Source organism: Gossypium arboreum, chromosome 5 (genome assembly GCF_025698485.1).
Source record: "Gossypium arboreum isolate Shixiya-1 chromosome 5, ASM2569848v2, whole genome shotgun sequence".
In the NCBI taxonomy this organism is placed as follows: domain Eukaryota; kingdom Viridiplantae; phylum Streptophyta; class Magnoliopsida; order Malvales; family Malvaceae; genus Gossypium; species Gossypium arboreum.
In genome coordinates, this window is record NC_069074.1 from 5,586,341 (window position 1) to 5,727,965 (window position 141,625).

Consider the following 141,625-nt stretch of genomic DNA (forward strand, 5'->3'; position numbering starts at 1 on the left):
AAAATATTATTTAAAACATGAAATCACATCCAAGAAAGCAATTCTTAAGACATGAAATAGTTACTCATATATACTAAAATGTGAAAATATTTTTTAAAAATATAATAATTCTTAAAACACAAAAGAATTATATTAAAAATGTTATTTAAATAATTTATGAAATATGGAAAAGATTACTTGACACATGATTGTGTTATATAAACCATAAAAGTTATCTAAAAAAGACTTAATACATGAATGCTCACCTAAAACATAAAAAGTATTACAAGAAATTAAATAATTGTTGATATATAAAAGCAATACTTAAAACATGAAAATCTCTCTAAAAACAAACGATTCGTAAAACAAGAAATAGTCACTTAATACCAGATAACTTTACTGATAAATAAAGTAATTTATAACCGTGGAAAGAGTTAAATACCTGAAAAAGTTATCAAACAAATTCAAAAAATTTAGTAAGTAAAATTATAATAAAAAAACTAAACAGTGGAAAGTACAGAAAATTAATAAAATCCCGAAAAATACCACATTTCCCAAATAAAGACCATCGACGGACCTTTCTTTCTTCGTCTCGACCACCTTCTGGTGATCTCTCTCTGATAGCTTTTCTTCACAGTAATAAAATCACCAAATAAAATTAAACCCACAAAAGACAAAGAAAATCTTATCTTATTTTCCCAACTTTCTAATTTACCTCTCGATTTCATATCCATGACTGTCATGACTCCTGCACCCATCGATGTACTTTCTTCATTTCCTTTGTATTCTTTTGAATCTTTTTTCCTTGAATAATTTATGCCTTTGGAGTTTTTCTTAGTATTTTTTTTTGTTTGTTTTGGTTTTATCTTAAATTTTGATTTCTTATGGATTCGACTTCTTCCAATTTAGTTATTTTTGGAAATTTCCGTGTTTCTCTTTTTTCCAGCAACAGGAAGACGAGGAAATGCTCGTGCCACACTCTGATTTGACCGACAATCATCAGCCCATGGAAGGTACCTTTTTTTAGAAAATAAAATAATATCAGAATTTTACTTATTTGAATATAGCTTACGTCAATGTTAGTTCCCAAAAAGGTTGTACTTGTTTCTCAGGGGTATCACTGACAAAAAAAAGTTTGATTTGATTGTGATTCTTGTGATTTTATGTCTCAATTTTTAGTCGTATCACAAGCTGAGAACGCAAATACAGTGGAAAATCAAAAAGTGGAGGATCCTCCTTCGTCAAGATTCACTTGGAAGATTGATAATTTCTCTAGATTAAACACCAAGAAGCATTATTCAGATGTTTTTGTAGTTGGTGGTTATAAATGGTATATTGCTTACTCTTGCTGAGAGTACTTACTTCCATTTTTTCTTTCATGATTTTCTTTTATTGGCTATATAAGCTGAGGATTGATATTTTTGGTTTGAATTGCCTAGGCGAATACTGATATTTCCAAAGGGTAACAATGTGGATCATTTGTCCATGTATCTGGATGTTGCTGACTCAGCAAGTTTACCCTATGGGTGGAGTAGATATGCGCAGTTCAGCTTGGCTGTAGTTAATCAAATTCATAGTAAATATTCAATCAGAAAAGGTATTTCCTTTTTAGCATACCATCTATACACTTACTGTTTAGAATTTTTTTTTGGGTGTTAAAGTGGATACAAAGTTTGTTGCTGGATTTAGATAGCTTGTAACATGGTTGGAGAAAAATGATGATTTGATCTTGTATAGGAAGTTGCATGAGCGTCAGTTTTGTTTTTGATTTGGTCAATACAAGAACATTACTTATTGGTGATTTTGTTCTACCATGTCGAAGTGTATGCTCTTTTTACCCTTTGCACAGATTAATACGGGTTTGATGCAATTAAAGGCAGGTCATATCTGATTACTCATCTTACGAGAAAGAAACATGGCCATATGAACTGTTTATGGTTCTCTATGTTTCAACCTGGATTTCTTGATATCATTATCAGTTTCAATGATTAAGAGACATGATTACCAATGTTGCCAAGGGCACCAAGCTCACTCGAGGCACTAGGACCTCTATATAGGCTGAGCCGCAAGGCGCAAAAACAGCCTGAGTAAACCAAAGCGCAAGCATATAAATATAAATATATGTAAAATGTATATAAAAACATATGTAACTAATACATATAATTAATAAGTAAAAAAAGGATAAATTTTAATATAGTTCAATTTATAAATTCAAAACATTGTTCAATAGTTTAAGTTTAATAATTTACTTGTATTGAAAAGTTTCAAGAGTTAACTAGGTTTTTATATAATATAATTAGGTCAATAATTAATGAAAAAAATGTATTATAATTTTCTTTTAAAAGTCAAAATAATAAAAAGAAAAGAATAAAGAGGAGAATGGAATGGCTCTTTAGTGAAGTGCGCTTTTTTTGTGCTTGGCTTTGCAACAAAGGTGCCCGAAAAGCTCATCTGGCGCCCGCCTGATTGAAGTCGCCTCACCTTGAGGTGCCTGAAGCTGTAATGGCTTTTTGCGCTGCACCTTAGTGCCTAGCGCTCGCTTTGACATCACTGATGATTACTTTTGGCTGGTTGTAAGTTGTTTTTTAAATTTAGAAGATAATCTGAGCATGGTGTATTTGGATCTTGATCTTTGGTAAAAGTCCCTTTATGTCGTTGTGAGCACAATGCTTTCTTTGTATGTATAGCTGCTGACAATGTTCAATACTTATTATTTTTTAATTTTAAAATCTATATGTGGCTCACTAGGTGTGGTTGCTGGTGATGTGGTCTCACTTTTCACAATTACTCTGTTGCAGATTTTGTCATAACATTGTATGGAATAATGTTAAGCTTATTAAATTTGCACATATCTGATTTTCATCTTGCAGACACACAACACCAGTTTAATGCAAGAGAAAGTGATTGGGGTTTTACATCCTTTATGCCCCTTGGTGAGCTATATGATCCTTGCAGAGGGTATCTTGTGAATGACACTTTGGTTGTTGAAGCAGAGGTCGTTGTCCGCAAAATTGTGGATTACTGGGCATATGACTCAAAGAAGGAAACTGGTTATGTCGGACTTAAGAATCAAGGAGCAACATGTTACATGAACTCTCTGCTCCAAACCCTGTATCATATTCCTTACTTCAGGAAGGTAAGGACTCATGCTCTATATTTTGTTGAACTGACAAGTTTTTAATTTTGTATTGCTAATGCCTTGGATGTTACATTTCAGGCAGTTTATCATATGCCTACAACTGAAAACGATATGCCATCTGGAAGTATCCCTCTTGCTCTGCAGAGTTTATTTTACAAACTCCAGTACAGTGACAGTAGTGTTGCAACAAAAGAGCTGACCAAATCTTTTGGATGGGACACATACGATTCTTTCATGCAGCATGATGTTCAAGAACTTAATAGAGTTCTATGTGAAAAACTTGAAGATAAAATGAAGGTGAAAGCTTCAATAATTTTTCATTCCAAACTTATTCTAATGTGAAACCAAAGTCAAAGTTTTGATTACTTCTCTTATGCCACCAGGGTACTGTTGTGGAGGGCACCATACAACAGTTGTTTGAAGGGCATCATATGAACTACATTGAGTGCATTAATGTGGATTATAAATCTACAAGGAAGGAATCATTTTATGGTATTTGTTTCTGAAATGACTGGTTGGGTTTGATGAGTCTTGTTCACCAAATGATGCTAATTTTTTTTGCCTATACCAGACCTACAGCTTGATGTTAAAGGCTGTCGAGATGTATATGCTTCTTTTGACAAGTATGTTGAAGTTGAACGGCTTGAAGGTGATAATAAATATCAGGCTGAGCAATATGGATTGCAGGTAATCTTCTATTGTAAGCTTCTAAAAAAATACCAGTAGAATGGTTTGTGCATACACTAGAAATAACTTGATTACTAGCAACTTTGCCTTCAGTTAGAGCAGTGTTCATCAGTGCAAGAGCTGCACCAGAGGCTGTTATTTGGCCAGCATGGACAAAATGTTTAGTTGTTTATTGTAACAAAATGTTGTGTTTTGCAATATCTAAATGGCTTTAGCAGTGTTTGTTGGCTTAAGCATTAATTTGTTTCTGGTATGGTGTTCGTGCATTATATCTGATTACATGTTAAATCTTTTCCCATTTAAATGACTACATTTTGATTTTGGATGATGTTATTTCAGGATGCTAAGAAGGGTGTGTTGTTCATTGATTTCCCTCCAGTCCTTCAAATTCAGCTTAAACGTTTTGAATATGATTTTATGCGAGATACTATGGTTAAGGTCTGTAGTTATAACCCCTTAGATTTACATGATTCTATTTAATCTATGCTTCATCTGTAGACCAGGAGCCTCCATTATCAGGGCTTAATGCATTTTCAGATACATTTAGATCATTTCCTTTTTGCAGAAGTATAGAATCCATTAGTTCTATGTTCTGGTTTTACTATACCTAAACAACTGTTGCAAATAATAACCGATATCTTGAGCTCTAAAATTGATTGTCATGTTATGATATGGTTTTAACTTTGAAGTGAATTACTTTTGGTGAGGGTGGGGGTGTCCAAACCAGTGTAATTGGTATCGTTCTGGTTTTATGGTGAATGAAAATGATACCAGGATCATGCAGTTTCCATTTCTATACTGATCTTACTAGTCATACCTGCCTATAGGTTGGTATAGTAAACAATAACAAATCAAGTAGTTTGCTTCTTCTTCTTCTTTTTTCTTTTTTTATATGTTCTTTTTATTTGTGGATTGAGATAATCAGTACCTTACTATTGGGCATACTTTTTTGACTGATATTGGTACATAGCGCTATTGCTGTATTTAAACTTATTGTTTTGGGTTTATTGACATTTTTCAAGTAGTTTTTTAAGTATAAATAACCTATTCCCAAGTTCCTTAATGAAATATATTATATACACATGCAAATTACCTCCATTACATGCACTTATATATATATGTAAAATTTTTATATCCAAAATGTTTAAGCATCAAATAAATATAAATTATTACAAAATATAGTAAATTATTGTTAACTAGGTCAATGCCTATTCCAACGAACATATTCTATTTCTAAATTTAATTATGAACTTTTTTGAATAAACTTAACAAAAAGAAGAATTTGGGAGATAAATCTAATAAGTGAAATTAAAAGAAAAAAAAAATCCTTTACAGACTAATACGGGCTGGTATGACTGGTCTAAACCTGTACAAAACTGAAACGATACGATGCTAACATTGTTTCAGTTTACCGTAAATCATATGGCTGGTAGTGATGTGGTACCGTCATTCATGACTTTTTTGATGTCTTGATCAACCTATGGTGACATTTCTGATCTTGATGTGACATACTTGCAAGTTCTGTAATCTGAAGGTATCATTTTTTGTGTATTTGTGCTAATGGTTATTAAGTGTGTGGCTGTGTGTGTCTTCAAATGGTAAAAACTGAAACTTTCCACTAATTCTACTAATTTTGCAGATTAATGACCGCTATGAGTTCCCTTTGCAACTTGACCTTGATCGAGATGATGGAAAATACTTATCACCAGAAGCTGATAGGAGTGTTCGGAGTCTTTACACACTTCACAGGTACCTACAACATTAAGCATGTATCCTGCCCCCGTTCTTTCTTTCAATTTTCTGATAGTCATTAGCTAGATTGTGATATTAAGAAAGATGGTATATGGACTCCGTAGTGATAATACTCAACAAACCTTTTATCAGGGTTCTATAGTGATATTAAGAAAGATAGTATATGGACACTGTTTGAAGTTGCTGATGCACAATTTAATGGGCAGAAAATACTACTTTATGATTCTTCGACGCTTATATTAGTGTCTGGTACTCACATCTATGAGTTTGCTTACAGTGTCCTTGTTCATAGTGGTGGAGTGCATGGTGGACATTATTATGCATATATCAGGCCGACTCTTTCTGATCAGTGGTATGGATCATCCTCTGAAGCATCTCAGGGTGTGTTTGTATGCTTGTTCATCGAGAGTTTTAAGATAATTTTAGCAGGATTTTTCCTTTTGAAGTTTAATAAATGACTAAAAATATACATGCAGCCCTGATTGGCAAAGCGTACACCTGGCCAATTTTTTATGATGTTTTTAAGTCTTTTTGGTGGACAAACAATTGATAGATTTGGTGCAAATCACATACCAATTGCTTCAGTCAAGATGCATAAAGTTTCTTCTAAGCCACAAAAAGAAGTCCCAAATAGATTTTTAATAAGTTATTGTTGAAAAAAAAAAAGAATGAACTGTTAAATCCTTAGGCTGCTGGATGCTTATTAAATTAGCCAATGCTGATTGCATTAAGGGTACTGTATTTACAGCTTGCATATGCCAGGTACATTTAGGTACCTGGAGTGGTGAAAGTATTACTTCTTTCATATAGTTACTTTATTCAACTTGTGTAATTTTTAGGTATAAATTTGATGATGAAAGAGTAACCAAAGAAGATATGAAAAAGGCATTAGAGGAGCAGTATGGTGGGGAAGAGGTACTTTTTGTTGAACAGTTTCTTTAGAATTTTTTGTATTCAGCCTTTCTTCTTGAAGTTATATGTATCTTTAAGGTTATGATTTTAATAATATTTCCTTATGATGTGACAGTTACCGCAAACAAACCCAGGGTTCAATAATACTCCTTTTAAATTTACCAAATATTCAAATGCATACATGCTGGTGTATATACGTGAAAGCGACAAAGACAAGATAATATGTAATGTGGATGAGAAGGATATCGCAGAACATCTTAGGGTAAGATGCTACTGTTTATCTATTTACTGCTCCAAATGAGGCTGAATCAAATGATTGAGGTAGGCAGGGAGCTAGGATTGAAAAATTAGCAAGTTCCCAACTATGGTTGAGCATCAGTTTTATGGCAGCAATGGTCCTAAAGGTCATCGAGTAATCCAATTTCAACTAGTTTGTTAACTAAGAGTAGATCAACGTATTGAATAGAATTGCTTTCTTCTCAAGCTTGGCTTGAGGAAATCAATGTGCTTCAATATGACTGTCTTGGGCTTTTTTTATCAAGAGCAATTGCATATGAGCCTCTTACCAAGCTGATCTCAAGCAAGCTTGAGTTGTCTATTTTGCCTTAGAATAATACTTGTATCTCGAATTCATTATTTGAGATCACTTCCTAACAATCTAATATGAAATGTCTGATAACTTTCCTCAGGAGAGATTGAAGAAAGAACAAGAAGAGAAAGAGCATAAAAAGAAAGAGAAGGCAGAGGCACACCTTTACACTATTATAAAGGTGTTATTTGTGTCATTAATTTAGATAATGGTTTGGTCATTATTGACTATAGTTCTTACAGCTATATGATTGTTCTAGGTTGCTCGAGATGATGATCTTGCAGAGCAGATTGGGAAAGATATATGTTTTGATCTTGTGGATCATGATAAAGTCAGGAGTTTTCATATTCAGAAGCAGATGCCTTTCAATGTGTTTAAGGTATGACAGAAGAGACGAAAATATTGTCTTCTTGTGTGTTTAATGGTTATAGTTTTTTCGGGGAATTATTGGTTTCTTCACTAAATTGATACTCTCCTTTTCCTGTTTTCCTTTTGATTTCTACCTTTTTAATGCTGTTTCATTAACCATTTCAAGTTAAAATCTCTAAGTTATCTTCTCGTTCTTGTTTTTTATGATACATTGGTTGTCCATGTTATGATTTTGTTCATGATTTACCATGTTTCCATATGCAGGAAGAGGTTGCTAGAGAGTTTGGCATACCAGTGCAATTTCAGCGATTCTGGTTGTGGGCCAAGCGTCAAAACCATACCTACCGTCCAAACCGACCATTGATACCTTTGGAGGAAACACAATCTGTAATATTCCTCAACATAAATTGTTATACGCTGGTTCAAAAGTCTTGTTTGAGGAGTATTGGTTTCTAGATTTAGCTTCAGTCATTGTTCAGCGTAGTATTGGATTTAATTAATTGGCTGTCTTCATTTGTCCTGCTTTGCTTTGCATGCCTTTCTCTTTCACTCTGTGCATGCATGCGTGTGTTGAATGAATATACATGTCCAGACACACATGTACTTATATATCTGTAAGTTTCCTTTAAAAAACACAGAATGATCAAGGAAGATGTGCTCTTTTTCTTTAGTTTGACAAGGATCTAATGATGTGCCTAATTGTCTCTTTCCTCACTGTAGGTTGGAGCCTTGAAGGAGGTATCAAATAAGGTTCACAACGCAGAACTGAAGTTGTTCCTGGAAGTTGAGCTTGGACTGGTAATCTGGTTTGGCTTTTCTTAAGCAACATGTTTCTTCTTTGATGCTTAAACTCTCTGTCCAGTGGTGTTATTGACCTCATTAAGGATGCTAGTTCTAGCCCCCAAACTAAAATTAAGAGATCCAGACAGCTAGGCCTAATTTGGTGTTCTAAAAATTTCCAAGTGCAAAAAATTCTGTTGTTAGAGTAGAAAGATATAGAAGTTAGGCATAGACCTTGAGGTTTTAATCAATACACAGTAGAATCACTTATCTGCCCTTGAAAATGCATGTTAGTGAGGTTTGAAACTGCCTATATACTAGATTCTTGAGTCAAATTCTAGTTATGAATCTTGCCAAAGCCATTTGACCTTTTGTTTAAGTTTTGCCCCTTTAGCTTTATAATTTTTGGGTCTTCTTTTATTTGCATCATGATCTTAAACATGATTGTTCAGGATTTACGCCCAATTGCTCCACCATATAAGACAAAGGAAGATATTTTACTTTTCTTCAAGCACTATGATCCTGAGAAAGAAGAGCTTCGGTAGGTTGTCTAATGTTGTCTATTTGTGCTTGTCTTTTGCGTAATCATGTGAAATCTTATGCGGGTTATCTTTCTGTTCTATTAGCTACGTTGGAAGGCTGTTCGTGAAAAGTGCAGGCAAGCCAATAGAAATTTTGTCCAGATTAAACAAAATGGCAGGGTATGCTCCTCATGAAGAGATCAATCTTTACGAGGTTCGCATCAAATAATATCTTTTTGCAGTAGTGCAATTTCAGTTCTCAGGAAACTCCTTCCAGGCATTTCTTTCTTTTATGCATGCATTTGAGGAGGAGTTTTCTGCACAAGATTTTACTCTTTTTTCCTTTTGCTGTTTCACATATTTATACTAATTATGCTGATGGTTGAGACCAATGTATAGGTCTAGATGTGACGTCTTTTCCGTTTACTGGTTTTAGGTGGAATAAATCTGGCCTGTTCTAAACTGTTTTCACTTGAACTGTTGATGGTTAACTTGTTTAATAGTACCCTGTATGAGTCAGGAAATTTGGATTGTGGGGTCAGTTTTTTAAAAATTAAAACATTTATAAAAGTCATATAAACTAATGCATAATGTTTTTTTTCCCTGTTCTTCTTCCTGTACTTCACTTGTATACTTTCTTTTAAAATATTTTTTATTCTTGTTAAACATTTAAAACAAATAAACCTAAGCCTTAAAAATAAAATAAATAAATCTTACATAACAATCCTAATCTATTACAAGAAAAGCTACAATCCTAATTTTCTTGAGATCAATCAATAAAGCTTGAAAAGAAAGTAAGAGTCGTTACCTAAATTTTTTTCAAAAACATATTTTTTATAAGACCATTTTCAAATATTTTGTGGGGTCAATACACCAATTATATAATTCTTTTAAACTATAAGTAATGTTTTTTAATTATTTCTTTGTGGGCTCAATTTATATGTGGCTCCGCCACTGTCCTGTATAACAGTATTTGTGTGGGTTGGACTGTGAAACGATGTTATTTGCTATCTGGTTAATTTGTTGCAGAACCTGGTTGACTTTTGACATCTTTATGTGAAATAATACCTTGGTTCTGCTTTAATTTCCAGGAAATAAAGTTTGAGCCCAGTGTTATGTGTGAACCAATTGACAAGAAAATCACGTTTCATGCTAGCCAGGTATGCCTTGCATTTCATTTTGGAGCAATTGTATTGATCTTTAAAGTGTTATATTCATCTATCATCTTCACTGCAGCTTGAGGATGGTGACATTGTTTGCTTTCAAAAGTCTCTCCCTGTTGAAAGTACTAATCAGTACCGCTATCCAGATGTTCCTTCATTTCTGGAATACGTGCATAATCGCCAGGTACATCCTCTACTGTTTTCTATTCAATGAGTTTATCAGTCAATTTTCACTGGATGAGAACTGTGAATATTGAACTCTCTGTCATGTTGCTTCTTTTTATATGTTTGCCTTTTTAACGTTTTGCTTGAACTGAATAATGTGTGGTAGGTAAATTACTCGCGCTTCATTTTCTTAATCTGAAAACAATTCAATCTTTCTAATCTTAGAAAAATGCATTTGGGGAATGAAAATAGTAGAAACACATTTGGATCAGTATTTTCTATTTAAAGAAACTATAAAATTATATATAAGAACATAATTAATTTCCATATGCTTATTTCACACATAAAATGCAGAGAATTACTATATATATAAAACCTAAAGGCAAGAGAAGGAAACTGCTGATAGGAGTTTCTCTTGTTGAGTTGATTAATGTGTGCACCTCTTTTTCACTTTTATTAGCCTTTTTATTAATCTTCATTCCAACAGAAATTGGAAAAAATCATGATAATCTTTGCCATGTACATTTTGCTCCTTTTCAAATCATATGCAGGTCTATCATTATTTTGCACCTACTAATGGTGCTGCTTTTACCTTTATAGTCTTGAAATTACTTTAGCTTGCTTTTACATGCTACCCAAGCTGTTGCATGTTCGCCTGTTTATAAAAGGACATGCTTCTACAATCACAGTCATTCTAAATGCTTCTGATTTACTTTTCACTGCAGTTGAGTGCCTACTGTAAGTGGGTTCTGTAAATGGATAATAGCATTTCATGTTTTCTTTATTAAATATTATTTTTTAATCATAAACATTTCTTTTCTTTCTTTAATAAATGAAAGGAGAAAAGCTTTATATATCTAAGCCCATTCTTCATAATATGTTGGTCGTGAATAAACTATTTCTATTTATTCATTCAAGAAAAGGAGCTTAATTGAAATTTTAGGAAATAAATCCGAGTTATCTCAATTGAATTTTGTATGCATTCTTAATCCTCAATGAAACCGATGATTCTTAGACTAGAATCTTGTCCAATATATCTATGTAACAATTTAATAGTCATAAGAATCATTTAACCAAGAGGATCCTTTCAGGACTTGTGGTATTCCTTTCATTTACCACCACCGCTCATTAAGGCTAATGGCTGACTGATCCAGTTACCTTTACATTGCTGGTTTGATTAGAGTAATGCTGTCTTTGGATTTTGTCTTAAGCTCATTAATTCAACAGCTAAACATCTTGGACTCTTGCCTGGGGTATATTTATTGTCAATGGATAGTCTTACATTGTCTTGGAGGATAAAAGCCTTCAGTCATACTCATATATGCTCTAATAAACTCTTTTGCTTCACCAGCTAAAGTAATGTTAGCATTTCTTCTTATTCCTTTTATATGTTAGGTTGTACACTTTCGTTTTCTGGAAAAACCCAAGGAAGATGATTTCTGTCTGGAGATGTAAGTTTCAGTTGCCTTTATTTTTTGTATTGACATATCTTTAGTAACTAACTGGTAAATGGAGATTTATTCTGTTGTAATTTGTGCCATTATGTGTATGTGAAGATCTAAGCTTTATACCCCTTTCTCTTTTGAATGTTTAGGTCAAGGCTTTATACTTATGATGATGTTGTTGAAAGAGTAGCTCAGCAACTTGGTTTGGATGATCCAACTAAAATCAGGCTTACATCACACAACTGTTACTCCCAGCAGCCCAAACCTCAGCCTATTAAGTATCGTGGAGTGGATCATTTGTCTGACATGCTGTTCCACTACAATCAGGTAATAATCAATTGACCTTAGTAATGCATATTGAGAAGCCAAAAGGATGAAAGGGCTAAAAGCTAACCAACCTGTTGAATTTGTTATTTGACAGACATCTGATATTTTATACTTTGAAGTATTAGACATCCCTCTGCCAGAACTACAAGGTTTGAAAACGCTGAAGGTAGCATTTCATCATGCTACAAAAGATGAAGTGAGTATGATCATACTGTAGAATTGCAATGAATGACATTAAAATTTTGTTTTAATGTAATAAAACTCTGTTCTGTCTGAGGCCAGGTAGTTATCCATACTATTAGGCTTCCAAAACAGAGCACTGTTGGTGATGTGATTAATGATCTTAAGACAAAAGTAAGTTTTCTTTCATTTCATTGGTTTAATGATCATGTTGAAAGAATGTAAGTTTTTGTGGTTCATTTCTAAATAGAGAGTAAAATCTGTGAATCATCATTTTGAAACAGGTGGAGTTGTCTCACCCTGATGCAGAATTGAGATTGCTTGAAGTTTTCTATAACAAGATCTACAAGGTGTGAGCGTCATCTTTTAACGGTTACATAATGAGCAAAGGGAACTTTTATACATGTTCATTTGATTTGAGCTGATCTGGATGCCTATTAGCTGTATTGTTGAACATCATAGTTCTCAATCCTTCAATGGAAATGGTTTTCTTTTCGGTTTAAAACTAAACATTGCTTGTTGAAAAAACAGTTTTCCCGTTTTGTTTCTTGAATTGCATGCTGCTGTATCTATCTTGCCTTGTTACTCTTCCTTGTATACTAATTTAGGGTTTCCTTTGTTACATGTTAATTTTTCCTTGCCTTCGTTTCATGATATTTTATGTTTCTGTCATGTTTCTGCAGATTTTCCCACCCAATGAGAAGATTGACAATATAAATGACCAATACTGGACACTACGAGCAGAAGAGGTCAGTTGCTCTTCCCCTCCCCCTTCTCTCTCACCTGTGCATATGCAACTCACACATCTGCTGTGATAAGGAATCATTTTGTACATATGGCCTTCTCTATGATATTGAGTGCTGGTTTTGATATTTTTTCCTCAATGTTACAGATACCAGAGGAAGAGAAAAATCTTGGTCCAAATGATCGCCTAATTCATGTATACCACTTTACTAAGGAAACAGCTCAGAACCAGATGGTAACAAGCTTGTTATAGTTTCCAATATCTGATTTTCTGTTGCCCTGTTTCGTGGTCACTATTATGTTTTCCTTACCACTTCTATTGCCTCTTGTTTTGACAGCAAATTCTGAATTTTGGAGAACCCTTTTTCTTGGTGATTCATGAAGGTGAGACTTTGGCCGAAATAAAAGTCCGTATACAGAGGAAGCTGCAAGTTCCCGATGAGGAGTTTGCCAAGGTTTGTCCTAATTGGGCTTGTGCTCACTGATTTACTCTAACCCTACTCTCTTTTCTCCTCTTTTTGACTTGGGGCAAATCAGTTATAGATTGATGCATGCTAGGAACTTCAATGGATACATACACTGTTGATATATAATTTTAAGTAGCCATTTTTCCTTTTCCTTTTCCTTTTCACTTTTGTTTTAGTTTTTCTATTTTCTTTCTTATTTAAATTTATTTGAAACCTATTTTCTTCAGTGGAAGTTTGCATTCCTCTCACTTGGTCGGCCAGAGTACCTTCAAGATTCTGATATTGTATCTAGTCGTTTTCAGGTGTGTGCAGTAGTTTATATACAGATATTTGAAAATTATTCAAGTTTTATTACTATTTTACCTTCTTTTTTTTTTTACATAAATTCAGAGAAGAGATGTTTACGGTGCTTGGGAGCAGTATCTTGGGTTGGAGCACTCTGACAATATTCCTAAAAGAGCTTGTTCAATTAATCAGGTAATTTGCCTTTTATCAAAAAAATATTGTTTCATCAGAATTTCAGTTAAGTATGCATCTAGCATTAGGGATTAGGATATTCTTTGGTTGCATATGCTTTTTCTCTGAGGCTATGATTAACCTAGCTGCTTTTTATGCAAGTCCTTGAAAGCAACTAGCCTTTGGAAGGCCAAGATAGTTGATACTGTATTTTGATAATTTGCCATGCTTGGTTGCAGAACCGACACACTTTTGAGAAGCCAGTAAAAATCTACAATTAGGGAGCATTTTTAGATTACCTTCCTTGATAAAACATAGCACAAAAATCAGGCTCTGGAGCTGGATTATATAGAGTGGGGAGAACACTTCTAGCAAATGACAATGTGAGGCAACTAGTTAGCGTGCGGTTTGTTGGATATGTAATTCTTTTGGTAGTGGTGATTGGAAGGTATCTTTTGTCCTAATCAAAGTGTGCCATCTAGAAATGTCGATTATGATCTGCTGATGCTTTTGGTACTTGCGTGTCTTTTAATGGAGATCGAGGTTAAGGTCAAAGTTGCCTGTGTAAGTTGACAGTACATAAACAAGATTTTGGATTAGTGAAATATGTATAGAGAGAGGAGTATAGTCGGGACGTGGGAGGCTATTATCATTATTCCCCTCCCTTTGTTTGCTTCTTGATTTTGACAATGTAGATGATTGATTATGCATTTAGCAAAAATATTGGGCCTTTCAAATGGTTTTGAAATTTGATTGCCATTCTTTTCAAGTCTCTCTCTTATATCCCAAACCTGGGCTGGTGGAATCTCTCTATTTACTTTTGTTATTTTATAAACCAACGTTCTCTTAACATAATCTTCCAATTGCGTTAAATTTCATGGTCTGGGAATAAACAGTGTTCCTTAATCAAAATTCTAACCCATATTACTATTTCCTTTACAGTAAATTTAGTTGAATTTCTCCAATCCTGCATGATTTGCATATTATGTAATAGAGAACAAGGATTTAATTGATCCAACTTTTGTTGGTAAAAAGGTCCCAACTTGACTCCCTTTCTCCCCCCAACCGGGGGTTTTCACTACTTTTAAGTAGCAACAAATAGGATGTTTTTCATTCCAATACTTAAAACGATACTTAATCCTGCAGCTAACCTTTTAAATTTATTTGTCCTTTTAAATAGGTGATATATTTTTAATTATTCATATATTTATTCTTGATTCTATCAAAGCAATTTATTAGTTTTCCAAATTCGTACTTTTAAATAATATATTTAAAATTTCTTGCACATTCTACTTTTAACTAAATCAATTCTTAGAACATGTATTTGAGCAAATCGAGAACAAAAGGATAAATATTAAATATCATGTGTACAATTATACAGATGAAATTTAAATTATGATTTATATGTATATACTGAAATTTTAATTTTGATTCAGATGTATATATTTAAATAAATGAATAGATACATTTATTTTCATATTGGATTAGTATTGTTGTTTATGTATGTAAAATATCAATGTAAGATGGTGTTAATTTGATAACTTTATTAGTAATTTAAAAATTCAATCAAATCAAAATGGTCATATATAAAATTGTATAAAATTAAAATTCATGTATAGGTTGCAGGGTCTTGACTTTCTTAAAATGAAAAATTTTTGATGAGGCTTTTAAATTTTAAATTAGTAAAGGTAAAATTGTGTTTTGATCCTCCTAAAATGATAAAAATTTAATTTGATCATTTACAAATTATAAATATATTGACTAGTAAAATTGTGAAATTATATTTTATTATTGTAAAATTAAAATTTAATATCTATCCTACTAAAAATTTCTTCTAAACTGTATGGCATTGTAAATTGATCAAATTTCATTGATGTTAATCTCCAAAAATAATATTTTTATTCATATTTGTAAATTATTCACTTATTTGTTCTGAGATTGTTACTATGAATCTGTTATGCTTAAAATACATTAGTAATTTCGTTTACAATTTGAAAAATGAACTTGCTATGTGAGAAAATCAATACAATAAAATATGAAGTAGTAATAATAATATTTTATTATTTTTACCTCTTATAGATAATATATATTTTTACATATTTAAGCACTTACCCATGAAAAATTAGTCATTAAAATGGTCTGTAAGTGAAAAAAAATTACAAACTGTCATTTTTTCTTAATCATAGTAGTGTTTAAATGTCAAGCGCCCATTTTTTAATTCTACCACTATTGACGCATGCGTTTCTTTAACCATTAAATTTTTGTCAATAATTCTTTGTAGATAATTTTTTTGGTAAACTCTATACTTGGTCACCCAAAATGAAATTTTTGTAATTTTCACTCAACTTTTAAGACGTTTTCATTTTTTTCACTTAACCGTTAAATTTTTAATAGCGGTTAATTGTACGTATCATCTCACTTTCAATTTGACTACCCAACTTCTAGGTTGTTTTTATTTTGGTCACCTTAAAATATGTCGTTTTTTAAAGTACTGAATGATTGAGGTAAAAAAAAAAATTAAAGATCAAAGTGAAAAACAGTAGAAACTAAAATAGAATATTAAAATTTGTCAATTTGTACTTTTTATCCCATTGTCGAATTTTTAAATTTTTTTCAATATTAAAATTTAAATTTAAAACATAAAAATCAATTAAATAAATGATTGAAATTTTTTATCCCTTGATAATGTTAATCGATTTGTTATTGTAATATTAAAATTAATTAAATTAATCTCCTAAATTTATTTTATGGTTCATATTTTCTTAATGAAAGTAACTTGATAACTCATATTTAATAATTGTCTGTGAAAATTTAATTTTTATTATTAGATAATATCGAGCCTTCCATACTACGCTAAAAATAATAATTTCAATTAATTAAATTAATTGCTTGTTCTTTATTTGAGTAAAGAATATACGAAAAATTTTAGGTTTTGTTCGGCATGGAGTATAAAATTAATTAATTGTAGGGATTTTTCTATGTTTTAGCTTAGCATGAAAGACTCAAGATCATATAATGAAAAGAAATTTGGGTTTAATGTATAATTATTAAATATGGTTTATTTGAGTTTATTTTATTTGGAAATATAAAATATAATTTTAAGGTTTAAAAGTTAATTAATTTAGTTAATTTCAATATTACGTTAACAAATCGGTTGATACTATCAATGGATAAAAATTTTCAACAACATGTTTAATTGATGTTGATGTTTTGAAATTTAAAATTTCAATATTGAAAAAAAGTATAACTTTTGCTAAGGGGTATACAAGTACAAATTGACAAAATTTAAAGTATTATTTTAGTTTCTACCATTTTTTTAAATTTAATCCTTATTATCTTTTACCCGATCAATATTATAAAAAATGATTTTTTTTGTGGCCAAAATGGAAGCAACCCAGAAGTTGGGTGACCAAAATGATATGAATATGATGTGACGTGTACAAGTTAACTGTTATTAGAGATTTAACTGTTGAGTGACTAAATGAAAGCGCTCTAAAAATTGAGTGAAAAATTGAAAAATTTCATTTTAAGAAACTAAAATGAAAGCGTCTTAAAAGTTAAGTGACCAATTAAGGAATTTACCCTAACTTTTTGTGCAAAGTAGAGTTTTTTAATACCACACAAGTAAAATTAAGAGATTGACAAATATTTTATTTAAAAATTAAAAAAGCATAAAAAATGGCAACATCTTAATATTAATTGTGGAATTACTATCAATATATCAAATAATAATATTAATTTTATAATTACTTAATATATAATTATGTGTTTTTAATTATATTTAAAAATAATTAAAATACTCGACTTACCTATGAAATTATAAATTAATATAAACTATCGATCAAATACTTATTTAATTATTTTTAGTTATTTATAGTGGGATTAACATTTTCAGTTTTTTTTTTAAACGTGGGGATTAAGCATCACCCGAAATCCGAACCTTGGCAGCGCCGGGAAGTGTTAGTGATTAAGCATCGGTGCATCACCCTATTTTCAGGTATTAAATATAAACTTACTATTTTATTTATGTTTACAGTAACAAATATAAAATACTAAAATATGAAATACAATTAAAGTAAAAAAATTAAAGCCAATATAATAAAAGGAAAAATAAATAATAAAAATAAAAATCACTCAAAATATAATATAAAATCATAGATTAATATATAATAACTATTGTAATTATATTTATTTAGTTATTGAGGAAATTAAAATGTATTTGAGTGCGCTCAAATTAACTATAATATTGTTATTAATTAAATTAAAATTAAACTAATTATTTTAATTAATTTTATGTGTATAATTATTTTATAGTTAAAAAAATGTTATTTTAAGAATTGAAAATGTTAGAAATAATTTCATATATATTGGTGTGAATTTATTGGGCACGAGGATACTATTATTTTTCATATTTTATTTTATTTATTTATATTTTTATGTTGGTTTTACTGTTTTCGTGTCAACCCTCCCGTGGTTTGCATATTTTATGTTATTTTAATTATTAAATATTGGTTTAAAATATTAAAAACGACATTCAACCATGAATCCAAATCATAATTTTTAAGTACGATTTTATAATGGGAATTTAAGTTTGTAAACTCAATTTTTATAATTGTAGAACCACAGTCATCTCTCATCGCCAAACAAGCCTCGGCTTTCTCTTCCTTCTATTTTATCCCTTTCCCTCTCTCCTCCTTCCTATTGCCTCCAAGTTTCCGACAGAGCAGGAAATCAAATAAGGTAATTTTTGAAACCCTAAACTTGAACTTTTTGAGATTTTGAGTTACCTGCATCTGCATCATCACTCTTCAGTATTTGATTTTTTCTGTTTTCGATACTACTACTGCTTGTTTCTCTGTCTCATCTTATACTCTCTCTGTTTACTTTGTGGAGAAGAGAAATGTTTTTAAAAGCTATCGATTTAGCGAAAATAGCAGACCGCTATGGCCGCTATTTTCCGTTGCACAGCTATTTGCGGCCGTGATCTGCTGCTATCAATGTGAAATTTATTCACACAGCTGTTGAGGTCTTAAGCGGTGGTGGAAGGCGCCACCGCTATTTGAAACCCGCCTTGTATCATTGCTTTGTTGTGGGAAGTGGGAACTTAAAATTTTGTATTGGGTGCTCACGGATTTCAGTATGAAGTTTCAATCTTTGGGTAGTTAGCTGAAATCTGAAGAAAGGTCTTGCTTATTGGTAAAGATCTGTATTTATGGATGTGTGTATAGTGAACCCTTTCTACTTGAAACTTAGCCCCTCCTCATGCAACAACTTATTACTGTTTTATATCCGTTTCTTGTGAACTAATGTGTCATGAGATTTTGATTGTGGTTGCTGCTGTTATGCTTGTTAGGATCAACATTTGAAGCTTGTTTCAAAGCAACACTGATGAGACGACAGGGACAATATGCAGACTCTGGTGGCAATGCATATGTATCTGCTCAGATGCAGCATATGCCTGCACAAAGGATGGAGATCAAGTCTGGTCAATTTCAAGGACAACTAGAAGCATTTACTCCCGAAAGGGATCAACCATATCGAACTCCAAAATCAGATGGCCAGTGGAGGTGGGAAAGAGATGGATCAAAAGTGTCAAACCAAATGACACCCAAAATGTTCAATGAAGGCAAGATTGTCTCTCGGACACTCTTCCTCTCTCTACATGTATTTGTCTTAACTAGATGTCCTTGCATTATTTTGTATGTTCATTCTTTTTGTTGTCGATAAAAAAGTAGACAGAAAAGATGTAGAGAACCCATCATCAAGCCTAAGTTATAGATAAGGACATTCCAGTTGTACTACCAATATTGGATGTGTGTCATCATGGCATTTGCTTAACGTCTTGTAAGCGATGCTTTCTAAATCAGAACTGAAACAAATCTAGAATGTCTTTTTTCTTTGTGTTTACTCTAAAACTGAGTGGCTTCTCCAAATCTTCTTTGCAATCTGTTTTATGGCCTGTTAACCATATATAAAATGAAATATTATGGTATTGAGTTCATGCTCTCCTAGTGGTAAAACGAAAGATAATATATCCCTGAAGGTGTAAAACACTTATGTTTAGGTAGATAAATGTTTGTACTGTTCCTTATAAGTCCTTTACTTTCTGTCCTGTGCATGTTCTTTTAAGAAAGACCTTTCTCATCCTGCAACAATAATTGACATTTATATTGAAGTGCCACTGAATGCAGAACCTGATGTGAAATTTGTTCTTTTAGAGCCTGTGGCAGGCCAAGTCATGTTGCCTTTTAGAGTGTCAGGTATTTGCTATTTCTGATTCATTGACTGGTTTCCCATAGTGAGTTGTAATTCTAATCTTTATTTCTGTTCTTCGTACTCAGTTTTTGCTCCTAAAGCATAGTCTATTTAATTTTAATAATTGTTCTAGATGAGAGAACAGAAAGTTATAATTAAAGATATGGAGTTTTTTTATGTTGCCTTGACTCTTCATTTTTCATGTAGTAGTGGTGTCCGATGCATATCTAAACATAGGTTTGAGGATATAATCCTCCTAAGACCCTCCAAATACTTGGAAATCGTGGAAAAAACTGTGTTAGACGTATACCAGTGTTTGACACGCATGCCTAAGTTTCAAGTAACTTATAATTGTAACTCAGTTTGGCTGATAATTGAATGTCTTGAGGCACTTCCTTTTCACACAAATTCTGTGTTTGATTGGAGTTATTCTAGTACTTTTCTCCATTATCTTTGTAGTTATACTCTTAAAGAAGTGGGAAATGACACAAGATTGAATGCCTTTGCTTAATTAATACTTGGGCTTATTTGAGATGGCTTTATTATAATGTTAAGATTAACTGTGAATTGCCTTGCTTTATTATGACATGTTTGATTTCTTTTCTTTTTATACTTAAAAATAAGCTTTTAATTTCACACTTAAAATTTGTATTGGACCACTGTTCTTATTAGAGCTGTTTAATGTGGCATAGGCCAAGGGACTGATGGATCAAGAACTTATTTCCAGGGCCAGAGGCCAGATCCCAACCTATCTTTAGAAAAACAAAATGCTGATCTCAGATCTCGACCCCATGATGAAAATATGGAAGTTGGCTATGAGCACAATCTTTTGCCACCAACTTTGGAAGGTCTTGAGAAGAAATTCCATGATGACATAATGAAGCTTGCTAAAGAACAGAACGATGCTGAAGATGCCGAAAATAGTAGACATAGAGAGGTTAGTATATAGAGAGAGGTCATGTTGCTTCATATTCTCAATATTAGCCGCTTATGTATCATTGTGTTATTTGCAAAACAAATTTATAGCAACAAGGAAACCTTTTCCATTACAAGTTTGCCTGATTTAGAGTCGGTATTTTCTCCTATGCTTGGCAGTTGCAGGTATTAGAATATGAAATTTTATGGCCTGTACTTGCTGTTATTCAGGAATGTAGTTTATATGTACCAATCTGTCATTTATAGTTGCCAGTTTCCACCTTTGTCTAAACGATTGGCTTTATATAATAGGGTATATTTAAGAAGGACTGTTCTTCATGTATTCTCTAGTCTCTTGCATTTGCTTCCAATCTATGTTGGAAAGGCAACTCATCGAAAGTAAATGATTGCGTGCAACACCTTCTTAATAAGCTTAATTATTTGAATGAAGTAAACTGGCATGTGCATTCTTCTCATATGTCCTTTCCTCTTCTGAGATATCCTTTGATTAACCTTGTTTTCAACAATGTTGCACAAGTTTTGCATAGTGATAACAGTTCTGTTTTTAAATTTTCAGAAAATAAATGCAATCAATGGTCAGTATCAGGAACAGCTAACAGCACTTCGAGCACGGCATGCCAATCGCAGAGATGAGTTCCTACGTAAGGAATCTCTTGTACGCCAACAACAATACCAGCAGGCAATGATGGACTATTATCCTCATAGCAACATGGCTCCAGCTGATAGCTTGCCAACCGGTAATAATCCTCATGGTTACGGTAGCGGTGCGGGTTCCGCTGTTGTTGGAGATGGACATCGAGGGTATAATTCTGATAACTATGACTCCTACAGAGAGAGGTCTCGATATCTTGGGGCTGCTAGAGATCAGGGGTTTGAACCTAGAGGTTCATACCCGGGGGGGCGTGCCTATGACAACAGTTCACGTTATAACTGAATTTGCTTAGTTTAACTTCCCTTAGCCACGTCCTCCAGGTACAGTTCTGATATTTACCCCATGGATTCTGGCATGCTATATCCTGAAGTTTACGTTATATTTTCTGCAGTTCTCCCACCTGTTGGTTTCTTCTTTCTGCAGTTTTTACAGTTTTTATGTAACTGATTCTCCATTTGGATGATTGGCGAGGGTCACCTTGTCAGTCGTTCGTAAATGGAGCATAAATGGGTAGTCAGAGTTGAAATCTGAGTTTCCCGAAGTTGAGAATGAATGTCGAATGCGCGACTGACATGGGTATGATCAAAATGTTTTAGTTGTATACATTTGAAGATCATATTATATGCATACCTCTGTTTGAATACGTTGGAGACAAATCTGAAAAAATGCATATCAAACACCAAATTGGATGAAACTTCAATTCCTTATCCAATTTGTGCGATATATTGAACCGATTTAGATAAAGAAACTAGATTGAATGGTATTAGTCTTTATACTTTGTGAATGAAAGTTGTGGATTTAACTGTCCTTTAATTTGAACAATTTTAGTCTTAAATACTTTTTGAATTTTGAAATTTTAGTCTTGACTATACAATAGTAATTAAATTTGTTTGGTTAAACAATTATTAGTCATGTACTATGTATACATATATAAATTTAGTTCATATTCTTCAATGGGATCTTTCTATAATTTTGTATTTTTCAAAATTTAAAATTTTAATTTTGACATAAATTTCAATATTGAGTTTATGATGATATGTTTGTTGCATTATATTTTTAAAATAACAGAGCTTAATTTTAATTTTAATACTTATTGTTTGGTGACCATTGTAATTTTAAAATTTGAAATGACTAAATTAAAGTATTAAGAATTAAATTCGAAATTTTTGTGAAGTACAAGGATTAATAGCAGTATTTAACAAATAATTTTGGTTTGATTGTAGGTTCCGGTTTTCAACATAAAACAAATGAATCGCCCCGGCCCCCACCCAACCAAAAAAAAAAAAAATTGACCAAATGAACATTTAAGACTCAGTAGCATTTATATTTTAGTAAGTTGTAGCGTAGTACAAAAGTATGTTGAAAACCTGAATAACAAAGTTCCTGAAAAAATTATTAAGCGGGAATATAAAATTCGTGTGTTTTGAAATGTGTATGATCTACTTGATCTTGAAGCTTATCAAGCTAGAACTTTTCACATCTTCAACGCTCTGAGAGCCGATAAATTATATAATCATAACTAAAGTGAAAAATATTAAACTAATTTACATAATATGTTCCTGCTCTGCTCGTCCCTAGTTCCGAATATCATTTTTTCTCGGGCAGTTCTCAATCACCTGGTCCCTTCAAATGTATGCCAAACATCCATATATCTGGAAATAGAACATTTGATTCCCAATCAGAAGAAGACATGCTCATTAAGGAAGGACGACATTTCAAAGATAATGCGAGGCAAAAGAACAACGATATTAAGAACAGTTTGGCAATAACTTGGTGGTGAAAAATCAAAGTGTAGAGCATCCTATGTTACTTGAATTCAGGTGTGTGCAAAATACATATTTCTATGATCCACGCCCACAAATATATTAGACACAAATACTTCAATAAAAAAAAGAAGAGTAGGAACAACATTCAGAATCCCAAACTTACGTATCTGCAATCTTATATCAATTACGTAGACATTAACTGCTAAAATAAATTATTATGCTAATATACTTAAACGTTTAGCCAATTCAACTCAACTCTTGGGAGTTATGTTTGCAATTAAGAATTCAAGACTGAATTATGATGGGGCACTCAGACATCTAAAATGTTAAGCACTAGAGATCGAATGAAATATATACATGTAATGTAAGTGTAACTTAGGAAGAATGAATTATGAGATAATCAAGCAATATTTCGACACCTCAAAGCTTACCTTTGATGCTAAAACATTTTCGGTGATGCAGTTACAGAGATGATACTTATTTGGAAGCAGAACTTGTAGCACATGAAGCTTGTGCACTGGTTTCAATTGAGGGAGTTCCTTCACCAGCATCAGAAGTCTGGTGATTATTTGATTCTAGATTAGAGCTGTCTTCCGAACTGTTTGATACAGTAGCCGTGCTTGTTCTATCATCTCTGGTTTCTAAACGCTCCATCATACGCGAGACTGTTGCAATGCCAGCATTAACCTCTCTCCTAACTTGAGAACCAAGATCTGACATGGAAGTGTTGCGAGAGAAAAACCTCTCTTTCCACCCCCTTGTACTCTTTGAAATCGACTCCTTGTATCTAACAAGATCCATAAATCAAAATATAATAGCAAATTTATAATATATCATGTAAAAGAACCATTGAAATACAACCCCAAATAAAATCTCAAAATGTTACCTCATTGAAGCAGCATTAAACCTTGATTTTAATGATTCTGAAAACGACTGGAATTCTGAAGGTCCTGCTCTATCTTGACTATTAGGAGATTGATTGGGAGACCCGGCAAGAGAACAGTATATAGGATATTATTGGGATTGACTTAAAGTAAGGCAGAAAAGAGTGTTCTAGTAAGGACAATTGAGTTAGAGAACAGCAAGTACCTATTGTTCAAGGAATTCCCCTGATTATCGACCAAAAGAACACTGGAGCCAGATGCCAATGTGGACTGTTGATCAGCTTCAGCAGAAGGTATAGGAGTAATTGATGGTGAGGATTCTTCCCCCACAGTTCTACCAGGAGAGGATGGAGTGTCGATGGTGATTGCAGGGGCTGGCAAACCTTCTCTCTGAGTTGGTGATGATGAAGAGAAAGGGACAGTAGAGAGAGCATTTGGATTAGCTGAAAATACCAAGAACTGGGGCCGAGCTTGACCAGATGACCTATTCCTCAGACCTTCCCTCCTTGTAATATGACGCGCTCGCCCCATCGCAGCGGCAGCAGCCAAGTGCTGGATTATGCGCTCCTCAAGCTCAGTTTCATTTGCCCCCGCAGGCAGCTGCATTGAAAGCAAACCATAAGAGTATGTGGCTCTTTGGGCTTTTTAGGTTCGATTTAATGATCATAAAAATGAGGATGATACGCATCTAACTTGAAGACGAGAAATACATACATGTTGCAGGTCAAATTCCCCCAAAGTCGGATGATGGAATATGGTTGCATTTCTAGATGGATTGAACCTAAAACTCCTTTCATGTTCAACAGCCTCAAGCAACTCCTGGCTGCCAAAGCAAGAGAAATGATTAGCATGTCTAATACACATATAGGCTAGAAGAATCTAGAACGAGTAAATAAAAAAATTTACAAAAGGAAATATATATTAAACAAGCACCACCTAGTTGGATCTTTCAGGCTAATTGGCTGCCAACACATGGGACATTGAGAACTCCTTTGACACCTGCACGATTAAAATAGTTAAATGACAAATTAAGATAACTATCTTTTTCTGTTTCTTTCCTTTATGATAAGAATGAAGACATTTCGTATCTCATGTAATGCAATGAACTTGATAGACATGGCCCAGAAATTAATGACAAATTCTTTTATCAAGTGAAATGATTGCAAATCAAGGGGGGCACGAGGTTGTCAATGATATTCTTTGACAGATTCTACTAAAGCATCCCACCTAATGGAAACCAGACTTCAAATGTGAAGCTTTGCTTTTAACAATCTATGTTAGAATTATACATAGCTGTTCTAGACTAATTCTGAAATTGAATGGCAGTATAAAAGCTGTCACTTTAAACTGGAGATTTCACTTGTATGTGACATCCAAAACAAATCCTCCCTAATACTGCCTATCATTCCAATATTCTATAATTTTATTAGAATAAGCAAAGTTTCAGAAATATTCATCACTGCAAACCCCAGTGAGAAAACCTCCATTAACACATTATACAACTAATGTACCACTAAACACCTCTATTTCATCAACACACTCTAATTTCTGTTCCTTAATAAGATCCTCTGATAGTGGTAACAGAAGAGGTGAGAGAAGCAGTTTCAACAAATAACAATAGCTGGCATCTACAAAAATTTTATACACTCTCAACAAGTACTCAAGCTTCACTGAACCCACATTACTGACATCTACAAAAATAATAGGTTACTTCACTCAAGTAATTTTTGCTTTCTTGGACAACCAAAGGGACACATCAGGCATAATCAACAATATTAAAGGATATTATCTCTTTTATGGTGATCAAAATATGAAATCGACAATGTGCTTACATACTTAAAAGTCCTTAATGCTTCTTTCGACACATCAGTGCACTAGACCTAGCCAACTAGAATGCAAATTTATTTTACTTTAGCATCATAATTGGATTATCTAATCTTGTTATTACAAACCTTCCTGCTTTTATGACACTAAATAACTTGCAATGGAGAACATAAAAACTATGTTACATACATTCAAGGGAGAGTGTTGGATATGGATATATTTTCAACATGCCATGCTCAATCTTTTTCTATTTTTCTTTTCCATGTATTTGGAGGATGATGCCCCCAAATCAATGTCCAAATATGTGCCAGATACAGATACCTTAGGGAAAATGAAGAGTTCAAGTAACATAACACAAATCACAAAAGAACTTGCAATGCTTAACAATATGTAAATATAAAACCATAATGCAAGAGTGTCAACTAAATTAAACCTTTCCCAATTTTACTGGAGAATTAGAGAGTTTTACAAACCTAAGTCATTTCCAGACTGTTTTATAAAGTAAGCAGATACTGCATTCAAAATCAAAACTAAATCATCGAGCCACTACTAATTATATGTGCTGATTCAACATGAACTTATAAAATAGATAAGAGATTCCCACTACCATTCAAGAACGCACTGCAGATGAAACTCGTGCTTGCAGCTAGTCACCTGCAAGTGACACAACAAACAAGGATCAAAAGATTTCCCATCCACGTATCGAACAAAAACCCAAAATAAAATTTCGGGGCATACATACAGTGAATGGATTGCTTTCACAAAATGCTTCAAGGCATATGCTACAGGCATCATCACAAGCATCCTGGATTCCACCTTCCACAAATGCCGCAGCAGAGGTTAAATGCGCCTCCGACTTGGTATCTTCCATGCCCTACAAACGCCAAACACCAAAGCATATATTTTCAATCTCAATTTCAAATTAAGAAAAAAAAAAAACGAAACTAACGCAAGTCTTTGGTACAAAAGTGGAGCCAAACCCACGCTGACCAGTAAATAATTTCCACAACTTGATAACCATCAAAATAGTCCACATATGATCAACAGCAAAGATATAGACGCCACACAGATCAGATGTAAATGCCAGTTATTATAACATAAGATTAACAAGATTAAGTACTAGAAACTTCTAAGAAAGAAAACTACTAAAACAGAACCTCCAAAATTCAGAATAGATAAAAAAAAATCCATACAAAAACAACTTTTTTCCAAAAAATCTTAAACTTCGACTCCATTTTCTCACCAACGAAACACTTCCAGAAGAAGCCGGAAAAAAAATCAAAGAAACACTCAGAATATACTTTACCTCCATTTGTGAGAGTTCAAAAGAAAATCACTTGATTATAAACCAAGTAGATCGATTAATAAAACAGGAGTTCTGAAAAAATAAGTTTGCTTTTCTCTGTTTGTAGATTGGGCAAAACGCAATAATTTGAACTTGGGGATTTTTTGTTCTTCTTCTTCAAGGAAGGATCAATGGAAGTAAGGAAAGACGTGTGAAAGTGAAGACTGAAGTGAGTGGAGTAAGAGAAGACTTTGGGCTGGGCAAAAGCGAACAAATTGCCTAAAGCTGGGTCCTCTGGAGTCTGTGGTTTCGCCACGCGGCATCATCACTGTACTATATTTGAGATTTTGACGCTTCTTTTCTTTCTTTAATCATTCTGTCACTCCCACCTAATTAAATTTAGGTTAACTAAAACTTTTTTAATTGATAAATCGTGGAGGTATTGTAAATTAATTTGGTATCGTTTGCTTTGAGAGAAAATATTTATATTTATCCATCTATATTTATCTGTTAATTGATAAAGTATAAAAAATATTACTTTTACAAAATCATAAATATTATTTAAATTTATTTTTTATATTTTTATTAAAAGTTTATAAAATGTACATATTTTATTCAACATACTAATATTCATTATGAAGAGTAAAATTACAGGAGAGCTTGAAATTTAATTAGTGAATTATTAATTATAAACTCAACTGGATACAATGTTTATTTAATGATCCAATCACAGGTTAAATTCTTATTTCGAGAGGTGAACTAAAAATAAATATTACAAACATCACAAATTAAGGCCAAAATTACTAAAAGATTTTTAGGAATGATTAGAATCTCAGTATAGATATAAAATTAATCGTCAAATTCAAAATGGCATGTTGTCATTGGTAAAAGTGCAGTAGTCTCAACCCTTAAACCAAGGCTTCAATCCTTAATATGAATCTCAATAACTACATGTCTTTAGTTGTTTCGAATAAAAATAGTAATATCCATTTTTGATGTCAAAAAAAAAAAAGACTACATCATAGTTAATATTTAAAATGCTTTTTAAGGGGTAGAGTGGGCTCCATTTCATAAATGGGTTCGACGGTTGATTAAACTCAAAAAAGAGGAGGTTATTGTGAGAAATTTCGAGTATCCTTTAAAAGCTTCTTCCCAAATTTGAACAGAATAATATTCTTATTTTCCTTCAAAAAGGGCAATGTTTGCATGCCTCCTCAAACTCCTAACAAATATAAACAATAAAATTGAGTCCAAATATAAGATATAATAACATTCAATACCTTTGACTTTATCATTTTAGTCAATATTTTATTTAGCTTTTGTATCAATTTGTTACATAAATTTTTTACCCGTAACATAAGTGTGCTATAATTTAATCAAATTATATTTAATATTTTAATTAAATTAATATCAAAATTCAACTAAATATCAATTTAGTTAGAAAATGGTATTTTTAAATAATAAATATAATTATAAGTGTGTTTTTGAATTTTTATATTTAATAATCTAGTTACTTATAAAGGAGTTTGCTTTAAAGAATCTCATATTTCTAGAGGTACTTTAAAATTTTAGAATAATATTTTTTCATTTAGATTTTAAATATTATTTTAATAATCTTATATTAGTCTTACCCTTAAATCAAATTAAAATTAAGATAATTTCAATATCATCTCTTAGTTAGATAATTTAAAATTCTTGGAGGATTTTTTCTTTAATATTAATTATACCCTTCAAATTTAAAATTTACCCTGAAATTCCCATAATTAATGCATGTCATATAGTTATTTTAAGGTTTATCTCTTAATTAAAATATGCAATGTAATTATTTAGGATTTGGATTAAAAAAATGCAACTTATCCCATTATTTGTCCAATGAAATTAATTTACTTATTATCGTTCTCTTTCTTTTTAAAATTTTAACCAAATTAAAATTAATAACTAAATTGTTGTTTCGTGAAAGAAAGAAAAATTTATTACGTATTGTTATCACATGTTGTATGCAATTTTTAAATATTTTATTTTAATCATACGTCAACTATTAGTTTTATTGATATCGATATTATTACCAAGACAAGAAAACGTAAATTTGAGTGTGCTAAAACTCATTATCCTCTTATTAAAAAGTTTGAGAGAAACTATGTGTAATTTTAGATATTATTTCAAAACAAACAAATATGACAAAAACCTATAACGAAATTAATATTAAAAAAATCATAAAATTCAAATTTAATCTTGTCATGTATTGACCAATATGAATTATATAAAATAATAATAATAAAGACAAAGTCATAATTTATCTATATTTAATATATGAGCTCATTTTCTTTATGATCTAATCTCATACAATAGCACAACTTTAATATTTGACCATTGTATTACAGATTGTTCATTATATTATCTTGATTTTAAATCAATTAATTATTATAAATGAATTTTACATTATTAATTATTTATTAGTCGAGACAAAATTAATAATTTGATTTCATCACCATTTAAAATCAAAGACAATTTAATAAAATATATTTTAGAATAATTTTATATTGAAATCTTACATTTTAAAGTAAATTTACATAAAACAAATGAATCAAATAATGTTATATTCCAATATAATCTTATATCATATTAATAAAACAATATCATATAATATTTTTCTTTACCTCTCATGAACCGAAAGTAATCTAAGATACCCAATCATTTTTTCTCACTCAAAAAAAAAAAAAAAAGAGCACATAATCTAGTATTCACGGTTCCTTAAATTTGATTGGAAAAAAAAATAATAACTTCAACGGGGTTGTCAAGTTGGAGCAAGTTGAACTCATCATAAACTAATCGATATAAATATTTAAACAAATTTTCAATTCACTTTAATTAAAGTTAAAAGCAAAAATAAAGCTTATAAATTCCACTCAACTATATCCCATATCTACAGTAGCTACCATAACAAATTGAACTCAATAGTCAATACAAACATGATATAATTAATAAATATGAAAATATTATAATAAAATATTAATAAACATAAACTATATTCCCATTTAAAGTTTTAGAATATTTAATATATATATTTATATATTTGTGTTAAAGACATAAAATAGATTTAATTGCACCTGACAATTCCAAATTATTGATAAACTTTTAAATTGGTGTGTAAACTTCAAAAAATTTTAATGAATCCTAAAACTGAAGTATCATTCAAATCAGGTATCTTTATTAATATAATTGTCAATTTTGGTGTTAAATACCAATTTGGGTCTAAAGATTTAATTAGAGGAATACTTTAATTTAAGGATTCAATTGAAAATTTTTAAAATTTAAGGATCAATGTAAAATTTAGTTCATAATTTGAAAGTGTCTAGTGCAATTAATCCTAACAAATAAATGCGCATATACGCAATTTGCAATTTAATTAAATCACTAAAACAATTAGGGAAATAGGGAAAAAATAAAATGAAAACCTTTTGATTTAATAAAATAAGAGTCCCGTTTTAGTTTGGTGTTTCTTCTCTCTGCGAAGGACTCCTCCAAAATCCAGCCCCACGAAACCGGTCCCACATTTTCTGTTCAAAATCAACGGCTCTGGCGCAGGAATCATCATGATTATCAACGCCACAGTCACATGGGTCACCTTTCCTCATCATGTGGTCGAGTTCAGCTTCCAATTCCTCCCCTGTGGGCCTGCATTTAGTCGGGCCCAACAAATCTTGTTGATTCTTCTTCTTCTTCTTCTTCATCAGATGTCGCTTCTTCCATCTCAAAACCTTCTTGCAAAGCCTAGCGGGAATCTTATAAAGGGCCAAAACAAGCAGCTCTATGATACTACATGGACAACAGCAACACACCGCCGTGCACTCCGCCGCGGTGACACCCATTACTTCCCCACATTTCTTCCCTTTCTTGGCCATCTTCGAGTCCTTCGATATCGAAAGCGCTGCTGTCCTCCGTTTCACCAGCGGTGCTTTCGTCAAGAGACGAGTCATCGTTGACCAAAAGGTATGTAATTGTCCCTAAGTTCTTTTACTCAACCAAAAAGAACGAAGAGAGAGAGAGACAAGAGTGATTTTGAAAGACAAGAAACTATGCGAAAACCTAATTGTTGATTCATTTTGAAACGGGTTTCCAGATCAACGAAGAAAACACAGAGGAAAATCGCGGGGCATAAGGGAGAGAAAAGGAAAATCCAACGAGAAAATTAAAGAGAATATTTTCTTTAAACAAAGCATACCGCTTAATTAAGCAAAGTGGACGTTTGATTTGATAGGAAACCCCTAATTTTTTTTTTTGTTACAACGAAATTATTTTGTTGTTGACTATATTATTTCCGTTACTATAGCTATAGGTTAAACCATTATTTATGGCCAAAATAAAGTTTTACCATTATGAGTTAATAATGCAAATTTAATTTCCTTTAAATATACAATTTTAATTGAAATTGAAATTAAAATTATAAGATAAAATGATAAATACTAATAATTTATTTTTGGAAGTTTTTCAAGAAGTGTGCTTATTTTTAATTTAAAAATCAATATGTTAAATTCATTTTAACATTATCAAAACTCAGAAGCTATTTTAACATTTAAGGTTTTAATTTTGATAGTGTTAGTATTTATGTTTACATATGAAATACTTTCAACATATAATTTTTAAGGAAAATAACAAAATAAAAAAATATAGCCAAATTTAACAAGGATCGAACCCTTTCAGAATGATTTGCATATAATAAATTAATAAAATCCACAATGCAAAATCAGGAGAAAGAGAGATGAAAAGAATATTTCTTTCAGAGTAATTTGCATACAATAAACCACCGAGCAAAAGAATGAGCGACATTATTATAATTTCTACGTATCCAATAAAACGAGAAGTGCTTAAACTGTTCCTTAAACATTAAACAATCATTAACCAACGCTCCTAACTCAGATACATCATCCAAAGGACGTATCAAAACATTCACAACCACTTAACAACTGTTAAAATAACATATAAATTTATATTTTGCAAATAAAAATTTTATAAACGTATTAATATATTCAGTTTGTTCCATTTCAAATTTATTAAATGATTTTAGTTTTAATATAAAGTTAAATTTATTAAAATAAACCAAGAATATAAAATTGAATGTTTTAACTTTAATGATTAAATATAACTCAAAAATAAAAAAAATTAACAAAAATATAACTCTTTTTAATTATTATATGTTTAATGAAATATTTTTAATGAAATTAAAATTCTTCCTTATAAATTGAATAAACTTACTAAAAATAAATTTATAATGGCAATTAATATAATTATTTTATTAACATAAAAAAATCACATTGATATATATGTTATTAACGTAAAAAAAGGCAATTAATATATGTTATTATAGATAGACAGCAAATTGAAGGTTTTCGTATATTATAAGATCTCAATAAAAGATTGTCATTTTCCCCATTTACGTGAGAGCTAGAATTTTGAAGTTTGAAAATGTCCTCAAACCCGTCGTGCTAAAACTGGGATTTTTTTTTTTTCTTTTGGCCGTCACCTGAAAGGCTGGAAAACCGAGTCCAAGGATTTTTTTTTTTTTTGAAAAAGGGCTGATGCATCCACGTGTTAGCTTCTGGGATGAGTGTAGAATGGAGTAGTTTAGTTGTCATGTCATTTTCAATATTAATTATATTAATTTTCAGTCAAAAAAATTATCCCGGTTGACTTTTTATTTTCTTCATTATTGTGAATGAGTACCCTTTTCTTGTTCTCTTTAATATTTACTTTTTTTTAAGAGAAAAAATGGGAAGGAGTGAAAAGGTGGAAAATAAATTTTGAATAGGAGAGAAGAAAATGAAAGAGAAGTAAATAAATGACGAGAAGCCAATAGATATTCGTTAGCCGAACCCGAAAACAGAAGGATCAGAAGACATATGTCATCTGAATGCTGTATTGTTACAGAGAAAAACCTGAAACAGATAAGGATCAGAAATATGTCCTCAGAATGCTGATATAGTGATATTGCTGCAGAGAAATGGAAGTCAGTTTGATATCAGGATCGTGGCTTTTCAATCTCCTTTGAGAGAAACACTGACCACTCTTTCATCGATACAACACGGAATCCACTGAGCGTTCACATTTGAAAGAAATCTCGACCACCCCTTTCATCGATACAACACAAAACACCGTTTTTTAATCGTGAGACGTGTTGCTCCAAATTACTGCCCTTACAACCTTGCAACCCGAGAAGCATGCTATAGTTTCTAAAGTTGAACTTCCATGGCGATTCATGTTCAAAATGGAGATTGAGATAATTCAATCTACCGATAAAACCCAACCGGTGAAGAACCACTGCTAAGATGAGCATGCATAGTGCTAGGATCATACCGGGTTTTCCAAGCAACCAGTTCTTTGCCTTCTTTGCACCTTCTGCTCCTTTCCGGATCCTATCTGCCCAGCGCATCTGGAACAAGATAGTGAAGCGGGAATGTTATAATTTAGTGGCAAAAGCGGTCAACTTTATGATAAAGAAACGCCCACCACAATTGGCTCAATAAAAGACAACTTAGAGGAGGATGATAAATGGTAAGGATGAAGTTGAAGCAATGTGTAGACAAAACCACATTATTCAACTATAATAATTTGAGATAAAGATTGAAACATTTATAATGATAAATGGTTTAACAATTATATAAACCATGTTCTAAATAGCCAAAAATTTTATAACAGGGTATCGAAACAAGTACCTTTCTATCCAATTCCTCGGGTGATAAAGATGCCATAGCTTGTTGTTCTTTGGCATCTTCACGAGAAAGCTTCAATCCAAATTGTTCACCCATGTTTGCCATTATGTCTGGGCTCATGTTTTTCATCATTGATGCAAACATCTGCCAATTTATAACAAAACCTTAAAAGCCACGAACTTGGGGCAACTTAAGCTCTAATCATGAAGAGACACTTGCAATTGAGAAGGACAACATTCTTCGTCATACCTGCCGCATCGTTGGATCTTTCATTTGGTTTTCCATCTGTTCTTGTAAATCAGCAGTTGATGTAGGCAAATCCGACTGAGAACTCATTGGATTTGGAAAACGACTAGAAGAACTGGTTTCACCAAAACCATTAATCCCATTGGAGACAGATGCCGTCTGAAATTCTGGATATTTTACCTCAGCATCTGAATCCAGTCCAGCTGTTGATGTGGAAATAGAGTCATTCCCTTTCAAAGAGGCTGCTGGTTCAAACATTTTCTGAAGCTCCTCTGGAGGCATCTTGGTCATCATATCAGTTGCAGATTTAAGCATGTCAGGTGTTACATTGGGATGAACTGATCCAGGTCGAAATCCATTTTTCAAAGGACTTGTATATGGGTTTTCCCCCTGAAATGAAGAAGCCAATTGAACCATTTTTTGTAGCTGTTTAGGTGACATTTTGCCGATCATATTTGTAGCAGTCTTAAACAAGTCTGGTTATTCCTCTCCAACTTTACCGCTACTCAAAGCAGAAAGGGTATCAAGATCAGCATTAGAAATGAACTTCTGAAACGATCTGCTAATACAAGGGGAAATGGGACCTACTAAATTAATAATAGAGCACAAAAAATTGATTCAGCACAGACCAGAAACTTTTAGTCCTACAAGTTCTACTTCTAGCAGCAGTAACCTTTTTAAGTTCATAATCTCATTATCCACCATGGACATGCGTCAAAGCGAATTGTAATTATTTGCATACTATAAGGTGATAATATAAATTAATGCCGCTAAGATTTAGAGCTAAAACAACGAGAAATAAAGAGAGCAGAAACCGTATAAGCGGTTGGGGGAAAGCCTTATTTTTTTGCACCTAAGCTGATATATAGCTAGTGTCAATGTGCTTTGAAGTTCTCTTAAATGATCTTCAAGTATCAAACTTCACATCATTTTTTTATATATTCGACAGCATAGATGACATAATATGGCATTACCAGATTAAGTAATTGACCACCAAACAAACAATTGTCAAAATCATAACAAACCTAAGGGCTTCTGGATCATTTTTTAGAGCCTCCAGGCACTCAGAATTGGCTGTCATGTCCCAAACGTTTTTCCCACTCTCATTCTTTAGATAATCTAGTACTTTCTAGTGGTTGTTTCGATGAATATTCGGTAAATGAAGTTTGGCGATTAGCTGAAGAGGGGCTTGCAGCTTCTTCAGTTATTTCTTCAATTGTCACACCTGTGAAATAACGAGCAAATAGAAGTGTAAGCATCACAGACACAGACATATACAAATTATATATATGTGAGAGAGAATATCCATAAGAAAATGCAAAATATAGGATGTTAAATTTACCTTGAGGTGCCTGATGACTGCCTTCTCTAGCCAATCTTTCCTCAGCATCCCTACATTAACAATTGACATCACTAACTACCACGGCGCATTCAAACAAAAAGTGACTTATCAGCAATTTTAAGAATAATGGTTAATAACTAAACTACATACCATAAAAGAAAAGAGAAAAAAAAAACGACAATTACAAAATGCACCTAACGTGTCCCAGCCAATAGTAATCATGACGTGTTGGTGCATAACTACTTCAAAGGTGAATGCACCTGACTACAACTTATCCCGTGTTTCCACAATCTTAACTCAAATAAATCATACCTCAATACATCAGCAATTGTTTCATCACCAGGGTAAACTTCATGTGCCTTGCTCAGATCCAAGATGGCATCCTAATAAATTGCAGAAAGTTATAAAGCAAACACGTGCAGATTATTCCAGAATTTGAAAATGCATGCTTGACCTATATGCATATAAAACCTCTTCGGTAAAGAGCTTTGACGTTCTTTCCATCATCTGACAAAACCTGAAATAAAAATTGGTAAGTTCAGCTAGATACAAGATGGAAGACGCAAGCTATTATAAATATACAAAGAACATCTATCTGTTTATTTAATTAGTAGCCTAGTCTAGTGACATTAAATAGTGTTTTTTTTTTCATATTATATTGGGATGAGGATAATAACTTGAATCTTCGAACCTCAGAGCCTTCTTTTATACATTCATCATATTGCCTTGTTTTCAAGTATCAGGACATCAGATTAAGAGAGCATGCCAACAAAAGTGTTCTTCCATTGGAGGAAGGAATTCCTTTTAGGTTTTTCTTTGCCTAATATTGTGGAAGAGGAAATGAAGATTTTAATTAATGACAATAAAATACAAATAAGCTGAGATAAATTTTAAGAAAAAAATGAAATATAAATCGCTGGCTTACAAGCAAATATTTCTCAGAGGCATCATCAAACCTCCCCTGCTTTTGAAGCTCATTCCCCTAGAAAACATATAGATATACTCGCATGTCTGATGCTAGTTAATAAGAGAAAACAGTAAATAAACCAGAAATATGACAGGGTGAACCATAAATTGAAGTTATAAGACACTGATTCGGTTCTTCTCTTATTTGAAAATAATTCCATGGTGAAAAAGTGTTCTCAAGATTCAATGTGTAAAGTTAGCAATAATAATACCATTAGTTTTTGGAAACTGATTAACAGAACGAAAGCGATGCACTCAAGCAGCAATTGAGGAAATCATATTTTTTTCGATCACAAGATGCACCCCTAGCAATGAATTGCCTCCACATTTGAGTCATAATTGAATAGTATCCATACACAAATGATGTCAGGTTTCTTCACATACACCTCACATTCATATATTTGATTAACATGTTTTAAGTTATGCAAATGCAACCCAATGATCATGTAAACCCGACAGTAAGATATTATCTCATCAAAGGTTTTACAATGTATCCAGTTCTGTAAAACTTCTAAAAGAAAGAGTATCGCCACTTCTTTCAGCATCAAGGCTCCTACTGCGTTCTCTCTTTGTTTAAGAATGCGGAGAAAAAATCTCTTTAATGATGGACATATATTTTATCTGAGCGATTGAAAATCAACAGCAATGATGTGATTTTTTATGGTAATAAAACACCTGGTTCTTCAACATCTGAGCTGCACTTAATTCATAACTGATCTGAGCATCAGCATGGGTACGCATGGCAGCTATCTCTTCAGGCAATGCATTAGTCATTTTCTCACCAATTTCCGCCATCTCCTCTGGTCGAGTGTGCTTTAACTGTTCTGCAGCATGTCTCATGGTCTTCATGCTTTCTGAGGCCATTCTCATCAGATTAGGATTAGACATCATCTGCATTGCGCCAACGCCATTAAATCCACAATAAAACAACTACTAATGTTTAATGTTGGTTGTTAAAAAAATACTCAAGAACTTTCAATTTCAGTTATTTCAACGAGTGAACCAGTTCAGCTAAAACCTACTACTCACAACTAAACCTAGCAAATTATGGGATAAATTAAATTTATTTCAAAGTCATAAGAAATTCAGATATATTACCACACTAATTGTGCACCAGAAAAGAAAAAAAAAAAACTATTTCCATGAAGAAAGGGTCCTAACGTAAATAAAAATAAAAATCTTACACGGGTTTAGTAAATTCCGACGTAAATTCTAAAAAAAAACACTACAATTCGCAACTGCAAAGGGCATTAAATTTATTCAGGCCTTAATCGGCCTCAATTAAACCCGTACTGACACCTTGTATACGAGTTTAGTTATTGTTAATTGTACAAATTTAACGGTTAATATAGTTGTATTTTAAAAAACTAATTTTATTAAGAAATTTTAATATACTATTAATTTTGATATTATTTATAATAATATTGGAAATTTTATATATTCAGATTCCAATAAGTTATTTTTTTATAAAGTTTGTTTTATTAATATTTTGATATAATTATAGTTTCTCGTATTCTATTTATTAATTCTTTTAGTTATAGGATATGGAAAGACCATATAAAGCTTTTGGAGAAAAAAGGAAAAGATTAATTGGATAATGATAATGGTAGAGTGAAAGGAAATTGGAAGGATGAAAAATTGAAAGTATAAAAGATTAAAAGAAGGATAACTATCACCAAAAAAAGAAAAAAAAAAAAAAGAAAAGGAAGGATAACATAAGTTTTCTTTCTATAGAGAGAAAAAATAAAAAAAATAAAACATTTAAAAAATACATAATTTTAAAATAATATATACATCTCCTCCTCATTCTATTTTAGAAAGATTAATCCCTCTTATTTTCTTTTCTCACACATTTTCTTTCTAATAAAGCATATTCAAAATTTATTCTCTTTCCACTTTCACTACCTCCTTTCATCCATCCATTCATTTTTTAATCTAACCAAGCACACATTACGGAGAAGCTCATAGATGGCAGCACAATTTCAAATCCTGTAGTTCTTCAATTTTAAGATGTCCTAGCCAGCTCATAGATGGCAGCACAATTTCAAATCCTGTAGTTCTTCAATTTTAAGATGTCCTAGCCATCTTTTATTTTGGTTTTTCTTTTGTTCTATAATAACCATCAATGTCTTCAGAAAACCCTTAGAAAGGGAATAGCAATTAGTATATAATTAAAATACAAACAAGTACATCAACGAGATGGAATAGTTAATTACACCAGAAATTGCACGCATATTTCACAGGATTTTGAGTTGTGAATTAATGTGGAAAATATCAGGAGCCTGTTAAAAACAAGGATTTAACAGACACTTCAATGTTCCGATTCTAACAAACTCTTAGCCTCCTCGAAAGTTGCCCAAACACTTTGTAATTCTGCTCCCAGTTTTTCGGATAACAAACCTGAATGAGACAACCATTGCTCTACCTTCTTGCCAGATGTGGCTCTCATTATTTGTAGCTGTTCTAATCTCCTTGACTCAAGCTTCAATTCTTCATCAATGGCCTTCATCTCCGCTTCTGTCAGATCCACATAAAAAATACTCTGCTGGTATTCCAAGATCAAGTTATCGATTTCAGCTTTCCCATTCTCTGCAATTTCGAGGAGGGTATTTTTCTCTTGGATTGCACTTTCCATGGCAAACTTCAATTCCTCCACTGACTTTGATCCTTTCTGTATTTCCATTGAAACACCTTCCATGTCTTTTTCTACCTTCATCAGTTTCTTGTTCAAATCCTGGAATCTCATTTTAATGGCTGCCAAGTTTTCACGTGATGACTTGATATCATTTTGCAGCTTGCTTTTCTCTTCTTCAGTCTTCAGTAACTCAGTAGCTTTGCCACCTAAACATAAGTTTCTCTGGGAGGGGTCAACTTTATCCAAGTTATCAATGGCAAATAAAACCTTGTCATTCTCTTGTCTTTTACTTTCTTCCTCAAGTTTTGATTTCAACAACACAATGTTGCTCCTTGTTGCGGATTCAGATTCCCGTATCTTACTCAACAACACCTCGATTTCAGCCTTTGACTTCTTAAGATTGGTTAGTTCGTCTTTTTTGTTATCCAAGTATGACAATGAGGCATTTAATCTCATGCTTGCTCGAGCTTCTCGCTGTTCGAAGTAAGCAACCGAAGAAGAAAAGTTTGAAAGAGAGTATTTGAGTGCTGATAACTTGCTGTCAGTTAAAGCTTTTCTTTCTTTTGTTTCTGAAGAAATGATTGCAACAGATTCAAGGTGTCGTTGTTTCTCCTCTATCCCACTTTCTGTTACTTCTATTGCTCTGGAAAGGTTATCAATCTCACAGAATGATTTCTCAAGGGAACAAAATTCGTTAACTGTCTTGGCGGGATATGAAAGCTTTTCAAGTGCCTGTTTCAGAATTGCTCTTGCAGAATTTAAATCTTCAGACAACTTTGCAGCAGTAATATCTTGGTCTATTTCCATATAATTCCCTGCTTCTGATTGAAGATTGGAATGTACATCTTTGACACTTGGGATCACTTCAATAGCACCAAGCATATTCAACTCTAGACTTTCACCTGCATCCTGCATAAGTGAGCAAACGGGAGCAGTTCCACCCTCTAAATCCTTTGAGTCAAACTGGACATGAGGTTTATCCAAGCTGTCTTCCCCTCCATCAACTTCAACTAGCTTTTCAGGGCATTCGAATTCTCTAGGCTCCATTCTGTTTGGACTTCCTGAAGAAGAAAACCTTCTTTTGAACTCATCTCTCTCCTGCATTGCTCTTTCATACAAACCCATCAATTTTTCATTTTCTTCATGCATTTCCGTTAGCTGTTGCTCGAGGTTATCAACAACTTTCTTCAACTTGACCTGTTTTTCTTCACAATTTTCATGTAAAGCAGCATCAGTGTGGTCCATAGTGTCATTTTCATTAATGTCACCTTCATTTGAACCTTTATAATTTCTTTCAGCAGCATTCTGTTCATATAATTCAAGGAGCTGCTTGTTATCCTCAACATAGCTCTTAAGCTTTGATCGTAATTCTTCGTTCTCTTGAGATAACTTAAATGCTCTCTCATGAGCTTCAGCTTCTCTCTGACTTGCAGCTGCTATGGCATCAACCATTGTTTTAAGCTCCAGTTGGTCATTAAGTTTGATAGTTGGCACATCTGCTGGTGATGAATGAACCTCTGTTTGCTGTACTGCTTCTTTCTCCGATCTTGAAGACCGTTCTTCTTCAAGCTTGTTAAGTAGCTCACTGACATACCTGCAAAATTGATAATTAATTTGATGGTAAAGCATATCAATATATTATACTGCATGACTGTTTCTTTGAATTGTACATCTCTTAAGCTATGACATACCTCTCTAACTCTTCCTTCTCATCGAGGCAAAATTCAAGTTTTTTCTGGAGTACATCCATTTCGGCCTTGTTGTGAATGGCCTGTTAAACAAACATTTATCAATCACATGAAATCCATCTTTTACCAAAAGAACAGCTTCAAAGAAATAGCTCATCCAGGTATAGCTACCTGCATTCTAAGGAATTCGTTTTCCTCCTTAAGGTTAGAGCCCCAAGCTGAATCCTGCTCCTGTTTTCAGTATATCAAAATTTCTTTTTCAGGCAAGAAATATGTAATAATAGATATTCTGTGGAAGAAGACCCACTGCAGAAGATAATAGGTTTTTTTTTTTTTTTTCTGTTCAAATTCAGACATCCTATTTGCTGCCATAATCTTATGTCTCACAAGGCTCTTGCCACTAGGTCAAGAGATTATCGGCAATTTCAAAGATTACATTACTTAGAAATATGTAAAGTTAAGAATCTTTACTCCAAGTGGACAAAAAAAATTGTCAAAAGATGTAGGATTATTTAAAATTTAAGAATCTAGCTCACAGCTGTATTCATTCAGGTTATAGTGAATTGCAAACGTTTCCAAGATTACAAGACACATAATGCAAACATATCATTTGTAGTTTATGCATAAGAGAATAACCACACTAAGATCCTGGAAGACTTAACCAACCTGACTAGAGATCAGTTCATTGAGATCATCATTAACTCCTGACCCTTTAGATTTTGTTTTCTGCATTGCACAAACATTAACCATGATTTAGACGATTTTCTTCACAAAATTTAAAATCATCAAAATTCAAGTCATGACAAAGCTTAGAAAGAACCTCATTCATTAAGGAGTCTGATTCATGCATAAGTTTCCAATCTAGTGCCTCTAGCAACTGCATAATAGTGACTGGAGTAAGCAACGTTTGCACTAAAGAGCAATATCAACCATGAATTTAGACACTAGAAGAATATTCGAAGAATTTCTTTTTGCACCTTATTGTGTAATGCCTTGATCTGTTCATTCATCATCTCCACTTGGCCTTCATCACAAAGGGACTTCAATCTGTGAGTAGCAACAAACATCAGAGACATAATAATATTAATGTTCGTTTATTTCTGCTCATGCAAAGAAGAAAAATAACATGTAAATAAGCCAAAAGAAGCAAACACTGAAAATTAAATGCAATTATGTAAAAAGTTTTTTATAAACACTTTAGAGAATTGGTTCTTTCAGCATTTACCAATTCATCCTGGCTTGAAGCATTGACTTTTTGGTAGGAAAGAGACTGCAGCTTGAAAATAAGTAAATGCTAAGATCTAAACTAGACCTTACTGAATGCAGTACTCTTAAGATGGTTGCATGAACCAATTAAGTTAAGCACCAGGCTCAAAGCACTGATTCATGACAACAACTAGTATTTACAACTGAATATAATTCTCAAACTTATAGCAAGTAAAAAAAAAAGGCAAATGGATAACGATTAAAGAGTGAAATGGAGAACCCCGAGGACCAGGTGCAAACATACCTTCTAATCTCTTCCTTCAGTCGCAAATTCTCCAGTGCAAATCTAGTGACTTCTTGGTTGCGATCAACTTGAGCTCGTAAAACCTCAATTTCCTTCAAATATTCTTCCTTCTCTTTTAATAGGTGTGCCTCAGCAGATATCTTTCCAGAAGCAACAGCCTCCAGCCTCTTAATTCCTGCTTCTCGAAACCTTAACCTCATTTTCAAACTTTGGATCTCATCTTCTCTTTGTTTTGCCTATCAACAAAGACAGCACAAAGTAAACAAAATTTACTTCTAGTTTTACGTTATACTCTAGAGTTCAAATCTCATGGAATCCCTTTATATACTAAAATTTTAAGCATGTCATATTCCTTAAGATTTAAGAACCAAACCTCAAAAAATATTAACTTTGGATCTCTTCTCTTTATTTTGCCTATCAAAAGTCCAACCCAAAGTAACAAATTTTGCTTCTAATAACTTATCACATTACGCAATACTCCAGAGTTAGATGCTAAGAACAAATCTCACAGAATTCCTTTATAATTTATATAATTAAAATTTTAAGCTTGTCCTATTCCATAAGGTTAACTCCCAAACTTTCAAAAATTATTGTTAACTTAATACTTTGCAGCCCCGAAGACTGAAACATATAAAATAAAGAAAAGGTACTTCTTTCAAGGCAAAGGACATACCAACTGCATAGCTGCCTGGTTTTCAGCAGTCAGTGCTTGTAAAGCGGCTTCTTTCTCCCTTTCCCTCTTGAAGGCCCCAACAAGAGCAACTTCATAATCTTTTTTCTGGATTACAAAATCATAATAGGCAGAAAAAGAAAATAGTTTAACAACAGCTCTGGATTGGGTGTTTCCTCAACAAAGCAAGATTTCTGCATACCTGAGACATCCTTTTATCAGATGTAAGTGGACTGAATGATCCAGGAGGGCATTCCCATTTAAAGGGCCCAGGTGATGCTGGAATGCTTGATGCCAAGTTATCATTATCCAGAGTTTCACTTTTGCCATTAACAAAAGCTCGTAGACGAGATACTTCTTTCTGAAAAAACAGAATTTTGGATAATAAGGATAACTAGAAACCTGAAAGAATATGAGAACCATGCAAATGAAATAAATAAAATGAATCATTTAAACTTTGGCATGACTCCAACTCACAAAAACAGAAGATTCTGCTTGCTGCTTGAATTTTGTAAATTAACATTTATTATTTCTACCTTTATTTTTCAGTTAAGATAAAGCAAAACATAATACTCACAATACAATTACTGCTTGCTCAGCAGAGAAGTATAATGAAACTCATATTGATAAATAGAAACTGAGCAAACCGCCTACTATTACTGTATTACAATAACTTTAAAGGTACTTTCAAATATGATCGTAAGTTTAACAATATTATACCTTCAGCTGTTGAATTTGCAGTCTCATAGCAACAACATCTCCAGATGCATCTTCATTTACCACTGCCTACAATACATTAGTTCAACATCTTTCAATAAATATACATCCAAAAGTTAAAAACTATATACATTAACTAGAATTTGACTAACCGATTAAGAGGTTAAAAAAATTAATTTTTTCAACAAAAAGTTGTATTTTTAAATATATATACATGAAAAAAACTTGGTATCACTCGACCTTTTTAACTAAATGGGTTCCATAACACAAAACTCTCATTATTAGTATACAAGTATAGATTATGTAGTCTAAACAGGCTCAAAGGCTAGCATCAGTTCCCGTTGAGAACAGAAATTAAAACAGAGGATTTCAGGAAATCACAAAAATGATGAGTAAGCCATGCATTGTATTAAAAGTAGCTAAGCAAAGATCTCATACATTGTTCTTAATAAATTTAGCCCGCTGTGCAAACTTCAATGTACTTAGTGTCTCCAATGAACAACTGCAGAAAATGCCCAAAAGAAGAAAAAGGAGAATTTGTCATTTACAATTATGCATTTAAGATTCAGCTCATTGTGAAAACTATAGAAAAAAATTGGATTCACACACGTAAATGGAATTTAAAATTGAAGTTTAAATCAACTAACTAGTGCAAAAACACGAAAAATATATTCCACTAACCAATTAGCTGGACTAATATTTGCAATTATGGTTGTTTTTGCATTCCCTCCTAGAGAATCCTGGAAAGAAAATAGCAAGACATTATTTTCAGTTGCATAGCAGATCCAGAACACTAAACATTCTCAACAGAAGCATACATACAACAAAAACTGTTTATAGATTAAATGTATAATAGCTGCCCTGCTTCAAAAAGTTCATAAAAATACCTGAAGCAAAAAAGTGAGCTTTGAATCTCTATAAGGAACATGAAGAGACTTCCCATTGGAAATATTTACAAGGTTCATTATCACAAGTCTGCAAATGTAAAATTGTTTGTTATAGACTGGTAGAATGAAAAACAAAGAACCATAATTTGATATTATAAATTTTACACTTTAGAGCAACGGTAAGTTACCCCAATGTTGAAAGAGACTTGTTAATATTAGTAGCCTCCTTGAGGCGTTCACCTTCAGCCCCAGAACTCTTCTGCCTGTCATGAGCAACTTATAAATGATATATTCAAAAGAAACTACGAGAAGAAGTGTTATGTTTTTCACACTTAAACATGTTCTGTACCTTTCTGAGCCTGCTAAATCAACAAGATTAAGTCGGGCAAAACGGTGGTGAGTTACACCTTGAGACTCCCACTGATATTAAACACTTAGTTAGAATATTCTAGTTTCAAGGTAAAGACAACCCATGAAAGAGCAAGAACTAATGATTTTATAGAAACTCTTCAATTAAAAGGTCACACACCTTACTTTCAATTATGCATGTAAATACACTGTGAGAACGACTACTTGCACGATTCATGTTAGTGGCAGCCACCTTTCTATTTGCTGCACCCTGAAATATTTTAAAGAGCTTTAGGTGAATAATGAGTAAAGAGAAAACATAAAAAGACTATTTAAAAAATAAAAAGAATTCTTATACATTCAAAACAAACTCTAGAAACACCTTATTAACTCTAACAAAGAATTTTTTAAACGTGAACATCTAAAACCTAGATGTGATGTGCTTATGGTACAGGTAACTTTTAAGCGTCAGTACTTGAATGAGCTGTTGAATCACATCCCGTGCACTTGTAACTTCTATCTCCTTAAGATTCTCAACATGAACCCCTTTTTTCATATCTTCCCTTATCTGCAACATAAACACCAAAAAGGAGTCAATTTCTTCAGTTTAGAGGGAAAAACTTGTATTTCAAACTGAGTTGTAATAGACATTATGTAGGTAATTTTACCTGTAAATTGGTTGATGATGGATCTAAAAGATCAAGGATTTGTTCATTATAGATTTCCAGAAACGAGCATTTACAAGTAAATCTTAATTTCTCATCTTTACGAGTGTCTTTCTCCTGATATATCACAGAAATATAGTATGAGATAACTTGATAACAAAAAGCAAGAGATTTATAAAATAATGAAACATGGTATAGAAGACCATAAACTCCTAGCTTAGAGAAGCAACTATGTATTAGTTTTTCATAGAAACTTCAGTAGTTCCTTTGCTTACAGAAATTCATTCTATCCAAAGAAAGTATTCTAATTCAATGGGCATTTCCATCATTTGGCAATACATGCAGTTCAGATATTACAATATTAAACATTTAAATATATAATTAAAACTAGTCAATAAAGCCACAATATTTAAGCAACAATGATTTCCAACACGCAACATGCAAAACTAATCCTTATCTCCATCCCTCAATTATAAATGCTCAGACCGTCTAATTGTCTAAATGATCATAAAAGAGAATTTATTTTGCACAAGTAAAATTACATCCATCCAATCACAGCTTGCCAAAGTACACCATACCTTTTGTATTCTTGTAAATAAGTATTCAAACACCCTAGGTGTCATCCCACAATTGACACTATGCCTACGAGTGCCTCCTTCGATGTCTCCGAGCATTGTGTGAGTCTTCCCACTTCCAGTCTATAATAAAAAGTTTAAGTTGGAGCCAGTACCAAAACAAGAACCGAGATAAAATAAATAAATCCAGACATCAATAAGTGGAAAATTAACCAATTCATGGAAATAATAGAAAATTTTTTACTCAAAGTGATTAAAACTTGGAAGCTCACTTGGCCATATGCAAACATGCAACTGTTGTAACCTCCCATGCAATTTTCCACCATGGGCAATCCAGCTACTTTGAACAGATCCTCCTTTAAAATCACTTAAATGTCATAATTTAGGAATAACATAGGTCTAAACATAAAAGATTAATTTTTTTTTAAAAAAGGCATACCTGGCTAACATGTTCATCAGCAACAAGATCAAATGTAAAACGAGATTCTGGATGCCCCGTCCAAGTAATTGTCTGACAACTTTCTTGCCTAACACACTTGCTGTTGCCTTGTAGTGAAATTTCAGAACTACTAAGGGGACGAATTCTGATGATAACCTAATTTATTTTTCAAAAAGAAAAATTGCTCCAATTAGCTTAACTTCTATTTATTTTCACTAGCCTGTGCCATTGTTTGGGTATCTATTTAGCTACTTGCCAACTTTTTTTTTTTTAATCCAAGAACATAAATCCCTGTTAGATAAGGGGAAAAATGACATAAAGGGAGGTCCTAACTGAATGAATTGAGGTTGAGTGAAAGCCATTCACTTGAGAACAATTCGGTGATTGGAACTTGATCTGGGATTAGGATCTAAGGGCACTGAGAACCTACTGTATAGTAGTAGGTCGAAGAGCAGTCCTCATAAGAAACGTCCAGGGAAAAAAAGGCACACCCTATTCAAGTCTAGTCACTCCTTGCGCTCTCTAGCCTGATTGATCCACTACACACTAAGAACCAAGTCCAACTAAATAAGTTTAAAAGAGAGGAAAATAAAAATACGTTTTAACAATTGAAGAGTACTCCAGAATTGCAATCTTCTTTCACAGACCACAGACTAGCAATACTTAAAAAGAGCGGAAAATTATGTTTTGGCTATTGTTTTTTCTTTCCTTTTTACTTTCGTTAAGAAAATTAAAGGTAAGATTTAAACATTTCAACACACCTGCACATTGTGGTCCTTCCAAAAAGATGGATCTTCACGGAACTCAAAGCTCTGTGACTGCGGTGCTGGTTCAGTACTTTCAGTCAAACCATCGTCCCACTCACGGATGCTCCGAATTGCAGAGGTGGCGGCGGTGAAATTGCTGGAATTATCCCTCACCGCCGATTTCACTAGAAGATCCGGCGGGCTACGTACAGACAACAAGGAGGCCGACTCGGAGGAAGAGGTCCGGTTATGGAAGCCGAAACGGCTCTTGATCGCGCTCGCCGTGTCAGAAATGAACGGCATTTTGAAAGGGAAGCTTCGATTTCAAGTGAAAGTGAAGTGTTTATTTGTTTTCTTTTTGGCTGAAAGTGTTTAGAGTTTGGAGGAGAGAGCGAGAGAGATCTGAGAGTGTTGAGGAAGAACGTTGGAGAGAGAGTAAATAAAGTGAGATTTTGAAATGATTTTTGTTGAGGAAAAACGAATAGAAGGAGAATTTCTGATCGGATGGTGGATAGAGGTTGGAATGGACGGTGAAGATGAGTATATGCTTTTTGAAATTATGAACCGTTGGGGAATGGTTGAAAATTTTGAACTGCGATTTCTGGAGCCACTTTTTTATTTTATTTCATCAGCGCGTGATTTTTTTATTTCTTCAAAGTGCCGCTTTGCAAAAATACAATAAAATATTAAGGTATGTAGGTGTCGGAGTCAGACTGGTTGATTATTTTAAAACGGGTAAAGGTCATTTCCCAAATTGAGCATGGAAAATAAAAATTTTGCAATATTCGCTCTGCCTTTGTATACTTTTATCATTTTAATCACTTGCTGTTAATTTATCATTACATACATTCATTTTAATCCCCTAATTTTAGTAAGTTTTCATTTTGGTCATTCATTTTATCTTTTTAATTTTATTTTTTTTTCAAATAAATTACCTAGTTGATCATTCAACTTCTAAGATACTTTTATTTGGTCACCCAAGATAAAATCATTGCAATTTCATGATTAAGGGCCAATTTGGCAATGCTTTTGAGAAGTGCTGTAGAAAAGTGCTTTGGAAAAATTTAAGTGTTTGATATTTCTGTCAAAAAGTACTTTTGAGAAGTAAAATATCTGTTTTAGACATGATATTATAAAGTAACAAATATGTATTTAAATAATATTTAAATTAGTTAATATTATGATATTTTAGCAAAAATATAAAAAATAATTCATTATAACTTATTGTTAATATTTTAATATATAATATTTATTTTAAATATTTCTAAGTAATTAATATTAATTATTTATTAAATTTCATAATTATTTCATAAAATCAAAGAGAGAAGAATGGAAGCAAAAGATAAAACTTACCGGTAGTGAGAAGAGGAACAAACCAGAGGAAAAATAAAATTCAAACAAAAGAGAAGACGAAAGAGAAAATGTGAAAAAAATATCTTGTAACGTGTAAAAATAGTAAGGTTTAAAAGGTAAATTAATAGTCAAAAATGCTTTTTGGCTAAGAAAAGCCAATTTTTCCTACTTCTGGAACTGGCCAAAAGCACTTAATTTAAGTCAAAAAAAGTTTGGCACTTAATTGTGTATAAGTCCATCTCAAATGGAATAAAGAACAGGCCCTAACTTTTAAGGCATTTTCATTTTAGTAACTCAAACCTTAAATTTCTAACAATGCAAAACACTAAACGCTATATAATATTTACAATTTCATTTTGGTCATCAAAAAAATATTTTTTAAATATTGATCTAAGTAAAAAAACATTAAATATTAAAGTAAAATGACAGTAGAAACTAAAATAATGCATTAAAAATGTCACGTTGTACTTGTTGATCTTATTGCTAAAAGTTTTAATTTTTTCCAATATTGAAAATTTTAATTCCAAAACATTAAAATCAATTATTGAAAACCTTTTACCCTTTCATAGTGTCCGCCAATTTGTTATTATAAAATTAAAATTAATTAATTTAATCTGTTAAAATATAAAATAAATTTTAATTTTTGAAGTTTTTTATCAAATAACTTTTAGTTTTTGAAAAAAAATATTATTTCTTAGTGACATGACACTACCACGTCAGTTTTTGACAGTGATGTGTCATTGTTAACAGCCACATCAGTATTGTCATTAAATATAAACTACCAATGTTAGTCGAAGGGCCTATTGTTAATTCAAAAACTCAATTGGATGTAAAAAGTTAAGAAGGACTTAATTGATTATTTTGAAAAAAATTCGAGAGCTCATAATACCAATAAGCCTTATTATTTTGGGCTGAATATCAACATCTCAAGCCCCAGAATCATAGAGCTCGTTCTCTAACCCCCCATCCCCTGTTTACAGGCTCCTTTTGTATCATAAAGAATATACAAGCATGTAAAATGATTTGATATTAAGGGAAATTAACATTGTTAACATGATTCAGCAGATTGGAGTGACTTCCATGTAATCGTAGTTTGTCTCATGACATCTTCACAAGAACGATAATACGGAATACAAGTACAAAATATTGTAGAATGTGAGATCTGTTCGCAATAAATAAGATATAACATCCTACTGCAGTCCATATTTCATATATATACTTGGTGGGCTGATCAGCTATCAGAGACTGAAGATTCAGAAGCACCAAAACTGATTTTGAAATCGAAGGAAATGCAAGTTAACAGTTTAATTCCCGCACCTGATAATGTCATCTTAAGTTTGTAGGAACCCTGCAAAATAAAAAGTAAAGATAATTACCTATTTGTGTCAATTGTAATGTAACTGGTTGGTGAACGAAGCCTAAAAGAATCTAATTAGGATCTCAGAAGTTTGAAACCCATATGATCTGTTTTCACTTTCCACCGGAGTTCTTTTGGGATAAAACCACAAAGGCAGCTAAATGGAGCTAATACATAAGTGCTACAAAGGATACCTCTGGATTCTGGTCTTTATTGACAGTTTATGTGACCAAGTATAATAATAAAGAAGTAATCAACCAAGTGGAGTGTATCTTCCATATGAAAAACTACATAGGGGGAGAAATTATCAAATTGACTACATTCTGAAATCTAACAAAAATCCCAAGTGAAAACAAGCTCTAAAGAAAACCAATTAAGAAAGATTAATCAATGGAATGATGGCAAACCAGTTAGCAGAATACAAGAAAAAAGGAGCTGAAACAGTCCATTCATGACTGCAGTGAGACGGACTTGGTTATAAGTTCATCAGCTTGTGTGCAAGACGAGGTCCTTGGTTTGAACAAAGGTGTTGGAGTTCTACTTTTAAAGAGAAACGTCAGCCAGTAGGTGGAATACAAAAATCCCTTGAAATATTCATTACACTAATACTTAAAACGCGAAACAGATCACTAAAAAACATGAGAAAAATTTTAAAAATATAAGTTCAAGTCACTTCTTCCTTGAGAAATTTTCCCACTGGGACTATTTTTTCGATAACTCCAGATTGTTTACTTTTGTTCAGTTTACTCTTTATATTGCTTCCTAAAGCTTTGCTAATGGTTGGAGCACATCACATTTATTGATTAACCAAGAGTGGGGTGAAAGTAACACTGAATCTTACTATGAATGAAAAATCGGAAAGATCAGAAAGCACATCAGGCATGGATGAGTTTCAGATTTCTGATCCCACGTTAATGTTTTGAAATACAATGCATGTCAGGTTAACAGATCAGAAGCAGGAAGATGGCATCATAAAAGGCCAAGTGGCAAACAACTCATAAACTATCAGTTTAAGGCTTCTCAGAGAGGATACTGCCCAATAGAGAAATGAGACCTCGGGAAACAGGATATCATTGCTTTAAGGTCTCTAAGCTCATCATTCACTAAAGAAGTGCATATCAAACAGGCAAGGATTTAACAGAATAAAGCCAGGGTAGCATAATCTGAAATCAAAACAAGTTACAGTCTTCTTATTCTTACTTGAACCTCAAAAAATATCCTGTGCAAGGAAGTAAGTGCAACACGATATAGATATATGAATGTAACCATCCATTTTATTAGAAAGTTCAGATTGGTATTAGCAAAGGATGTCACATATGAAAGGTGTTTATGAGATTTTCTTACTAAGCCTAGCAAAACTTGAGGATATTGAGTCATTTATATAATACAGATGTACATACAAATATAAAGATTGAAGTGAGGCTTAGAAAAGAGAGATACTAAGATCAATCATGAAGCATTGCCAACAACCGGTGGTTTCTTTAACTGAATATATAAAAAAATAGGTTAGTTGAATATCTCAAAAGTTCAAGTTATAAGGGAACCTCACAAGTGTTATAATTTGAACATAGCTTCGAAAACAAAAAGTGTGTCCCAGTTAAGTGAAACTTACAGGTGGAGTAAAACCAGGTAAAACTTGATTGTGAGAGAGCACAAAGTTGCCAACAGTAATAGGGCAAGATGTTTCCTCACAAAGGTCATGAGTTTCTTGATGGATATGAAACCCGAAGAAGTAAACGTCAATCTCCGCTTTGCCACCAGTGATAGCTTGACCTGCAAAAATGCATTCATAAGATGCCAAAGAAGGCCCCCTCTATGAACCGTGGATGTGAAAACAAAAGGCAATTCTCATATAAATATACACCAAGTGTACCACAAAATAAAAGGCACTCAGTGACACAAATGAAGAAGGTTCTCAATGCCAAGAAATGGTTTTGCCAGTAAAAGACAGCACAATTTGAGCAATTAGGAATGAACTTTACATGGAAGAGCATAGTCCATTAAGATTAGAAATGTATTTACTAGAAAAATTGGACAATAATGTAGGGTATTATAAATCATAAAGAATACTAGGAAGAATTAACTTTCATCAAGAGGGTTTCAAAAGAATTCATAAATTAATGATATGGGTTTTGGGGTTGTGCTGCAACTTGAACAGTACTGAGACCGTTATTTAGGGGTTTTAGGGTTAAGTCTGACAAGAGCTTTAACCACTGTTTCGTACAAGTCAATACATTGAAGGTTAGATTCTTAATTAAAAGAAAACCTGAAGCTTTTAACCTAAATTTGTTTAACCTTCATGCTTGATGTCCCTGAGATTTGAACATGGTATGATATATGATCTTCAAAGACCCTTTAAATACATGATAAACTGAAGACACAACTGTATTCACACTCCAGTTTAAGTAACATAGATAAAAATTATCCTTACACACTTCTAATCTTACCCACAACAAACTTAGAAAAAGATTTTATTATCTTTAGGTTATGATCCAGAGAACTAAACAAATCCTAAAGGTCACAAAAAAAAAAAAAGGTGAAAAACATTTAGAAAATTGCAAAAGCTGAAAGTTACCAGTAGAAGCTGAGATCGTGAAGGTGGCCGGTTTCCCGCTAATCACAGGATTAGGTGATATGTCGACTCCATCGACTTTTACAACGTAATTACCTTTATTATCTGCATTGAATTTCAATCTAGGAACTCAGGCATATTGAACACACAAAAAGAACTGAAAAGCGATTAAGATTCTATGGAATAACACGTGTACAGTTCCTTTTTAGAGCAGTTATTCAGGAAAAGGGGGAGAGAGAAAATAACAAAAATCTAGCAAAATGAAAGATGAACTGACCGCAGTAATCGAAATCAGTGGCCTGGAGAAAAGGTAAGAAAAGCAAACAAATGCATAGAAAGGGCAAAACGATGAGCTTGAATCGAGCTGTTAATGTGTCCATGGCGGATTGCTTACAGAGGGTAGGTTTGACAAGGGGAAATTATATCCAAGTAACTGTTTTGTCTTTGCTGATTATTGTTCTGACTTCTGATTATGAACATTTATTTATGGGAAAGAGACCAAAACCAAGGATTTTATCAAAAAATGAATAATCGTCAACATCGGCTTCTTTGTCACTAGGTCCCGCATCTGAGGATATGCTTAACTTTGTGCTCGAAAAATCTTGCTCTGATATGGACCTGGGGATTCGGACCACCACACCACTAGGCTTGGACCTGTGGAGTGTGGATCACTCCATTGAAGCCCGGCCTTATGCTGTACAAAGTGTTCAAAACGCCATTCATTTCTAACATCAACTAACCACATTGTGGATGGTAACTAAACCTTATTTTCGTCTAGCAAATTAAACCCTAACGGATTAATCAATGCTAAACCACCACATGTTAGATTAATAAAATATTAGCTTTTAAAAACAGATTTGATTTGGCATGTTAACCTTAGGATAAGATATTAATTTTGGTAGCTAAATCATGGAGGCAGCAAAGGTAGATACCAATTGATTGAAACCTTTCCATTTTTGTTTTGTTAGACATCAAAACTTTGCAAAGATGGATTCGAATAAAGGTGATCTATGAGGTCACCAAAAGAGTCGCTAGTTTTTGTTAGGAAAAAGTTGTGTGTATTTATGTTCCCAAAAATTTTTAAACAAAAAAATAATGAAAATAAACTTAATGTTTCATTCAATTTTATTAGATTTCATTGACAGAAATGAATTTATGAGTATTGTTAAAGGAAATAAAGAAGACATTCATTTAAAAACTTTTACTTAAAATAAATTTAATGTTTAAATATCGAAATCGAGATAAGATTTTAAACAATCTTTCATCATTTAATTGATAAACAAATATGTTATAAATATATATTATATATTTTTATAATCTACACTACTATATGTGAAAGGAAGACCTTGCCAATAACTTTTTAACTTGATAACAATAATATTTGTGTCATGGTATAAGAAATTACGTTCAATACTTAGCAATTTCACCATTACCCTCGATTATATATATATATAAAGAAGACCTTAAAGCCTTTCTTACATTTACATGACACATGTCTTTGGTTTTTCTTTTTTTTTTTTTGATATGAGAAGATAATGGTTAAATTTCAGTTTTAATCCTCAAATTTTCTGAGATTATATAAGAATGGTTACATTTTAGTTTTATCCCTATATTTTTGCTCAAATTTGATATTTATTTTTATACTTTAATTTTGACATAATTTGGTACCTCAATTTTTGTAATGTCATTAGTTAGTTTAGATATTTTATTCTTATTAAAATACTAATTTAAATTTTTAATAATTGTTAAGACTATTAAAATTCTCTATTAAATTAAGGTCTATTATAATGTTATTTTTTGTTACATGAATATTAAATGATTTTTTTAAAATGTCATATTGGCAAAATTTAACAAAAAGATTTAATGGTTTAATAAATGGACTTAAAAATTGAAAAGTAAAAAAAAAATTCTTTAAAATAAAAGTATGAATAATAAATTTCAAATATAAAAAGTACAAAAATTTAAATATATTGTAATATTTGATTTAAAAATTTAAGTACATTGTAAGATTTGAATTTCTACCTATAATTTAGTCAAAATAAAAAATTAACTCAGCGTTAAACGCCTAAGTATTACTAACAACCATACTAATTTAGTAAAAATATATGCATATAATTAATTAAAATGCTAATAAGTATATTAAAGTAATAAAATTAATAAAATTTTAACTAAAAATATTATTATCAAATATATTATATGAAAATACGAATTTTATAAAAAGCCGAATTATAAAACTTTAGAGACAAACATATAAATGTGAAAATTTATTAAATAAAAGAAATGAAGTAAAATAACCGTTGATGTTAACGTAAGCAGGGACACAAAAAGGCAAGTGGAAAATGGTAATTGATTTGGTGAAAAGGGGGGACAGATGGTCCCACGATGTACCTCTCTCTTGGTCGCACGCTTGAGAACGACTAAACCAAGAAGCGGTAAACGACGACGTTCGTTTACAGTAGTTCAACCCAATCCCCCCTCCTCGGCGAACTTTAACAGATTACGGTCCTCACAAATTCTAGAGAGAGAAAAAATTGAAAAAAAATCTAGAGAGAGAGTATAAGAGGTCTTAAGTAGAGTGAAGAACTGAGGTCTTAAGGTCGACTGAGGTTTGACTTTGCTGATTGATTTTTGATTGATTGTTGATAGATCATAATCAATCAATCGGTTGGAAAAGTACTGCTTCTTTTTAGAACTTTTTTTATCCAACGTTATTTCAACTGAGTTCTGTTTTTTTTTTTTGGTTCTTCACTTGTTTTAGAGGGTGAATTTACGGCTTCATTTTTAAAATATTGAGTTTTTTTTCAAGCTCCGCACTGAAATCTGCAAGATCTGTAGTTAATGGGCCTTAATTGCGGCAATCTAAAACCAGTAGACTTTGATGAGGAAGACTAGTTGATCAAATGGGAGGAGTTATTGGTTAATTCATAGATGAAAATGGAAATAATTTCCAAAATTTCCTTCTTCTTTTTTCCTGAACTTTTTACATGGACAATTTAGATTCTGCTTCTTCTTTTTTTGTGGTCTTGTTGACGAGGTGATGATTTGCAGGGAATGTGAGAATGAGAAGCTTGCTGGAGAATTCATGGGTGCTTAACTCTTCATTAACAAAGTGACTCTTATAAAGTATCCTAGTTCCTTGATTTCGAAGCCAAGATTGAAAGGTCGGTTATTGATGTCTTTTGATAGTATCATTTCGTTTTAGTTCTTCCTCTACTTGTCTGATGCGGAATTTAAGGGTTGTCAAAATTAGGTTTTAAGTTTACTGTTACCATGGAATTTAGGCATGCCATGAATGTGGGCAGTACAAAACTGAGGCAAATAGATTTGTTAATTTTACTCGCCTCATATCAAAATTAAGAACTCGAGTGTGCCTCGTGCCCTGAGCTCACTAGTCACCAGGTCAATCACCATTCACAAGTATGACTTTCACAATTAATTAGCGGGTCCTTTATATGTGATTGTTAATACCAGTGTATTGTAAAAAGTAATTGATTGGATCTTAATCTGACAACGATGGGCTAGCCATGTTGTTGTTGCTGGTTTTGTGATTTATGTAGTTCATAATTTGTTGACTACTGATGATGTGGTTTATTTCAATATTCAGAGAATGTTTATTGACCCATCGAAATGTACTTTAGAATTCATAACTCATTATTTTTGACAGACAATGATGTTTGGTGTGTGGAATTTTTCATGTAAGTAGCTCATGAAAAGATATTTCCTTTTCTTCTGGTGCTGGTTATGATCAAATTTTACCCAATAATATCCTTCCTTTTTGTGGTAATAATTGAATTCTCTTGAAAGAAATATCCATTTTTACTACTATTGTAGATCTTTCCGGTAATATTGTGAAATGTATTATTTATATTATAAAAAGATACTCAACACTTGTTATTTTGATTCTTCGATTCATATCATATCAGCTAAATACTTTCATATATAATCAGATGGGTAGGAATTATTATCAGGCAAATTTTTTGTCTTCTTCTGTAGCTCTCTTTTATGATTTCTTTTTCCCTGGAGTTTGAGAAGTACAGTATCTTTGAGTACAGCTTTAAGGTTGATTTAGCAAGAATTTTCTCTTGCAGGTCCGCCCATATTAAGTTGATTTGTCATTGTTGGTGCCATGGGTGTCTCAGGAAAATGGATCAAAGCACTAGTGGGCTTGAAGAAATCAGAAAAGTCTCAATCTTCAGAGAAAGTAGAAAATGTTAGTTTGAATGTTGCGAATTTTTTTTGCCCTTCTGTAGGTTTAGATTTGGCTTCATGCTTGTGTCACAGCCCACACACAATATCCTGGCCTGTGACATGTACATCATGGCACGTGTGCCTCTTCAAAATGCTGAAGTATTATCAAATGTCAGAAAGTATCTTCTGTGCGCACTTGTAGCTAGATGATCATGTTTTTGGAGTAATGCATTTTTCGTTGACTTATGGCTTAGCTGAGTTGTTGACTAATCCGGTACATACAAGGAGTATTATGTAGTAACTTACATGCAGTAGCTTTCCTTGTTAGCCTAATCAAGATGTGATTTCTACTCTCTTCATCCATACTAGTTGATGATGCAATTTGTGGTTATTTGCGCACTTGATGATGCTTATTTTCATTTACCAGTCTTATGGTATGCTGTAGCTTGCTAGCACGTAGAAAGCAGATGTGAGTTGATAGCTGGCTCAGAGCTGGAATTTTTCCTTCAAACCTTATTAAGCTGTGTAGTTTTATTTGTAGTGATTAAAATATGGGTTCTTTTTTTACTTTGCTTTTATAATTTCAATGTCAAAGACACAATGCCAAAAACTTGACAACAGTCAGAAAAAAATTAGCCAGGCCCTTACATAATAAAATGTTCCCACTTGCTATTTTATTGTCATGAAAAGCAATTCTCATTATGTCCATCATGTAAATTTCTCAAAACTTGTGTATTTTAGAATATCCTTTGGTTTATTTGATCTTTCCTTTATTGTTTTATATTTTATTTTGGAACATTAAAGTTAGCAAGCTCAAAAAGGATTGACTTCCAAAGTAGAATACCATTTCATCATGTTTTTGGTTCAATGATTTGGTCTTTGGTTGTGACAGAGAGCAACTGGTAGCAAATTTCGTCACCGAAGAAAGCATTCGGTTGAGTTTGATACAAATGAACTTCAAGAAGAGTTGGATGAGAATGCTGCTTCACTAGCTGAAAATGCTACTTGTGCAACTATAGATGCTGCTGGCTGTCCTTCTGATGCACTTGAAGTGCATGATGCACCTCTTAATGAACATGCAAGGGAAGAATGGGCTGCCACGAGGATACAAACTGCTTTCCGAGGATTTCTGGTAGTGATTCCTTTATATATATATATATATATAATCTATGAAAATTGAGAACTTGAAATACTCTTCCGTCCCAAGTTGTTTGGGATTGTTTGACTTTCATAAAGTTCGAGGTAAAACTTGTAGTTTCTACTTGACCATCCTTATCTTGAAATATATTAGACCTAATTCTAGGAGTAAGTGAAAAGAATGTCTTGAAAAGTCAAAAGAAATTTATGATTTTATTTTGGAAAAAGGATAAGCCCTGGAAGAAAAAGGGGTGAAATTTTGGGTTGGAGTAGCTTTTCTGAGAATACATGTGTATTTTATGCATCTTGCATATCTCTATGTTCATATTTTCTCTATGCTTATATGTATAAGGTGGTAAGTACTGATGCAATGGAATGGATTTGAAATATGTTTTATTTAAACATCAGGCCAGAAGAGCACTGCGAGCATTAAAAGGATTGGTAAGACTGCAGGCCCTTGTCAGGGGTCATGCTGTAAGAAAACAAGCTGCTATAACTCTTCGCTGCATGCAAGCTTTGGTTAGAGTTCAGGCTCGTGTAAGAGCAAGGCGTGTTCGGCTGGCATTAGAAAATCAAACTGCACAACAGAAACTTCAGCAACAACTTGCAAATGAGGCACACGTTAAAGAAATAGAGGTGAGAAATATCAAATTCTTCAATTCATATAGATTGACACAAATGAATGCTCTTGTGCATGTCTGCACTCTTACACACACATGAAATTGAGGTGACTTCATGCATGCATTTAGGCATGATTGTTGCGCGTCTGTACTTGTACTGACACGTGGTCGAGTAAGTATAAATTTGCCTTTGGAATGTAATCGACAGCAGAAGTGATCTGCAACATTTAAAATAGCTCTTAAGCGATAATAAAATGACAAACCAGAGGTTCTACATTTGGTTACTTAGTTGAGACTTTAGATTGTGGTTGGCAATGATGCAACTCTCTCTTGGACAATCTCTAAGTGTGGTGTACGGATTCAGATGCGTTTGGAATCCAAATCAGGAAATCTAGAATTTATCTCCTAAGTAGAAAAGTCTGTTCAGAGAATGCTTAAAGTTTTCTGTTTATGAATATTTATGCACAATGCAAATGTTTGAAGAATTCTTGGTGGAATAAGATCCATATGGTGGATAAAATCTAGCCTGGATATTCCTTTTAACACTTTCTTTTGTGTGTAATGGCCCCAAGATTCGGGGATCCTTTTAGTAGTGATTTTATCATAGTAACTGATTTCTTGGTTGTTGTGATGCTAAAGTTAAATGATTGAGAGTGGTGATGTGAGTGGAACCAGTTATCTGTAGGTAGAACTAGGTTCTTTTTTTTTTTTGGTGGATGGAGGTGATTTACCATGTCCCTTGTTAAAGTGGTGTTACATTTGACATCACATAAGTTAGGTTTTGTGGCCATATATTCAAAAATGTTTTAGGTACGATGCCTTAACATCTGCATGTGTTGAGTTTCGCTACCATACCATACTTTGCGAATGGCTGATGTTGCTTACTTCTACCATGACTTTTTCCCTATCAAACTCTAGATTTACATATAATTTTCTATGCCATCCAACATATATTTACCAACATCATATGCACAGAATTTGATAATCCTTTGCCAGATTGTGTTTATTGAACATCAATAACTTTTTGCTAACTGAATTACGTCGTTTTCTGGTTGCACTAACAGATACTGATTACAGAATTTTGAACCCTTTTCTCATATAATTGAAGCATAAATATTGGTATCTTTGCTGAGTGATTCAAATGACTTATGACATTGATGCAGGAAGGGTGGTGTGATAGTATAGGATCCGTTGAAGAAATTCAAGCAAAGTTACTGAAAAGGCAGGAAGCTGCAGCTAAACGTGAGAGGGCCATGGCATATGCTCTGGCTCATCAGGTAAGAAATGATAATACAATTGTAAGATACTATTGAAGTGACTTCTTCCCCTCTTTCAAAATTTGGTGACCTGAAAATGTTCTATTACTAGTTTATCCTTGGTTTGCTTGTATTCAATAATAGCATGCCATTTGTCTCTCCACTTTTGTGGATTTATCATTGATTCAAGAACTCATTTTAAGTATAGGTCCTGGAATGATAAAAAGGCAACTCAGTTCAAATAGCATATTTTCTCATATATAAAAAGAGAATATATAGTTTTATGGATAAGCAGGCTGTCTTTATTCGGTGCTTTTGCTATTTTTTATTTTGTTTTTTACTTTGGCATCCTCAAAGTTTGATAGAAAATAAAAGAAAATATGAAAAAGACAATTATATTTGATTCAATATGAGAAATGGCTAAAAAGGTGATTGGCAGTTCAAAATCCATATTGAAGTAAATCATGCATTTTGTTATCTATAATTACTAAATTTTTAATTTTTGATTCATCGGTATTAATTGATCCTTGCCTGTTGATAATCCCTTCTGTATCTTGTCCTCTAGTTTCATGTGGCATTAACAAAAACTGTACAAATACTTTGCACTATTTCATTCTTGCATTCTTATGCAGTTTCTTTTTTTCTTAATGTTAATGGAGTGTTGATTGTCAAAGGTTCAGTTAGCTCTTGGTAAATTTGTTGGCTGGTCAATATCTCCTTACCAGGAACCTTTTTATCAGTGTCGCTAAAGCATGCGCCAAGGTGCCAAATAGCAAAAGTGTCTTAGATGCTTTCAGATGAGGCACATTTGATCAAGTGCACACTAGGTGCACCTCAGCAAAACAAAAATGCATGATGGAAATTTTCTTTAATTTATTTTTTTCCGTTAATTGTATCCTTAATGGTAAAAAAGGGGACAAATATTGAACTCTCTACTTGTTGAGTATTCACCAACAAACATGGGAAAATCATGCATATTGTCCAACAAAAGAAAAATAAACTTTTGCATAAAACTGTTGAAGTCATACTGGTCACCTGATTCTGTGTTGTCCGATTGTACAGTTTCAGTAGAATCATTTCAATGAGGGGTCCCTTTTGAGCTAGGCTTTATTTTTAAAAGTTACTGTGTGCATATATTCATGCAGTGGCAAGCAGGATCAAGACAGCAGTCAGTGCCTGCTGGATTTGAACCAGATAAAAGCAGCTGGGGTTGGAACTGGTTGGAGAGATGGATGGCTGTACGTCCATGGGAGAATCGTTTCCTTGACATTAATCTTCGAGATGGAGTAAAGATACGCGAGGATAGTCCAGCTGAGGGAAAGAATGATGCCAGTTCTCAGATAAAACCTGCTATCGGGAAACCAGCTGCATCAAGTCTTCATGCTAACCTTTCAAATAAAAAAACAGGTCCATCCCACTTTGATGGGAGCGATTCCCCACCTGGTAAGTCTGCATGTGTGCTTGAAGCAGTGAATGCGCCATCTTCCAAGCCAAAATCCAAACCAAATCGTGAAGATTCTGTTGAAGAAGCTGGCTCAGGACCTGTTATTAGTTCAAGATCTCATAGCAATCCTAAAGAGAGGCGGACACAGTCTGATAAACAGGCCAAGAGGCGATTGTCTATGCCAAACACTGGTAAGCCTTTGTTGGTCCTAAAGTGTATACATATCCTTACCTTGATGTTAACCCTTCTCCTGGGTCATGCTAGTCCATTGCCCATGGAATATGCATCAACTTTCAGGCATCTGAATTTTGAACATTAACATTGCCTTTTCTGGTTCAAGTTGGTTGTTGTCAAAAGTAATTATGTAGTAAATTTGGTCTGATATATCATTCCCCAAAGCTCAAAGAATGTTTGACAGTGCACAATGATTGGGTCCCTCTGGCATTTGTTTGTTACACGTTTTACTGAACATTTTTGTTTGTTTCAATGGTTTGATTTGAGTAGGTGGGGGTATTGTGTCCCAAACAACTAAGCTGAGCAAAACTGCTGCAAAACCGAACCCTGGCCCCCACAAACCTATAAGGGATAGGTCCAAGTTAAACGGACGAGACTCAAATCCCACAAAACCTGTAGCAAAGGCTGTTGATCTGTAAGGAAGTATTTGTGAAGACAAACCTGTTCGGGCTGCCATCCATCCTGTTGCTTTAGTATGTATATATCAAATTACAGTTGGTTCGACATGTTATAAAGGCATTGTTTGTTCTCCTGTCATATAATCAAGGATTGGCTTTGCCGTGGTGGGAGTAGTTACTCCGTGGCATATTCAAGGAGACTGGTTCGGTGGCTTGTTACGAGAAAAACATTGGTGAGATTTAATCAGCTCGTGTTTAATGTTTGTCAATTATGTGATCACATTGTATTTATTTTCAAGTGTATGATTTCCATAGAAGATGCCCTTTGAATTGCTCTTTTTTGAGTTTTTTTATTAAACCTCTTGGCTCGGTTGCTGCTGATCAAAGACTTGTTTTGTGCGTGTGAGATTTAATTTTGCTCTTTTAATATTAATTTTGCATTGTGTTGTAAATTAACCAATAACCAGTATCGAATTACCGAGAGATTTCATTTGTCCACCTGTATGAAAGTATTTGTTTTACAGTTTAAATATAGTAACGGATGGTAAAATGTTAAATGTTTGATTTATTTTTTTAAAATGGATTATATTATTGATTGAATAATTATAGATTTCAGATAGAAAATTACTTAATAGTGATTAAGATATTAAATATTCTGTCAGTTCGATGTATTGTTGCAAGTTTATTGGTAATTTTTGGTAGAAAAGTCTATTTCTATCCGTTACTCTTCAACTTTTAAATTATAAAAAAAACCGTATTTAAAATTGTACAATATGTTATTATAAAATACATATTTTATTCATTATAAATTTAAAATTGTATATATTAGTGATGGAATAGGATCAAGAGTATTCACTGTTGTATTTGTATTCATTTTGTTTGATTTATGGAATATATCAACAATCGAGTTTGGATGTATTGTTTCAATGTTTATCGGCGTTTTCAAATATTATTTACTAACTGTTTTGTTCTAAGATAAATGATCAATTTTCAAGTTCTTAAACAAAATAAATATTATAATATTGAGTAAATGCCCTAGGGCTTGTCTATTTGTGTAAATGGACAAGGCTCCAACAGTAGTGCAGTGTCCTCCGCCTCCTTTACAAAATATAGACAGATAAATATACAATGGTGGCGTTCCATCCTTCTTCAATTGAAAATCTCTTAAATACCCTTTAAACTCCATCAGAACTACACTTTCATTCCCTCCTTCCGCCCTCCCTTTTCCCTCAAGCTTCTTCCCCTCGACAATCTCTCCTTTATCGCTCCCAAGTCCCACTCTCACCCTACCCCTCAGTTCGCTCTCGAAAAGGGTAAAGCAATTTCTTCAGAGTTTTAACCCTAACCCCCCCCCCCTCCCCCCAAAAAAAATAAATCAAACCCTAGTAAATTCCCCCAAAACCCAGAATTCCATTCAAGATAAACCCCTACACGACCAACCACCCTAAAACAACAACAACAACAAAAAACTCTGATTTTAACATCACCTTGAAAATTGCGTACATTGTTACTGTAGCTTATCCAAAGCTTCAAGCTTTGAACATTTTTTCTTCTTCTTCCCATTTGTTCACAATTCCACTCTCACTGCGAAGTTGTATAAGACACCCACCATTCCCTCCCAATTCCTCCCGTTTCCACCTTTGTTCAATGTATTCCACCCCTTTTATTCTCTCCTTTTCCCTCCTCCTTTCCCTCCCTATCCTCTTCTTCTTCTTAGCCCCTACTTTCCATCCCCACCCTCTTCCCCCCATCTCCGTCCCCGACGAACTCGACGACCTCCGTCTCTTCCACCGCGCCACCACCCCTTCCTTATCTTCATCCCATCTCTCCTCCTCTTCCTCCCCCAAAATTGCTTTCCTTTTCTTAACCAACTCCGACCTCCATTTCCTTCCTCTTTGGAACCGTTTCTTCCGAACCGCTAAAACTTCACGCTACAACATCTATGTCCACGCTGATCCCACCGTCAACATTACTCGCCCCACCAAATCCGTTTTCGATGACCGTTTCATTCCCAACGCCAAACGCACTTTCAGGGCTTCCGCCACGCTGATCTCCGCCACCCGACGCCTCCTCGCCACTGCCATCCTCGACGATCCCGCCAATGCTTACTTCGCCGTCCTCTCCCAGTACTGCATCCCTCTCCGTTCCTTCAATTACATCTACCGCTCCCTCTTCACTTCCAAAACCTTTGATCTCACCTCCAACTCCTCTGATTTGACTCAGTACGGTGTTCGAGTCAAGTACAAATCTTTCATCGAGATTATTTCCAAGGAACCCAGGCTGTGGAAACGGTATGTAGCACGTGGCCGATTTGTGATGATGCCGGAGGTGCCATTCGAGGATTTCCGAGTTGGATCTCAGTTTTTTGTATTGACTCGGAAACACGCGTTACTGGTGGTCAAAGATCGGACTCTTTGGAGGAAATTCAAGTTACCGTGTTATCGTGCCAGCGAGTGTTACCCGGAAGAACATTATTTTCCGACATTGTTGTCAATGCAAGACCCAGATGCGGTGACTCGCTATACTTTAACTCGGGTTAATTGGACCGGAACGGTTGCGGGTCACCCCTACATGTATAAGCCGAAAGAAGTGTCGGCCAAGTTGATTTATGAGTTGAGGAAGTCAAATTACTCGAGTTCATACTTGTTTGCTAGGAAATTCTCACCAGATTGTTTGAAACCCTTGATGGGTATTGCTGATTCGGTCATTCTTCGAGATTGAGCTTTTTCCTGGTGAGTAAAAATCCTTCTTTTCGTATGATTTAATTGCTTTTTATGTTTTTTTTTTTTGGTGAGTTGAGTAGGTGTTGGGTGAGTTTACTCAGCGAGTTGGATGATGGAGATGGGTGGAGTAGTTGGGTTGGTTATTAGTTCTAGCTAACCTTGGAAAGTTGCGAACTTTGATTTAGTTAGTAGAAGAATTTGAGTCAATTTGAAATGTTATTGGATTGGCTTGGCTTTTTTTCAGATTTTGAATTTGGAAATTAGAATCTTTTAACGTAGATTTTTTCAATCAAACCTGTTCTCAAAGGAACTGTTTTTATTCCGTTGTAGTAGGCATATATGAAATACTGCCCACAACTGCAATTTAGGACCCTGGTAGTAGATCTTTTAAGTTTTGAAAGTAGTTCTAATCCCATTAGTCATTTCCTTGCAAAATCTGAAACACCGCATCGTTCAATGTTCACCATTGATGTCATTGTGCTTGACTGCCTAACCTATAACAAACTAGTCTTTTCAACAAGATGATAATCTTAAAGAATGGTTTGTAACCAATTTTTAGGTTAGAAGTTTTGACCAGTTTATACTAGGAGAAATTCATAGAAGACTGCAGTTTTAGCTTTAGAACCGAAGTGCACTTAGATGTGTATAATAACAGGATGTAGAGAGTTAAAAATTTTGTGGAAATTTTGTAAAGATTGAGATCCAGATATCAACCATTTTATTAGGAAGAGTTTTTTTTTTTTTTTTTCTTCGGAACATATGGAAGAAGTGAGTTTTTGTCGAGTTTGAGCTCTTAACACCTAGATCAAAGATCAAAGCCTCTTCGTTCCCCCGCTTGTTTAATGCTTTTGCAATATGGGGGTTTGTTAGAAATGCTACCGTGCAATGATTTCAATATGCTTGTTAGTTCCTTCTACATCCATTGAGAACGAAATCTTGTTGTAATGGGTTAGCAACGACAGAAAGCCAATAACAAAAAGCAAAAGCAAAAATGGGAATCGGGAGATCGATTTGCTGTTGGGTTTTTCGTGAATCTCCTGGGTGTTAGGTTCCTAGATTTTTATGGTTTCTTTCACGCAGATTCTATGATCGTTTCATTCATGTACTGACTTTCGTCCTAATTTCATTTCACAGGTGAAAAAAGAGATTGTCAAGGACCTAGCTTGGAGTAGAATTTGCTGGGGAATATGAGAATTACGGTTTTAAGGAGAGGTTAATCTACCCACAACCAACCAAACCCCTAAAACTCCAACTTTAGAGAGCAAAATTTTATTACCCCCATTAAGAAAAAAGAGAAGGGGGGGAGTCTTGTGCGTTTGCCAAAGCTGTAATGGTGTAACAGTAGCCCTTAGCAGTTCAAAGTTTTTTGTCATTTTGTTGTGTGATTTGTACATATGAATGTGTGAAATACAATCAAATTCTACCTCTTTGCAAGAATCCCATGAAAACAAAAGCTACAGCAATTTAGGGGGGGGGGGGGGAAGGAAGTGATGGGATTGAAAAGAAGCTAAGCGACAAATTATGCATTCACCTTTCTTTTCAAACTTTTACTACTTCTATTGAAGGGTAATGTATTGTTCTCTAGATATTGGTTAAAACTTAAAAAGATTATTTAATTACTAGTTTAAAACCTTATTTAATATTGAATATATTTTTGAACTTAAAATTTTATTAATATCATCTTAATTAATATCATCGGACATGGAAAATATTTCCTTAAAATACGAAATATAAAATGAAATCCTGCATAAACTTCCTAATGCGTTCATCTACTGGTTGAATTTATGGAAGAAAAGGTTAGATGACAATTTATGACACTGTCTATGAATAGCTTCTGCCGACAATTTCATGGACTTCGTAAACACGTGCAATTCTTAGATTCTTTCTTAAATATATCATCAGAAAAAATATCATTTTTAAAAAATCTTACATTCTTTCTTACATCACGTGAACAAAATATTAATTAAATAAACAATAAAGTTTAATATGTTGCTCAACAACCAGAGACTGTTATAAGCATGACTAAATCCGAAAATTTAATAAAAAATTAAAGGTAAATTATACCATTAGTTATTAAACTTAAATAATAAGTAAGATTTTATTTTAATTAGGTTATAATTTTATTATTAAATTATTTAAAAGTTTTTATTTAAGTTATTAAATTATTTAAAAGTTTTTATTTAAATGATTAGGTTGTTAAGTTTTTTTTTAGTTTCACCAGTAAGCTCTAAGTGATAATTCAATAATTGGTATAATAGATCAGTATCCATCGATGAGTAAAATAACATATTTTAGATTTAAGCCGATCTAACAAACAATGTTGAGATCAGAGAAAAATTTTATTTGAATTTTAGTTCGTTGATTTGTGAATTGTTTCATAAAAAAAAAATTGAACTATAGAATAGAAAGAGAAAATGAGCTTTCAATTAGTGAAAACAATGTAAATAAAGAAAGTCATATAACATTCTTTCAGCAAAAAAAAATGAAAATCATATAACATCAATTTTAACAATCCAACGACTTAAATAAAATTTTTTGAATTATTCAGTGATAAAAACTAATTTTTTTTCCATATATTAGTGATTAATGGCGTAATTCACTCAAAACAAAATTTGAAATGAAATAAGATAATAAATTTGTAATATTAATGTTTATATAAATATATAATGTTTTAAATATAATTATTATTAATACATAGTACAACAAGAAATGAGGGCAAAGAAGATGTCAGGTTGGGGTAATGGTAGCCCTATAAAAGTTGAGAGTCGAAACAAAGATAAGAGAACAAACTAATTGAGAAGATAATAATTCAGAGTAATTTTAGGATCTTAATAGGCCAATCTCCTATTCATAGCTTTTTAAGATATTTATAGGAAGATCCCCTTATCCATTAGTATGACATGACTAGATAAACATTCACATTATGATAAATTTCACCCTTAAACTCAAATGATTAATTTCATTTGAAGTGAGATAAGTGATCTTACTTGAAAAATTAACACAAAATCAACAATACCTTAAGATGACAGGTATCGTCCTAACAAATGAATATAACAATTATGATACAAAAACTATACAAACATGTCGATGGGTTACATCAGTAAAATTATTCTAACAATTAAGAACAAAGAATCAAGCAACCCTTCCCAAATAATAATAATAATATATTGCTAAAAGAATGTAAATAGTAGGTGTATCACAAAATTTTTTAATAAATTTATTATAAGTTTTGATTATTTAGTTTTTATATAATATTTAAAATTATTGATAGTCGTTCTTAATTTATAAATAATAGGATAATACACTTTAACACACTCGAACCCACATCCTCTTATATTGATAACAATGTCCATACCAATTGAACTAATACTCAATCGACTCAAGATCACAAAATTTAAAATTATGTAATTATTTTTTATTTTTGGTTTTATGAAGTGATGTAGGTGGTAGTTTAGAAATTTTAAAGAGAATTATTGGTTTTTCATATATGAATATTTTGTTTTTAGTTGGTTAATTGGAATGTACAATTTCCGAAAATATTAAAAATTTCAAATGTGAATATATACTATTATATATTTATTTCTAGCATTTATTATGTAGTTAGAAAAAAACCCAGAAACGAGAATTTCAACCTACTATTATATTAAAAGATTTAATCGTGTCATTAATACACCATTGCAAGAAGTTTGAAATGAACCGTATTTGATTCCATTAATTTGCTACAAACAGAAAACCATATGACCATCAATTTGTTAAATGTAAATCCAAGTTTAAGTAATCATTTGATAACATAAGTGCATTATTTACATGAATTAACATCATATTTTCCTTAATCATAACCGCACTTAAATTATTTTAAATTTTTATAATTTATAAATTAATAAATTGCATTATAAATATTCTAATATTTTCCTTTATTCTCTATTTAATACTTAATTTGTACAAGTTGAACTGACCAAGTCAAATGAGTAGGCTAAACTCATACATCAGCAGCCCATTTGAGATTATGCATGGGCTTAGCAAGCCTTATGGAAAAGTTAGGCTCAAACTACATCTCACCTTTTATTTTTCTTAACCCGAAGTCTGCAAAATCCCCCTTGGCTTTGTTACCAATTTATAGGAATATTATATCTGTCTATATTTAAAAATATCTTTAAATTAAAAGAAAAAAAAAAAAACACTTTGGTTGGGTTGATAAGGTTGAGGTCTTGAGATAATAAGTCATTCAATTTCACTTATGTATGAATTTTATGCAAATTTATTTTAACTTAAAATTTATAACGGGTTATATCCAAAGTTTGAAAACTAGTCAATATCTAGTACTATTGTAAAATAGAGTTCAGGTTTCTTTGCTAATTGGTATCTAATATTTTTGTAAAATAGATTCACTCAATTATTAAAAGTTTATATTTTGATAATTTAATTATAAAAAGTTTTATTTTAACCACTTAAATATCTAAAATTAATCACTTTAGCCTCTTTTCGTTAACTTGTTAAACTACATCAATATGTATCGTCAAGTCACCCTTCTTCAAAAATATTTTGGTAAGTTACACCACTAATTATCTAATTATTAATAAATTTTTATTTTAATATCTCAATTATGAAATATTACAAAATGATTACTAGTAAATTTATTATAGCATTTTAACTCGTAGGTTCAATAGCTATTTTGTGATGGAGTTATGATTAAACTATTAATTTGACATTTTAGAATTTATATCGATAGATAAAAATTGTAAAAAATGCATTTTAAAGAAATTATAAAAACTAGTTTTTAAGTTATAATTATGAGAAAAACTATTAAAGGTTCTAAATTTTTCATAAAATTTAAAAATATATAAAAGGTCTAAAAAACTCATTGTTTGGTTGAATGACTTTCTACCGTATAAATTTTTTTCTTCTCTTCACATGACAATGAATGAAGACTCATTTTTTGGTCATTAATTTGAAAGTAAGTTAAAAAGACAATCAACACGATAATATCATTTTATGCTTGATGGATCATTCAATTTATTTAACATCTTTATAATTTTTAATATACTTAAAATGTTGGAGGACAGGATGCAGGAGGAAAATGTTATAATGACTTAGCTAAATTAATAAGTTTACAGTGAAGCATTAAATCCTTAAAAAGTTAACCATTAAATATATATTTTATTAAATTAGTAATGCAAAACGCATAAAAAAAAAACAATTATGTCAATGGTCAAAATATATTGCTTTTATAGTTTTATATAATTTTTATTGAGAATTATCTTGATTGACATTAATATTATTATTAGTGGAGGAAAACATAAGTTTAACATCCTATTTAAGAGTTTGAGAGAGATTATAGATAATTCTAGACCACTGTATAAAATAATTTTCGTTTCTGAATTTTCATAATAATTGTTAAGCTTAAATGTCAATTTTTTTTTCATGAAATAATTAAAAGAATCAACTTAAGTCATTATAAAATAGTTAAAAATAATAGCTAAGTCATTACACCGTCATTTTTCATTTCAAAAACGTTAAAATTTTATTTTTTAATATCAGCTATCACATCATAATGATCGTTAGAGGTTTTGATGTAAAACTAAAATTTAAGATTTCTTGTTTCATTTTTGTAACAATATATCTATATTCTAAACTATATTTAAGGTATTGACTGAGTTGATACCACCCATCAAATATAAGGTTGAGCAAAGAAACATATAATATTGAAAAACTATTTTGAATTGATGTATTTGGTTTGGTTCGGATTTTGTATTGTTCAATTCAGTTTCAAGTTGGTGTTATCACCCAAACCGTACAATTTAATCTAGGTTTGATTTTTCTAAATGGAACTTGTTTTATCAAAATAAAATCGAATGAAAAAAAAATGATGTTTAAATGAGTAGTCCTAATAAAATAATAAATTCACCATTTCAATATTTATATGGACTAATTCATTTAACCCTACTATTACTACTACTATTATTATTAACAACTAGATATAATTATACAAAAGATAAAGTTATGAAAATATTTTGTAAATGAATTATAACATTGTAATTTTATATTAGAGTAAGTGAATAATTTCTTAATATAATAATTATAATTATAATTATAAGCAAAATTTTAATTTTAGGAAAATAGTTTATTAAACTTTATAATATTTTATTTATAAAAGAAATAACTTTTCACAATTACATATATTTGATAATTATGAATTTAATTAATTATATAACATATTGTAATCACTCGCTTATAATTAATTAAACTAATAAAAAGAAGACAGAAAAATATTAGGTATATTGATGATTTATGTATTAGTGCTCCTTTTAACAACTTTGAATGACTTATCAACTTAAAATGATGTTTTAAGTAGTCTTATTGATGATTATAATATTAATTTAATTATTCAATTCACTTTACAAATATATAAATGATTTTTAGGCCAAAATAAAAGTGATATTGATTTTTTTCAAAGCCCAAATTTAGTAAAAATCTTTGAACCGAACTACAATTATCAATTTCAGTTTTTATTTTATATGTTTTACGTTTTAGTTACAATAGTGAAAAATTAGATGGAATAGTTTGATTAATTTTTTCAAAAATCCAACCAAACTTAACCGAATACACCTTTAATCATATAGTCACAATTTAACAAATTTCAACAAAGTAATAAATATTATTTTGAGAATATTTTTATTTTTTTATATTAAATATAGAATAACAAAGCAATAAACATTATTTTGAAGATATTTTTACCTTTTAATATAAAATATATAAAATATATATATTGAGATTTCAACCTAAATTACTGTAATTTTTTATAATTTTTTTCAACTTTATCATTTGAATGGAAATCATATTTAATTTTTATATAAATTTAAATAATTTTATTACGTAATTATTTTTAGTCACATCCTAATGCCTCGTAATCCTATATTTTAACATCATATATGTTTTAAATATTTTAAATTTTTATATCACATTTTTCGCACCAAACATTAAAATATTAGTTCTTCAAAAAGTATAAAAGAAATCAAATCACATTGCACTTTTTTTCTCACAGAAAGTTGTTTTCTCTTTTTCTATTTTCACCATACAAAATAGCAAACTAATCCTTAAAATAAAAATGCTCCTAATTTCCTATTTACAGAGTGGAAAATGGCAGTTCCACGTATCGTCTTCCACATTCGAGCGTGATTAACAAAACATGATCTCGCGCTTGAAATTTTGGATTCCTCCTTAATAGGTGGCAAAAAGGAAAAAAACTCCTTGCAAATAGGAACCGGTAATCACCGTTAATATTTTAACCCCATTATGCGTCCTTCCGGTCACCCTTCCCCGCATTATTCACGTCTCCAAGAGGACCAAGACGGCGCCCAAGTCCTCCTTCCGTATACCGGCTGCTTCCAGTAAAAATTAAAAAGCAATTAAACAAGTTAAATATCATTTATTACATAAAAAGAAAAGAAAGTAAGATATTTTTTTTAATTTTTTTTGGGTTTTGTTGTTGTTAGAAAACTTTGAAATTGTCTCCGTTCCGTTCTTTTCTTTCTAATTTTCCGACAGCTTCGAGGATTATAGAGGGAGATAAAAGGGAAAAAGAAAAGGTTCGAACGGAAAAAAAAAAACTGAAAAAGGAGTTGTTGTTTTTTTTTCAAATTTTCCCCCTAAATATTCGTTTCTTTTTCCTGGAAAAGTAAATATATATTATTTTTTTCTGGAAAGTGTTGTGGATTTTTTTTTCTTTCGAGGTGATAAATTCATGATCCGAGTTAGGGTTTTCAAAAAGTCGAATTAGCTTTCAGTTTAGGTAGCAGATCTTGATTTTTCTCAATTAAGGCTTTTTATTTTGATTTTTGTTTCAGCTCTTTATCTTTACCTTTCACCACTACTTATCAATCCATCCGGTGAAGACCTTCCGCCTTACCAGGGAAGCGGCGGCGGTCTTGCCCGCGTGGGTGACTTGTTTCGCGAGCGAAAGCCATTGGCGAAGAATCTTCGGCTGACAATTGCATGTCTTGCGCATCCTACTTCATAGGTATTCTTCCATTAAGACGCAGTAAATAAGTAAGCGGTATAAGCCAAAGCTCTAGCTTACACCGGCAATGGAAGAGCATTAGCGTAAAGGAAAGACAAGCTGCCTCTTTATTTACGATTTGTTGAATATAGGGATTAATTTGGAAGGTTAGAGGAATGGATGTGGATTCGTCGATGGTGTCAGAGACCGATCACGATCAGAACCACCACGGAGCTATGCAATCTCCGGCACCAATGGAGAGGGAACAACAGCAACAACCACAACAACAAAACCAACAAGTAGAGAACCAGGCTTCGACACCGGGACCTGGTGGATCTCCGCCTTCTTCGGCGCAACAACAGGCTGCAGCAGCCGCGCCTGCTGCTCAAGGACAGCCGCAAGCACCAGTGGCGGGGCCGAGGTGCGCTCCCACTTATTCGGTGGTGAATGCGATTATAGAGAAGAAAGAAGACGGGCCTGGCCCTAGGTGCGGGCATACTCTAACGGCTGTGGCAGCTGTGGGGGAAGAAGGGACGCCGAGCTATATTGGGCCCAGGTTGATTCTGTTCGGTGGTGCCACGGCACTGGAAGGGAATTCTGCTTCTTCCGGGACTCCATCCTCGGCTGGAAGCGCTGGCATCAGTAAGTTGGTTTTATTTCCTTTCATTTTTATTTGATGTTTCTGTAAGAAGCCCTTAATGAAATTTGGCTATTCATATCGATGTACGTATGAGCACTTCGGTGGATTTAAGATACGTATTCTTTAAACCCTGCAATTTAGCTCCCGAGGTTCATATTTCGTTGTGGATTAGTATTAAAGTTCATATTTTGGGTTGATGAAGAACTACTACTCCAAAGAGTAAAGGGGCTATATCTAAATAAGGAATAATTCTAATGAGGTAAAGGTGTGCCAAGGTAAGCAGAAGGCTTCTAGTTTATGGAACAAAAGATGAATTCTCTTAGGTTCTTCTTTGTTGAATGCTACTGTGTTAAATGAACTTTTTACCCCTTCTATCTTAAATAGTAGTAGAATACTAGAAGTATAGCCCCTTATTGAATCTTGTCTTAATTTACGATTCAGTATTTATTATGGTGGTAAGAATTCAGTTTTGTATTCTGGAGTGCTTAAAATTTTAAATATTCTTGGTTTTGACTCACATTGCAAATAAAACCTGCTTTGATTCCAAAAATAATATGCCTATATTCTCTTGTTGTTATATTTCATTATTTATTATTTTGAAATATTCATGCTCCTAATGCTTAAAAAATAGAAAACCTCTTAGATCTTTTGAGATACTCATGATAAGTGGCATTCATTATGATAGCACCATGAATTGTTTAGAGTCAACACATCATGCCTCATGTTGGTTTTATATATCTAGTGCAAAAGTCAATGATGTTTGAGTGATTTCAAGTAATAATGTATAAATAGGACCTTCTTTAGCTTTTTTTAAATTCACTGCCCTCTACAAATCTTTGCAACATATAGTATGTCAAGGCTAATTGTTGTTGTCCTCTTTCCCCCTTTTAACTGTCTCTTAAGAAAACTTGTCCTTGTTGGGGATGATTTCATGCTTTAAACTTGTTTTTTTTCAATTAAATTGCAGGACTAGCAGGTGCTACTGCCGATGTGCACTGTTATGATGTGTTAACTAATAAGTGGTCTAGGTATGCCTAGGTCTAAGGCTTTATAACTGCTGTTTTACTTTCCTAAATTCGTCTTGACTTGTACAATAATTTATCTCATAGAATCACACCCTTTGGAGAGCCACCCACACCAAGGGCAGCACATGTGGCAACTGCTGTGGGAACTATGGTTGTTATTCAGGTTAGTACACACTGTGGAATTTTATAGTATTTCTTTTTTCTGTTTACATATTATTTGGTTAACTTCTTTCTGCTGCAAGTAGTTCTTCATGGGAGGCTTTTAATTTGACTCAGGGTGGAATTGGCCCAGCTGGTTTGTCTGCTGAGGATCTTCATGTTCTTGACCTCACACAGCAACGACCACGGTGGCATAGGTTGGGCCTTGACGGTTTCATGTGCATGCACCTTATTTATACATGACAATGGGTTATTTGATATGAATTTCAATTGTATTTCAGGGTTGTTGTTCAAGGCCCTGGGCCAGGGCCACGCTATGGCCATGTGATGGCTTTGGTAGGGCAAAGGTATCTCATGGCAATTGGTGGAAATGATGGTAAATAATCTGTTATTCTGATTTTATTTTCATGTACGATACGATTTTCTAATTAATTTTTTGTTGAACATTTTTGTGTATCTTTTCTAGGAAAACGACCTTTGGCAGATGTATGGGCCTTGGACACTGCTGCCAAGCCTTATGAGTGGCGTAAATTGGAACCTGAAGGGGAAGGTCCACCTCCATGCATGTATTCTCTCTTTCTCTCTTTTCCCCCCACATACACACACAGAAGTGGTGTTTGTGGGCCAATCTTAGGATAGATGATTCTATTTTTATGGTTCCTGGTCTCTTAGAAAGTGCAATATGCAAGATATGAACCAAAATGACTGTCCCTTCTCTGATATCGTATTTATTGGTATGCCCATCTTATCATGGATGTGGTTGCACATGATTGATATTAATGTATTTATATGTACTTCCTCCTTTGTAACGTTGTTAAAGCTTGTAGTCTTGCTTATGCTCTCAAAGACATTGATGTGAAGCATCCTATATGATTATTGTTCTTAATTTTTATTTATTTGATGATTTATTTGGTGATTGTAGATTAGCTCCTTGTTGATAATTTTTATTTGACTAGGTATGCTACTGCAAGTGCACGATCAGATGGCCTTCTTCTGCTCTGTGGGGGGAGAGATGCAAACAGTGTGGTGAGTTGCAGAGTCCCCATTCTGTTGTCTAGAGTTAGTAAATGTATGACATAATGTATATATGTTTTTGAATTTTGGTTTTCTGAACAATATAGCATAAGATTTCATGACCTATAGTTTTATCGTGGCATTTCTTATTGCTTTAGGGCAGCTTTTCTTTATTTAGTTGGGTAAAACTTAAATTCATCTGAATAAATTTTGGCACTAATTTCAATATGCATTGTATCTATGTTGATAGGAAGAAAGAGGCATTCTAATGAATTCTGAAGAATTTGAAAATAATAGCAATGAAGATATTTTAAAAGATTGAGCTGAGATGCACGTAAATGGTGTCTTAATTTTGTCCTTTTGTTCTTTTAAAATGTTTAGATCCCTTTTTGCCCTTAGATTTGCTCAATCTGTTCTTTGCCTGTGGTTTCTTCTCTCTTTGATTCTTTTCTCAGCCATTGGCAAGTGCATATGGACTTGCAAAACACAGGGATGGCCGTTGGGAATGGGCAATTGCTCCTGGTGTTTCACCATCACCTAGATACCAACATGCTGCCGTGAGTAATTTTTTTTTTATTCCCTTCACTCATTTTTAAATAATTCAGTCTATGAATTCTTCTAGTTTTATGAATCACATGAACATACTATGTTTCTAGGTCTTTGTGAACGCTAGGCTCCATGTTTCTGGTGGGGCACTTGGTGGCGGACGCATGGTTGAAGACTCATCAAGCGTTGCAGGTACTTGATATTGTTCTTTTAATGTCTCGACTTCTAGTGATGTGCTGTGGTAGTCGTTTTACTGGTCAAATGTGGGTCTGTAAAAGCTTAATGTATAAAAGTAGTTTTTCAGGTGAAATCTGTTATAAACTTCCTAAATGGAGGTTGTTCATTTTGCTGGAAAAAAGATGCAATGGTAGTGTAGACTTTAGGGAACAACTTTTCTTAGATCTGAAAGTTTTCCACCCTCTTGAAGTTTTCCGTTTGGTTCCTTTTGCTATCTCTCTCTCCACACATTTTTGTGAGAAGTCATATTCAAGTTCATTAAGATCTTCCTGCTTGTAACAACAAACTAAAATTATTATTGCCATTTGATATCTGAATGGTACTTTACTAGGAAGTTTCAAAACTTATTTCTGGAAATTTGTTAAACTTGTACAAAAAAGCAGGACATGTTTAATTTTTTAATTTATTATTTTAGAATAGGAAATGTTAACTGATAATGTTGTATCAATGATCATACAGCCATTAATTATCATGGAAACACTGTTTTTGTACATCTAATAGTTCCCAACTTATTTCACATTTCTTGTAGTGTTGGATACTGCCGCGGGAGTTTGGTGTGATACAAAATCTGTTGTTACTAGCCCAAGGACAGGTAGATACAGTGCTGATGCCGCTGGTGGAGATGCTTCAGTTGAGTTGACAAGGCGTTGCAGACATGCGGCTGCAGCTGTTGGTGACCTAATATTTATTTATGGTGGTTTACGTGGTGGTAAGATATCCTTTTATTCTATAATATGTGCACCCAATTATTTTCTAGCCTCAGCATTGAGTTATCAGTTACCGATTAGATGCATATGCCTTTACGTAGTGTATATATGATGACAGTTTCTCTTTAGACTGTATTGCATGCTTAATCTAGGACGACATATCACCCCAAGGCTTGTCAGTGTATATATTTTGAGGAATAATGGTGTTTCTCCCTACACATAATTTTGTGTTGAATTTGTCAATTAGTATTTGTACATGTGATAATTGACGCATTATGAGATTCTCATCTGGTTATTTAGGATTGATCATTGCATTGGTTTTATTGAATGATCCTCCTAGTTCTCATCCTTTTAGCTCTTTAGCAAATGCAAGTTTTCTGGCTGATGCTTTCTGCTTTAAGATTGTTAAGATAGAAGTAACAGACTCTTATGGAAGTTTAATGGCTAGGTTATGTAGTTCCTCGCCTCCAGGTTAAAGGTCATTTATATTTAGGCTGTGATAGATGATAGCATGTAGGAGAAGAAAGGCATTTAATGGGAAGAGGAAGCTTGGTTTTGATATGGCTTGGATTGGATGGGGTGCATTAGGAAAACCCTCTTGGGATAACAATATGGTATTAAATGGGCTGGTATGAGCTGTGAAAGTTTAATCCTTGCTTTTGTTGTTTTACATTTAAATATGACACAAGGACATTGTGGAATTTGTAATTTCACAAGCTGGTTGTAAGGACCAAAGATTGATACCAGGGATAGCTCTGTGGCCTTGGTTCTTTCCCACTTCATGTTTAAGTTGCACTGTTGGCTAAAATTGGTGAAGAAGGATTTTGTTTTGTTCCCTGTGCATTGTCCTAACTGAAAATGTTCCTCTTTACATATATTGTCATTTAGTCGTAAGAGAGACTACAAAAGTTTTAATTCATCTTGTGGGTTGAAAATTAGAGAAGTTTATTTCTTTAAGATCTCTGTTTTCACGGAAATTTTAATTTCTTCTCATTTATCGTAGAGTTTAAGCTGCTGCTATATTTTGGTAGTTAGTGCAAATCTGTATGAGAATCAATATTTGATAAATTTTGTACTGCAGTAATATGTTGTATTTATGCTGTAGGGGTGTTACTTGATGACCTACTTGTTGCTGAAGACCTGGCAGCTGCTGAGACAACTACAGCAGCTTCACATGCTGCTGCGGCAACTGCTACTTCTAATGCACGATTACCCGGAAGGTATGGATTTGTTGATGAAAGAGCAAGGCAAACAATGGCTGAAGCAGTACCTGATGGATCAGTTGTGCTTGGAAATCCTGTTGCTCCCCCTGTAAATGGGGATATGTATGCTGACATAAGCACTGAGAATGTCATGCTTCAAGGATCCCGGTAATCTACCACTGTATGCTTATTTTTGTTACTTGGCTCTTGAATGGTTAAGCCTCCTCGTTTAATTCAAGGAGCTATATAATGTGGTATATCTTGCAGGAGAATGAACAAAGGTGTTGACTATTTGGTTGAGGCATCAGCTGCTGAAGCTGAGGCTATAAGTGCCACACTTGCCGCGGCCAAGGCGCGACAAGTTAATGGAGAAGTTGAACTTCCTGATAGGGATCGAGGGGCTGAGGCTACACCTAGTGGAAAACATATGTCTACCTTGATTAAGATGCCAGATTCTACTGGATCAAATAGTGTTGCACCTGCTGGAGTTCGGCTTCACCATAGAGCTGTCAGTATCAGAATATTGGCATTGTTTCTTACCCATGACTTTGTCTGATGTTTTCTTTATGCCAATAGGTTGTTATAGCTGCAGAGACTGGTGGAGCTTTAGGGGGGATGGTCAGACAGCTTTCTATTGACCAATTTGAAAATGAGGGCAGACGGGTTAGCTATGGGACTCCTGAGAATGCAACTGCAGCTAGGAAACTATTAGATAGACAGATGTCAATCAATAGTGTCCCCAAAAAGGTACTAATTAATTTGTTTTATTTAATTTGGCGTGTGTGCATAGCACCTTCGCGTTTTGGGGGTAATTGTTGAATGTGTCTCCAAGTGAAAGAGTTGAATAGTAATACCAGGATCTGCAAGGCTGTTGCCCAAAACTTCAAAGACTAACCCTTAAGAATGATTTCTCTCTATATGAATGGTTTACTTGATGGAGTAAGATATTGTTATAGCATTTATCTTTATTGCAATGTGATTGATTATAGTTTTAGTCTTTGAGGTTTCTTAAGATGAATCTTTTTTCATTTTTATAGATGTGGCACTTAATAAATTTAGGATGAGAGTATCTTTTTAACTTTCAAATAGTTTTTTTTTTTTTTTTAACTTTCAAGTGAAGATGACAGGTTTCTCCCATCTTTTTATCCTAGGGAGAACAATTATCCTCCATAAGGCTTTGCTTGGTATGAAGGATGGAAGGAGTGAGGATGTAAAATTTTTAATCTACAAAGGAGTGAGGATAGGAAATATGTCAAGATTCATAACAGCTTCCTACTTTATAGTTTGACCGTTAAAATCCTCGCTCCTCATCCTTCATGCCAAGCTGAGCCTAAATGTTCTGTATTATTCCTTAGGTGGTTATTTCCCTTGATGCAACATGGAGAGGGGCAAAGAGTGAAAAGCTTGAGTGGCTATATATTTTGGATTTGCCAGCAGAATACATCTCATAGCAGTGACAAAAAAAACATTCGAAAAGCTACGGATTATTTTGCATGTGATTATTTTAAGGCCAGATTTCATCACCATACTCTCAATGCATTATAAATCTTCTCTTTGCTTTGCAATCTACAGCAATGCACATTAGCATGTTATTGTTGATTTTCTGATAAATTTCTTCTGTTATTAGTTCTATGTTGCTTGGACGGAATTCATCCTTGAGATTTCTCTTACTATAATTAGATTACAGGACATAAAAATCCAATTTTTTCTTCAATATGCCAGTTTTATAATGTAATTAATTCTTGTACGATGAACCTCAGTTGTGATTTACAATTGGTCCCAGTGATACTAGTGAGTGTTACAGCTGATAGAAGTTTCTCTTAAGAATTCAATATTGTTATGCTCCTAATAGATATTTCAATTGCTTCACTCAAGCATCTTTAAGAGATCCATATGTTCTACTATAATGGTTTATATTTCACTTTCTCAGGTTATTGCACATCTTCTGAAGCCTCGTGGTTGGAAACCACCAGTTTGTCGACAGTTTTTCTTAGATTGCAACGAAATAGCAGATCTCTGTGAAAGCGCCGAACGAATATTTACTGTTGAACCAACTGTTCTACAGCTGAAAGCTCCTATTAAGATTTTTGGTGATCTACATGGTCAATTTGGGGATCTTATGCGTCTTTTTGATGAATATGGTGCACCTTCAACAGCTGGGGACATTGCGTAAGTGTTTGGTCAAAATATCTTGTTTTCTGAGGGCGCTTTATCAGAGTGATGTTTCAGCATACTAAGGGTTTCAACTGACCTTTTAATATCTATAAATACTATTCTCTTCTCGTGTGTAATCTGCAGGCCCTGTAATGTATCTTAAATCTTACATTTTATTTATTTGATACTAATTTTGTGTAAATTACTATCAGATATATCGATTATCTCTTCTTAGGGGATTATGTGGACCGGGGCCAACACAGCTTGGAGACTATTACTCTTCTGCTTGCTTTGAAGGTAATTATAGAAGTTCGGTACTTTTACTCTCTTCTCATGCTCACTTTTACTTCCTATTGAAGTTGAGACAAACCATGATTTTCATATAATTATGTTAATGTTGCAGGTTGAGTATCCCAATAATGTACATTTAATTCGAGGGAATCATGAAGCTGCGGATATCAATGCACTTTTTGGCTTCCGGATTGAGTGTATTGAGCGCATGGTATTGTTTCATGCATTAGAAAAATGTTGGTTATGCTTTGTATAATAACATTTTTGTTGCAAATCTGATGGATTGTGTAACAGGGTGAGAGAGATGGAATATGGGTGTGGCACCGCATAAACCGTTTATTCAATTGGCTTCCTTTGGCAGCTCTAATTGAAAAGAAAATCATTTGTATGCATGGTGGCATTGGTCGGTCTATAAATCATGTGGAACAGATTGGGAATTTACAGCGCCCAATTACAATGGAAGCAGGCTCGATTGTTCTTATGGATTTATTATGGTTAGAGAATGTTATTATTTGTTTTGGTCATGAAATATATAGTATTCATTGCTTTAATTTGCTGATGCATTCTACATCCATTTTCTTACTCCAGGTCTGATCCAACAGAAAATGATAGTGTAGAAGGATTGCGACCAAATGCTAGAGGTCCAGGTTTGGTTACTTTTGGGGTGAGCATGCTACTTTAAAACTACTGTTAAACTACGGCAGTTCAAGTCCTTTATAGCTACATGTTGCATTGATTTCAATATTTGAGAAGTACTTAGATGGGCAATTTGATTGTTGCTGGCTGGTTGATCTCCTTATTCTACCCATAAAATTGTATCTCTCTCCCTTCAACAGCTTTAGATGGAATGATGCTACCCTTAAAACCCTTGAAAGTTAAATGCTTTTGACTTGGGATTCTTGTTTAAATTGCTTCTGTGTTCCTTTTCCTCCTTGCTTATGCATGTCTATATCTAAGTAAAACGGTCTTTGTTGATATCTCAAGTGCCAATTTTGCTAATGTTTTGTAAATGGTTTTTCCTAATGCAGCCTGATCGTGTTATGGAATTCTGCAATAACAATGATCTCCAGTTGATTGTTCGTGCTCATGAGTGTGTTATGGATGGCTTCGAGCGGTTTGCCCAGGGACATTTAATTACCCTTTTCTCTGCTACCAATTATTGTGGTGTGTCCCTGACTCATGTTTTAATTTACATACCTTTTGTCTATCAGGTCCACAAACAATTTAGCCTTTAAATTTTGCATCATGCTTGTCTTTGTAGGTACTGCTAATAATGCTGGTGCAATCTTAGTTTTGGGTAGAGATCTCGTGGTAGTTCCTAAACTCATTCATCCTTTACCCCCAGCAATGTCATCACCAGAAGCATCCCCAGAACGTCATATAGAAGATACATGGATGCAGGTGCTTCCTCTTTCTCTTTGTTATCAGTAATTGAACTTCTGCTATTTCTGCAATGATTTTTACTTGTACTACATGGACTGCTTTAATGATGTTAATTTTTGTGTTTATGGGATCAGGAGCTGAATGCTAACAGGCCTCCAACACCAACTAGAGGTCGTCCTCAAGTAGCAAATGATCGAGGCTCTCTTGCTTGGATATAGTAGATCCTTCCAATTGTTTCTATATACATACTCCTTCAGGCTCATGCTATACCACATGGGGATTCTGGTTTTCTGGATAGAGCATGCTGCCATATACAGGCATTTTCCTACCTTGTAATCTCTCCCATTAGAAGTTAGAAGGGTTTACAAGATTTTGGTTTTTCGCGGTTTTCAGCAGACTATAGGCATTGAGATCATGAAAATGATAAGTTAGCTTTTCGTAATGTGCTGAAAGTTGCAGTTCGGGCTTCTTCTGTAAATTGAGCCACTGGCAGGTGGAAAGTTGGCAATTGGGTGGATTCTTCAAATGGGTTGGTAGTAATTTTCACATTTAGTTTATATATTTATATATATATATATATATATTCATCATTTTAGGATTAAATATTTTTCGGTCCTCCTTTGAGGTCCATTATATGTGATGATGATGAGAGATAAATATAATAAATATATGTGTATCATATAGAGGGTATAGATTGGTGTAATTTTCATCCTATGTGCTGTGTACAATAGTGTAATGTTTTTTGTGTGAAGATAAAAGAAACCATAGTAAACAACACGAGAAAGTTTAGGAAGGTGTGATCATCGTTTTTTATTTTTATTTTTTGTGGGGGTTAGCTTTTGGTTGCTGCTATTTTTATGCAATTATTTTAGTTTACATTTACATCCTTGTTCTGATCTGATTTTAGGTTATGTCAACCATAGTTCCAAGTGTTTGATTCTTCTTTTTTTTTTATACAAATAATAACTAATGTAACATATTGTTTAATTTTATGAAGTACCCATTTGATTGAAATTACTGCTATATAATTAAGTTATAAGTGAAATTATATCAGCAAAGTTTAAACTCTGACAAGGAGTTCTTTATACTGTTGATCTATAAAATTCTTTTTAAAACTTTCCTATAGAAATAAGAATATGACTTGTTTCATGTTAATTTTACAGTTTAATCTTCAAATAAGTATTTTATAATTTATTCCCATTTTTAAGATCTTGTTGACATTTTAAAGTACGTAAATTAAACACAAAACATCCTTCATTTTTGCTTTTTATAATAATGGTAGTAATTATTAAAATAAAAATATACTTTATAGAGGACTAGTGTTCCGCAAAAATTTATTCACATCAAAGCAATGTCGCATCATATTGTCACCAACCACAAAAAAACGTCAATACTTCACATCAACTATACTGATTTATATCGATCTGTACGGATTCACACCACCGACGAGTACTATTTTTATCTTGCGATCAGTTTATATTATTTCCCATATCATTCAGAAACAAAATGCCACGCTTCATATTGATAATTTAGTAGGTAGAAATACATATAATGAGATGGTGTTATATCATATATTAAGAAAATGTATATCATATTACACGTGAGTGAAAAAACATTTTATATAAAAAATGTTTTTAAAATTAATTTAACAATAAATATAGGTGGGATGGTAAAAAGCTTGTATATAAATCCTTTAAACACGCCTCATCCTTAATTATTTTATTTTAAGTATGAAAAAACAAAATAGTATGTCAGTCCTAAAATACATATCATATGTTATGAAACCTGAAAAATGAACTATATATTGCATATACTTGAAAAGATACTAAAAAACACGAAACAGGTAAATTCAGAGGGGTTCATTAAAAGAGGGTGATACCAATACATATCAAATATTGGAATAACACTGAGTAGGTTGGTTGAAAGCTACATTGTAAACTAATAATAGTGAGAAAGGGAAGTTAAGTAGAGCAGTAGGCAGCAATTAACCCCGCTTTACGGGCCTCTGAACATACGATTTGTTGGGATCCTCTGTCTTCAGTTTCGGGGGACGAAGTTCTCCTTTCTTCGACTGTAAACATACATACAAATCCGTCAATCTTTTTCCTTTTTTAAATTAGCAATGACTCCAGAAAATCCCTGACTTCACCAATATTTTATAACCTTTACCTTTTTCCCTGACTTCATAAAATCCCTCCAACTTGAAACCTGACCAATACATGAAAAACCCATAATTTAATAGACTGGACTGCAAGATATCATATCTCAAAAGCTGTTCAACTATCCAATAACCGTAAGTGTAAAGTCATCATCTAAGGTAGTCAACTTATAAAAATAAAGCCGGAGAAAACATACTCGCTGTTCCCTTGTTCCTTCCCACTGCTCCTCATGTTCACGCTTCCGTTTCCACATCTCCTTTTGCTCTTCTTCATCCTTCTTTAGTCGACCTTCTTCTTCAGATATCTGAAGATGAAATAAGAACAGATGATTTAACTCATCATAGTAATAGTAAAGCCTGAGCGAGAACAACTAAAGAACGCAAAGGATATTAACAGAACCCAACATACCCTCATTGCCATTTTTCTCCGCCGCCATTCCTGCTCGGTCAATAACTCTCTAACCTTCAATTTCAACTCCTGCTGGAACTCCTCTGATTGTTCATATTCTAGTTCAGATTTTCCCTGCAAATAAACAGACTAGCTTAGTCTCTTCTCTTGCCATAAAAATCTAGAGGAATTGGATGGGACAGGTCAGCATTAAACATCAAATTTCATGGGAAGGTAATATCAGACATAGAAAAGCAACGAGAACATTTATCACAAATATTATTTTAAAGCATACAAAAACAGATATTCAATCAAGGCTGCATATTGACAGATAATTGAGCCTCCATTACTTCCTCTAAGCATAAAAGCTAAAACTCTAATTACACCAAATCGGTCTATGTGAAACTTATAAGGAAAATATTTTAAGGACATACCTCGTCAACTAATGACTTTAGTTTGGAAGCTGTGTCTTTCTTTAACTGCTTCTTCCTCTTAGCTCTAAGTTCTTCTGCACATTGCATCAAATGAAACATGAGAACTTATTTCAGTTACCGAAGGTTTTAGATTTATTTTGTTTATTCATGCAAGAAAGGAAAAAAGATAAAGAGACAAAGCTCAATTTAAAAAGATCAAATCAAACAGATGCACATTATGATAGCACATCGCCAATTATAATCATACTGATCTATAAACTGACAAGTTTACTAGTTATTCATCGAACGAACTGAACATAACAAAAACAGAGAAGTCAACTAAAGAAAAGTGAAAACTACATGCCATTGGCAATAAGATTCCAAACAAAAGTTTCTGATTTTTTAATAAAATTTCAAGTAACAATGCTATGCAAATATATAAGGCCTCCTCAGAAAGTTATTAAAATTTATGCATTACCTTTTGCAGCAGTAACTTGGCTAAGAATATAATCCCTTTCTTGTTGATCAAGCAATTGTTGTTGGGCTTTTGCTAGTGCTGCTCACAAGTAAAAAACCCAGTGTAGTTAAGACAATCTAATATAAACATTTCCAGTAACTGTAAAATAAATACACATGCATCACAGAATGATGAAAACAATCCTAAATATTTCTCCACTCACGCCATGGATAAACAGACAAGAAATATAAGTATGTAGAAGCAGGGCATTACATCCTAACATTTTATGTGAAAGTAGTGGTGCAAAGGCATTATTAATCTTACTGCAACTAAGCTGCAATTCTAGTGTTATTAAATACTGACATCTGGTGTTATTAGGGCTGAAATGGTTTCAACTTTTTGCAAATGAATATGGTGATAAAATTAGATGGAAAGTAGGAATACAGAGCTAAAATAGAGAGAAGAATTCTGAATCTTCTCAATTCTTTATCTAGTTTTATGCTGTTCTTTTTCATATTCAACACAAACACATCATCATTGTTTTCCTTCTTCCATCAATCATTCTTCCTAAATTTCATATCATTTTAAACAAACAACATAATAGTCGGTGCCTAGCTCAAGGTGCTATTACTCAACCAATTTAAAATTCATCAAGATTGACTTGCACATTTGATGCTGCTTATCATTATAGGTTCTTATAGTTGAGGGACCATCAAAAGAGCAGATACAGTCAGAAAACATTAGATATTTAATCAGCACAAGGAATACACAACAACAACAGCAACAATAATAAAATTTAATTAATCTGATAATGTTCTATTTAAAGTTAACCTAATAAGGAAGCCTTTCCAGATGTGAGAAAAACATTATCTACTAACCTCCAAAAGCCTCTTTTGCTTGTGGATGCTTGCATTTATCAGGGTGGACCATTAATGATAACTACATACATTTAGCATGAAATATATCAATAACTATCCAAGTTAAAGAATCATCAACAGCTGAGGAAATGGCCATGGAAGAAGATCACCTTTCGATACTGTTTTTTAACATCATCTAGTGATGAATCAAATGGCAGCTTCAAAAACTCAAACGGATTTAACTTGAAGCATGAAAGGATCCTACAATTTCCAGAGAGCATTTAAATATGCCAAAAGTTAATCAAGAGATTATGAAGAAAATAGCTCATCAACAATAAACAGAAACGTCACTGTTTGCTAGAAGCAAAGCAAATTAGTTGGAGCACAACATAAAACAAAAGGAAAGGCATAACAAAGATAATTAATAATTGATGGCCAGGTAGCTTTCTTATGTACACTAACATCACTTTGGTATTGGAAAAAGGATCAGAAAAAATAGCATCTCTCATGGATTAAGATAGTTCTTTCAAATAAAAAAGACATCCAAAAAATGTCATACAACAAAGTCATGAAGTAAAAATGTAAATCATTAATACAAGAACTTCCCCAATTCTGGGGTTTATGCAGCAATGAATATAACCAAGCATCCATCTATGCATAACAGACAAAAAGTTATAGCAGTTGCCTCAATGATCCAAATCAATCACTATATTTGAAGCAAAAGCTAAATAAAATATCACTAATTCAGAAAGAGGGAGAGGGTCAGAGGGAGCAGCTATATTGCTACAGCTCTATCTTATTTTTTATTTTTTTTCCCAATGAGATCCATTTTGGCCACATGTCTGACACCTCAAACTGGGTCTGGATATGGGAAATGACCCTTCAAACATAGCAACAAGCCTTGGCAAAACCGAAAGCAGCTCGGCTCTGGCATATATTCAACTTGCATACCTATATGTATATGGAAGGAGAGAATGATGTATCTATCGCATCTCTGGTTATCACAACAAAGGTACAAGGGGATTAGAAGAAAATTAGTGCTTTACATTTGACTGAATCACTAAACATCTAAACGTATGTCAAATTGCCCCAATTTCATGTTACTAGACAGCTTAAATTATTATAAGTGCGTCCAAATTCCCTTAAGCTTGATGCTCTTGCACATATGCTAATAGTAGACCGGTTATACTTATACTGAATGCATCAATGCACTCTTATAGAATATTATTGTATTTAGGGGTTTCACCAACTTAGATATTACTTGCATGACTATGATCTTGAAGACATTTATCAATATCAAGTTCTCATACAAAACAGCAAAAAGAAAAATGTAATCTAGAATTGATAAACAGCATCAAATACGAAGAATACCCATAAAATTAAACGAGTAATTGAGCTACAAGTTTTACACAAATATTTCTTAACTAATCATATTGTTACAGCTATAAAAATCAAACTTAAAAAGCTACCCAATTCATCGAAGGTGAAGTACGTTATTTGAGCTCAAATTTTACAGAAAGAAAACAACATTAGAAATTATATAAAAATAAAAATTGAAAAACTTCACCGAATTCATTTTTGATGCTTATATAACAGAATGAACCCTAATAGCTGAGACTCCAATAAAACTAAAATAACTAAACAAAAAAAAAAACCACAATCCCATGCATAAGAACAAATTAACGGGAGAAAAAAAAGGTTAAACTATTAAAATCAAAGGAAAGAAGAATAAAGAAGATAGAAAACCTGACGACTTCGTTGTCTCTTTCGACTTCGCTGACTTCAGCGAAGAATTCTTTGAGAAGCAAATCCTCATCAACGCTGCTGTTGCTCTCTCCCATCGCTGATTTCCTGTTTCTTTGTGTATTTTCCACAGATTGATTCTCTATTCGACGGCTATTTTCGCAGGCCTGCCTTCTTCTGCCTTCACGTTCCAGAGGCGAAATGAAGAAGCAATAGCACGGAATCGGGCCGACTAGTTGGTTCTAGTCTATCTCTCACTTCGGGCCATGGATCCAAGTCGGTTCAGAAGTCCATTGACTGGGCCACCAGATCACCGTCCATAGATTGGGTTATGCGATAACCTTAACTCGCCTACACTGAAAATTCATAAGCACCTCTAATTCAACCCAAATTTTTTTAAAATTTCGACTCCAATATGGCATCTATAATACATATTATATTTGATTTGATAATTATATTATATCGATTGAATTATTGTAACAACGAAACATACTTTATTTTTCGATTTAAAATTTTGAGATATATGAACTATATAAATAATAATTGTAATTATTTACATCATATAATTAATATAGAATATATAAATATATATGACATCGGTTAGTGATTTTTTATTTTTTTAGACTTTACAAATATGAATGTAATGCAATTATAGTATAAGTATATGTCCAACTTGTCATAAAATAGAATCAAACCAGTATAAAGTCCAAACGGATTAAAAATAGTAATCCAAACAACACTTGGTAGAATTAAAATTCACACATAACAATTATCTATGGTAGAACTTGAAACTCAATACTCAAATATCTAGAATTTTGTTTTTACCGAAGTGTCAAAGCTTCGCAGTTCATTCAATATAAATACAGATGTGATAAATTATTCAATAATTACAATGAAAATTATTCTTATAAACTTAGTCTTAAATAGAATAAAGATTAATTGGTATCTTTTATACAATATTAGGATAAAGAATAAAGGTCACACGATTTGAACTCGATCAAATGAGTATTGATAAGAATTTTATCAAGTTATTTTATCAATTTAATGTTATTAAAGTTTATTATGGCAATTAAAAACAAATTAAAGGGCTTCTTTCAGTTGATTGTCCATGTTTTGATACCCACAAAAAATAAAGTTTTAAACAATTAAATTAGTGCTACCACATATGTACATTTTATTAATTCAATTGTTGAAAGTAAAAATATCCATCAATCTCAACAAGCTCATGTATATGGGTTTGCTGAATTGATGACTAAAACATATTTAATTATTTTATTTATTTTATTAAATAAAACACAATTTATAAATAACTATCATATTCTAAACTTAGATAGACAGACATACTACTAGATCGTACAACTTAAAATTAGATGATTTACTCAGTGTTTTAGTTTTATTTTTTATAAAAAGACAAAGAAAACCGTACAAATTTACTACTACTATATCAATGACGAGTATAAATGTAAGTAATTTTATATGTTTTTCTAATTTGACTGACATTTAAATAAATTGATTGTTCTTGTGCATGTAAAATTTTTAATTTGTGTTTTTTTATGAATTGATTATTAGTAATTTTAATTTAATTTTAATTGGTCTTATGATCATATTATGTGGATTAAGAAACATGATCTTTTTATAAATAATCTATCGCTAAAATTTTAACCCTAAAGAAATGTTTACAAATTCTAATTTTATTTAAATTAGTTATCATGCAAAAGTTATAAAATAAAACATAAAAGAACACTGATAGTAAATAAATACAAATTATATAACAATATTTCATCATTTTCTTTCCCTTTTCTTGATTTTTATTGGAAATTTGACTACACAATCACATTCACCCTCAAGGAGTGAAAGTGGAAAAACTAGAAAGGAGAGAAAAAAAAAAACAGATAGGTTAATAATAGTAAGTAATGACAATAAATATAAGCACAAATTTCAAGGAATTTGATGTTTCTGGGGATGGTATTTTGATGATTGGCATCAGGAGGTGGCAATGCAATAGGTATCCCAGAGTAGAAGAGATCTTGTTTCTCTGCATCGTTTTAGCAAAGGAACAAAGTAATCACCATTGTTGCCCCTCAAAACCAGTAATTGTTGTTGATCTTTAGCTGTTTGATTCTGGGAGAGAATAAGATGGCTGTCGCTATTGTCATTGAGTGCTGGTGGCGCAAGGATGGCTGCCTTTGGCGACATGGGTTGATTGGGTCGATTCCAATAGTACTCATATGAATTGAATGACGCTGCTGTTGTTGTTGTTGATGATGGTGGTGGCGGTGGTGATGGTATCAGCCTAGCCATTCGAGGCCGCGGTGACAGTGACTGTACTGGCGGCGGAGTGCTTGGCTCAATTTTCTCCTCTTCTTCTTCTCCAAATTTAACTATTTCATCAAAAGTTTCAGGCCATGTCGGGTTCCTGTTTGCTAACCATATGGGCTTGTTCATCATTACAGCTAATCTATGGACATTCATTGCTCCGCTCGAAAGTTTATTAGCCTTCTCCATCTCGCAACCACGATCACCTTCTTCTTCTTCACCGATGATGTCCATTTGATCAGTTCCTTTCTCTTCGTCTCCAAAGCTTTCAAACTTTTCCACTTCCTCTGCTTCTTCGATCATCATCACTTCATTCATGGCAAGAGTGAGGACTAGGCGACCATCTTGGCGTTGAGCGAGGAAGTTTTTCTTCGAAGGCACTGAAACAGCTTCAAGAACCAACCTGCCATTATCACGATGAGTCTCCATGCGAACTGATGCTCCATCTTTGCGAGAAAGGGAAGGGATTGGTGGAGGAAATGATCCATGGTGTGGCGCTTTCTTGGCAACCACATCATTGTTATATTTCAGAATCCTTGGCTGATCATCTTCATCATCGTAGGAAGCGAGTTTTTGCTGTCGGAGTCGTTGATCTTCCTCTTTACGATCTTCCTCCACGTCACCGGTTTCCGACGGAGGATAGGAAGAAAACCCATCCGAGCCAGTCTCGGAACCAAGGCTCTCAGTGCAAATTTCGAGGCTTTTCTCGCTTAAACAGCTCCCCGATCTTTTTACAAGAGGGTGAATATAAGGCGGGGGAAGCGGTTTGGAGTCGTCTTGAGGTTTGCTTGAAATGATTGAGGTCCATATATCGAACTGGGCAGGCTTTTCGAGTGCCTTCTTTTCTTGATAATTCTCTTCTTCTGCTTCCTGTGAGGATGAGTCTGCAATGGAAACAGGGAGTTCATCGGAAGATGCAGTATTGTTCAGTTGAGTGAGCCATTTCTTGGAAGACATATCAGCTGATAAAGTTCTTCTAAGTGAAGAACCTTTGGTTGGTCTCTGATCAGTATCCGATCCAAGAATAGATACTATGCCTTGCTTGTTAGTGACATTAGTTGCTTCTTCAGTGATGTTCAAAGCTGAAGATAAGCCTATGCTCTTGCTAAGTGGACCAGACATCATCGTACTAGGCAGATTAATTGTACTAAATTTTTTTCTGCATATATTAGAAAAAAAATGAGAGAAATATTCTAAAACCAAAACTTAGAAGATAGCTAGAATTTAGATAAGTAACTACCTTTGTGAAGAGATCAAACAACAGCAACAGCAGCAGCGTTCAACCGTGGTCTACACAGAAGGAAATGGGTGAGGGGTGGTTTGATGGAAATTAGAATGGGAAATTGTGAGGGGTATTTATAGGAAGGCAAAAAGCCTTTGGAATCGTGTCCAATGGGACCTGCCTTACGCCACCATAAAAATTGAAATGACTCTTCCTTTGGGCTCAGAAAAGTTCGTGATTTAAAGAAATTTAAAATAAAATAAAGCAGAGCCGATCATTACTCATTACGCTTAAACAAAATATTAATGGCATTATTCCATTTATAGAATTTTATGTTAAGATCCGGTATAAAAAAAAAAAAAAAAAAAAAGCACTCACGCTCACACAACTACACAAGTAGTCTACTTCGATTTTTGCGCAAAAAAATTGACCCCTCATTCTCTGAAAATATCTACCATGATTAATACTAGTAAAATCAACTCCATTGATTGGACGGGATTTGTGGGAAACTATGATATATTTTTGTTTAAATCGAATATAAATCCTTTTAATTCTCAAAGAAACAAATAAGTGCAGAAACTACATATTTTAACTCAGTAACATAACATAAAATGTAACAGTAAATTGTATTGAATTAGCAATGAACACATATACTGTGAAATGAGATGGTCAAATTGAAGTGTCAATCTTAGAGTAAAGAAACGCAATAGCGTATTGGTATCGATGCCTTTCTTCCGCTGAACGTGGCAGAAATTGGAAGGCAAATAGTGACAAAAAAATGGAGCAAGAATACAATGGAAGGAGAGCTGGACACCATTAATCCTGAGCTTGATAGCTGTGTTTTCCAGATCATTAACCTCTCTCTTTTTTTACTTACTTCAAGGCTCAATACATGTCAGAATAATTCATATGTGGCTACTTCTTTCAAAATGCCAAACATTTGGATGGTTTAATTGTTTCACAAAACTCAAAATTTTCAAGCAGTCCAAATATTCAATACATGAAATTAGATCACCATTTTCTATGAAACATTGATATACACCCAAAGCCCGTTTCTTTTACTGGTTTCGGAAATGTAACAACACAATATTGAAAGATAATATTTATTATATGGTTGAATATTTTATGCACTATGTACATATACAATCAGACCATAATATATCATTTTAATTTTTAAAATAAATTTACTTACCATTATTTCAAATGATAATAATAGCGTATAAATTATCAATGGATTAAATATAAATTTTTAATTAATTGTATTAATTTTTTTAATTTTTTTTTCATGCCATTTGTTTCTTCATTGTTTTTTTTAAAATTTGTCCAACGCACCGCCTTTTTCTCTTCCCACCAACTCTCACTTTTTTGTTTTCCTTACTCACTTCGCATACATTTTCTCTTTTCATTTTGTAAATTTGTTTTATGGGTATTTTTATTATTTTTACAAGTTGTAATGAACAGATAATAGTGTTTGTCATCATTAAACCTCCATTGATCACAACAATATCTCTTGAAAAGTGGGTTGATCATAGATACTCTCGAATGATGGTTCTTCCTCAGCTTCTTAATCTGTTTTTGTTTCTACTTTAAGAGTATTTTAAAGTAATAAATAATTTTATGAGTCAATTCGGACCCATGTTGTCTTAAGTGTTATATGTTTTTTTTTTCTCTGCTTAATAAGTTTTTACTTTTGAAAGTTTTTGCCTTGGTTAGTATAAGTTTCTTAATTTTATTTATGAATGTAGTTCTACTTTTGGAAGTGATTTTAGGGACGGTTTTGTCATCATCCTTTACAAATTGGTGGATGCTCGATTATGTTGTCGATTTTGTCCGCTGCTTTGGACCATCTATGGCTAATTTTCTTATCATGTTAAGTATTTACAATCACTCTAAATATGTCACGTTTGAGTTGTAACAGTGTCAGTTGTCAACATGTTATAATATTATATTAGTGTTAAGACTGAAGTATTTGCCATGTTGATGGAGCTAATCATTGGTAACTAATGTTTGTTATTTATTTCTTTTTTTCCAAACTGTATATTCTATTCATAAAATGAATTAATAAATTTTACCATTCAAAAAATATGAATTTTTATTAAACATATTATTATTTATAATAAAAAAGAAAAAGAAAAAAAAGAGATGATAAATATATCCACTATCGTACTAAATCCGTGTGATTGGGTTGGAGTGGGGGTGAAAATGGCTTAAAAGGAAACGGGGGAATCACTTTCATAGGCCAACACGATTGGGCGGCCATAAACTCATCCTTCTCGTAAACCCTAAGTGATAGAGATTCTATGCATCCATCATCTTATTATTATTTTTAAATTATCGTTTTTATAGAGAATATCTTTAAGCTTTATATTCACATAAATTTAAAAAAAAAATACTAAATAAACAAATAATGAAGAATAATGTATGTGGAAACAACTTAAGGTGTCCCGTCTGGATTTTGGGACCTTTTTTTTTTAATTTTTGCTTTGCTTAATTTGTCCCTTTTCCTCTTTGTTATTATTCATTTTTTTTTTTGACAAAGTCATGAAGATTATACGTACGAAAGAAGTGGCCAATACGACGCATCAGCCATCATATATAATTATATAGACGCCAAAAGTTGATGATGTTGATAATAAGTGTCAAGTAAAGCACATATAAAATATATGGATGATGTTATTAGGAATTTTTTATCCGTTGCCTTTTAATACATTTCTTAAATTTAATCGATATATCATTTATTAATTGTTCCATCACAACATATGTACAAATTTGATTACTTGATTTATGATTTTTAATATGCTAAATAAAAATATTATTATACATAATAATTGCTCTATCGCAGAGGCGTAGCTAAGGGTTGGCATAGGCCTAGGCTCAAGTTTCTCTTAAAATGAAAAAATTTTCATTTAAACCTATTAAAATTTTTAAAATTTTAAATTAGTAAAGTTAGAATTTCACTTTGCCCCCCTAAAAATGATAAAATTTGATTTAATCTTTTAAAAATTATAAAAATATAAACTATTAAATGGTGAAATTGCATTTTTACTATTATAAAACTTAAATTTTAATTTTAGTCCCTAAAAAGAATTTTTACCTTCACCCTGTCTATCAGGACTCACATTAAAAACAAAAGAATCAATCTACTCACAACAAATTTGTTTGATTGGAATTTTTAGTTGTATTTGATAATTACATTAAATTTCTAAAAAAAAAGTGTGGTATCATTTAAAAGTGAAAATTAATAAGTTAATTTTATTTTTAAAATATTTTTAAAATAAATTATTTCCTCTTTTATTAAAACTATTCAAATATAATATTTAAATTTTATGCAAACTACTCAAAATAAAATAAATAACATCATATTAACAAGACTAAAATTATGAAATAATGAATTTTCAAAACCAAGATTTACTATTATCAAATAAAACAATTATATTCAATGCTTAATTTTACTAATATATCAAACAATTTTATAATATAAATAGTAATTATAAAATTCAATCTTTAATTTTTCAGCACTTAATTTTTAGTTTATTAAACACGCTCTTAGTCACATATTATATATTATAAGAGAAATTTGAAATAAATAATTAAGTATTTTAAGTTGATAATTTTTCAATTTAATTCACTTGGAATTTTTAATTAAAATAAACTTAAAATATATTAGTTTATCATTTTAAATAAATGTTTTATACAATGATTATTAGAGTATAAAATAAAAATAATGTAAAATAAAGACAAAATAAATGTTTTAATAAAATTCGCACTATTTATCCTCTCTTTTTTCAAATTAAAACAAAACTATAATTTAATTATTAATGGCTTTCAAAAAGGCATGACTGCATTCGTATTTACAGTTATTTGTTTAATCACGTTACAAATTTATATTTATATCAATTTTAAAATATCAATAGTTGTTATTGTTTAGTGTATTTATATAACGTTAATGTTTTTTTGTGCTCATGTAATTATTATATCCTATTCAACTAGTGAAGTCTTAAGATGTAGCAGAGGTGGAAGATTTGAGACTCCAAACGTTCAATTAATAGATTACAATTCTTTGATGGTCCCCATGGTTGACAACAAAACAGGAATTGGGTTATTATTCATTATAGTGATGGTTTCGTTTTTGGTGGTAGTGTTATAAGGGAATTATGTGAGCACGGAGTGAGCGGAGTTAAGTGTGTTGATTGAATGTATCATTTTGGTCATCTTGTTTAACTTCTATAAGATCATCTTTGAGTCCGATTGTGTGAGTCTAGTTAACCTTTTTTGGAAACACCGTGAGGACATTGAAATGTTAGACCATCGGATCAAAGAAATTAGAGGCATGTTTGAGCTCTTCGTCGAAGCTGATGTTAAGTAGATTAGACGAAAGAAAAATACAGTGGCAGATAACCTTTATAATCTTGCCTTAAATAACCAGTATAACTTATCTTTTGGTACGAAGTATCTAAATAATATCCATAATTATGTAATTCTTGATTCATTTTAATTGAGGTAGAGTGACCTTGGACCATTTCTGTCAATATATATATATTATACAATTCTTTATGTTAAATAATTTAAATTGAATTAAATTAAAATATTCAATTCATCTATACAACTTTTACATGACGGCTCTAAGCCTTTCTTTCATGACAACTGTCATTTTTATATATATGAAAAAGATTATGGTGAAATTCTATTTTAAATTTTTATTGTTTTGAGATTATATAAGAGTAGTTAAAATTTAATTTTGATTTCTATATTTCACTCAAAATTAAGTTTTATACTTTAATTTTAATATAATTTAGCATCCCAATTTTTATAATGTCGTTAGTTAGTTTAAATAATTTATCTTAATTAACATGTTGATGCGAACTTTTAAGGATTATTAACACCGTTAAAATTATCTATTAAATTCAAGCCTATTATGGTGTCATTATTTTACATGGATATTAAGTGGGTATCTTTTAATTTCAAAATATTACACTAACAAATTTAACAAAAGAATTATAAAATGTTAACAAATGAAGCTAAATATTTTAAATTCAAAAAGTAAATATACTAATTTCTTAAAAATAAAAATATAAAATTAAATTTCAAATATACGAAAAATCAAAATAAATGAGAAAATAAATAATTAGCCCAACGCAAAACCGAGTAAAATTATACTCTATAATTTAATGATTTGTAACTTTAAAAAATATTAGCTAATAAAAACAATATTCCAATTCATTTCTTAAAAATCATGCAAAAGTTTTGACTTTTGGTGAGAAAGTAAAATATTTTGATATAATATAAAATGTAATAAAGATGGTCAGATTAACTTCTAATTGGGGTATGTATACTGAAAATATACTACATGAAAAAACAAATAAAAATAATGTACTGAAAATACATAAATTATGGATGATGCCAATTAGTGCGGAGTGGATGAATAAATTCGGAGTTGACTCGGCAGATTAAAATTTTGATGACACCAAGAATCCGATTTCCACTTTAAAATAAAATTTAGTAGTCCGTACTTCTGTTGTTTAAAATGCAGATTAATTAAGGTAGTGCAAGTGCAACACAATCCTAACAATACCCAAAACAAAAACGCTATACCATCATCATTTTACAACTACATTCTGGGGAGCGCGAGAGGCAATCACATGAATTATGCATTCACTGTCCTGATTAATTATAATTAATTATTCTTTAATCAATGCTTCATGACTTATGATTCCACATTATACTATTAAATCAATAAATCTTTGTGTTAGTGTAGAAAAAAGTGGGAAATTAGACAAAGTAAAGGTAGCTAATTAAAACAATGTTGACCGTGTAAAATAATTTCTTTTTCTCCATATATGAAAAGTGCTGTGTAATGGTGTTTGACCTAGCTATAGCCTTTAACTCCGTTTTTTAAAATTGGAATGGCAGAGTTTCAATGGCCGGTTTAGAATCATATATTTAAGTGCATGTTTTCTTTGGATTTAATTAAATCTCATCTTTTTTGACATTCAATGCTTGAAATTTCAAATTTGGATCTTCAATTAAATATCAAAGACTTTTTGCCATTATATATGGTGAATAAAATGTTCATTTATTGATAAATTTATTAAAAAGAATTGAGTTATTAAAGATAAAATTATCAAAATAAATGCATATTTCTAATTTTATGAAAATTTATTAATCTAAATATTTTAACTTATTATTTAAGTTTGGTTTAAAATATATTCATCTCTTAAGAGTCATTTGGTTTGTGGAATCTTATATTCTCGATGATAAAGTAAAATTTCATAACGTGAATATCGTGTTTAGATTTCAAATATTATTTTGAGATGATAATCTCACGTTCTCAATAGTGTCAAGATTCCATAATATATGGGGTAATTTTAATGTCATCTCTTCCTTAAATAATTTTACCTTCCGTGTGGAATCTTATATAATATCTAAAAGGACATAAAACAAAACTCAAAAATTCAAAAATCAAAACTAAAAATTAATATGAAAATAATTGAGACTTGAATCAAATTATGATAAATGGCTCGAAAAATCTAAAAAACAATCTGGATTGAACTGATCTCACTCCTAATACTTAGTAATATGTTAAATAATCTTACATTTTGATAATCCTATATACCATAAGTAATATTACATTCCATGAATTAAATATCCTTAGGTAGCGCTTGGTATTATGAACATTAGTCACTTTCTTGATAATTTAGTCAATTGGAAAGTGATTCCAACATTTGATATGTCAAATTTTATTTACTTTCCTCGAAATATAACTTTCCATTGAGAGTTACTTTCCCATAAACATGACAATGTGATTCCCATGATAAAAGATGTGAATGTTATTTTTCCATGTAAATTGGAAAGTTAAAAAAACATTAAGACAAAATTAACCTATTTTATATTGGTTTAGGGTATTAGTCTATTAATAAATGTTAAAAAGAAGAAGTTATTACTTCATTCCTCCTACTTGATGATTTTCTTCATTACTTAACGAATTATTTGCAAGTAAGTTTTTTTTTTCTAGTTTTTTTTTTCTCAACTACAAATTTGATTTAACACTTGTATTTGCACGAAGTACTTATTATTTTTATTGTAGAATATGGGTAGAATAATTTAAAGATCGCCGTTAGTCTTGAAATGGAAATGAAAAAGTAATGCCTCCGAAACTCTTAATGTTTGAAATTGTATGTTCATGTAATGCTAAATAGTAAACCCGAATAAAAGGAATGAGAAGGTGTAATGAAATTGTGATAATCGTGAAATAAAACATACGTGATTAATTATTGTAAATCTAATATCGTGTAATGTCCATGTAGACTAGTGTTGAACTCCGTGGATATAGTTGACATGCTATAGGAACCAAAGCACTCCTGTGATAATCGCGTTATTCGTGATATTGCACTTCGGTGCCTCTTGTTCTGTTAATACGTTTTAGTGCCCATGTTTTTAGAACTTATGTGCTCCATTTATCGTGATACGTTCCATGCATCCATCTAGTTCAAACGTGTCTATCATGGGCTAAAAAGTCGTGGTAAGTGATTTCTAATAAAAGTTGTGTTCATGTTAATCCGTAATGACAAAATTAGTGAATCAAAGTATTAATGAATTTTGTAAATATGAAATAACCTATTGATTACTAAGATATACTCATGAATTATAATAGTAACAATGTTTATCATAAATAAAAATCAAAGAAATGGTAAGGCCTGAATTCACGGGTACTTACAAAGATTTCACGAACTTAACGCGTAGGTGAAAGACCATATTGAAGTTCTCTTTCGAAGTAACAACTTTGACACATCTCATCACATCATCAAGGCATGGGAAAACAAAGGTATGAAATAAATTTCCTGATATAAAGTATGACGTGTACAAATGTGAATTAATGAAGTAAGAAAAAAAGTGTCTAGTTATTCTAATATCTGAGTTTAATGTGTTTTGAATGGTAAATATGAGGTATTACATAATTTATGAGCTTTGATTACTGATTGGAATGGACAATTTTGGTATGGTTTGGAGGTGTTTGACAATAGAATTTTTGGGTCCTCTATCCTAGGTCTCGAGAAACACGAAATGTGTCTCGAGACACAATAGCTTTGTAGCTAAAAAGCTACAGTATCAAGGTCATATCTGAGACATATTTAACTTTGTCTCAAGACAAGATAACTTCGAAGTTAAAGTTTTATAATAACATGACACTGTTTCAAGACATATAGACCTAAAATTGAAAATTTTTAATTGGACTAAAAAAGACTTAAAACGAAATTGAGATGAAATTATTTTTTATTGTTAGTCTAATTAAGTTCTAGAAAGGTAATGTGACCTTGATAATGGCCTAAATTATGAGTATTTGATATGACAAATAAAGTTTAGTGCTAAATGTAGCATTAATTACTTGAGTTTATTGAGAAAGCGGTGTTACATTACCTCTCTATAATCAATCAATTAAAAAGATCATGTAAGTCATCTAAAGACAGCAAAGATTGGCCAGACTCATCTTACAAAATAGTGGGCCATGGTGGAAGAGAGAATATTCTTAATGGACTAATTATAGATAGGTCATTAACTTTTAGCTAAAAGTAAAAAAAAATCACTTGTCAATCATCACTCAATGGAGTAATGTGTTACGTCAACAATTTATTAAAAGATTAACTAAAATTTTAATAGTAATAATTAATTTTAACAATTATCTTAATTAAAATAATTAAATTGAGAAGAAAAATTAAAATAATTAAAATAGAACAATTTTTATTTTAAATTTATTTAATAAGTATACTTTAGAGTATTAATGTATTTTAACCAAACTTTCAAGGAGTAAGTTAATGTTTTCAAACCACAGAAGTAAGTGAAATTTTATCCAACTTTATTAGTTTGAATAATTTTCTCTAATATTTAAATATAATTATATTTGTTGAAAATATGTTTAAAAATTATTAAAAAGATCTTAAACTTAAAATTTCATCCATTATTTTAACTTGTGTATTTATAAATGTGGTGATTAATCTCCAACGAGTAAACTTAAAATAGGAGAAAAGGGAAAAGAAGATGCCGAATTTTGATGAACAAAATTCCATGAGTCTACCCCTTTTACCTCCCTATGAGACGTAGGCTTGCTTGGTGGTACAGCAAAATTCTTTTAGAGGATTAAATATATTTAGGGGGCAAAGTCCTAACAGTTCAACAAATCACATACTGCCACATCATTACATGCCTTCCCCGCGTAAATAAATTAAATGTTATAAAAAGGAGACCAGGCAAACTTTATTGAAAGGATGGGCATAAGGTTCTGTCCACCCCTAGCTACCTTATCATAATATACTATTGTTTTTAGATGGTATTTAATTTTCCTATTTCTTTTGGTTTTTATTCCAATAATTTCCACCTATCTTGTTCTTAGAGCAATAAGGACCAAACATTTTCTCTTTCCGGTTCCCACTTCGTTGCACTGGAACAAATATAGATAAATAAATGGACAAAATGAAGATAGTCAATTACTTGTCTTCTATTTTCATTTTTTTTAAAAATGCGAAAATTATCATGTAAAAATATTGTTTTTAATTCATAATTATTCTTCATATAAATATTTATAAACATTCATCGTAAATGTAAGATGCATTTTACTTTCAATGAAAATATGTTCGAATTTTAAAACGACATTAATAAAAGGAGTACATACAAATCTTGAATATAAATGATTAATGAACAAGGAAAATTAAAATTAAAAATTCTTCATATATACCAATACTACTAATAAATAGCATTGATATAAACTAGATTATGGCACATATCAACAATATGGGTGAAAATTTTTATGTAATAGTTATATTTATAAAAATTTAATATAAATAATAAATTAAACTTGAGTTTAATGGTAAAGTATAAATGTTATAAACTATAGAGATTTAGGTTCAAATCCTATTATGTACATTTATATTTATATTTTTTTATACAAAATTATAAAAACACCCTCAAAATAATACTATTGACTTTGTAAAGTTAAAATATGAATAGGATAATGATTTTAGAAATCTTAACAAGTGTCTTAAAATGCTCATATTTATACTATTAATATATATAAAGTATTTCAAAAAATATTAATAATACTATTTAAAATTAAAAATAATTATAAATATCAAAATTTATTTATTAAAATAAAATTGTAAGTATTAATTTTTTATCAAATTAATAAATTATATTAATAACTTATTATATATTATTAAATATAAATATTCATGTTATAATACTAAAAATTATAATATTTGAGATCAATATTTTAATATTTTAAAATATTAAAATTAAAAATTATTACTATAATTCAATTTAGCTTTATTAGAGTTAATTTTTATTTAAAATTCATGTTGCTCATAAAAATAATTTTTCGAAAATTTTCTGATGCTTTTAAAAGGAATACAATTTAAAATGACTTATTTTCTCGACTAATAAGTCATTAAATTATTTTCTATAAAACAAATATAAAAATGCAAAGAAAAAATCTTCTACAAATTATTTTGTGAAACAACCATATCCAATTTGAAATTTCAGCATGATTGTATATAAAAATATTTAATTTATTTTAGAATTTTTTAAGATTCCATAAACAATATCATTAGGAAAATACAAATCTTGTAGAGTATATTAAAAATATGGGTCAAATTTTAATCCAACTTATAAATTAAAAAAATAAGTAATATTAATTTATTATATATGAGTATTATTACAACCAAAAAGTAGAGGATGATTATAAGGGTGGTTTACACAAAATAAGGTGCGAACAGCAATTGCCTGTGGAAAGATAAGAAAGTTGATAGAACTTAGGCAGAATAAGTTCAAATATTTGAGTCTGCCTTTACTCGTCATCTAATGCGTATTTTTAGAGGAAAGGAAGGTTAGTCATGGCCCCTATCCCTCGAGTTTAAGCGTCATAGTGGGATGGCTGAGTGTCAACATAGAGTGTTATAGAATTTGATCTGAATGGAACTGATGATGGTGGAGCAATCGAATATGATGGATTGATGAGTTTTTGTAAAATATTTCTTTATTGTATCTTTTTAAATTGTGTGGGTCTTAAAATGGATGTACTAAAATGAGGATTTGAAGTTTCAAGAGAAAAATTTATAGAATACAATAGTCATGTAGTTGCATCATCTTGATCCAAATCAAGTTATTTGACCTAAAATTTATGAATTTAACTTTATATTAATAAATTTTAAAATTTAATATGAGTTGAATAATAAAATATAACATATATGTTATATGTAAATATATTTATGCAACCAATGCAATAATGCTTAGCGGTTAAGTTTTCCTTCTAGTTGGATCCCAAATCACAAATTCCATCTCAATCACTTGAAGATTATACCATATGTGTGTTTCTCGAAAGTCCATCGGCCATGGGTGAAAATCTTTCCTACCCTACCACAAAAAGACTAAACAGATTTGGTCATAAAGGCAAAGACAAACAAAAAAAAAGAGAGAGGACAAAGAAATAAAGGGAAACCCTTGAAAATAAAAATACATCACAAACTTGTAATTAGTGTTTTCCAACAAATGCTGTTCACGGACGTGCAGTATCATTAATAAGTTATGGACAACACATATTATATATTATTAAAATTTGTGAAATATCTAAATATGATTATATTACACATCAACGTATATGGATGGTTAGGTGTAATATTTACGTTGAAATAGAAAAGTATAACGATTTTGAATTTTAGAAATGATGTTATTTTAAAAATAAATATAAATTTCGAATATAAATATTAAAATAAATACTGAAAAAATTATAGAGATCAAATGGTGAGCTCAATTTAATTTACACTGTGTACCTTCACTTAATTATAGTATATTAGACCTACAAAGGAATATATATATTAATACATTGTAAAATATTCTTACGATCATCTTTTTAGTAAATGGGGTCAAATTCGAATGACTAAAATTTTATCTACCTAAAAGCTAATTCAATCTGTTGAACTTTTGAAACTCATCTTTAATATTAAAATTTATTTATTGTTTTATAATTTTAAATAATTTCACAATTATAATTAAATACAAATTATTAATAAAATGTAATACTAACTTTTAAGAATCTTGTTAAAGTTTAATCTAATCTTTTGCCATATCTAATGAGATGATCTTGATAACATATAAAATTAGTGAATTTAAAAAAAATACATGGCAAATTACAATGGAATGACAAGATTTATTATCCTGAAAAAAAGAAAAGAAAAAGGAACCCCTAAAATTTTGTACAAAATTAAAGCTTCATATTTATCAACTAGGACAATAAATATGACATTTCAATGCTATTATTGGAATGGTGTAAGCATAAGCAAACCCCCTCATTCCCGATATATAACACTTTATCTAGAAAATAAAAAGTAATTTCTTTTCATGAAAAAAAATGGGGAAAGGTGTGATGAAGAAGGAAACGAAAAAGCAAAAATAGAAAGCACAAAAAATATCGTTTTAGACATTATGAAAAATATATATTTCAAACTCAACATATTAATTAGGGTAAACTACCCATTAGTTACTCTAAATATGTGTTGTTCTTATTTTAGTCATTCTAAATCTTTTTTTTAATTTAATTATCCCAAAATAGAAATTAATCAAATTGGTCGCTTCATTGTTAAATAGTAACAAAAGACTAATGGTGTATTTTTACGTTAGCCACTCTAAAATTAGGACAAATTAAGAAGGGTTGTTCCTATTTTGGTCACCTAAAAATTTTTCATACGAATGCATCATTAAGCTTCCGTTACCATTTAACAAGTGAAGTGATTCATTTAATCAATTTTTATTTTGAGGTGGCCAAATTAACAAAAAAATTAAAATGATCAAAATAGAAAAGATCTATAATTAGAGTGAATGACAGTATAATTTATCCTATATTTAATACATATATAAATATTCATTTTGACATGATTAGAAGAATATAAAATAAGGGAGGTAGGATAAAGATTTTGACATCTAACCCTCTCTCATTATTATTTATCATTATGAAAAAAAAAGAGAGAAGATTTTGGCATTAATTAGCCACAGAAACAAAAAGAAGAGGGAAAAGGAGAAAGGAAAAAGTATGCCAAAAAGAATAAATTTGGCTTTTTGGCTTTGCATTGCATGCATGGCTTTCCACATCTAGCAATGATATTGGGAAAGCCAATTCTGCGAATGAGAAACAGCCACGTTTTCAAAATCCAGAGGGACACGTAAATGGCTAGGTTCTGTTTAGTTCGAATGGCTTGAGCCAGGGGTCTCCGATCACTTGGTTCGTGGTCCAATTCCCAGCCCCCTTTTAGGCTCACTTTTTGCTGTGACTGTGCCCATCCCTCCCTCCCATGGTTTGATGGTGAGACCAGCGGTGTCTATGGCTTTGCCTTTTTTTTTTTTAAATCATGGGAAGCCAACCACTTGAGTAATTGGTGGTGGTGGCCAGCCTAGCAGATTCTCCGTATATTCCCAACCCTACCCCTTCCAAATATATCTCACTTATTCAAAAAATAAAAGAAAATCAAATAAATGCTAGTTTATTATTGGTATTTGAATTATGTCAATGAAAATTATTTGTACAAGTGTTTTTAAAATCTTAATTTAAAATTTAAGTATTCAATACCGATATAAAATAAAAATAAAATGTTGATTTTAAATATGATATCGTTAAATAAAAATAAATCTTTAAATAATATTTAAATTCATTAATCTTATGATATTTTAATAAAAATATAAAAAATCATTTATTGTAACGCAATATAATTTTTAAATCCTTAATAAACAAGTAATATAAATTGTTTGTAAAATTTAATTTAAATATATAAACTATATTTTAGATATTAAAATATAATTATTACAAATTTAAATATATAATTTTATATATTTGGAATAAATTTTAATATGAAAATAATGGTATACATAATATAAACATTATATAAAATATATTGGATGGCAAATAAAGATTAAAAACATCATTTGACTCTCGAAGTGATTTTCCCAACACAAAAGTTACAAATTTTAGTATTTACATTTAAGGTCAAAAACACTTTTAATCTCCATCGTCCTATATTACTTTTGATCCTAAAAACACTTTTAAAACACAATAGAAAACAAAGACTAAATCTCACAAGCTATATACTTAAATTCGTCATTGCACTTTCAAATACATAAGTAATGATGATGACAATTTTAATTAAAATGGTATAAATTTTTCTTAAAATTAGTCCTTTTCTACTTTTATGTTGATATGAATTTTTTTTGCTAAAAACCTGTTTTTAGAGGAATAATTAATAATATTAATTATTAATAAAATATTTTAATTTTAGGGATTTAACCAAATATTAATAAAATTAGAAATTGGTAATAGGATGTGAAAGAAATATAAACTAGGATTGCAGCGATGGGTTGTACTGTTGTGAGTGGTGGTTTCTTTTTGTTGTTTTCTTTTCAGATATTGGGTACATGTGTCAAATTTAGGTTACGTACTTTTGGGTTTGGTCATGCACGAGCTTAATCGAAGTGGAATATTCTTGTTTGTTTGTCTAAGTATGCTAAAAATAATAAAAGGGTATTGTTATCATCATCAAAGTTGTTAAAGGTTTATCCGCCAGTCTGTTTCCTACTTTCATTAGATTTTACGTTTTGATTAATGTTGATTTTCACTGTTGATGAATATAAGCATATTGATTCTCTCATAATTAAAACAAGAGAAAAAGGGTAATTGGAATTGGAATTGGAATTGGAATTGGTTGGAGTAGTTTATTTTACTATTACCAAAATTCGATAAAAAAAAGTTAAAATTAAGAGGGTTACCATTAAATCAAATCTATCTTAAAACTACTCCTTTATTATGAATCATTTCCCAATATTTGAAGGCGTAATATGCACGAGTGAAAAGCCTTTGACAAGAATCTTTCTTGCCATCATAACATAAAATAAAACAAAATTAATTTAAGCGATAGTTAAATTAGCCGACCAAACCGAATAGAATTAGAGGAAAATTATTATATATTAAATACTTTTTGTCTAGCATCCATGATTAGAAATTTCATTGCAAATATAATAATATTAATACCTGATTTACCACAAAAAGAGAAAAAAAAAGCCAAAATCACTTAACTGTTTATTATAGAAACCTGATGTCCAAATTCCAAAAGCTCTTTGCACATTAAGCATTAGCTTTACCAGTGACAAATTATAATATACCCAATCCCAATGTGTGCATTCCTATCCATTTCTTTCGTGTCTTTAATGTGATTCTCATGCCCCCACTTTTTTACTCCATTCATTGCGTTATTTGTACTGGGGTTTTAATTCGGATACAAAAATAATAATAGTTTTTTTTTTTTAATAATAAAGTGAATTCTGTTATCCATATTTTGAGATAAATGGTGGAATTTTCTTTTCTATTGGTAATAATAAATAGTGGATTCTTAATATGGCTATATATCAACAAGGAATTGTTTTATATATATATCCAGACAACATGTCTTTGTCAAATCTGTGAGAAATCTTTCCAATGATCCCTAACTCATGGCCTGAATGAGAACGTACGTTATCCAAACTCGCAAATGGCATGTGAATATGATGATCGAAATGTAGGGTTCTTTATTTTTATTTTTTTGGCCACAAATATACGTAACTTGTAAATATAAGCAAGGGACAATGAACCGCGAGACATGGCGAGAATGGTGGTGGTCGGAGCTGAGACAGGCAGCCGAGCACGGAGGCGAAGTGATTGGTTGGATGCTTGTCCACCCGCCGCTCGATCATTTCAACAGTGACGACATTCGTTACAAGACGTCACTAGGTCTTTTATTGTTGTGTTGGGATTGTGGCTTGCATTATAAGCATGCTTGGTGAAAATTTACGTCCTCATGTTCCATTCTTAGATTCTTTTTTTTTTTTTTCGTTTTTGAAAATAAAATAATATGACTTAATATATGTTGGATTGGGTTTGGAAACTTTGATGTAATGGACCAATTTTGTCCACGATTTATTTGTGAAATTAATTTCATTAAATTTCAAAATACCAAAGATCTTAATCCTCCCCCCCAAAAAAAAAATATATATATATATATATTTTGTCCACATTCGAGTTATTAGATAGAACAGGCACATATTTGACTTGTTATTTATTGAATTTAGATATTATTTTATCAAAATTTAATGTTATTTATTGAATAAATATTTAATACTTAAATGAATTATATAAGTATCTATGGTATTCAGCAACCTCTTCTTTTAAATCTAAATTTTCGTAAACAAATTAAGTTAATTAGAAAACCAAACTGGAATTGCAATCTCTACCTTAGGAAACAATCTCATAGTCCAATCCTCAAGCCACAGCCATTTAGATTGAAAATCAGATTTTTTCCAAAAAAAATAAAATAAGGGTTGCATGTGAGATTAAGTATTATATCAATAAAATAATATGATACATCATCGTGAAGTTTAAAAATTTATGAACAAGATTAAAAAGATGACATGTAATTATAGGGTATAATAATAAATATATAATAACACTGAAACACATGAAAATTTATTAAGTTACAAAATATATAGTATATAGCAAAATAACAATGAGTGATGATATTGAAATAAAAATAAAATGATTAATAAAGATAATGATTAACTTAATTAATAAAATTAACCATCGGAGTAAATTTGAAAATACCTGGAAAATTTTCCTATAAAAGTAATTTCAATGTGTTGTAATTGAACGCAATTAATTGTTTGGGTAGAATATTGTCTGGATCAAAATCATTAAATAGTAAATATTTTTATGTTTAATTTCAGATGAAGCCATAATTTCGAATTAGACCATTAAGAGGCCCGTTATGGTTAACATGCAGAATTGGGTCTAGCACAACCTTGCCCTACATACTGGCCCAAGTTAAATCTTGAGTTTGTAACTTCAAATAGATTTGGACAAGAAAAAAGGTCCAAAATAATACAAATATAGGAATACACTCGCAAATATAAAATCATACGAAATAAAGTAAAAGGGGTGAAAAAACAAAACAAAACAAATCCTTAACATATGCACATGTGTATGAAGAAATTCAAACATGGAAGAATCCAAATTATCAATACCATTCTTAAATCTCTCCCCCCGAGCTTAATTAATATGAGAAGACTTTAAACCATAGAGGGGAAAAGCCAGAATTCTTACTGTCTCAAGTTGATGAAACATGGTCATGGTTCTTGCATGAAGTCATGAATAATGGCAACAATGTTATCTTATCTGGGACTAACACAAGCACGACCTAAAATTATCAACCATTGTTCGAGTTTGAATTTGATCTACTTCGATTCTAAACAATGCAAGTAACTAATCGAATCGATAAGATGAGGTTTCTTATCTCCTAAATCCCAAAGCGCACATTGGTTTCTCTCATTTGTGGGCACCTCTATTAGTATTCACAATTTATGCGGATAGTCTTTACTTGCCTTTCTTCCTTCTTTTTTTTTTTTTTTTCCTCTTTGAAATTTTAATTTAATATAATTTTCCTAAAAATTAGATATTAAATTTATTTTCGTGTTCCTTTAATCTTTGTGAACAATACGTACTAAAGCTTTGTTCGTTTAGTATTATTATTTTTTAAAATTTTTATTAACCTCGATTTGTGCAATTGGGAGTTGGGACTAATATTAATGTTCTAAATTGATAAATTAAAGGCAACAAGATTTAGTCAAAAGACCAATTATGATGAGTCACCCTTTGGCTTTAATCATTTTCAACTACCTCCATGCCTACAAAGTAAAAGTTCCGACGGTTTATCAATTGGACTTAATTATATATTTATTAAGAAAGAATAGTATGAAATATTTATTAATATTGATTTAAATGAAAAAAATATTAATGATTAAATTAATAGGTGATTAACATTTTTATATATATAAATATGATTATGTACCATAAATTAAATAAAAATAATGATATATATCATTTTCCATATTACCTAATTAATAAAGAGAGAAAGAAAGTCAAAGTCGTATGGGTTATGGAGTGGCCATCACAACACCGACGCCTGTCCCAATGGCCATGGATGACAAACCAAACCTCGTTCCTTCCATATATTTAAGCCAGAGGCTAGGAGTAGTTTGTGTTTTTTATTGACTTTATTTTTTCTAAACCTCGGGAATGGTCTAATTAATTCCTTCTTCTCTTCGCCATTGTGTGTTTCGACATTTTATTTATTGACTTGGAAGTTGATCAGGTTGCATTGCATGTTGCCCACCTTTTTGTACTCTTCTCAACTCAAGTATATCAACCCTCTCTCCAACTCACGCAATTTATCTAGTCTTAGATTAGATGGATTCAAGGTAACATTTCTTTCCTTTCTCATATACTACTCTAGTTTTCTTTTTTATTCCAATTGAGATTTTCTTGTGGCCTGGGTTTGTTGGAATTAATAGGTTACAGAATAAAAAAGATGGATGAAATTGAGATTCCTACCCATTTTCTTTGTCCAATTTCTCTTCAGCTCATGAGAGACCCTGTTACGATCTCAACTGGAATATCATACGATCGTGATAGTATAGAGAAATGGCTATATTCATGCAAGAACAAGCAGGTATGTCCCGTTACCAAACAAGCCTTGCACGATTCTGGTCTAACCCCAAATCACACTCTTAGTCGATTGATCCAAACATGGTGCACTCTCAATGTTTCCCATGGAATCCAAATAATCCCAGCACCCAACCCTCCCATCCATAACACCCAGATCGCCAAGCTCCTTAACGATGCCACGAAACTCCCTGAGACGCGATTCAAATGCCTTGCAACACTCAGATCAATCACGCTCGAAGAAGGTGAGAGAAACAGAAGCTGTATGGAAGAGTCTGGTGCAGTTGAATTCTTGGTATCAATCATCAAGAGAGATAATTCTACGTTACTTCAAGTGGAGAACAATAAAGGGTCGGAATTCATAAAAGCTAGAGACGAAGCTTTGAGTATTTTTTATGATATCAAGGTCTCTAAAAGCTGTCTAAGGAGTATTATTAGCAACGATGAAGTATTTGTAGCGTACTTGGTGCAAGTCCTGGAAAACGGTAACCACAAATCTCGAGCATACGCCACGATGATATTGAAAAATCTTTTTCAAGTGGCGGATCCAACCCAATTGATCAACGCTAAATCCGAATTATTCGCCCAACTCGTACGTGCTTTGAGCGACGAGATCTCGCAGCAAGCAACCAAGGCGGCATTGAAACTCCTTGTGGAGCTTTGTCCTTGGGGAAGGAACAGGATTAAAGCCGTCGAAGGTGGGGCGGTGTTCGTCTTGATTGAGCTTCTTCTCGGAACCTCCGAAACGAGGGCTTCGGAGCTCGCCTTGATCGTGTTGGGTCACCTTTGTGGTTGTGCGGAAGGGAGAGCCGAGCTTTTGAAGCACGGAGCGGGGCTAGCCATTGTGTCGAAGAAGATATTTAGGGTTTCACATGGGGCAAGCAACATGGCAGTGAGGATTATATCCTCAATTAGCAAGTTTTCAGCAACATCTAGGGTTCTTCAAGAAATGTTGGAAGTTGGGGTGGTGAGGAAGCTAATTTTGGTGGTGAAAGTTGATAGCAATAGCAAGAGAAAGGCAAAAGCAAGGGAGATGTTGAAATTGCACTCTAGGGTTTGGAGGAACCCTGCTTGTATTTCTTGTCATTTGTTGTCTTCTTATCCATCTTGAGATTGATTGATGCCCTTTTTTAAGATGAATAAGACGAGGACTTGAGTTCAGAAAATTGGTGTTACCGAGGAAGGCGATTGCGGCCTTCGTGTCTCCGGCTGTGACCATATATTTCCTCTACTTCATCACAACACTTCATATCTCCTCAGTTCATTTTCTTCTTATTTCAATGGTTACTGGTATGTATTTTCTTCATAGGTCATAAATATGGGCTTTATTATTACTATTTTTTCTGAGGCTTCTGGTTTCGAAGCCCAGTTTCTGTTATTGATTTCGTAAAAGGCTATAAACCCAAAGTCTTTGCTTCCCTCCTGACTTGCTGCAAAAAGGAACTTTTTTGGGGTAAAAAATAAAAAATAAAATGGACTTGTTAGATTCGGTAAATAGAATTAGGGGTTGATAAATATTTTATAAGGGAATAATAAAATATTAAAAAATATTTAGAAAAAATATATGACAATTTTTAAAGTTGTTTGTAAAAAAAATACACTGCTAAATTTTCAAATATTAATCAATTTTAATATGCATAACAAGTAGAAGAATATTAATAAAATTATTGATTGAATTGTTAAATCATTAATTATATAAAATTATGGAAATATATAAAATAATATTAAATTTACACAAGTATATGGTAGGTTTTAAAGGGACGACAATGGTTTGGATGTTTATATTTGAGATGCTTGTTGGTCTTGGTAGTAAATTTATAAAATCAAACTTTGTTAATTTACCTTTTAAGGTTCTCATTCGGATCTCAAATATGTTTAATTAAAATTTTCTTTTAAGAGGAATATTTGAATTCTAAAACTCATCTCCTTCATTGCTTTGGAAAATGCCAACAGAAAATACAGCAATAACTGACATCTAACACACACATTGCTTTAACCAACCATCATAAGTGGCAATCTATTATTCCTAAGCAAGTTATAATATCCAAGCAATTAATGTACCAGAGGTGTGGCTTAGAAGATAGAAGACAAACATCACAAGTTGTTCCTTCCCACCCAAATGCACAGTTGTATCAAGTCCAATCATTTAATACTACTTACAAGTATATTTCATAACTAATACGAAAAAATTAATTATTATTATCTGTGTGATGGAGAATAAATTCATTGACTAATAAACCAAGTCAATAAGACGTTAGACCGAAACAAAAAAATATTGACGAGGCAATGAAATAAATTAAATAAACATATATGATCACTTACTTTAGGTTTTCAGTTTTAAGTTGACAAAATTGATTAGGTATTCGTCCTTTGATTAGTTTAAATTCCATTTCATCATTTCTTAGATTACAAAAACCCTCGATGCCTTTCAGATATAATAGCTTTAATTTTAAATTAAGATTAGGTTAAGCCTACTTCAGTTGGCGTATTTCTTTTATACAAAACTGTGTATTGAAAATTTTTCCATACTAAACTGACGTATATTTTAACACTAAAAACTACTCACGTACGTGACTTACCTAATATTAAGAGGTGTGTTCAAGTTTTTAGTAAGCAAACAATGAATTATTTTACTTCCATGTAATAAAACCAGTGTTAAAATTATAATATAAATAATTATACCTGAAGCGATATAGCTTAATTACAATACAATTTTTTTTCCAAATTGATTAAAATATTTGTTAGCCATATTTTTCAAATAGATGAACTAATTTTTTAATAATAAATGAACTATTTTTTGAATAAATAAATGAAAAACAAGAGTGCTTATTTAAACTTTCAAAGTTTGGTGTCTTAACCACGAAAATCACATGTTTATTTATACAAGTTTATTCAAGTATAAAAAAGAAACCAGTTTGACTTCCTTTCATTGCTTTTAAGTACACCTTCCATCATCATTGATAAAGAGAAAGAAGATGTCATCTAAGGCAAACCTTATTTCATACTTTTTATGCCTTAATATATATATATATATACATATAGATGCATAGTATATGTTATGCATATAGTCAGTGCTTATATATATACTCTACCCATGAAATATCATGTATTGAAACATGTGTTATTGCTTTAAAAATGAAAACCCCAAAGTCACTATAAATTAATATATATTCTAACAAATGAAATTTTAATTGATTATATTCACACCCGCTAACCAAGTTGTTTATCCACATATAAAATCTTTCAAATATCAATTTCCACATGTATCAGCAAGATAATAATATACAATGCGCAATCTTACAAGTAATTTAATCCTAAACTATGCAAAAACATATTAATGATCTTCATATATATATATGTGTATTACCTATATATAAACTAACTAGATCTCCTTCTTCCTATCTCCTTCTTCCTATAAAAGTAGAGCAAGCATGATATAAATAGAAACTGAGACTTGGAAAGGATATTTGGTTGATTCATGCTGTTGAGTCGTGATTTAAACTCTACCCAAAGTGTTTTGGGGAAGGAAAAAGAAGTGAAATGCAATGGGGATATGAAGTTTGTAATTCAGGCCACAAAATCAGGCAACAAAGGCGCCGCAAATCTTTTCCTGCTTTGCATCTCCATGGTGTCATATGTGGTGGAATGAGAAGGTTGTGGTTGGGTGTTGATGGCGCAAAAGTCAGATTGGGTTGCTCCTTCTACATCATTAATATTCTGGTTTGGTACGAAGTTTTGGTGATTCCCGGAGAGAGAGAGGTTCTCACAATGGGGAAGGCCAAGGGTGAGGGAAACGCCACTGTTTCCAGGAAATCCTGGTGGCAACTGTTGCCCATGGTTGAACCTCCCAACCTCTCGCATGGAACTGTAAACAGTCCCACTTAAATAGGAATAACTGTAGTCTTTGAATAGCCTTTCATCACCGAACCTCATGTTGATTTCCCTTGTTTCACCTTGCTTCATCTCCATCTCCATCTCCATTGGAAGGATGCCGAAAGCAGGATTCTGCAACTTATTCCTTGGCTTTTTCGGACTCCTGTCGAGATCAGATGACCCAATGAGATTGAATGATGTTTGTTGCACAAGGGACCCTCCCATGGGAGATGTGGAGATTGTGGAGTTGGAAAATTGATCGGCATGGGATGTAATATTATTATTGTTATTCTGGCTGATGGAACTAGGCTTGGATTGAGCTTTAACTTGATCCATAGTCTGCCCACCTGAGTAAGACCCTGGCTCCATTTGCTGCTCATTTTTGTCAGCATTGATCTCTTCACTGCCATTAGTGTTCCTCTCTTGTTCCTTGATTTCCTCCATGTACATTTCTTCAACCATTGGCTTCCAGAGCCGAACTCGAGCATTTATAAACCAGTTCGACACCTATATTCCAATTATGTACCAACTACATCAGCTTTCATTTCTTCCCTATGATTACAAGATAAACAACAATGCATTGAAGTTGAAAGAGAGAGCAGCTTACTTGGCTTCTTGTAAGCCCTGTTTGTTTAGAAAGCATGTGTTTGTCTGAATCTTTAGGGTACCTGCAGTCAGAAAGTTGACGCATTTCGAATGAGATAATATCCACGTAGATATAGTCTAAGAAGAGCATTTATGGTTAAAAGAAAGAAGTACGTACGGATGAAGGAAATGCTCGAAAAGCCATGCACGAAGAACGCAAACAGCTCGTTCAGGCAATCCTCTTTGGGGTCTCCAAGCATTATGGTGTTGGATCATTCCCAACTGCTGGAGCGCCCGCTGTTGTCGAATCTGATTATCGACATATCTTAGTCTTGAACCCTCCATTTTAACACCTAAGCAATCCTCTTCCCCTAAACTCTTGTTTGTGGCTTTTATTTGACAAGATATTGCATCTTTAAGACAGCGGAACTGCTTCGAAATTGTCTGCAAAGCAAGGGCGGTGTATGATTTTGCAGCACCCAACCCAGCTGCCTGCTCGAATGAAGCGACCACCATTTGCATTTGATGATGGTACTGCCTGTATCTTTGCTCCACCTTCAAGAAAAAAAACGTACAAATTTGCATGAAAATTCACCTTTAAAGTGCCCAAATATTTTCAACTAGAGGTACCACAGTTTGTCCTAAATCTAAATTTTGCAGGTAATGGACCCAGTCTAGTGGCGGTCAGCTGACCTCTAGGCCAACCTTGCAGGCCTAGACTGAATGAAGCAATAGAAACCATGGGATAAAAGCAAAAGAGAAAACACTGGCCACAGGTTTTGATGGCAGACTTAATGTTTTCGACTGCTTGATCATGACTAAGAGGGTCCCAAACTAACCAAATTCTATACACATTTATTATATCAAACAATATCTTGTCTGTTGAATATTAAGCACGGTAAGATTTTGAACTAATCAAATTAATATGATATTTGGTAAATATAATACTGTTGCAGAATGACAATTCTTTCCCTGATGAATTCTGAGATATTAAAGAATGCATTTTTTTCCCTTTCAAAATGTATAAATTAAATTTAAATATAAGTAAACCTCATCAAGCATGTTCACAAGTTTTGCCTTCTTCATCTGAAGTTCCTGTCTTTGTGCTGTGGTGAGCTCAGGTCCGGGTTCAACCCCATTTTCACCGGCACTTGAACCGTCTCCGTTCACAGCAGCCACCGGTTCTGTTTTGGCAGCCTTTGTCTTCTCCTTGGTCCCTCCAGACGGGTGAGTCTTTATCCCTTTCCCCACATTAACAACTTCATCGAGGAGCTCTTGTACTGCTCTCAGGTATTTTGATCCCAAAACTACACTTTGAACCCCGGAAATCCCATTCGAAACTACAGAAACCGTCGACGGTGAACTCCCAGATATCCTCATATCATCTGCAGCTAGTGACGTTGTTGGTGGAACAGCAACTTCAGGTCGTCCTTGGATAACTGTTTCGACGTTACTTGACCTGTAAGGCACCTGTTGGGATGATAGACTCAGGGACAAGCCTTGCCTCGGTGACACCCCCGACCGACGTAACCCCAACTGCGAAATAACGTCGAGGGGCCCACCCGAGTTACCTGCCCTAGCCACTGCCGACACGAGCTGAGGATGGCTGCTACTTCCAGGCGATGAATTCTGTTGATCAATACTTGAGCCCCATAAATTATGGTGAACGCCGGAGACGAGGGGTGGCGGACGGTTGGGTTCATCTGAATCGGAAGGTCCGATGGATGGAGTTGGTGATGGGAGAGGCAGACCGAGGAAGTGGTTGTAGTTAGAAGGTGGCGCGTGGGGCAAGCTTATGGGGTTTAGCGAGTTGCCGGCGGGGTTCAAGAAGAACATGTTAGTGGCAGTCGCTGGTTGGTGTGTGTCAGAATAAGGTACGTAGTTTGGGTTCATGAGATAGAGTGTTTGCATCCCATCAGACGCCGCAGGAGCAGCTTGGAATTCTGAGCTCCCATGAATGTACGTCGCCATGCTTGATCTCAGACCTCAAATAATTTAAAAAAAAAACCCTCACTTGTTGCAGTGTATAGGAACTTCGTAAAGACAACAGCTTGACTTCAGTTCAGGTTAACAAATGAAACCACTACTTTCGATGTTCAATTCATTACACTGATGAGGTCATGGTTCTTTCTTTTCTGAACATGACCTGAAAAAAAAAGGGGGTAAGAACCCACAACAAATATATTAGCAAACAAACACGGTATCGATTTCATGAATCCAAACTCTATAATATAACATAGCAATTACTTTAAATAAAAAAAAAAAAGGAAAAAGAAAGAAAACTATTGTATGTTTCAAGAAAGTGAAGGAGGAGGAGGAAGGATGTGAATATAAAAGCTAAACGTGTAAAATATCGGAGAAAGTTGTTTATATTTAGACAGAGAAAGAGAGAGGGAGACAAAAGAAAATTATTGAGAAGACACAAAAAAGAAATCAAAGAAAAGAACAGGTTTCTGATAAAGAATAAAATAAAAAGAAAGGGCATGAAAAGAGATGGATTGTTGCAGAGACAGAGGCCAAGTACACAATATATTCCCCGATCTAATTTTGCAGAGAGACAGGCAAAGTACATACGAGAGATGATCAACTGCATCTAACCGCAGATACGGACACGTTATGTCTGAATCTCTATCGTATAAGAAAAATCCTTTAATAGTTTTTTGCCCATCTTGTCTGACTCAAATTCTTTGCTTTTTTATTTCCTTCCAATTTTTCTCAACTCAAATGATTATAAATATATGATAATCTAACTAAAAGCGAAGAGAAAGAGATGTGATTGCTGTCAACACTCGCGACTCTGAAGGAAAAAAATGATGCTCACTTTATTTCTTTTTCTTTTCTATTTTTTTTCCTTTCAAAACTATAGGATTTTCGTGCTTTCTCATTGGCGTTGATTTAAATAAGAAAAGAAAATAAACTCACTGTTGGATAAATTGCTTTTGCTTTTGCACAGTCCCCCCCCTTTTCTTAATCTTATCTTTAATACCCTGTTTAAATGTTGATGTCCGATTGATAGGACAAAAGATGAACTATATGTAATTTTAAAATATTCAAATATATAATAATAAGTTTATAAAATACGAAGGGTCAGAAACAAATTCAACTGAGGGTGAATAAAAAATTAAAGTGGGGGCAATTTATTTAGATTATATTATGTTATTTTTTTAATTATACATATCATTATGCTCAAATATTTTTATTTATTTAACTAGAAAAATAATTGAAAAATCACGTGCAAGTTTTTTCTTTTACGAATTACATAAACTGCGATGGAATTCCCCCCCCCCTAATAATAGTGACCAACACCTTTGGTGCTTTTTCTTTAAAAAAAGTTTTTTTCCAAATATCTTGTTGTCTTGCATTTGCTTTTTATTTCTTCTTTCCTTTATGATATATATATATATATATATTGTGTGGTAGCAATGGGATGCAAAGAGGTAGAAGATAAAGCACTTGAGAAACACACAATGATATCCACTCTCCAAAACACCCACCAATAAGAAAATATTGAGTACATATAATATTCCCCATCTAATACAAATTAGTTAACATCAAAAAGTATATATTGAATACACTAGTTAACAATTAATTGATAATTATCAATGTAATAAATTTTAATTTATTGTTTAATGTCGTAATCTTAAATGTAACCATGTTTAATTTATTGATAATTCAGTATCTATGTTTTGTTTTTGCATTTTTCAATGCATCATAATTGTATTTAAAGTCTTTTATATTTTATATAAATTTTGATAAATTAATTTCTTTACTAGTACAGTCCAAGGCATATTACCATCAAATTGTAGGAGAAAGGAATTACACATAGCACGGAAGGATTTGTTTGATAATTATAATTGATTTAATTTTTAAGTATATTAGGTAATTCAAAATAAAAGGAAATTATAAAAATATTAAGTAATGTAATCATTTCATTTTAAGAAATATACCCAATAATTTTATAAATTAAATTCAGTTGTTAATTTACCACACTTAAATCTTAAATCTATATGACCAAAACTTGAGCCCACACATTATTACCACGTGAATATTATGCTAATAATTCATATTAAATAGATGAATTTAATGATGAAATATTGTCTTTTCTTCCGAAAAGAGAAAACAGATGAAATATTGTAGTGCTTTGTAAATTTAATTTCGTGGGTGAAAGAAGGATATAATGATGTGGGTTTTGGGTTGAAAGAGGCAGCAGCCCTTGGGACAGATATAGTTAAGAACAAGGTAGTCAAGGTTTTGACTTAGTTTTCATTCGATTCTGTCAATGGGTCCGCTGACCAAGTTGCTCTTCGATGTTCCTAAGTTCTGTCTACTGCCCCAGCCTTACCTCTGTATTTTATATTTTTGGTAACACTAGAAAGTATTAATTAATTAGTATATTTTGATTTATATACTGAAACTAAGGATCATAAAGTAAATACAACTTTTTTTTATTTATGTTAAATATATTAATTTGACAAAAACAAATTATTGAAGGTTATCAGGTTTAATATTTATTAAACAAAAATAAATGTGAAATAAAAACGTGACCAACTTACAAAATCATTTGATATGACACCGATTTTAATTTATTGATCAGAGACAAAATCACGTGATGGACATTATCTATAATTTCGTAATTTAATTTCTTCAAAATATAGAAACATTTGAATATTGCATCATATAAGAAAAAATTATTTATTTTATATGTTAATGTATTAATCATCAAATTTAAAAACCTTTTAAAAAATAAATAGCAATGACAGAAAACCATTTTTATTCAAATCATCAAATGCCATTATTTTCTTTTTCTTTAATGGCCTTATGCCGTTACTGGACAAAATGGCAACTTCCATTATAATGGCTACAACACCATTTCTATCACGTAAAAAATGCTACTGCCATTTTTTCTCTATTAAATAAGATGCCCTTTACCCTTTTTAAACTTCAAAACTAGTTATTTATTTTCTATTCTTTCTTAAAATGAAGAAACTGCCGAAGCAGTTAGTTCTTAGGAAGAAAATCTTTTTTTTTCTTACTGTAAACTACCTAATGATAGCCTTTAATAATATTTTAAACAAAATTACTGTTAAAAATTACGAGATGGCATAAAAATTTGTCTAGTGAATTTATATATAAAAACTTATATATTAAATATATATAAATACATAATATTTTTAACACAATTTTTATTTTAAACACATTTAAGAAACATGTAAACTAAACATACTAGAAATTTTATCACAGTATATGTGTATGCGTGAAACCACAAATTTAGAATATAAATATTTTTTTAAAATAACATAAAATAAATAATAAAACTTATGGTTTGAAAATAATTAATAATAACACGTGAAATATATACGTTATTAAAATAAAAAATATTAATTTATTTATTATGGTGTTATCATCAATTTTAAATCAAGATTAAATTAACTTATGACACCAAACTCAATCAAATATGTTACTAATATAATTTATTAATATATACAGCTAAGGGGTGATAAAGTGTACATAATATATTAAAATGTATAAAATACTAAAATAAAATTTTAATTGAATGATAAATTAAATATTTTATTAATGTAATTGGTATAAATTTAAATCCCATCGTATATGTATTTTAATTAATATTTTTAAAATGATTAAATTAAAATATTTTTGAATAATATTATTATTTTAATTATAAATATATTTTCGTACTTTTTTTAATTAAGTTATTGTCCAAATAACCAGTAGTACAAACTCAATTAAAAAATTTAGTAATAATATGGATACGCTTTAATGTGAAGGCCAAATTTAGGCAGATATTTCATAAGTCAGCTGCTACACTGCCCTTTTTTTCCACTAAGAAAAGACTGCTACCAAAAATCAGCACGTAAAGAAAACGAAAATAAACTTAAAATGAAAACAATATTTCACATCACACTTGACTCATCAATTGCATGATAAGAATCCACGAGTATACGACAAAAGCTAATATAAAAATAATAAGAATACATGAATTTTTGTTTTAAAATATTACTTTTATAGATTTACAAAATAATATTTTAAAGGAGAATTATTGCTATTGGATTTAGTATATGTAATTTTAATTTTTATAGTATTTGAATATTAAATTTTAATATTGATTTAAATGGTAGTATTTAAATCTATTATTTCAAATTTTATTATTAATAACTAGATTTTTTAACATTATGTGAAAATAGTATGCTAACATAATATTACATATATAATAATATGTTTTTCATATAAGATTCTTAAAATAGAATATTTTAACTTGTCAAAGTTAGTTGTGTTATTTGATTAGGATTAAAATTTTAACTTGATTAGGATTGAAAAATATCGGATTAATATGACTAAACTAAGTTAAATGGACTAAATCTGGAATTTATTTAAGGATGTAATTTTAGGGTTTTTTAATCAACAGAATTTTACTTATTTTAAATACGTTATTAATATCTAAAATATACAACTATGATTTAAATATATGGACTATAAGATTAGTTAAGCAAGCAAGCCGAAGTTGATCTTTACAAACTAAAGTCTTTTGATAAATTTTAGCCACATATTATTTGTTTTGAGCAGATTGAAGGTTTTTTTTTTTAACTTTTTAGAAAATATCTTAATTTAATACTTATGTGATTTATACTAAATGCATATTATGACTACTTTTTTAATACTCATCATGTAATGTATATTTTTGTGTTACATATTAAATAACTAAACTAGGCATTAAATTTTCCAATAAAATAATTAAATTCACTCCATATTGTCTTTATCATGGTCGTTTAGAATTAGGGTTTAAATATTATTATAGTTTTTATTTTTATTTTTTTGATTAACAAAAAGAAAATCAAGTTAGAATAAATGGTAATGCATTTCAACGTACTCGAATCAACGTCTTCTTGTATTGGTAACAATTTTTATGCCAATTGAGTTAAGACTCAATCAGCGCTTAAAGGTAATTACTTGATACACAAGTGATGAAAATTTTTAATTTTACAAGCAAGTTTGAGTTTTTCCATGTGTCTTATTCATTCTTTTCTTTTTTTAATTTTCAAAATATAATTGAAGGATTTGCGGAGTTCAAAAGAATTTAATAAAACTCAAGAAAGAGAGAGATGAAGCTTAATTTCAAATCCATTTGTTCTTGAAAAAAAAAAGAATGCGAGGGATAGAAATAAAAGATTTAAGGTAATAGGAGGAGCAATAGATAAAATGAAGGACCTATTAGAAATATTCTGAATGAAGATATGAGGAAGATAAAGAGGCAGTGGGGTTGATATTGAAACGGGGACGACAAGTGGGCTTTCACTTTAAATAATCATCATTAATACCATCATTAGTTAACAATCATATCTTATCAAAAGACTAATGAAAAGAGATTAAAATTGATTGAAGAGCAAGGTTACAAATGATTTTTCATTTCGATTGAATAGCGATAGTGATGGGGCTTTTTATCATTTGGTTTTCATTAATTTTATCAACTAAAATTCTTTTAAATTTTTATCTTCAGTTATTCAAATATTATTGTTTTATCGCAAAAGAGAGAGATAACTAAAGTAAGTCAGTATGGTGTGCAATTAAATTATGGGACTGTCAATTATGATGGCACACATTTTCTTTTGACATTATGCCCTACCTCCTTTAAATACATTATTATAAAATCTTATTTTATACATCAAAATTTTAATCAGTTTCCATATATATATAAAGAACCTTCCCACTTTAATTTATTACTTAAAGGAAAAGTAATTTAATAGATATTATATTTTGGAAAATTATAATTTAAGAGTGATGTCAATCTCGCAGTACATAGCGTAATAATAATAATGTAAAAAATGGATGTGAAGGGAAGATTAGAGAAGTAGAGATATCCATCCAATGTAGTGAAATGCTTTTGCTTTTGCTTTTGCATTTGCATTTGCATTTGCATCATACATTCTTTAATTTCTCCACTGAGGTTCTGGTTTTGATTCATCTGTTGCCATGCCAAACCATAAACCTAAACCCCTCCCTTACACACACATATGTATATATATATATATTCAAAGTCATCAACCCAATCCCCTGATTTTGCACTTCCCTTCCACTCCTCATTATGCAGCATCTCATTCCATTTTTCTTTTTCATGGATTATAACAAATTAGTTAAACATATCATGTGAAATAAAACTATACGATATTTTAAATTAATGAAATAATATTTAATTAAATTTACTATAAAATAAATAATTTGTCGAGTGTTATAAGAAATATTTTGTTTTTAACTGACTAAATCTTATTTTAATTTAAAAAGTATAAATTTGAGCATGTTAAAATTTATTTATCTTTTATTTTAAGACTTTGAGAAAAACATATAAATAAAATTTTGGCAGTGTGAGAAAAAAAAATTGTTGGCTTTGTTTATTTTTCTGTCGGTAAAAGAAAAAAACTTTTTTGCTCATTTATCAACATTAATTTGATTTCTTTCCTGAATGATTAGAGTTAATAGACGGATATATGATCTATAAACACCCACGTAATACAAACGAACTGATTATTTATATAGCAAATAATAATAATAATCTAAACTAAGCACTGGGACCCACGTGGCAGTCTCCTCCAGGCCTCCACACGAAAGCTAAAGAAAGGCCAAAAAATGCGGGTCCAGTCACCGTACGATAACCATCTTGCACAGGCGTCGGCATCTGATCACATTTTCTCCACATATGGAGCCCACAATCTTTTTGATAAATGCTTAAAAAACAGCGTCATCTACACGCGTCTAATCGAGAGCACGCTCGCGTAAGTGCGGACCCACGCTAAAGATTCTGGTATTCTCCCAATGTGAGGGGTCCAAAGCACCATCAATTAGAGGACCCCACGTGTCCAAAAAATTTAATGGATTACCCAATTGGGAATTTGTGGGCCTTCCCAGTACAACAGTTTTTTCTATTGTCGATAGATAGAAGGAAGGATTTATAATAAAATAATAATATTCTTGAGGGAACCGTGTCGGCTGCGCTATTCGGACACGTGGCAACCTATGAGTGTTTCATGATGGAGGTATAATCTTATTTATTTTATGGTGACACCTTGTAAAAGTCCATCACTTTCAGAAAATGATAGTTTAGTCCATTGATTTAAATTTCTTTGGAACTATGTACCCCCTATCTGTGGAAGTGTACCAAGGGATGGGAAGCAAACGCGTATGTTAGATTCGTAATTAAGGTACTGATTTAATAGTAAAGTTTGAGATTTTGAAGATTTCAATTTTAGGTTTGAATCTCTACACGTTTAAATATGGTTTATACAGTTATTATTTATATATATACATTTAGTTTAAATACAAATGTATTTTAATTGTGAATTCATTTATTTGTGTATTATAATGATTGGTTTTGATTGTAATCATACGAATGTATTAATTATAGACCTGTATATGGGTTAGGTTATCCGTCTAAACTTAAATGCCAACTAGAAATTTGGAAGGATTTAGGCAAAAATATTCAACCTTAAAAATGAGTTTAGCAAAAGAAATTAGGTTAGTTTATAATATGGGCTAGGCTCGGGTTTGAACATTCAAGGCTCGAGTCCAAATTAACCTATTTTTAAGTTATAAGTAATGTTTTATGTTATGTTATATTATTTTTATATATTATATAATTTATAACACATAAAATTAAATCTATAGTAGTATATAAAATTAAGGTGACTATATAACAAAATTTAGTAAATTAAAAATATATAAAATTATTAAATATTAAATTAAAATTGTATATTTTATTTTTAAAAAATATGAGAGAGCCTAAAATCGATTGAGTTAACCATTTACAAATATAGATGAGTTCAGACAAAAATTTATGTCCATGTTTCGGGTCGGACTGAGGTTAGATAAATATTTAGTGTATTAATATCATGCATAAACCTAAACTTAATCCATAAACACTTCTAATCGATTGTAATTATAATTTTATTTATTCATGTAACTAATTAATTGTGATTGTAATTAAAAAAGGTGTACGTCAAATTCATCCTAAAAGATAGCTTATTTATAGTTACATTTGGCCTGGTTTATTTGTTTGAATTTTTTATTATTTATTATATAGATATTTAAATATTAAAATGTTATTTTATTACTCAAATAGTAAATCACACTTCATCAAATGGGCTTGGATTGAAAATCACTTGTCTCAATTCTCAAATCATATCTAAAAGATCAAAAAGAAAATGGAAGATAATTGCGTGCGCCTGGTAATTAAGTGCCGATTCCAATTATATCTTATCCGATTTTAAAGAGAGAAAACAATGTGATATTTTCTAAACAAAATCGCATTACTAAAAAATTAATATTAGTATCAATTTTATCTTCTTCTTTTTCATAGTATTTTATTGTCTTTATTAATCGGTCAATATACTACCATTTAACATACTAATTTCATCCAATGAGATTTCGGTAGATTTGGTAAAGCTTTGTGGTCTTAAATTCATATATTCACTTTTCATATACATCATGTATAGATTGTCTCCAAATATATTCCAATATCCAATAATGATTTTATAATGGTTTATTTCAATTTTAGTTATTCAATTATGTATTGTTTGTGTTGTATTCCTACCTCAAATTAGATCTTATTGAATCCTCTATTGGATCATTCATGACACAATAAGTGGTATAATTGGATAAGAAACCTCACTTACCTATAAATTTCCAACCCCAATGATCAACATAGTAGGAGGATTCCACTTATTTCTCAAAACGCTAATACTTTAAATCCTTTACCACCTCTGTCTAAATCCCTCTACTTTTTTCGATTTTCAACCCTATAATAGGTGAATCAGTTTCTTCGATTCCACCCTCTCTTCTCTCCTATCTCTGTTGATATTGTATATTAATAATTTGTAATTGTGATTTTACTTGTATTTACAACTGCTTAAAAAAAATATTTAATTTCTATGCACCAATAAATAAATAAAGAAGATACTAATTTGCAATGGTTGCAATAAAATTTAAAAAATTTTAAAATTTTAAAACTCATAAATACCAAACTTCTTAAATTGTTTGTAGTGGTAGGAATTCAAACTCAATTAGATTATTGTAGGTGATTAAATTAGCAAAGGTGGGTTAATTTTAATTTAATAATTAAAATTGAAAACCCAATCATGTTTGCTGTGGTTCCAAAGTCTTTTCAAATGGCCCCCTGAAAAAGGCGAAGACTTTTATTATATTTTGGTCGCTTTTCAACTAATTAAGCGACAATCAGGCTCAAATTTCAAAGTTAGAGGGGAGAATTTTCATTTAGTTATCATGAGTATATATATTTTGGGGTAGAAATTGATATTACTTTACATATTTCTGGACTGTCGGAATTTATTTGGGGTAAACTTGGAATTTATTTGTCACAATCACACTCAACAACAAACATAACTTATGAACTACAAAAATGTTGTTTAATTGCAACTACTATTAGGGTTCAACCGAAACAAAGAGGTAAACGAGTCAAAAAGTACCTATACAGAGATTATAATAAGAAATAACCAAGGTACATCATAGCTAAACTTAATTTGAACTCCCTTTATACGATAATATACATAGTAATTACGATGACCTTCTCGATGTATCTATGCATGTTTTTTTCCGACAATTTCCTATAGTTTTCTATAATAGAAAGTATTTCCTGTTTGCGAATTTCAAATCATGGAACATGTCTGGTTCCCCAAGCCATGTTGCTTTGTACTGCTAATCAGAAATGATTATGATAATAATAATAAAAACCCTTATCTTGGTACTTTTGAACTTTTATATTTTGTATGTGAAAAAAATTGAAAGGGAAGAAATTTATTTATTTATTTTTGACTGACATATGTTCTATGTTATTATTGGTAAATGGGTAAATCAATAAACTTACATGAAAGCTTCAATCAAAGCTTTTTCATCATTTCTATTCTCAAAAATAGTTTGTATGGTGAAAATTACATTTTTATTAATTCCTTCATATTAAGTAAGATTAAAATGATTAAATCCTTTGATTGAAGCATCCCCGTTTTTTAATTGGTTTAATCAGTATACATGAATTAAATCCTTGAATTGAAGCATAATAGTTGGGATGCATGCATAAAAGTATTGTTCTTCAGAATATAACATTAATCCCAGATTCTGATTTAGATAAGACAACAGTAGATGCTGAACAGTGAACACTTTACATCTTTTCCATTGCCCTTTATTCAACTTGCACTCTCTAACTTTCTTTAAAGACAAAACAAAGTCAAGTAATGATTTAGTCAAGAAACAGGTTCATGAACTTGAAAATTTAATATGGGAGAAAAAGGAAGTACCAACAACTTTTTCAAATTATCTATACCCATTTTTGCTGCATGTTGAGTAATTTGTCTTGTATTTGGATATTTATACATGCTATTACAATTCACAATACGACCCCATTTTTTTGTCCTGATTCTGCTATTTTTAGCACTGACATTCTGTGTAGGTAACAGGCCTACTAGACACCTTGTTTCACTCTGAGTCGCCTACAGAGCACGCAATCCTTTCTTTTCCTAGCACTGACATTCCATGCAGACTTCAAGCCTGTTGGACATGTGTTTCACTTTGGGTTGCCTATGAAACGTGCGGTCCCCCATTTGCGAGCTCATTGAACGCATGTGCACTGAGACCGTGGCCTTTCTTTGGTTCGCGCGAGCTAGATCCACGAGCTTGCCTTGCGAGCTGAGTCCATAAACTCCTCTTATTGTCCTCTCGCAATTTACTTCTCAATCAATCATCTAGTGGAATCTATCCGGATTAGGGGTAGGCGACCCGGATCCTATCTAAGACATAGGTTGGTGGTCACTGATGTGTAACACCACCAATAATATATTTTCTTTTCTTTCTTTTTTTTTTAAATATAACAACAATATATCTATCAACCACTTACACCTATGAAAAACTAATATAATTTTTATAATTTTTTTTACGATTGATATTTTAATGTTTTAACCGTTGAATGTATAAATATAGTTATATTTGTTATGCATGTAAAATTTCAAATCAATCCAATATCTCTGTCAAATAGATTTAAAATGTTATCTATGTTAATATATATTTGATGATTAAATTTTTTACATAAAACAAATAAATAAAAATTATTTACTTTAAACTTAACATGCATAATTTACATGAATGAAACATAAAATTCAATAGTTAAATTGTTAAAATGCCAATCATAAACAAAGTTAAGAAGGGATGTGAAGTTTTATATCAATATAAATATTTTACACCCATGTAAATAATTTTTTCATTTTATAAACATATAAAATTTTAAAATTAAAATTTTTATAAATTCCTTCCTTCCATCCATCCATCCATCCATAGATACCAGGCTGTGCATAAACAGAGAAAGGGGAGATTGGACCCCAAAAATACAAAAAGGGTGAAAGGGATGTGGCCTGGACAATAGCATGAGAGTTATGTCATGTCATCTATAAACTAATCAAGTTTTAAAGGCCACTTGGCCAACGTACATCTTAAGCTCCCTGTCTTATTTTTAGATTTTATGACCATTCATCATGAAGATGAATAAAAAAAAGAGTTGATTATTAAATAAGTATTGGGATTGTTGCATTTGGACTTTCTACATTGGCTTAGGAGGCTTGTTGATGTTTCGCAAAGTATAAACAAAATTTTAGATACAACATATAATTATTTATTCTCCTAAATTTTTTGATCTTCTTCGCTCCTGCATTACTTAATTAATTCCATACGATCAGAGCTCTCAAAACTGCTCCACAAGATAATAAAATTCTCTAGGACCAGTTTATGAAAGTGACACAAAGTCATCGGTTGTCTCAAAATTTTCACTTATACTCCAAGGACTTCTTTATTCATTTCCTTTTTATTTGTATTATTGAATTCTCTACTTTCTTCTACAATTTCCTTTAAAATACAATGTTTTATGGATTTAACTAAATTTTCAATTAAAACTATTAACCTACATCATACTTATCTATGGCTATGGGTGAATTTAGATAGACGATTAGATACAATGCGATGCATTTAATTTATTTTTTATTTCTCATTATAATATCGTTACAATATATAATTTCACCACCACCACTATTTTTATACTAACCATCCAAACCCGTTTTAAGTAAATTTTAAGTGCTATAAATTGTTGTCATGTTTTTCATTACCAATTTTACATGGATTGTGCTCGTGTTCATATATCTTCATGCTTTGTAAATGTTTTTCTTTTATATAAAATTTAATAATTGGTATTATAAAAAATTTAATAGGTATCTATATTATTAATAAAACCCTTGATTGAATAGGTGCCATAGGTTAACTGGTTTCATTTCGTTAGAAAATGATTAATATGTTATTTTATTAAATGACTACTACTATTATTTTGATGACATTTTTATCTTTTCATACTTTTATTTAGTTTTTAAATAAAATAATGAAATTTAACATGTCTAGAGATTGAATTCATGTTTAATGAATTTATAAACAATTTCTTTACCACTACATCAATAATAATTCTTAAGTCAACTTAAAAATATTAACTTTTAACATAAACGTTATCTCTCACCAAATTTATATGTTATTTTTAAACATTCACTTATGTTCTAGATATGTGGTTTTCACACGCATACACACGTGGTAGAATTTTTAGTATATTTTATGTGTAAATAAATTTGGACAATATACTAAAAACCTTAAACTACTACATTTTATTTAAACAAGCCATTAAACTATTTTTATAGTTAAATAAGCCCTTAACCTACGATTTTTATTCATACAAGTCTTTGATTCTAATATTAAAGTAAGAATATTTTGAATTTTAGGCTTTTATCTTAATTTTTTTATTGATGTAGTACAAATTATAAGTACTTTTAACATAGACATTAACATGAGATTTAAAAGAGTAAAATAATTTTTTAAAGAGTGATTAAGTGTTATGTATATAATATGTATAATCAAAATTGAAGGAATAATATATACTTAACCATACTTGAATCTGTATCTTTTTAGTAATTGCAATAACAACCTTACCAATTAAGGTAATATATAATATAAGCTTGTTTGATTTCATTCGGCTGGTCAGATCTAAGATATGGTCTTGCCTATCCAGATCCAATAAACAAAACAGAGCCCAATAATATAAGGCCTGGACTTCAATCTCTTTACTCTGTGCAACATTGGAGCCCCATATTTGGTCGACTTGTGATGGGAATTTCCTTTTTGACACGTAGTTTTTCTTTAGGCCCAACTTTATTGTGCAAGTGGCCCCTACAGAATGGTAAGTTAAAAGTTATCATTTCATTGATTTTATTTGAGTCCATTAACTTGCTGTCATCACACTGTAGGGGTGAATTTTCTTGATTTATTTTTAATGTTTGATTGAGTAAAGCATACTCTTCCCTCTGCACAAACATGAACCAATGGTTTAAAGAAGCAGAAAGAAAGGAGTTCTGTGAGTAAAAAAAAATAAAAAATGTATATTTTACTGCCACCAAGGTGAACAATATTATGCCTTCTGAATTGGAATCTCTTTAACCCATTTCCCCACATAAATTACTAGCCTATGCAAAGAAAAAAAGAACCCTGACAGATTGGGTGAAATTAATTAATCAAACCACAAATATACTTTGATCATTTGTATCTCGTGTCTGTGTGTGTGTGTCGAATATTTAAAAAAACAACACAACTCTAAAATAATTACTTACAGTAATAATTTATTTTATTATTTAATAAAATATTTATGAAAGAAAAATAAGAAAGCACAAAAAGAAGCAGTCTCACGTGTTTCCAACTAAGTGCTTAATTTGTTTTATTTTTATGGTATCCCCACCCATTTCAACATAATCAATCACAGCCATTGATGCTTTAGGATCAGGAAATTGGGTTGTTAATCAAAGGGTTGAGAAATCATCACGATATGGGGAAATTGAAGTCATGTTCGGCCAAGCATTTCTTCCCAACTGGTCCAACAATCAAACCTACCTACCCACCAAATGTTCTGATTATTAATTAAGTAGTAGTACTTAATATTTTAATTAAACATTTAATAATAAATTAAAAAAGCAACAGTATAGAATAGAAGCATTAAAAGTACACAACTCAAGGAGTAAATTTTGAAAATAAATAAATTTAATTTTTAAAGGAAAAGTTAAGACAATAACTGGCAAGTCAGGCAAACAAAACATAAAAAAAAAAAAAAAAAAAAAAGGGTCTTTTATAAAGAGAGAAGTAGAACAAAACAGAAAACAACAACAAAAAGTAATATAAAACCTTATCTTATGAAAGAAATTTTGTAAATTATTTTCTAAGATATTGGATTTAATTAAATAATTAGACTGTGGAAAGGACTACAAGAACCAAGAGAGGAATTATTTTGATAAAAAGGGAAAAGAAATATAAAGTAATGGAGGAACAATATTCAAAATATTACTGATGCCGGTCAGTTAAAGCAACCATAAGTTTAATATTTTTAAAAGTGGATGAAAAAATAGATTAGAAAACATTATATTATAAAAGGAGAGTAGAGGGTAGGGGTTTAGTGTAGGATGAAAGGTAATAATAATCATAAGTTATATTTTCAAGAGAATGTGAAGGCCATTGAATCCAGCGGAGCCAAGGGTTTTGGTTTCCCTATGCTATTCCTTTTTTCTTTTTTATTTTTTAGGTTAATGTGAATGGTTATGGGCTCAACACAACCCTTAATTATAACTTTTAGGCTTATTCCTCATCATTATTTACCCTTCTTAATTACATTTGCTTTTCAGTTTTACTCAAATTTCTCACCATCTCCCGTTATTTTTTATTTTTTCAAATTATATTTTAATTATTTATATTTCAAATGTTACATATATGTTGTCGCTTTTGTTACGGCATAATTATTTACCTTTCAAATGATAGTCCGACGTATTAATTAAAATGAATTTTAAATGTCAATATAAATGTCTAGCTAAGCAAATTAATTTATTTTTAATTAAATAAAATTAATTAATTGAATTTTCTAAATTGATTAAAAGAAAAAGTTAAGTTGGCTTCTTGAAATAATTAAAACTTATGGATCATATTAATCATTGACCTTAAAAAACTATTTGTCTCCTTTTTCTTTTAGTTTTCATTTCTATTTTTATTGAAAAAATCTTTTATTTTCATAGTCATCTTTGTTGAATCGAAACAGTATAAATCAAATTGAGTGTTCCATCAATCGGTTGAATTTTTCATTCAAAATGGATGTACAAATGATCGATTCAGTAAAGGCTCAAAGCATGAATTACAGTAAGTAATGAGATTTTTTGTTCTTTACTTGAGTTTCGAGTTTAGATATTTTTTTTTTTTGCAAAAATGTGATCCGTATTTTCATATTTTTATGTATATGTGATAGACAAAAAATATATGCTTCTATCTTTGTTCATTTGTGTATTGTGGGCAACCACAATTTTCATAAATTGTAACAATTTTTTTGAATAAAATCCAACTTTTGCTTCTTCTTTTTTACCGAATAAAATTGAATTTTATGGCAAAATTTTATATTCTATTTTCATAAAAAAAATTAATTTTTCTCATATTAGCTGTACATCCACGTTAGCATTTAAAACCTATTTTAACTATCACCTTGGATTATCATTTAGGAGGTAACAAATCTTAACGGCAGAGTAATTATTTCGTAACAAAATTATAATATAAGTGACTAAAATGTAATATGAGGCAAATAAAAGTGACTATTTTAATAACTTATCCTATAAAAATCTTAAATTTATATTAAAAATATTATCACAAATATATAAAAATATAAAAATTAAAATATAAAAAAATAACATCAAAATATTATGACAAATAGAGTACAATTCACAACGTATCAATTAAATTCTTAAATAAGAGTACTAAGGTAATCAAAACTTATCCCTTTTTGGGTATGTACAGTAATTTCAGCTAACTCACAGCCGATTTGTACAAACCATCCCCCCTTCTGCACTTTTTCAGGAGAGAAGGGAAATAAAACCTGAAAGTGAACACTCACAAAACTGGGAAACCAAAAGCACATCCAAGTTTCAACTCAAAACAGCGACATTACTTCATTAAAGAAGAAAACAACGAAAGAAATCCCAAATTCTCTTTCAACTACTTCTTTGATTCTGTCTATTCTTTTGTTGTTTCTTTTGGCAGTGTAAAAGAATGGAGCAAATTTTAGCTATCTTCAAGCTTGAAGCTTGTGGAATCATCTAGGAACCACAACAACACCAACAACAGAAAAGCTCTACTCATTTTTTGCTTTGTTCTTTTCTAGTTTTTCTTAAACACAAACAAAAGGTTGATGGGGAGGGGTTGCAGGAGGATGATAGCAGGGAATTTGGATCCAGAAAGTGCAAGAAGTGGTGGGTTGAGAGCCAAGCAAGCTGGGCGAGGCTCTTGCAGAGGAAGCTAGCTTTATTTTCTTTATTTTTTTATGAATGTGAGATATTATAAAGATTGAATCTTCACTCGTTTTTTGTTGGTTGCATTGCCTGCAAATATCTGTATATTTTGAGAAGTAAGAAAAAAAAATATGAGTGGTTTGTTGAAAGAAGCTTTGAAGTCGCTCTGTGGGGTGACTCAGTGGTCTTATGCTGTCTTTTGGAAAATTGGCTGCCGGAATACTAAGTAAGTTTTCCTTCTTTCTTGTCTTTTTTTTTTTTTTCCTCTTGGGTCTGTTTGGTTGTGGAGAAAAATGAAGGAAAAAGAAGAGAAAGTAGGTATTTTTCTATAATGCTGTGCATGTTTTTGCTTTGGCCTATTACTCTATTACTTATGTGAAGTTTTACTTAATCTGACTCATGCCTGTATCTTTATTCTGAGCTTTTTAAACCAATTGTAAAGTACTTTCTTTTTTCTCATGATGGGTGAAAAAAAACTGAGCTTTTTCTTAACGATTTTCTTGGCAACCAGACAGATGAAAATCTTTATCTTGGGGTAGTACTTCCTTTGGTCTTGAGGTGCCAAACTTGTTTTTAGACATGTTAAAGTTTGATTGGTTCCACTCATCTTGTAATATATATATTAATTCGTAATCTGAAGCTGCTTTTTTGTTTTTGGAACTTCATGCTTTGGTTTTTTCTGTTTTGTCGTAAAGAATCTTAATGAAAAAGTAGATTTGTAATTAAGTTTGACAAGATCACAAGAAACCCTTTTTTATTGGACCTGTCTATTGCTGAAAATTCCAATGATTCAATATTTTGCTATCATTTGTTTGGATTCTGTGGCCATATTTTTACCTGTTTCAAACATGGCAAAATTTCTATTTCTAATAGTGCCTGACTATAATATCCATTAGTTGCTTTTTTTGTCATGATCTGTTTGGCTTCTGGAGAAAATTTAGTGAGAAAAAAACAATGCTAGAAACTTACTTATTGCCCCCAATAGGACGAGATTTATCGGAAATTAATGAACTATCAGCATTTATTTTCTTTTGTCATCTCCTTTGAATATCAACAACCAAAAGCATGGTGTGGGGTTTATGGTTGAAGTTTTGGCATTATTTGCCTAATGGAGTGTCTGTATTAAGAGTTTAATGATGATTGTGTATTTTACACTTTTGCAGGTTACTAATTTGGGAGGAATATTACTATGAATCTACACTGCCAGGACTTCGGTACCCTGAATTGCTGTTTCAAGAGTGGGGCGAATGCTGTGGTTCAGACACTTCCTCTCAGCTTGGTTGCCAACCATGGGACAAAGTTGGTTTGCTGATTAGCAAAATGATGAATAATCGCATTGTTATAGTCGGCCAAGGGTACACTTCTCTCCATTTTCCCATTTGCAGATTAATATATTATATTAAAGTCAATTTCCTTGTTTTTTGCAATTACGCGAGGCACTTTTTACTGTTGTTTTTCAGGTTAGTCGGCCGAGCTGCATTTACCGGGAATCATCAGTGGATTCTTGCAAACAGTTACATGACAGATTCTGAACCCCCAGAGGTACTACAAATTTAGCCTCTGAAAAATGGCCACAACAGAGAGTTCTATCTTGATTAAGAAGAAATGAGGATTGTTGCCTTATGTGACGACTGCATGATTCTGCATGTACTAGTTTAATGAACATCCTAGTTAACATAAGCACCAAATATTAAACCTGACAAACTTTGCATAACTTAAAGTTTTGTGGATGCTTCTAGGTTCTAAATGAGTTGCATCTCCAGTTTTCTGCCGGCATGCAGGTTGATAGCTTCTGCTCTTGCTTCTTATTTGCTTATTATCTCCTTGCTTCATTATTGAACTTTTTTCCATTGCAGACCGTTGCAGTTATTCCTGTTTTTCCTCATGGTGTTCTTCAGCTTGGGTCTTCCACAACTGTAAGTACTAATCTATGTTTGATTTTATTAAGCCAAAAATATGTTAGCCGCCTTTAAGTAATTTTACCTGTCCTTCCAGATTATGGAGAATATGGGATTTGTGAACGATGTAAAGAGCTTAATTTTGTGTTTGGGATGCATCCCTGGATCTCTTTTCTCTGACAGTTGTGGAACAAGTGAATGTGTTGAGAATATTAGGATCCCCATTTCTATGGAAAAGCCCGTTTCAATGGATTCAGCTGGAATTTATTGGTCAACGAATTCCTCGATTTTAGTTACTGAAGGCTGCAACCAACAAAGCAGAAGTGAATGTGTTGAGAATATTGGGATCCCCATTTCTATGGAAAAGCCCGTTTCAATGGATTCAGCTGGAATTTATTGGTCATCTCAGGCTTCGGGGATTATTGGTGAATCATCCTTTCCCACAAAACAGATTCAAGAAAACCAGACTTTGTGGCTGAACCCTCATGTTTCTTTTTGCAACTCGCAGTCCGAGTTCAATTGTCAGCCTGTAATTGGTCAATCAGCTGCCAGTCATAGCAACTTAAAATCAATGGAGAAACTGATTGTGTTGGATACTGGTCTGCAAAATCATATTACCAACAGCACTAGTACATCAAATAGTCAAAATAAACCAAAACCAATCCCAGACATTGTCCCAAGCTTGGAGAAAGTAGAAGATGTTACTTTATCCATCCCGGCCAATCAATTATCTAGCATTGCCATATTTTCAGGAGTTTCTAATCAGGGGCATGATTCTGAGGATTCTAAGCGTAGTCGAGCTGATGTGGTTTCGAACAAAGAAAGTAAGGATAATGGTTTGTTTCAAGCACCTAATATTCCATTGCTTCCCTTTGATGATGGCTTAACTTTTAGCAAGCAACTCCCAAGTAAAAGTTTCAGTACAAGATCACCGAATTCTAAGTACGAAGATGATTGTATCAAGCCGCCATCAAGGGATGACTTGTTTGATGTGTTGGGGGCTGATTTAAAGAGTAAACTACTCGATGGGAAATTGAATAATGCGCTTGCTCAGGGACCAGATTCTAAGATGCAAAATATAGAAAAGGATACTTGGGTGTTTAGGGATATGCACAATGTGTATTCTGATACTTTTACAGCTAACGAAGGGATAACCGACCAGGGCACTCATTCTTCGGTGGTTACAGATCATCTTTTGGATGCTGTGGTTTCTAGTGCACAATCCACTGCAAAGCAGATATTAGATGATGATGAGTCGTGCAGGACAACATTGACTAATTTCAGTAACTCCTCGGTTCAATTCAGTTCTCCAACCTTTGGCCGGGTTAATATTTTCAATCAAGTGGAAAGGGAGTTACATGGCGGCCTTCCTAAGTCGTCGTTAAAAGGGGGAACTCCTACATCCTGTTCTTTTCGATCTGGCTGTAGCAAGGATGATGCTGGGACTTGTTCTCAAACTACTTCTCTTTATGGGTCTCAAATCAGTTCATTGGTTGAGCTGGGTCATACTACAAGGCACAATAGCAGTCTCTCGACTGCATATTCAAAGAGGAATGATGAAACAAGCAAACCGAATCGCAAAAGGCTAAAACCTGGAGAAAACCCTAGACCGAGGCCCAAAGATCGGCAGATGATACAAGATCGAGTGAAAGAGTTGAGAGAAATTGTGCCAAATGGAGCCAAAGTAGTGCATCTTTAAACTATTGACATACCTGCATCCTTCTTTAATATGCTTTAGTGTAATAAATAATTTTGTTAATGACCTCCCTTTAATGTGATTTAACAGTGTAGCATAGATGCTTTGCTAGAAAAGACAATCAAGCACATGCTTTTCATGCAAAGTGTAACAAAGCATGCAGACAAGATAAAACACATGGGCGAGTCTAAGGTATGGATTTTATCTTTGCTTGTAGCCTAGTTTCTCTATTATCCAAGCCTTTAAGTAGTCAACAGACCAAGTTCGATTGCTTATGGCAAAAGTCCAAATATTAGCAAAACTTGTTCGACCATTTCTCCAAAGCAAGTGTTGAGTAGAATAGATATCACAGTGACATTTTGCATAAATGTTTGACTATAATCGGTTTAATGCTAAGATGTTACTCTTGTTTGAGTTTGCAGATTAAGGAGAACTTCAAGGGAGGAACCACATGGGCATTTGAAGTCGGGTCTCGATCAATGATCTGCCCTATTATAGTTGAGGATCTGAATCCACCTCGTCAAATGCTTGTGGAGGTAGCAAGTCTTATACTTGTATCTGAAGTTGACTTACACATGTTGTGCCTTTTCTTGCTCCATCCGCGTGACTGCATTTATGTCCTGTGACAGATGCTTTGTGAGGAACAGGGTTTCTTTCTGGAAATAGCGGACTTAATCCGGGGAATGGGATTGACCATCTTGAAGGGAGTTATGGAAACTAGGAATGACAAGATATGGGCGCGTTTTGCAGTGGAGGTATCCAAAAGCTACTGAATTTTAGGCATTAGTTGAAAATCTTATTCTATAGTTTTAAGTTCATGCATATGCCGTTGATCAGGAAAGAAAACAATGCATTTAGAGTTTAGTCTGTACGGACACCAATAATGAAGAATTTTGATGTTTATTTTCTTCATAATGATTTGTTTCCACCTTGCAGTAAGATATTTCTTTAAAATAGATAGTTTGGTGTGCAGGCAAACAGGGATGTTACGAGGGTGGAGATATTTATGTCGCTTGTTCGCCTTTTGGAGCAAACGGTAAAGGGCTGTACATCATTGGCCAATGGTTTGGATAGCAACAATATGATGGTTCAGCAATCGTTTCCCCAAGCTGCCTCTATACCTGCAACTGGAACAGCCAGTAGCTTACAGTGAACCAGCTTATTGGCTGGTTTTCGCCCTTAGATATGTTGAGAGCGAGCCCTAGCTTTGCTCGCCATGACTAACATACAGTTTGTGGATTTCGGTGGTTCCAATCTGACCCTTTTAATGTTTCATCTCCGGCTTGACGGACCACTTGGGGGGCGATTCATTCATGGAGTGAAAATTTTCTTAAAACAACTTTCATATGACACTCTTTTTGAACATGGAGGGTTTTCTTTAAATGTTTTATAACTAGCGACAGTACTGAGCCAATTTGCTGTAATTTGCTGCATTATCCTTGCTGTTGAATGGCATTGTATGCTGGTCCCTGACCTTCAGTGTGAATTTGATATGAATATATCGGCTCTTCTAGTATCAACTGTAAATTATGACCCACGCATTTTGACTTTGCCAACAAATTCAAGCGCCTTTGATCTATTTTTATAAGACACCAAGAAAGTAAAATCATGTCATAAACTTTTTATTATTATACACTCAACCCTATAAAATAACATCTCTTATTCAATTTAATTTTAATTAAATTATTTAAAAACAAATAAACATAAACATTGAAACTTACTTAGGGCTTATTGTAATAAATTATATAAAATATTAAATGAATCAAAATATGACATAAAACATCACTTAAAAATATTGAAACATAATACAAAAAATCTTTAATTTTTTTTTTATCATGGGGAATTCTCCAGAAAGGACTCTTTTAAATTTAGGAAATATCTCAACCGAGTTTCAATATTTTTCAATCCAAGGATTAAAAGAAAGAAGAAACTCATAATGAATTTGGGGTAACTTTGAATGGGTTCTACATTTAAAAAAAAAATAATAATAATGATATGACAATGATTGATTGACATTATATATATTCATAGCAGCAAGTCATCAAAACATTTATTCTTATAACAAAATTAAATGTGAGGTTTTCAACAATTTTAATTAAGGCTTAAGGTCTAGTTTTAGAGTAATAGTGAAGCACATGAATTGAATCGATTCTTGATGTTAGATCCAACTAAAACCCAACTCTTTTTATTATCTGTTTTCTTTTATTTTAATCTGTTGTCTTCTCAACCAATGATTTAATTCCAGTTGTTTGAATGAACCCTGCTCTCTTTTTTCTCTGTTTTCTTTTGAATAGTAGTGTATTATTATTTTAGTAAAATAAATGGTTCTCTTTTGCAAATGAGTTTTTTGTTTCACTCTAAAGTAATTCTTGAGGGAACACAATAATTTAGTCTCTTTTTTTTTTTTTTTAAGTTTAGAATAAAAAATTAAAAGGAAAAATCATTTTAAAAAAGAGAGTAGGATTAATAAATTCAAGGAGTTATAATTGTTGAAGAATAGCATGTGAAAGTGAGTCCAGCCAGTAGCGAAACAGTTTTATTTTTTGGCAAATTGGACCACTCAACCCACGTTTATAATATCGCACACAATCTTTAACAGTAACATGCTGCCCTTTGGGTTTTAGCCTTTTAATGCTGCCTGTCCTCACTTTCTCTGTCAATGCCCTCTACTCCCCAAATCCTTCCTAACAAAAAACCAAAATCTTTTTATTATTATTATTATCATTATTATTTATTTATACTATTATTAGAGTTTACCATTGACAACTGCAACTAAAACTACTAACAGATTACATGCCTGTTAATATAAAAATCAAAGTAAATTGGTATTGTTTATTAAAAATTTTATTCATTTGTACCTTTAAAATTTAGTCTAGTAAATAGAATAATCAGATAATGATATGTGGTATGTCACGTATATCTAATACTGACGTATAGAGACTAATTTTTAATAATAGAAATTGATGAAAATTTTGACAGAAACTGTTTTGTTTTTTTATCTAGTATATAAAAAATAATTTATCTATTTTTCTAATAGAAAAATAAAATGCAATTTAAATAGTAGAAAACCTTCAAACTCTAATAGTTGGGATGTTTGTTGAAGAGACGACCCTACTACCAATAATTTGTTTAGGGGTAAGTTTTGGTACATTGAAGAGAAGTAAATATTATATTAACCATTGGCTTCTTTTGGGGGTATTTTCCCTTGCTTTTAGGCAAGCCTTTTATTTCCCCCAGTGGCAATGGTGTGGTTATGGTATCCAAGAGGATTAATTCCCCACTTAGATCCTTTCCTTTTTTGCCTTTTTCACTTCTACTGTTTTATTACCAGCAATAATTCCATTTCTTAAATTTAATTATGTTGGTGGTGACATATCCCAATTTCATATGATCTGTGGGACTAACAATAGGATTAGACCTCAACTGAAACTTATGCATTGTATTAACCTTTTTTTAGATTTTTCCCCTCTCTTTAATTCATAAAAAAATCTTCCCTGTCTCTCCAATAGTGCCAAACAACAGTTTCACTTTAAAATCAATTACTTTCATAACCATCACTACACGAAACAAATAGAAATATGGATTTTGAAATCATAGTTAAATTTGTTCCTCTAATAAATCTCAACTCCAAGAAGACATTTCAATGGTTAAATTTTGTAAATTGGAAATTTTCAGATTAATATCCAATATCCTATCTTCTTAAAAATAATATGATACCAATATAACATATTTTATAAACATATTAAAGTAATATAATAAATACTGCATTGTATAGTTAAAACACATGTTTATAATAAACTTAGATTGTAGGATGAATTTTTTAAAATTTAAAATGTTTATATATATATATTTGTTCTTTGCTAGTAGATTTTTAAAAAATATTTTTACATTTTTGTTAAACATTTAAAACTAATATATCTAAACCTTAAACATATAAATATTCCATAAAGCCAACATACAGCTAGTAATTTTCTTTAAACAACAAAAACCACTAATATATCAAAATTTCAATCACAAGACAATAAGCACACTAGTAACAATAATTTCAAAATAAAAATATTAAATTTTTATCGATCCTAATTTCTTTAAGGGTTTATATTAATCAATTCTAATTTATTGGAGGATTTGTATTAATTAACCTCTAAAATTGTTACCCAATCACTATGTTAAGAATTTAATACAAAATCAACAATCCAAAAATCATTCAATAAAAAAATCGTGCATAAAAATCTTAATCTATCGTAAAAGAAGTCATAATCCTAATTTTCAATAAAGCATGAAAAGAAAAGAAAGAGTTGTTACCAAAATGGGAGACCAACATGAAAATATTGAACGATTAAATATTTATCTTGTAAAAATTCTAAAGAGTAAGAGAATAAAAAAAATTAGACAAAAAGATGACAAGTTTTAGAAGAAAATGAAAAAAAGAGGAGGTTTTTGAATATTAGTGACTTGGGAGAGATTCATTTATTTTATATAAAATATTTCATTTCAAAAATTTGACGGGATCAATTTTTTTTGAATTAATATATCAATTATATAATAAAATTAAAAAAAATATAAGTACTATTTTGTAGTTTAATTGATTCTACAACCTTCAACATGGCTTTACTATCGATAATTAAGTATCCACACCTACAAGTATAATCGTGACTAATCTTCTCTTCATTCTTCAAAAAAGTAAACAAGTAATTATAAAATAAATTCTATTCTCATGAGCAAAAATAATTTATATTTACAATATCAGATTTAATTTTGACCTAATCATTTGTTTTTATTTTATTTAAATGCTCGCAAATCGCAATTAGTTGCTAACTTAATAAGACAACTAGCGAAGTAAAAATCAATAAATCAACTGAACAAAGACAGCTAAATACGTTCATTAGTTTTGGTCTACAAATCATTATTGGCAATAAAGTATAGTACTTAGCTCCTCTTTTGTTTATAGCTAAGTTAATAATAAAATGTGATGATAGCAAGAATAAAGACAATCACTTTATTAGGGAGC

At 31.9% G+C, this 141,625-nt stretch overlaps 15 protein-coding genes across 29 annotated transcripts; 7 read left to right on the forward strand and 8 right to left on the reverse strand.

Moving 5' to 3' along the window:
* The first annotated feature begins 462 nt into the window (after positions 1-462).
* On the forward strand, positions 463-14,423 carry LOC108452724 (ubiquitin C-terminal hydrolase 13-like). Of its 2 annotated transcripts, XM_017750521.2 has the most exons (32): positions 463-741; positions 926-992; positions 1,159-1,309; positions 1,419-1,576; positions 2,850-3,115; positions 3,197-3,415; positions 3,502-3,610; positions 3,690-3,805; positions 4,145-4,243; positions 5,445-5,554; positions 5,835-5,909; positions 6,397-6,472; positions 6,585-6,731; positions 7,159-7,239; positions 7,318-7,437; positions 7,692-7,814; positions 8,148-8,225; positions 8,660-8,748; positions 8,834-8,942; positions 9,820-9,888; positions 9,965-10,075; positions 11,452-11,507; positions 11,651-11,828; positions 11,923-12,024; positions 12,111-12,182; positions 12,293-12,358; positions 12,692-12,757; positions 12,901-12,987; positions 13,091-13,207; positions 13,447-13,521; positions 13,610-13,696; positions 13,915-14,423. In XM_017750521.2, exons 1-32 carry the CDS (start codon positions 712-714, stop codon positions 13,954-13,956), a joined length of 3,351 nt encoding a protein of 1,116 aa, XP_017606010.1. In that variant the 5' UTR covers positions 463-711; the 3' UTR covers positions 13,957-14,423. The 2 variants fall into 2 exon arrangements, with proteins under 2 accessions (XP_017606010.1, XP_052884332.1); XM_053028372.1 differs by lacking the exon at positions 5,835-5,909 and having other exon boundaries at positions 467-741.
* A 3,773-nt stretch (positions 14,424-18,196) lies between these two features.
* LOC108489877 (uncharacterized) lies at positions 18,197-22,340 on the forward strand. Of its 4 annotated transcripts, XM_017794589.2 has the most exons (6): positions 18,197-18,415; positions 19,029-19,301; positions 19,867-19,935; positions 20,623-20,867; positions 21,423-21,838; positions 21,910-22,340. In XM_017794589.2, the coding sequence occupies exons 2-5, from the start codon at positions 19,064-19,066 to the stop codon at positions 21,798-21,800; spliced, it is 930 nt and encodes a 309-aa protein (XP_017650078.1). In that variant the 5' UTR covers positions 18,197-18,415; positions 19,029-19,063; the 3' UTR covers positions 21,801-21,838; positions 21,910-22,340. The 4 variants fall into 4 exon arrangements, with proteins under 4 accessions (XP_017650078.1, XP_017650077.1, XP_052884200.1 ...); XM_017794588.2 differs by having other exon boundaries at positions 21,423-22,340; XM_053028240.1 differs by lacking the exon at positions 19,867-19,935 and having other exon boundaries at positions 18,199-18,415.
* A 475-nt stretch (positions 22,341-22,815) lies between these two features.
* On the reverse strand, positions 22,816-27,670 carry LOC108450594 (E3 ubiquitin-protein ligase RHF2A-like). Of its 2 annotated transcripts, none has more exons than XM_017748282.2 (9): positions 27,299-27,670; positions 26,735-26,866; positions 26,600-26,646; positions 25,105-25,167; positions 24,883-24,991; positions 24,374-24,768; positions 24,171-24,248; positions 23,716-24,071; positions 22,816-23,170 (listed from the first exon to the last, which is right to left on the reverse strand). In XM_017748282.2, exons 1-8 carry the CDS (start codon positions 27,302-27,304, stop codon positions 23,762-23,764), a joined length of 1,140 nt encoding a protein of 379 aa, XP_017603771.1. In that variant the 5' UTR covers positions 27,305-27,670; the 3' UTR covers positions 22,816-23,170; positions 23,716-23,761. The 2 variants fall into 2 exon arrangements, with proteins under 2 accessions (XP_017603771.1, XP_052884199.1); XM_053028239.1 differs by having other exon boundaries at positions 26,731-26,866.
* Positions 27,671-30,594: 2,924 nt separating this feature from the next.
* LOC108452382 (uncharacterized) lies at positions 30,595-31,601 on the reverse strand. The gene has a single exon (XM_017750165.2). It carries the CDS (start codon positions 31,252-31,254, stop codon positions 30,763-30,765), a length of 492 nt encoding a protein of 163 aa, XP_017605654.1. The 5' UTR covers positions 31,255-31,601; the 3' UTR covers positions 30,595-30,762.
* Positions 31,602-33,363: 1,762 nt separating this feature from the next.
* LOC108451021 (outer envelope protein 61) lies at positions 33,364-37,435 on the reverse strand. The gene is given in 11 exon segments (XM_017748759.2): positions 33,364-33,704; positions 33,988-34,128; positions 34,234-34,789; positions 35,256-35,341; positions 35,343-35,455; positions 35,573-35,622; positions 35,885-35,955; positions 36,027-36,089; positions 36,264-36,392; positions 36,498-36,554; positions 37,214-37,435. Coding segments are annotated over 11 exon segments (1,818 nt in total). The 3' UTR covers positions 33,364-33,374.
* A 1,233-nt stretch (positions 37,436-38,668) lies between these two features.
* Positions 38,669-48,055, reverse strand: LOC108453764 (kinesin-like protein KIN-12E). Of its 2 annotated transcripts, XM_017752053.2 has the most exons (22): positions 47,434-48,055; positions 46,673-46,828; positions 46,506-46,589; positions 46,237-46,356; positions 45,662-45,775; positions 45,469-45,561; positions 45,175-45,264; positions 44,995-45,065; positions 44,834-44,908; positions 44,646-44,733; positions 44,440-44,498; positions 44,197-44,260; positions 43,762-43,827; positions 43,244-43,402; positions 43,045-43,149; positions 42,372-42,607; positions 41,839-41,908; positions 41,682-41,738; positions 41,528-41,587; positions 41,033-41,092; positions 40,865-40,944; positions 38,669-40,767 (listed from the first exon to the last, which is right to left on the reverse strand). In XM_017752053.2, exons 1-22 carry the CDS (start codon positions 47,719-47,721, stop codon positions 38,850-38,852), a joined length of 4,113 nt encoding a protein of 1,370 aa, XP_017607542.1. In that variant the 5' UTR covers positions 47,722-48,055; the 3' UTR covers positions 38,669-38,849. The 2 variants fall into 2 exon arrangements, with proteins under 2 accessions (XP_017607542.1, XP_052884844.1); XM_053028884.1 differs by lacking the exons at positions 46,237-46,356; positions 46,506-46,589; positions 46,673-46,828; positions 47,434-48,055 and adding an exon at positions 45,934-46,006.
* A 1,701-nt stretch (positions 48,056-49,756) lies between these two features.
* On the reverse strand, positions 49,757-53,455 carry LOC108450108 (uncharacterized). The gene is made up of 4 exons (XM_017747576.2): positions 52,978-53,455; positions 52,704-52,805; positions 51,741-51,901; positions 49,757-50,119 (listed from the first exon to the last, which is right to left on the reverse strand). The coding sequence occupies exons 1-4, from the start codon at positions 53,078-53,080 to the stop codon at positions 50,003-50,005; spliced, it is 483 nt and encodes a 160-aa protein (XP_017603065.1). The 5' UTR covers positions 53,081-53,455; the 3' UTR covers positions 49,757-50,002.
* A 1,581-nt stretch (positions 53,456-55,036) lies between these two features.
* Positions 55,037-62,363, forward strand: LOC108453669 (protein IQ-DOMAIN 5-like). 2 transcript variants are annotated; one of them, XM_017751919.2, is made up of 8 exons: positions 55,037-55,306; positions 55,749-55,861; positions 56,789-56,910; positions 57,781-58,020; positions 58,434-58,661; positions 59,809-59,922; positions 61,047-61,536; positions 61,850-62,363. In XM_017751919.2, exons 3-8 carry the CDS (start codon positions 56,827-56,829, stop codon positions 61,996-61,998), a joined length of 1,305 nt encoding a protein of 434 aa, XP_017607408.1. In that variant the 5' UTR covers positions 55,037-55,306; positions 55,749-55,861; positions 56,789-56,826; the 3' UTR covers positions 61,999-62,363. The 2 variants fall into 2 exon arrangements, with proteins under 2 accessions (XP_017607408.1, XP_017607407.1); XM_017751918.2 differs by having other exon boundaries at positions 55,041-55,373.
* A 644-nt stretch (positions 62,364-63,007) lies between these two features.
* Positions 63,008-66,137, forward strand: LOC108449993 (glycosyltransferase BC10). The gene is made up of 2 exons (XM_017747403.2): positions 63,008-64,709; positions 65,835-66,137. The coding sequence occupies exon 1, from the start codon at positions 63,625-63,627 to the stop codon at positions 64,696-64,698; it is 1,074 nt and encodes a 357-aa protein (XP_017602892.1). The 5' UTR covers positions 63,008-63,624; the 3' UTR covers positions 64,699-64,709; positions 65,835-66,137.
* A 5,607-nt stretch (positions 66,138-71,744) lies between these two features.
* On the forward strand, positions 71,745-82,847 carry LOC108453102 (serine/threonine-protein phosphatase BSL3). 4 transcript variants are annotated; one of them, XM_053028192.1, is made up of 24 exons: positions 71,745-72,114; positions 72,194-72,430; positions 72,545-72,717; positions 72,849-73,338; positions 74,304-74,364; positions 74,446-74,524; positions 74,638-74,717; positions 74,802-74,896; positions 74,987-75,086; positions 75,477-75,546; positions 75,990-76,091; positions 76,191-76,272; positions 76,847-77,026; positions 78,130-78,394; positions 78,494-78,734; positions 78,803-78,973; positions 80,157-80,395; positions 80,593-80,677; positions 80,784-80,882; positions 80,966-81,165; positions 81,260-81,335; positions 81,700-81,835; positions 81,933-82,072; positions 82,189-82,847. In XM_053028192.1, the coding sequence occupies exons 4-24, from the start codon at positions 72,873-72,875 to the stop codon at positions 82,270-82,272; spliced, it is 3,051 nt and encodes a 1,016-aa protein (XP_052884152.1). In that variant the 5' UTR covers positions 71,745-72,114; positions 72,194-72,430; positions 72,545-72,717; positions 72,849-72,872; the 3' UTR covers positions 82,273-82,847. The 4 variants fall into 4 exon arrangements, with proteins under 4 accessions (XP_052884152.1, XP_052884151.1, XP_052884149.1 ...); XM_053028191.1 differs by having other exon boundaries at positions 72,194-72,286; XM_053028189.1 differs by lacking the exon at positions 72,194-72,430 and having other exon boundaries at positions 71,745-72,149.
* A 983-nt stretch (positions 82,848-83,830) lies between these two features.
* LOC108453103 (J domain-containing protein spf31) lies at positions 83,831-88,426 on the reverse strand. Its single transcript, XM_017751026.2, has 9 exons — positions 88,074-88,426; positions 86,498-86,588; positions 86,349-86,409; positions 85,492-85,569; positions 85,035-85,108; positions 84,622-84,735; positions 84,410-84,517; positions 84,224-84,262; positions 83,831-84,125 (listed from the first exon to the last, which is right to left on the reverse strand). Exons 1-9 carry the CDS (start codon positions 88,166-88,168, stop codon positions 84,039-84,041), a joined length of 747 nt encoding a protein of 248 aa, XP_017606515.1. The 5' UTR covers positions 88,169-88,426; the 3' UTR covers positions 83,831-84,038.
* A 1,319-nt stretch (positions 88,427-89,745) lies between these two features.
* LOC108452014 (protein FAF-like, chloroplastic) lies at positions 89,746-91,748 on the reverse strand. The gene is made up of 2 exons (XM_017749744.2): positions 91,627-91,748; positions 89,746-91,545 (listed from the first exon to the last, which is right to left on the reverse strand). Exon 2 carries the CDS (start codon positions 91,509-91,511, stop codon positions 90,054-90,056), a length of 1,458 nt encoding a protein of 485 aa, XP_017605233.1. The 5' UTR covers positions 91,512-91,545; positions 91,627-91,748; the 3' UTR covers positions 89,746-90,053.
* An 18,032-nt stretch (positions 91,749-109,780) lies between these two features.
* Positions 109,781-111,565, forward strand: LOC108452376 (E3 ubiquitin-protein ligase PUB23-like). Its single transcript, XM_053028943.1, has one exon. The coding sequence runs from the start codon at positions 110,031-110,033 to the stop codon at positions 111,273-111,275; it is 1,245 nt and encodes a 414-aa protein (XP_052884903.1). The 5' UTR covers positions 109,781-110,030; the 3' UTR covers positions 111,276-111,565.
* A 1,818-nt stretch (positions 111,566-113,383) lies between these two features.
* On the reverse strand, positions 113,384-117,620 carry LOC108452054 (BEL1-like homeodomain protein 1). Of its 4 annotated transcripts, none has more exons than XM_053028705.1 (5): positions 117,545-117,620; positions 115,673-116,768; positions 114,801-115,177; positions 114,645-114,705; positions 113,384-114,544 (listed from the first exon to the last, which is right to left on the reverse strand). In XM_053028705.1, the coding sequence occupies exons 2-5, from the start codon at positions 116,591-116,593 to the stop codon at positions 113,732-113,734; spliced, it is 2,172 nt and encodes a 723-aa protein (XP_052884665.1). In that variant the 5' UTR covers positions 116,594-116,768; positions 117,545-117,620; the 3' UTR covers positions 113,384-113,731. The 4 variants fall into 4 exon arrangements, with proteins under 4 accessions (XP_052884665.1, XP_017605277.1, XP_017605276.1 ...); XM_017749788.2 differs by lacking the exon at positions 117,545-117,620 and adding an exon at positions 117,147-117,512; XM_017749787.2 differs by lacking the exon at positions 117,545-117,620 and adding an exon at positions 117,197-117,511.
* A 14,868-nt stretch (positions 117,621-132,488) lies between these two features.
* Positions 132,489-138,177, forward strand: LOC108453198 (transcription factor LHW). 2 transcript variants are annotated; one of them, XM_017751163.2, is made up of 10 exons: positions 132,489-133,249; positions 134,187-134,378; positions 134,484-134,565; positions 134,763-134,804; positions 134,880-134,939; positions 135,019-136,605; positions 136,708-136,809; positions 137,040-137,153; positions 137,247-137,372; positions 137,591-138,177. In XM_017751163.2, exons 1-10 carry the CDS (start codon positions 133,155-133,157, stop codon positions 137,768-137,770), a joined length of 2,580 nt encoding a protein of 859 aa, XP_017606652.1. In that variant the 5' UTR covers positions 132,489-133,154; the 3' UTR covers positions 137,771-138,177. The 2 variants fall into 2 exon arrangements, with proteins under 2 accessions (XP_017606652.1, XP_017606653.1); XM_017751164.2 differs by lacking the exon at positions 132,489-133,249 and adding an exon at positions 133,923-134,091.
* The last annotated feature ends 3,448 nt before the right edge of the window (positions 138,178-141,625 follow it).

Excerpts from the sequence above, each read along its gene's own strand:
- LOC108452376 (XM_053028943.1), top strand. The coding sequence starts at position 110,031 with ATGGATGAAATTGAGATTCCTACCCATTTTCTTTGTCCAATTTCTCTT.
- LOC108450594 (XM_017748282.2), bottom strand. Across the intron at positions 24,992-25,104 it reads AGCCTGAAAGATCCAACTAG|CCAGGAGTTGCTTGAGGCTG; the intron begins GTGGTGCTTGTT and ends TTGCTTTGGCAG. Across the intron at positions 24,249-24,373 it reads GGGAATTCCTTGAACAATAG|TCAAGATAGAGCAGGACCTT; the intron begins GTACTTGCTGTT and ends ATCTCCTAATAG.
- LOC108449993 (XM_017747403.2), top strand. The coding sequence starts at position 63,625 with ATGTATTCCACCCCTTTTATTCTCTCCTTTTCCCTCCTCCTTTCCCTC.
- LOC108453764 (XM_017752053.2), bottom strand. The coding sequence starts at position 47,721 with ATGCCGTTCATTTCTGACACGGCGAGCGCGATCAAGAGCCGTTTCGGC. Across the intron at positions 46,590-46,672 it reads CTGATGAACATGTTAGCCAG|GAGGATCTGTTCAAAGTAGC; the intron begins GTATGCCTTTTT and ends GTGATTTTAAAG. Across the intron at positions 45,562-45,661 it reads CATCATCAACCAATTTACAG|ATAAGGGAAGATATGAAAAA; the intron begins GTAAAATTACCT and ends TTTATGTTGCAG.
- LOC108452014 (XM_017749744.2), bottom strand. The coding sequence starts at position 91,511 with ATGATGTCTGGTCCACTTAGCAAGAGCATAGGCTTATCTTCAGCTTTG.
- LOC108453102 (XM_053028189.1), top strand. The coding sequence starts at position 72,873 with ATGGATGTGGATTCGTCGATGGTGTCAGAGACCGATCACGATCAGAAC. Across the intron at positions 78,395-78,493 it reads GTCATGCTTCAAGGATCCCG|GAGAATGAACAAAGGTGTTG; the intron begins GTAATCTACCAC and ends TATATCTTGCAG. Across the intron at positions 78,974-80,156 it reads TCAATAGTGTCCCCAAAAAG|GTTATTGCACATCTTCTGAA; the intron begins GTACTAATTAAT and ends TCACTTTCTCAG.
- LOC108453198 (XM_017751163.2), top strand. The coding sequence starts at position 133,155 with ATGAGTGGTTTGTTGAAAGAAGCTTTGAAGTCGCTCTGTGGGGTGACT. Across the intron at positions 134,940-135,018 it reads AGCTTGGGTCTTCCACAACT|ATTATGGAGAATATGGGATT; the intron begins GTAAGTACTAAT and ends CTGTCCTTCCAG. Across the intron at positions 137,154-137,246 it reads CTCGTCAAATGCTTGTGGAG|ATGCTTTGTGAGGAACAGGG; the intron begins GTAGCAAGTCTT and ends GTCCTGTGACAG.
- LOC108452724 (XM_017750521.2), top strand. The coding sequence starts at position 712 with ATGACTGTCATGACTCCTGCACCCATCGAT. Across the intron at positions 993-1,158 it reads CAATCATCAGCCCATGGAAG|TCGTATCACAAGCTGAGAAC; the intron begins GTACCTTTTTTT and ends CTCAATTTTTAG. Across the intron at positions 1,577-2,849 it reads TAAATATTCAATCAGAAAAG|ACACACAACACCAGTTTAAT; the intron begins GTATTTCCTTTT and ends TTCATCTTGCAG.
- LOC108453103 (XM_017751026.2), bottom strand. The coding sequence starts at position 88,168 with ATGGGAGAGAGCAACAGCAGCGTTGATGAGGATTTGCTTCTCAAAGAA. Across the intron at positions 84,736-85,034 it reads TAAAGTCATTAGTTGACGAG|GGAAAATCTGAACTAGAATA; the intron begins GTATGTCCTTAA and ends GTTTATTTGCAG. Across the intron at positions 84,263-84,409 it reads AAGGAACAAGGGAACAGCGA|GTTTCAAGTTGGAGGGATTT; the intron begins GTATGTTTTCTC and ends TGTATTGGTCAG.
- LOC108453669 (XM_017751919.2), top strand. The coding sequence starts at position 56,827 with ATGGGTGTCTCAGGAAAATGGATCAAAGCACTAGTGGGCTTGAAGAAA. Across the intron at positions 56,911-57,780 it reads CTTCAGAGAAAGTAGAAAAT|AGAGCAACTGGTAGCAAATT; the intron begins GTTAGTTTGAAT and ends TGGTTGTGACAG. Across the intron at positions 58,021-58,433 it reads CTGCTTTCCGAGGATTTCTG|GCCAGAAGAGCACTGCGAGC; the intron begins GTAGTGATTCCT and ends TTTAAACATCAG.
- LOC108452054 (XM_053028705.1), bottom strand. The coding sequence starts at position 116,593 with ATGGCGACGTACATTCATGGGAGCTCAGAATTCCAAGCTGCTCCTGCG. Across the intron at positions 114,706-114,800 it reads TTCGAGCATTTCCTTCATCC|GTACCCTAAAGATTCAGACA; the intron begins GTACGTACTTCT and ends TTCTGACTGCAG. Across the intron at positions 114,545-114,644 it reads CAGGGCTTACAAGAAGCCAA|GTGTCGAACTGGTTTATAAA; the intron begins GTAAGCTGCTCT and ends ATTGGAATATAG.
- LOC108450108 (XM_017747576.2), bottom strand. The coding sequence starts at position 53,080 with ATGGACACATTAACAGCTCGATTCAAGCTCATCGTTTTGCCCTTTCTA. Across the intron at positions 51,902-52,703 it reads CACGATCTCAGCTTCTACTG|GTCAAGCTATCACTGGTGGC; the intron begins GTAACTTTCAGC and ends GCATTTTTGCAG. Across the intron at positions 50,120-51,740 it reads TACCTGGTTTTACTCCACCT|GGTTCCTACAAACTTAAGAT; the intron begins GTAAGTTTCACT and ends TTTATTTTGCAG.
- LOC108489877 (XM_017794588.2), top strand. The coding sequence starts at position 19,064 with ATGAGACGACAGGGACAATATGCAGACTCTGGTGGCAATGCATATGTA. Across the intron at positions 19,302-19,866 it reads ACCCAAAATGTTCAATGAAG|AACCTGATGTGAAATTTGTT; the intron begins GCAAGATTGTCT and ends CACTGAATGCAG. Across the intron at positions 20,868-21,422 it reads AAAATAGTAGACATAGAGAG|AAAATAAATGCAATCAATGG; the intron begins GTTAGTATATAG and ends TTAAATTTTCAG.
- LOC108452382 (XM_017750165.2), bottom strand. The coding sequence starts at position 31,254 with ATGACTCGTCTCTTGACGAAAGCACCGCTGGTGAAACGGAGGACAGCA.